Below are 144,179 nucleotides of genomic sequence, written 5' to 3'. Positions count from 1 at the left end.
ACAATGTCGACATCGCAGCACTCAGCGAAACTCGGTTGTCGGGTGAAGACTCCCTGACAGAAGTCGGTGAAGGCTACACCTTCTTCTGGAAGGGTCTCCCGGAAGGCGAACGTAGGCTCCATGGAGTTGGCTTTGCTGTAAAAAGCAAATTACTCAATAACATCCCAGAGTCCCCCCAAGGCATCAGTGAGCGGCTCATGACCTGGCGTATCCCCCTGGTGAAAGGCCGGTTTGCTACGCTACTCAGTGCATATGCCCCTACCCTGGATGCTGATAGTAACATCAAAGATGCCTTCTACGAGTCTCTTGCGGCTGCCCTATCCAGAGTCCCTAAGTCCGACAAGCTTGTCCTCATGGGTGACTTCAATGCCCGAGTTGGCACAGATGCCCAGCTCTGGACTAAAATAATCGGGCCTCATGGATCTAGGAAAATAAACAACAACGGCATTCGACTCCTCTCTCTGTGCTCTGAGCACCAACTTCCCATCACTAACACAATTTTTCAGTTAAAAAAGAAATACATAACATCTTGGATGCACCCACGGTCCAAACATTGGCACCTGCTGGACTATATAATTACACGACAACAAGATCGACAAGACGTCTGCGTAACCAGGGCCTTACGGGGGCTGAATGCTGGACTGACCACCGGCTGATCAGATCCAAGCTGAGGATGAAAATCCGACCCCCGCACAAGAAACAGCAGCCTAGAAAGTGACTGAACTGCAGGGCCCTGGATTCTCCAGAGTGTACATCTCACTACCGCAGCAAGCTAGCTGCGGGGCTTTCCACCTTGGAGGATTACGGTACCACCTGTGACATGGACAGTGAGTGGGCAAAACTGAGGTCAACATTACATCAAGCTGCCTCTGAAACCATCGGCTTTACTCAGAAGCACCATCAAGACTGGTTCGACAACAGCTCGGTAGAAATACAGGAGCTGCTGGACGCTAAGCGCAAAGCCCATGCTGCCCTGCTCTCCAACCCTCACTCTCCATCACTCCTCCACCATTATAAAACAACCAGAGCTGAGACACAGAAACAACTGCGGTTCATGGAAAATGAGTGGTGGCTCAAAAAAGCCCAGGAGATCCAGGGATATGCAGATGCTAATAATACCTACGCATTCTACGCTGCTGCAAAATCCATCTATGTCCCACAAAAGCGAAGCATCGCTCCAGTAAGATCCGCAGACGGACACGTGTTATTCAAGGATAAACAACAAATTCTTGAGCGTTGGGCTGAGCACTTCGACTCACTGCTCAATAAAATAAACCCCTCTGATCCATCAGTGCTCAATGCACTCCCAGATCTCCCGCCTTCTCCCTTCTTTGCTGATCCCCCCATGTTCAGTGAGGTCCTTACTGCAATCAGGAGCCTCAAAAACAACAAGAGCCATGGCCCTGACGGAATTCCGGCTGAGATACTGAAGAAGGGAGGCTATCTACTGAAGCGGAAGCTGTTTCATTTCATACTAGCCATCTGGCACAGGGAGGCCCTGCCTCAAGAATGGAAAGACAGCAACATTGTCACCATCTACAAGAAGAAAGGAGATAATTCATCTTGTGGAAACAGTCGTGGCATCTCCCTTCTCTCAGTGGCCGGCAAGGTACTTGCGAAAATTATGCTTTCTCGCCTTTCATTTCTAACAGAGGGCATCCTCCCAGAGACACAGTGTGGCTTCAGAAAGAACCGAAGTACACTAGACATGATCTTCGCTGCCCGTCAAATCCAGGAGAAATGCAGGGAACAAAACAAGGACCTCTACATTACCTTTATTGACCTCACCAAGGCCTTTGACACAGTTGACCGTGATTTGCTCCGGAGCATCCTCAGGAAGTTTGTATGTCCCTCCCAAGTTTCTCAGCATCCTAAAACAGTTTCACGATGGTATGCAGGCCTGTGTACTTGTAGGCAGTGAACAGTCCCCCTCTTTCCCAGTGAAAGTAGGGGTGAAGCAGGGGTGTGTACTGGCCCCAGCGATCTTCAATCTTTTCCTGGCAGCAGCCACACTCCTATTCCGCCAGTCCATCACAAAGGATAGTGGTGTCTCCATCGAGTTTCGCCTGGATGGGAGCCTATTCAACATCCAGCGCCTACAGGCAAAGACGAAGATGTCAGGCACCAACATCCAGGAGCTGCAATATGCAGACGACTGCGCACTCCTCGCCCACACTCCTGATGCCATGCAGCATGCACTAGACACCATGTCATCAGTCTACCGCTCACTAGGTCTGGTGATCAACATCCAGAAAACAGAGGTTCTCATCCAGGAGAGGTCCCCATCCCCTACACCCCCTGTCTTTACCATCAGCGGCACACCCCTCAAACTCGTTGAGCAATTTTGCTACCTCGGCAGTACTCTGACCCGAACATGCCAGATCGATGATGACATCCAGGCTCGTATCAACTCAGCCTCCTCTGCCTTTGGAAGACTGCGCTCCCGGGTGTTTGAAAACAACCACCTTCGAACCTCAACGAAAGTGTCTGTCTACAGGGCGGTGTGTGTTTCAACTCTGCTGTATGGGTCAGAAGCCTGGACAATATACCGCAGACACATCCGCTGCCTTGATGCATTTAACATCAGATGTCTCCAACGCATTCTTGGCATCACATGGCAGGATCGAGTTCCTCATACGGACATCTTACAGCGCACTGAGTCCATGAGCATAGAGGCCACCCTGGCACAGCGACAACTCCGGTGGGTTGGTCACACCATCCGGATGCCAGGACACCGTTTGCCTCGTCAGATGCTTTATGGTCAGCTCCTTTCAGCCAGCAGAAAGCCCGGAGGACAAAAGCTGCGGTACAAAGACCAACTGAAAGGGATATTGAAGAGGTGCAACATCAAACCCTACGAACTTGAGACAGCTGCAGCCAATCGATCGCTGTGGCGCTCGCTATGCCATGACGGGGTCATGTATCTGGAGGAGTGTCGGAACCAACACCGGCGGGATCAGCGGAGGCGAAGACACCACCATGCAGTTCCAGAACCATCCCAGCCCCCTGATCCAGGCCTGACATGTCCCCACTGTGGCAGGACGTGTGGTTCCAGGATCGGACTTCATAGTCATATGGAGTGGCATCGTCGTCAGCAACGATAGCCACCGACCAGAGCAACAAAATGGAAGCTACGTCATCTTCGACTACGATGGACCGCCTAAGCAAGCAAGTAAGCATATATTAGCCTATATTTAAAATAATAATAATAAATAAATAAAATACTAAAACTAAAACACAATCAGTAAAGCATAAGAAACACAAAACATGCCAAATTGTGGCTTTTCTAACAGCATATATATTTGTTTTAGTTTTTTTGTTTTTTAAACTAGATTTCAGTGTGTTTAAAAGTAATTTTTGAGCACACTCCACAATATTGCGATACTAAATATAACCCTGATCATTTTGGTCACAATAATCATGATAAGAAATGTTGACATCATTACATCGCGACTACAGTAGTACCTCAACTTGAATTTGAGTCATGAGCCTCCCAAACACTAGGGGGCGTAGTAGCATTAGCTCACAGCTACAGATGGACATAAGTTTGTTTTCCAAGCAATGTGAAGAGAGAAAGTGAGAGGAAGAGGTATGAATATTGTCCTCACCTGACGGACATGGAGAACTCCCCAGGTGCACTTTCACTCTCTCGCACCAGGAAGGCTCCACACTCTCTGTGTCTCAGTCGACTCTCCGCCACGCCTCGAGACACACGGCCTGCAAACCACCTGAGGGTGCGAGCACACGAAGGATATTTCACACAACATCTTTGGAGCACACGCCCCCTGCTGGCAGGCTGTCACTAAGTACAACTGCAGCTACTCAAGCTAAAAATGAACCTTTTTCTTATTTAAAAGTCTGACGTTTCTGTTTGTACTCGTTAGTTTTGATTGTTGTCATATTAGCATCTGTCGCTACACAACATGGCAGCCCAGCTGGTGCACAGCCGATTGATGGAAGTGCACCAGCAACTACACTCTCTCTCTCACACACACACACACACACACACACACACACACACACACACACACACACACACACACACACACACACACACACACACACACACACACACACACACACACACACACACACATTCTTGTATTTATTACCTTATTGAGACCTCTGAAAAATGCCTCACTCTTTAAGACCATTTGTATTTACAACATTAATAATACATACATACTATGCAAATATAAAAAAGCTTATGGTGAAAAATGAGTTGGAATTTCACAAGAAAAAGGTCACAATTTCACAAGAAAAACTTAGAATTTTGTCAGTATTATAATAAAAGTCGTCATTTTACTCAACGCAAGTCAAAATGTTCCAAAAAAAAACTGAACATTTGTGCAATATTATGATAAAAGTTGGAAATGTACTCAATAATAGTTGCAATTTTACAAGAAAAGCTTAAAATGTTGGCAATTTTATGAAAAGAGTCTTAATTTTATAAGAAAACTTTAAAATGTTGGCAATATTATAATAATAATCAGAATTTTACTTGGCAAAATTATAACAAAAGTCGTAATTTTACTCAAAAAATGTCACTGTTTTACAAGAACGACAAAAAAATTGGCAATATTGTGACACATTTTAGAATTGCATAAGACAAATGTCACCATTTGCATTAAAAAGTAATACTTTGACATAAAAAAGGAATAATTTAATGAGAAAACATTGCAATATCACAGAAACAGAAAGAATATGAAAAAAAAAGTCGACACATTGTGAGAAAAAGACTGTTTTTAGTTTAAAAATATTTTTTTTAATTTTTTGTGTGTAATTGTTATTTAATCTTCATTATTTACTTCCAAGTTATTACAGTATATCTCTATATACATATTTATTTATTTATTTATTTAATTAATTTTGGCCAAAGGGGGCGTATTTCAATTTCTTACACACACTTGTTATTTCATATGTTGACCAGAGGGGGAGCAGTTTTGAAAGCGACACACAGTCAATTTGAAAAATCCCTCCTTTTTGGGACCACACTCATGTTGATAGATTTCCCCACCAGGGGTGCAAATGAGACATTCTCTGTTAGATGCAATGCTTTTCTGTATTGGGACCATGATTTATGTCATCACTTGTTCACACCTCCTCATATGGAAGCTACTTTTCCTTCTTGATGTCTCAAGAAGGGTAAAAATACAAGAACACACACACACACACACACACACACACACACACACTCTCCGCACACACTGTTAGCAGTTACATAAGTGCGCGTATGAGTAGGACGAGGCTGTCTTATGCTGGAGTGCAGATGTCCAAAGCAGAGCAGAAGATGCCTGGAGCAACACACACACACACACACACACACACACTCACACACACTAATGAGCTGTTAACATAGACTACTGCTGGATGTGTGAAGTCTGTTTAGCTGCTTTACTGATGTGTTGTTTTGTGTACGTGTGTGTGTGTGTATATATATAAATATATATGTGTGTGTGTAGTTTGTATACGTGTGTTTATGTGTACGTGTGTTTGTATATAAAAATGTGTGTTTACATGTGTGTATGTGTTTGCATGTGTGTGTGTGTATATACATGTGTATGCGTGTGTATACGTGTGTGTGTATACATGTGTGTGTATGTGTGTGTGTATATATATGTATATGTGTGTGTATACGTGTGTGTATATATGTCTGCATGTGTGTGTGTGTGTATATATGTGTGTGTGTAAATGTATATGTGTGTGTGTATATACATGAGTGTGTATACGTGTGTATACGCGTGAGCGTGTGTACATGTGTGTACGTGTGTGTATGTGTATATATATATGTGTGTGTATATACGTGTGTGTGTATACAAGTGTGTGCGTGTGTTTATACGTGTGTGTGTACGTGTGCGTGTGTGTATAAGTGTTTGTGTGTATACGTGCGTGTGTGTGCGTACACGTGTGTATGTGTGTATGTATGTATACATGTGTGTGTGTGTATACGTGTGTGTGTGTATAAGTGTTTGTATGTATATGTGCGTGAGTGTGTACACGTGTACGTGTGTATACATGTGTGTGTACGTGTATACGTGTGTGTATACATGTGTGTGTGTACGTGTGTCTGTTTGTGTGTATACATGTGTGTATAGGTGTGTATGTGTGTATACATATGTGTGTTTGTATACGTGTGTGCATGTGTTTGGGTGTGTATATACGTGTGTGTTTGTGTCTATACGTGTGTGTGTAAATGTATATGTGTGTGTGTATATATGTGTGTGCATACGCATGTGTTTAAACGTGTGTGTATACCTGTGTGTGTGTATGTGTGCGCGTGTATACGTGTGTGTACACGTGTGTGTGTATACGTGTGTGTATACATGTGTGTGTACAAGTGTTTGTGTGTATATGTGTGTAAGCGTGTATACATGTGTGTGTAAGTGTATACGTGTGTGTGTGTGTATGTGTGTACGTGTGTCTGTTTACGTGTATACATGTGTGTATAGGTGTGTGTGTGTTTGTAAGTGTGTATATGCGTGTGTGAAAGTGTAGACGTGTGTGTGTATACAAACCCCGTTTCCATATGAGTTGGGAAATTGTGTTAGATGTAAATATAAACGGAATACAATGATTTACAAATCATTTTCAACCCATATTCAGTTGAATATGCTACAAACACAACATATTTGATGTTCAAACTGATAAACTTTTTGTTTTTCGCAAATAATCATTAACTTTAGAATTTGATGCCAGCAACACGTGACAAAGAAGTTGGGAAAGGTGGCAATAAATACTGATAAAGTTGAGGAATGCTCATCAAACACTTATTTGGAACATCCCACAGGTGAACAGGCTAATTGGGAACAGGTGGGTGCCATGATTGGGTATAAAAGTAGATTCCATGAAATTCTCAGTCATTCAAGTTTTCAATATTATTATTTTTCGGTCAATCGTCAACAAAATAAACAAACAGTTGTACATTCATAAATTGAAAATGAAAATGTTGCCGACCGAAAGGGTTTAGGCTGAAGTTGAACACTTATTGCGCCTAACCCTATAAACAATGTCAAGTACAAAATGAACTTCCGAAAATTATTAAATGTCCTTTGTACAACATATTATAAATACACATTATACATAACATAAACACAGTTCAATTATATACACAGTAAAGGCATGTGAAATATCCTTGTACACATGTTAAACCTTTGCACCAATAATATACTATATACAAACAAGTATACTTCCATTATTATTTTTATCCCACATTTAGTTTTTAATTAACATTGATCATAGTATAAACTACTGTGTTGATTCAAGAGTGATATATTTTTTCAAGACATTAGTCTTAAAGTGTTTTTTAAATGTGTGAATGGAACTGGAACATTTTAAGGAATCATCCAAGCTGTTCCAAAGTTGAACCCCCCTGACAGAAACACATCTACTTTTTAAGCTTGTTCTTATCTTAGCTTTCTGGAAGACAGCTGAACCTCTGAGGTCATAGGGATTCTCTCTGGGTTTAAACCTCTCCTGTAGACATCCAGGCAGCATGTATGAGCTTTGTACGTAACAATAGCAGTGTTGAGGTCAACAAGATCGTGCCGTTTTAATGTTTTTAATTTAATAAACAGAGCATTGGTATGGTCATGATAATCTGCATAATTTACAATTCTAATCACTTTCTTTTGAAGTAAGAATATAGATTTAATGTTTGTTTTGTAATTGTTACCCCAGATTTCAACACAATAATTAAGATAAGGGAGTACGAAAGAATTATATAACATGTTAAGAGCCTTTTGATTTACGGAGTTTTTGATTTTATGTAACATAGCAATATTTTTTGCCATCTTTGTCTTAAGTATATTTATGTGCAGTTTCCAATTTAATTCATCATCTATATGGATTCCCCAAAATTTTGTTGAATACACCTTTTCTATCTCCATATCATCAATTCTTATATGACACTGTATGTTACATTTCCTATTTCCAAAAATTATATATTTTGTTTTATTTAGGTTGATTGATAGTTTATTGGCATCAAACCATTGCTTTAGTATGTGGAGTTCACTCTCTACAGTCCCTAACAGTTGGCCAAGGTCTTTCCTGGAACAGTACAGACTTGTATCATCAGCCAAGTGAATATAGTTGAGTTTTTTAAGGATTTTACAGATATCATTAATGTACGATAAAAACAATTTTGGTCCCAGTACAGAACCTTGGGGTACTCCATGTGTTATAATCTTTTTATCTGAATCTACATTATTCATATGCACGTACTGTTCTCTGCCACCAAGATAACTCTTCAACCAGTCATGAGCAAGACCTCTAAAACCATACCTCTGCATTTTGTTTAAAAGCAATATATGATCGATGGTGTCAAAGGCCTTGCTCAGGTCAATAAAAACGCCAACAACAAACTCCCTCTTATCAATTGCAGTGGTTACCTCCTCAACTAGTTCCATCACTGCCATGGAAGTGGACCTGTTTGGTCGAAAACCGTATTGGTGTTCACTTAGCAAGTGATGCTTATCAATAAAACTGTCTAATCTTGACACAAATAATTTTTCAAGGATTTTTGAAAATTGTGAGAGTAGAGAAATAGGCCTATAGTTGGTGAACTGATGCTTATCTCCACTTTTGAAGATGGGAATAACTTTTGCCGTTTTCATTTTCTTTGGGAAAACACCTTTTATAAAATAAATATTACATACATAAGTGAAGGGAACAGCTATAAAATCAACAATTTCCCTGATCTAGAGAAAAGTCCAAGTCACAGCAGTCTGTTGACTTCTTGTTTTTCTGAGAATTTACAATTTTTGTGATTTCACTTTCATGAACGGGGGAAATAAAAAACGATTCTATGTTGCTTTGAATGGTATGTTCATTAAATTTGACACTGTTTTCGGGTTGTACAATTTCATTTGCTAAATAAGGTCCAACATTCACAAAGAAGGTGTTAAAAGCATCCGTTATTTCCTTAGGGTCATTTATAGTTTGATTATTTTCTATGAAATAGCTTGGATGTTCCTTATTTGTCATGTTTTTTTTAATGATACCATTCAAAACTTTCCACGTACCCTGGATGCTATTTTTATGTTGTTCTAATAGGTTACAGTAATATGTTCTTTTGCTGTGCTTTATTATTTGTGTTAACTTATTTTTGTACGTTTTATATTTGTGTTCAGTTTCTTTGGTTCTGTGCTTTAAATGTCTTCTGTAAAGATCATTTTTCTTTTTGCAGGACTTCAATAGTCCCTTTGTGATCCACGGTTTGTCCTTTACAGTGCTGTCCTTAATGTAATGTTTTTTCATTGGACAGTGCTTATCATACAGTGTTAAGAAAATGTTGAGAAAATGTTCATATGCCTCATCCGGGTCTGTGGAGGTATAAACCTCCCCCCAGTCTTGGGCACATAACTCAGACTTGAATGCTGCCATAGTTTCTGGCGTTTGGTGTCTAACAAATCTATATTGAACTGCTTTTTTGGTCCTTCTCTGATCAAAGAAATTGTGGAAAATGTTGAATACAGGTAGATGATCACTTATGTCATTGAGTAGTAGTCCTGCTGTTATTTGATTCTCCGGTTGATTAGTGAAAATGTTATCTATCAGTGTGGCAAAGTCTACTGTTATTCTGCTTGGTTTTATGATAAGGGGAAAAAAATTATTGCTGTACAATCCTGTTATAAAATCGGTTGTTTTGGTACTGTCCATGGGGTTCATTAGATTAATATTAAAATCACCGCACACAATATGGATCTTGTTCAACTTATTAAACAAATAGTCCAATTTTTGATTGAATGTGTCTAGACATGATCCAGGTGTTCTATAAACACAACTGACATTTTTTATTTTTCTACTTCAATTTCTACAGTTATACATTCAAAAACTCCAGCTATAGCAGTTGATTTGCTGTCAATTTTCCAACATTTTAAATCTTGATTTACAAAAAGTGCTACTCCTCCTCCCCTTTTTCCAACTCTGTTTGTGGTGAATAATTCATAACCATCCAATCTCATATCACAACACTTGTTGTCATAGAGCTAAGTCTCTGAGACTGCAACAATACTACATTTTTTGAACTGGCTCAGATATTCACTAATATTGTCAAAATTATTATACAAGCTTCGGCTATTAAAATGTATTACAGTAAATGATTTGTCCATATTCACACATTTAATTGTTCGTCTGTGTAGTACTCACAGTTTCTGGTAATGTTATTGTAAAGATTACAATCGGGATCTATATCACTGCCAAACTCATTTGAATTGCAGTTATAATTGAAGTTGTCATAAAAGTCTAGTTGGATATGATTATAATTATTATACAGTTCTCTACTATGAATATTATCAGTACTTCTACATTCAAATACCTTATTACCAATATTAGTAAAGATATTTTTTAATTCACTTTCCATTATATTTTAATTTATTTTTCTTTGTACAAACAACACATTTGTATCCACCTCCAGTGAAACATTTACACTAAACACACACACACACTTAATATGATTATACAGTTCAGGTCTTAAACTCACTGTGACTCATAAACACACTTTGTTGATGAGACCGTTATGAAGAGTCTTTATACGCCTTGATGAAGCTGTCTGCCTCGGCTACTGATCCGAGCCAAACGCGGATGCCGTCCGTCTGTGTGATGCGGAGCTTGGCCGGGTAAAGTAGCGAGGGTTTGAGTCCCATCTTGTACAATGACGCCATCACAGTCCGGTAAGCCCTCCGCTGATTCACAACCTCTGGAGAGTAGTCCTCGTACACTCTGAACGCGTGCCTGTGATATTGCAGCGTACCCCTCTTCCTTGCCTCCCGAATCAGCAGGTCTTTGCTCTGGAAGCGATGAAAAGAAAGCAGGATAGGTCGGGGCTTGTCCCCGTGTCTCGGCTTGGGAGCCAAGCTGCGATGAGCACGAATACTTCCTCACCAAGTACTTCTTTCAGCAACATGGAGAAAAACTTGGTAGGTTGCAGGCCTTCTATCCCTTCAGGTAAGCCAACTAGCCCGGCATTACTCCGCCTGCTCCTTCCCTCCAGGTCGGTGAGCTTAGCCTTTAGCTTCTGGTTGTCGGTCTGTAGCATGTCACAAACAGCCTCCACCTGCTCCAATCGCTGATGTAGGGATTCAGCATTTTCTTCCAGAGAGGTCAGTCTGTGGTTATGACTGTTGACTGTGTCTTGAAGTCCGCCCAGCTTCTCGTTCACCTCGTTAAAGGATGTTTTAAGCTCTGTTAGCAAGGTTGATCTGTGGTCCGATAGTATGGCTATCAACTCAGATTTGCTAACGGCTGCAGCATCGACCTCTGCCTTCTCTTGTGGTTTTGCAGATTTGGGAGGCATTATTGTGGTGAAGCGTGTTGTTTATGAGTCGTAGTAGTAAAAAATTAATTTATCAGCGGTTAGATGCTTGTAAAATACAGGTCGGGTGCATGTCAAAAGGTAGAGTAAAGCAGGAGCTGGAGGCTAACACGTCTTTCACAAACAAGGATGGGGCGAGGGTCACCACTTTGTCAACAAATGCGTAAAGCAAATTGTTGAACAGTTTAAGAAAAACCTTTCTCAACCAGCTATTGCAAGGAATTTAGGGATTTCACCATCTACGGTCCGTAATATCATCAAAGGGTTCAGAGAATCTGGAGAAATCACTGCACGTAAGCAGCTAAGCCCGTGACCTTCGATCCCTCAGGCTGTACAGCATCAACAAGCGACATCAGTGTGTAAAGGATATCACCACATGGGCTCAGGAACACTTCAGAAACCCACTGTCAGTAACTACAGTTGGTCGCTACATCTGTAAGTGCAAGTTAAAACTCTCCTATGCAAGGCGAAAACCGTTTATCAACAACACCCAGAAACGCCGTCGGCTTCGCTGGGCCTGAGCTCATCTAAGATGGACTGATGCAAAGTGGAAAAGTGGAAAAGTGTTCTGTGGTCTGACGAGTCCACATTTCAAATTGTTTTTGGAAACTGTGGACGTCGTGTCCTCTGGACCAAAGAGGAAAATAACCATCCGGATTGTTATAGAAGCAAAGTTGAAAAGCCAGCATCTGTAATGGTATGGGGGTACATTAATGCCCAAGACATGGGTAATTTACACATCTGTGAAGGCGCCATTATTGCTGAAAGGTACATACAGGTTTTGGAGCAACATATGTTGCCATCCAAGCAACGTTACCATGGACGCCCCTGCTTATTTCAGCAAGACAATGCCAAGCCACGTGTTACATCAACGTGGCTTCATAGTAAAAGAGTGCGGGTACTAGACTGGCCTGCCTGTAGTCCAGACCTGTCTCCCATTGAAAATGTGTGGCGCATTATGAAGCCTAAAATACCACAACGGAGACCCCCGGACTGTTGAACAACTTAAGCTGTACATCAAGCAAGAATGGGAAATAATTCAACCTGAGAAGCTTAAAAAATGTGTCTCCTCAGTTCCCAAACGTTTACTGAGTGTTGTTAAAAGGAACGGCCATGTAACACAGTGGTGAACATGCCCTTTCCCAACTACTTTGGCACGTGTTGCAGCCATGAAATTCTAAGTTAATTATTATTTGCAAAAAAAAAAAAGTTTATGAGTTTGAACATAAAATATCTTGTCTTTGTAGTGCATTCAATTGAATATGGGTTGAAAAGGATTTGCAAATCATTGTATTCCGTTTATATTTACATCTAACACAATTTCCCAACTCATATGGAAACGGGGTTTGTACGTATGTGCGTGTATGTGTGTGTGTATACATGTGTGTGTGTGTGTATACATATGTATGTGTGTGTGTGTGTATACGTGTGTGTGTGTATATGTGTGTGTACACACGTGTATGTGTGTGTAAATGTGTGTGCTTATGTGTGTGTACGTGTATACGTGTGTGTATGTGTGTGTATACATGTGTGTATGTGTATACGTGTGTGTCAGTGGAGGCTCCTCCATAGAGGTGGAGGAGGCCTGGCCTCCCCAATAATTTGAGAGAAGAGAGAGATTTAAAAAAAACAATAAATATATTTATTTTATTTATTTATTTTAACAAAAAACATATTTTTTATTTTTTATATTCATATTATTTTAGTTTTGTTCATAAATCTAAATGTTCCCATGGCTAAAACCCAATATTGCAATTGTAAAGCAACAGGCCAGATTTCCCTATCAGTTTGTATTAAGGGAGGCCAGGCCTCCCCTAGGAAATTAGCTTCTCATAGAAGTCAATGTAATGCATGCTTTTTCATGCCAATATGTGATTGGCCAGATCACTGAAAATGGGTGGGCAACGGAGGCCTGGCCTCACCATGCATTGTGTCCAGGGCTGAAAGATTGACATTTTGTTCGTCCAATCACATGCTACTGGTTCATTTGGAATCAATCCTTTCCTTTCCTAATCAACACAGAAGCCATTTTGAGAATTCGCCAGCCACTTCAGTCAAACAAACACTCGCCATAGTGGCTACGAGTGTCCTATCAACTTGTGCTTTTCAGGAAATTTAGAGAACACCCCTGGCTATCATCCGTGAAGTTTATAGCTCATATAGCCAAATACTTTTGCTTAAAACGACCTCGGAAATCGGCGAGATTCTGGCGCAATTTGAGATCTTGGGCTGGAGATAGATATGCGTTAACGTTAAACCCTTCACTCTAGGCATTTCTCCTTGAGTTGACAACATCTCTGAGACAGATTTCGAAAGCAAAAGCTGCTGCTGCTAATCGCTCATTGACATTTATCTCTGTAGTTTGGACATTTTTACAGTTGAAGTTTAGCTCATTGTTTTCCATCCAGTTAGCTGTGTGTGTTCGAGCAAGCCTAGATTAGCCAGGCAAAATGGATGTGAGAGAGGAAAATGTACATGGAACAGGTGCTTGTGGTGGTGGCTTGGGTCCGAATCCAGTGGAAGAGGAGGATGGAGTGGAGTCCAGGAGAGAGCATGCCGCCCCTCAGCTAAACCAGATGTGAGTTGAACTAATTAGATGTCTCTACCAGTGTTACACCACTAGTTCTCAGTAGTAATAACACTCCATTTTGTCTGTGTTTCTCAGCAGATAAAGCCAACTGGAACCATATTTTTACATATTTTATATTAAATATATTGAATAAAACTACATATGATAAAGAAAGTGTTATCTTATCTTTTTTATATGCTAAACTTGATTAAATTGGTGATTACATGTTGAAGCTGTAGAAGAATGAAAAATGTAAGCTAAACAAAATTGTTTTTAACTACATACCGTAATTTCCGGACTATAAGCCGCACCTGACTATAAGCCGCACCAGCTAAATTTAGGGGAACATACAGATTGCTCCATATATAAGCCGCACCCGACTATAAGCCGCAGGGTTTTGATGTGTAATTACCGTAGTATATAGGGGATCCTGCTACCACGGAGGGGATTGTCGGGACAGAGATGACTGTTTGGGAACGCAAAGCGTCCCATTTATTAACAATAAATCTTTCAATCATTCAATCAAACTTTCACATCTTTGACATGGCGAACAGCATTCGTGCAGAGTACAAATAATACAACGGTGCAAAGTAATACAAAGTGCTCACCTGTACGTTATCAAAATAACCAGCCTACCGGTATATGAAAAGTCAGTCTTTAATCATTGTGTCATCGTCTTCCTCCTGCGTACTAAAACCACCGAAATCCTCTTCGTCGGTGTCGGAGAAGAACAGGCCGTAAATAAGCCGCACCCTTGTATAAGCCGCAGGGACCAGAACGAGGGGAAAAAGTAGCGGCTTATAGTCCGGAAATTACGGTAATTAAAATTCCTGCCTTTTACACATGTTCACTTGGCGTTTATATAACATCCAAATGTCATTTCTCAGCTTAATTATCAGGCAGGCTCATAGACTTACAGCAATGTAATTTCTTCAGGAAGGCACAAGGCTAAGCTCTGCACAATGAATTGCATCAGCAAGAACTTTCTGACTGTAGCTTACACTCCAAATAGTATGCCTTTGGTCAGCACAAAGACAGATAAGAGAACAGGGAACATTCCATCGCGAGTGAAGTGAGCAAGCGGAAAAAAATGGCCTCCTCAATTCTGGAAGTCACCAGCCTCCACTGGTGTGTGTGTATGTGTGTGTATACATGTGTGCGTGTGTATACGTGTGTGTGTATGCATGTGTGTGTGTGTGTGTACTCACGCATGTGGCCGCAGGTTAATGTAGTTTTTGGGCACAAAGCCTCTCCTGTTGTGGAGCTCAGCTGTGTACCAGTTGGGATCATCCTCCATGTTGGTGATCTAGACACACACACACACACACACACACACACACACACACACACACACACACACACACACACACACACACACACACACACACACACACACACACACACACACACACACACACACACACACACACAGAGAGATAAATGAAGTACCTGCCCATAATAACACTATTTGTTCACGTAGGGTAAAAAGGTAATGGTCCATCATTGGTCTTGCTCTTAATTAGAAAAGTTGACGGCATAGACAAATACGCCTTATTAAGTCATTAATTAGCATAATTCATACTTCTACAACAAAAATGATGGAATTGGCAGACTTGTTTCATTTTGTGGAAAAAAAAACTGATAAGACATGACACAAAAATATAGTAATTTTTAATGGAAACTCCGCCCACACACACATATTTGTGGCCTCCACCATGCACATCATTTCACATGATAAAGTAGAGTATGTCCACCACAAAGGACATTAGATACATGTGACCATTACCTGCTGTATCTAAATCCATTATTATTATTATCAGTATCACTACCACCATTTCCCATGTCTCCTTTAGTGCGTCACATGCGTTAACTTCCTGCACACGTCGACTATTCTTGCTATTATTGTGTTGGGGATTTTTGACACGCCGCAGAAGACGGAAAGAAAAAAAGTACTTTATTCTATGAACTTAAACCGCAACCAGTAAAAGTGAAATGTTTGTTTTTGAACCGATCCCCAGTGGGACGTTGCCAGATGTTCAAAAGTTCTTATTTTTCAGCGAGCCCATTTCACGCCATTTAAAGATACAGTCGTCCGTAGCTTGGACACAAAAAGGGGTGAGAAAGATACATTTGATTGATTATTAAAGCTACATTAGCATGCTAACAGTTAGTATGCTAACAGTTAGTATGCGTAAAGTAGCTTTGTATATGCATGACTTTGTGGTTTTGACCTGAGAAATGAATTAAAAAAGTTAGCATGATAACATTCAGCATTTATCCAGTACCAAAATATGACTCTGAGGTGTATACCTGTAAATTAGCTTAAAAAAAGCTAGCAGGCTAACAGTTAGCATACGTCATGTACCAAAATATATGACTCTAATGTGTGTACCTGTAAATTTGGTAAAAGAAAACTAGCGGGCTAACGTTAACATACTAGCATGCTAACAGTTAGCATGCGCCAAGTACTAGCATAGATATGACTCCTAAGTTGTATCACCTGCAAAATTAACACAAAAAATGTTTTAACTTTTTTTTTTTTAAGTTGTCATGAAAATGTTAGCAATTGATTAACATTAGCAAGGACCATTTTGAATTTGGCATGGTTTGAATCTGTTAATAAATGTGGAAGCTGTTACACTTTTTAATAGAGAATACGTTTTTTGGACAACAAAAACAGAAAATGCCATTTTAGTAGAAATTGCGTGTGAATGCCGAAAAGCTGAAGCTGCACTGAAATGCTAAGAGTTTATAACGTCAAGTAACAAAATATATAATTGAGCTACAAAAAAAAGCTACATTCGCATGCTAACAATTAGTATGCTAACAGTTAGTATGCTTACAGTTAGTATGTGTAAAGTAGCTATGTATATGCATGACTTTGTGGTCTTGACCTGAGAAATGAACTAAAATAGTTAGCATGTTAGCATATAGCATTTATCAAGTACCAAAATAAATGACTCTGAGGTGTATACCTGTAAATTAGCTTAAAAAAAGCTATCAGGCTAACAGTTGACATAGGTCATGTACCAAAATGTATGACTCTGAGGTGTGTACCTGTAAATTAGCAACAACAACAAAAAAAAGTTAGCGGGCTAACGTTAACATACCAGCATGCTAACAGTTAGAATGCTTCAAGTACCAGCATATATGACTCTGAGGTGTATACCTTCAAAATTAACCTATTTTTTTTACTCGCTTCCTCTTTTTCTTTTTCTCTACCTTTTTTTTTTTTTTTTTTTCAACGACGAAAAATGTATTAATAATTAAGGGTGCACAAAAATCTATTCTTCTTTATTCCAATTTTAAATCAATTGAAATGTTTCAAAAATGTAATTAAAAAAATTATGTTTTTATAAAAAACGATTAAAAAAAAAGTGTTTTAGGAAATCTCCGTGCAACTAAAACAAACTAAAACAATTACTACCCCAGAAAACTACTTTCCAAGTACCACCATAATGACAACATTAAAATACAGTAGTGTAGTAGACCTAAGTATTCAATAAGTACCACCATAATGACAACATTAAAATACAGTAGTGTTGTAGACCTAAGTATTCATTAAGTACCACCCTAATGACCAGCATTAAAATACAGTAGCGTACTAGACCAAAGTATTCATTAAGTACCACCATAATGACAACATTAAAATACAGTAGTGTAGTAGACCTAAGTATTCATTAAGTACCACCATAATGACAACATTAAAATACAGTAGTGTTGTAGACCTAAGTATTCATTAAGTACCACCATAATGACCAGCATTAAAATACAGTAGCGTACTAGACCTAAGTATTCTTTAAGTACCACCATAATGACAACATTAAAATACAGTAGTGTAGTAGACCTAAGTATTAAATAAGTACCACCATAATGACAACATTAAAATACAGTAGCGTAGTAGACCTAAGTATTCAATAAGTACCACCCTAAAGACAACATTAAAATACAGTAGTGTTGTAGACCTAAGTATTAAATAAGTACCACCCCAATGACAACTTTAAAATAAAGTAGCGTAGTAGACCTAAGTATTCATTAAGTACCACCATAATGACAACATTAAAATACAGTAGTGTAGTAGACCTAAGTATTAAATAAGTACCACCATAATGACAACATTAAAATACAGTAGCGTAGTAGACCTAAGTATTCATTAAGTACCACCATAATGACAACATTACAATACAGTAGTGTTGTAGACCTAAGTATTCATTAAGTACCACCATAATGACAATATTAAAATACACTAGTGTAGTAGACCTAAGTATTCATTAAGTACCACCATAATGACCAACATTAAAATACAGTAGTGTTGTAGACCTAAGTATTAAATAAGTACCACCCTAATGACAACATTAAAATACAGTAGCGTAGTAGACCTAAGTATTCATTAAGTACCACCAAAATGACAACATTAAAATACAGTAATGTAGTAGACCTAAGTATTCATTAAGTACCACCATAATGACAACATTAAAATACAGTAGCGTACTAGACCTAAGTATTCATTAAGTACCACCATAATGACAACATTAAAATACAGTAGTGTAGTAGACCTAAGTATTAAATAAGTACCACCATAATGACAACATTAAAATACAGTAGCGTAGTAGACCTAAGTATTCATTAAGTACTACCCTAATGACAACATTAAAATACAGTAGTGTTGTAGACCTAAGTATTAAATAAGTACCACCCTAATGACAACATTAAAATACAGTAGCGTAGTAGACCTAAGTATTCATTAAGTACCACCATAATGACAACATTAAAATACAGTAGTGTAGTAGACCTAAGTATTAAATAAGTACCACCATAATGACAACATTAAAATACAGTAGCGTAGTAGACCTAAGTATTCATTAAGTACCACCCTAATGACAACATTAAAATACAGTAGTGTTGTAGACCTAAGTATTAAATAAGTACCACCCCAATGACAACATTAAAATACAGTAGCATAGTAGACCTAAGTATTCATTAAGTACCACCATAATGACAACATTAAAATACAGTAGTGTACTAGACCTAAGTATTCATTAAGTACCACCATAATGACCAACATTAAAATACAGTAGTGTTGTAGACCTAAGTATTAAATAAGTACCACCCTAATGACAACATTAAAATACAGTAGTGTAGTAGATCTAAGTATTCATTATTACCACCAAAATGACCAACATTAAAATACAGTAGCGTACTAGACCTAAGTATTCATTAAGTACCACCATAATGACCAACATTAAAATACAGTAGTGTTGTAGACCTAAGTATTAAATAAGTACCACCCTAATGACAACATTAAAATACAGTAGCGTAGTAGACCTAAGTATTCATTAAGTACCACCAAAATGACAACATTAAAATACAGTAATGTAGTAGACCTAAGTATTCATTAAGTACCACCATAATGACCAGCATTAAAATACAGTAGCGTACTAGACCTAAGTATTCATTAAGAACCACCATAATGACAACATTAAAATACAGTAGTGTAGTAGACCTAAGTATTAAATAAGTACCACCATAATGACAACATTAAACTACAGTAGCGTAGTAGACCTAAGTATTCATTAAGTACCACCCTAATGACAACATTAAAAAACAGTAGTGTTGTAGACCTAAGTATTAAATAAGTACCACCCTAATGACAACATTAAAATACAGTAGCGTAGTAGACCTAAGTATTCATTAAGTACCACCATAATGACAACATTAAAATACAGTAGCGTAGTAGACCTAAGTATTCATTAAGTACCACCATAATGACAACATTAAAATACAGTAGCGTACTAGACCTAAGTATTCATTAAGTACCACCATAATGACAAGATTAAAATACAGTAGCGTAGTAGACCTAAGTATTCATTAAGTACCACCCTAATGACAACATTAAAATACAGTAGTGTTGTAGACCTAAGTATTAAATAAGTACTACCCTAATGACAACATTAAAATACAGTAGTGTAGTAGACCTAAGTATTAAATAAGTACCACCATAATGACAACATTAAAATACAGTAGCGTAGTATCAATCAATCAATCAATGTTTAATTATATAGCCCTAAATCACAAGTGTCTCAAAGGGCTGTAGTAGACCTAAGTATTCATTAAGTACCACCATAATGACAACATTAAAATACAGTAATGTAGTAGACCTAAGTATTCATTAAGTACCACCATAATGACAATATTAAAATACACTAGTGTAGTAGACCTAAGTATTCATTAAGTACCACCATAATGACCAGCATTAAAATACAGTAGCGTACTAGACCTAAGTATTCATTAAGTACCACCATAATGACAACATTAAAATACAGTAGTGTAGTAGACCTAAGTATTCATTAAGTACCACCAAAATGACCAACTTTAAAATACAGTAGCGTACTAGACCTAAGTATTCATTAAGTACCACCATAATGACAACATTAAAATACAGTAGTGTAGTAGACCTAAGTATTCATTAAGTACCACCAAAATGACAACATTAAAATACAGTAATGTAGTAGACCTAAGAATGCATTAAGTACCACCATAATGACCAGCATTAAAATACAGTAGCGTACTAGACCTAAGTATTCATTAAGTACCACCATAATGACAACATTAAAATACAGTAATGTAGTAGACCTAAGTATTCATTAAGTACCACCATAATGACCAGCATTAAAATACAGTAGCGTACTAAGACCTAAGTATTCATTAAGTACCACCATAATGACAACATTAAAATACAGTAGCGTAGTAGACCTAAGTATTCATTAAGTACCACCCTAATGACAACATTAAAATACAGTAGTGTTGCAGACCTAAGTATTCATTATGTACCACCATAATGACAACATTAAAATACAGTAGCGTACTAGACCTACGTATTCATTAAGTACCACCAAAATGACAACATTAAAATACAGTAATGTAGTAGACCTAAGTATGCATTAAGTACCACCATAATGACAACATTAAAATACAGTAGTGTAGTAGACCTAAGTATTAAATAAGTACCACCATAATGACAACATTAAAATACAGTAGCGTAGTAGACCTAAGTATTAAATAAGTACCACCAAAATGACAACATTAAAATACAGTAGCGTAGTAGACTTAAGTATTAAATAAGTACCACCATAATGACAACATTAAAATACAGTAGCGTAGTAGACCTAAGTATTCATTAAGTACCACTATAATGACAACATTAAAATACAGTAGTGTTGTAGACCTAAGTATTCATTAAGTACCACCATAATGACAACATTAAAATACAGTAGTGTAGTAGACCTAAGTATTCATTAAGTACCACCATAATGACCAGCATTAAAATACAGTAGTGTAGTAGACCTAAGTATTCATTAAGTACCCCCATAATGACAACATTAAAATACAGTAGTGTAGTAGACCTAAGTATTCATTAAGTACCACCAAAATGACCAACATTAAAATACACTAGCGTACTAGACCTAAGTATTCATTAAGTACCACCATAATGACAACATTAAAATACAGTAATGTAGTAGACCTAAGTATTCATTAAGTACCACCATAATGACCAGCATTAAAATACAGTAGCGTACTACACATAAGTATTCATTAAGTACCACCATAATGACAACATTAAAATACAGTAATGTAGTAGACCTAAGTATTCATTAAGTACCACCATAATGACCAACATTAAAGTACAGTAGTGTAGTAGACCTAAGTATTCATTAAGTACCACCATAATGACAACATTAAAATACAGTAGTGTAGTAGACCTAAGTATTCATTAAGTACCACCATAATGACAACATTAAAATACAGTAATGTAGTAGACCTAAGTATTCATTAAGTACCACCATAATGACAACATTAAAATACAGTAGTGTACTAGACCTAAGTATTCATTAAGTACCACCATAATGACAACATTAAAATACAGTAGTGTAGTAGACCTAAGTATTAAATAAGTACCACCATAATGACCAACATTAAAATACAGTAGTGTAGTAGACCTAAGTATTCATTAAGTACCACCTTAAAAACCAACATTAAAATACAGTATCGTACTAGACCTAAGTATTCATTAAAAACAAGGCGGAGGTGTTATTTAAGAAGTATATTTAATATTTTTAACATTACACACAATTCAAAATTATCATCAACAATGATATTCCACAGACATTGTATTAATTTTCCTTTACCTAACCAGATAAAAACGTATTCAGTTTAAAATATACTTTGCAAGAGTAACCTGGCCACAAAAACAGGAGCAGTCACACACTATAGTAATACAAATGACTTACAACGTAAACATAAAAAAACGCAATAGGTGAAAAATAAAATGTCTCAATAAAAATAATTTCCAAATAAGTACAATGTCTAATAGAAACAGTTTCTCAATCCTTTAAAATGGCCTGAAATTCCCCCAAAGTGATGAGTTCAGGTAACTTCTGATCCTTTTGTATTTCAATCCATGACTGTCTCAGCAGGCACAAGACATTGATACAACGTTGATTATGCATACATGTCCTTTAAAACTGACGTTGAAACAACGTTGAAAAATAGTTGTATTTGTAAATTGAGACAACCTTGGTGTCAAACGTTAGATCCACTTTGTTGGTCCAATGGTCAAATCAACATCACAACCTGACATTGAATAAACGTCATCAAAAAGCATGTTGTTTCAACGTTGTATTTGTGTTATAGAATATCGGTTGGGAAAATGACCAAAATACAATGGTCATATCAATGTCAGAACCCAAAATTGATTAAACGTCGTAGTGTGTGTGTGTGTGCGTGGGGGGTGGGGGGCGTGGCCTGCGGATCTGCAGCGAAGCGGGGTGTGCCAAGACCGGCTTCGAGATCAGCGACAGGTGTGTAGATGGCCCACCTGGGAGTGTTTATCTAATCACCTTTCGCTCTGATAAAGGCAGCAGCCGGGAAGGAGAAGGGGGTTGAGCGCGAGCACGAGCTAGAGCGAGAGCGAGACTGTCATGAGAGAAGATGGCTGAACAGCACGGAAAAATAATATTATTGAAAATTAAATCATTGTTCCGAACCATGAACACAGCAGTCATGTCCGTGATTGGTGGTCTGAAGAACCCGGAAGGGCAAGACGTCCACAGTCGTCAAAAAGCATGTTGATTCAACGTTGTATTTGTGTTGTAGAATTCTTGTTCGGAAAATGACCAAAATTCAATGATCAAATCAACGTCAGAACCTAACATTGATTAAACGTAGTCAAAAAGCATGTTGTTTCAACGTTGTATTTGTGTTGTAGAATATTGGTTGGGAAAATGACCAAAATTCAATGGTCATATCAACGTCAGAACCCAACATTGATTAAACGTCGTCAGAAAGCATGTTGTTTCAACGTTGTATTTGTGTTGTAGAATTCTTGTTCGGAAAATGACCCAAAATTCAATGGTCATATCAACGTAAGAACCTAACATTGATTAAACGTTGTCAAAAAGCATTTTGTTTCAACGTTGTATTTGTATTGTAGAATATTGGTTTGGAAAATGACCAAAATTCAATGGTCATATCATCGTCAGAACCCAACATTGATTAAACGTCGCCAAAAAGCATGTTGTTTTAACGTTGTGTTTGAGTTGCTCAACGTCAGGACCTAATTCAACAAGTTTTCAACGTAGTTTCAATGTCTTGTGCCTGCTGGGATGGAGCAGCAAATCTGAAGGTTTATTTACCGAGACTTGTGATGGCTCTAAGAACCAGCATGCCAAGGATGTACTGTGACCGCAAACTGTAGCGACTGGAATCTCTACACATTTAAAAAGTGAAATAATGGGGAACCAGACCAAGAAGTGAATTATATATCAAATATATCCATCAAGAAAATCTGCGTACAGACAAAGATGGACATATAAAGTGCAATGGTGGACAAGGTTACCACAGCCAGTGATAAAACATAAGGCACAGTGATAAACATTATTACGTTTTTTCAAATAAGTGTCGGGTGCATTCATAAAAAGCAAGTCTCCATAATCTTGCAAAGGCATAAAAGTGGTCAGAATCAAGTGTTTTTTGATAACGGGAAAACAGGACATGTTTGTAAAGACAAAAAAACAATACATTTTTAAGTTCAGCCACAAGTTTTTCTGTGTGTGATTCAAAACACAAGTTCTCATCAATGACAATCCCCAAGTACCTAAATGTCGTGACCATTACAAGATCAACTTTACGAGCTGTTGATATGTTTGGAATGTTCAATGGCGGTCGTTTACCATTTGAAAATAATAATAATAATAATAATACTTGGGATTTATATAGCGCTTTTCTAAGTACCCAAAGTCGCTTTACATGTAGAACCCATCATTCATTCACACCTGGTGGTGGTAAGCTACTTTCATAGCCACAGCTGCCCTGGGGTAGACTGACGGAAGCGTGGCTGCAATTTGCGCCAACGGCCCCTCCGACCACCACCTATCATTCATCATTCAATTCACCGGTGTGAGTGGCACCGGGGGCAAGGGTGAAGTGTCCCGCCCAAGGACACAACTGCAGCGATTTTTGGATGGTAAGAGGCGGGGAGCGAACCTGCAACCCTCAGGTTTCTGGCACGGTTGCTCTACCCACTATGCTATACCGCCCAATAACAAACAAATAATAAAAAATAACAAAATAACATTACCTCTGATTTCTCTGTTTTTGGCAGTGGGACTGAACAACATCAAAAGCAGACTTCAGGAGCTCAAAGGTTCACACAACAGCGGGGGATGAACAATATATGGTCGCGTCATCTGCATAAGAATGGAACGCGGCATTTGATAAATCATCCCAGAGATTATTTACATGGATAGAAAACAACAACCTAATATGGAACCCTAAAGTACGCCCTTTAACACAGGGAGGAAAGATGAGCACACACTTTTCTTCTTCACAGTTTGAGAATGAATGAACGACAAGAAGCTTTTCTAACCTGTTTTGAAAACGTTTCGCTTTGAATTGAAAATCGTGTTAAATCATGATTCGATTCTGAATCGAATTGTCACTTCAGGAATCAGAATCGGATCAAATTGTTGCGCGTCCAAAGAATTACACTCCGAGTAAAAATGTCTGGCCAACCATGTTACCTCCAAAATAAAACTAAATATTCTGAAAATGATTCCAGGTGAGGATTGTATTAGGTGTGAGAAAATTAGGTCAGTTAAAAATAGCCGTTTTATGTTTGTGCCGTTGGAAGTGGATAATGATTTTTAACTCTCTGCAGAGTTCTACCTGCCAGACATTTCTTTTATGTCAACGCCAAAGTGACGCTTTCATGTTGGACTATTTGGAAACATATGAGCGCTTATTTTTAGGCCTTTTCCTTAAAGTTATTCTAAAAGAGGAGGATACTCCCCTGCTGCCTGACTAATGCGTCCTCACACTGCACATGTGGCCCAACTCCAGCCCTCAACATACTCAGCTACAAAAGAAAATATGTCCTGTAAATTGTAAGAATCATTTAGATTTATTTCACCCAAATCTGAGTCAGAGCTGACCACTTCTCTTGTACTAATATTGCATAATCGCTCCTACATTGGAATTGACCTGAGAAATGGACAAAAAAAGTTAGCATGTTAACATTTAGCATTTATCAAGTACCAAAATATATGACTCTGAGGTGTATACCTGTACATTTGCTTTAAAAAAGCTAGCAGGCTAACAGTTAGCATACGTCATGTACCAAAATATATGACTCTGAGGTATGTACCCTGTAAATTAGCTAAAAATGTTTAAAAAGTTAGCGGTTAACGTTAACATAATAGCATGCTAACAGTTAGCATGTACCAAGTACCAGCATAGATATGACTCTGAGGTGTATACTGCAAAATTACCAAAAAAATTCAAATGTTTTTAAAAAAAGTTAGCATGTATATGTTAGCAATTGATTAACATTAGCAAGGAGAATCTTGAAGTTGGCATGGCTTGAATCTGTTAATAAATGTAACACTTTTTAATAGAGCATACGTTTTTGGACAACATAAACAGAAAATGCAATTTCAGTAGAAATTGCGTGTGAATGCTGAAAATGCACTAAAACGCCAAGAGTTTATAACGTCAGGTAACAAAATATATAATTTAGCTGAAAAAAAGCTGCATTTGCATGCTAACTAGAGATGTCCGATAATATCGGACTGCCGATATGATCAGCCGATAAATGCTTTAAAATGTAATATCGGAAATTATCGGTATCGGTTTCAAAATTATCGATATCGGTTTCAAAAAGTAAAATTTATGACTTTTTAAAACGCTGCTATGTACACGGACGTAGGGGGAAGTACAGAGTGCCAATAAACCTTAAAGGCACTGCCTTTGCCCTGCCGGCCCAGTCACATAATATCTACGGCTTTTCACACACACAAGTGAATGCATGCATACTTGGTCAACAGCCATACAGGTCACACTGAGGGTGACCGTATAAACAACTTTAACACTGTTACAAATATGCGCCACACTGTGAACCCACACCAAACAAGAATGACAAACACATTTCGGGAGAACATCCGCACCGTAACACAACATAAACACAACAGAACAAATACCCAGAACCCCTTGCAGCACTAACTCTTCCGGGACGCTACAATATACACCCCCCGCTACCTCCTACCCCGCCCCCACCTCAACCCCGCCCCCCCCCAACCCCGCATACCTCAACCTCCTCATGCTCTCTCAGGGAGAGCATGTACCAAATTCCAAGCTGCTGTTTTAAGGCATGTTAAAAAAAATAATGCACTTTGTGACTTCAATAATAAATATGGCAGTGCCATGTTGGCATTTTTTTCCATAACTTGAGTTGATTTATTTTAAACCTTGTTACATTGTTTAATGCATCCAGCGGGGCATCACAATAAAATTAGGCATAATAATGTGTTAATTCCACGACTGTATATATCGGTATCGGTTGATATCGGTATCGATAATTAAGAGTTGGATAATATCGGAATATCGGATATCGGCAAAAAAGCCATTATCGGACATCTCTAATAATAATAATAATAATAGTAAATAAATGAGTTTCTAGTGTAGAGTCTTACATGTGTGAATGTTGGACATTTACACAATATTAATAATAATAATAATAATAATAATAATAAATAAATGATTTTCTGGTGTGGAGTCTTACCTGTGTGAATGTCGGACATCCACTAAATATTAATAATAATACTAATAAATAGATGATTTTCTAGTGTAGAGTCTTACATGAATGAATGTTGGACATTCACACAATATTAATAATAATAATAATAAATAGATGATTTTCTGGTGTAGAGTCTTACATGAATGAATGTTGAACATTCACTCAATATTATTATTAATAATAATAAATAGATGATTTTTTGGTGTGGAGTCTTACATGAATGAATGTTGGACATTCACTCAATATTAATAATAATAACAATAAATGGATGATTTTCTGGTGTAGAGTCTTACCTGTGTGAATGTTGGACATTCACACAATATTAATAATAATAATAATAATAATAATAATAATAATAATAATAATAATAATAATAATAATAATAATAAATAAATAAATGAATTTCTGGTGTGGAGTCTTACGTAAATGAATGATGGACATTCACACAATACTAATAATAGTAATAGTAATAAATAGATCATTTTCTGGTGTGGAGTCTTACATGTGTGAATGTTGGACATTCACACAATATTAATAATAATAACACTGATGATTTTCTGGTGTGGAGTCTTACCTGTGTGAATGTTGGACATTCACTCTATATTAATAATAATAATAATATATGATTTTCTGTTATATTTAGTCACATGACTTCAGTCGCACCCTGGCTACAGTCCCAGGTCAATAGTCTGTTAAGTTACATTTGTACATTCTAAGGAAGATGTGAGTCGCCACAAAAATGCAAAACCTGACCTTTGACCCGAGTCAAAGACCCCGGGACATCTGCTAAAGCGAAACCTAACGAAGTGGCGCGTGGAGTTTCACTCCACTTCCTGATTGGTTGCCCTGTGTGCCCTCTTTTTCCCTGCCGCTTTTAAAAACCCTGATTAATGGCGTGAGCCCTGAGCAGCTGGCGACATGTCGCACGTCCGCAGAGAATCCTGACGTTTGTCGCCACTCAACACTTTGAGGAGCAATTTTCTGCCAGAATCATCCTGTGCAGATATGCGCTCACTTTTGTCCTCCAGCGAGAATAACAACGGCAAAAAACCCAATTTGCTAAGATATCTATGCGCTACCCCTTCAGTTACTTTAGCATTGTAGTAGTAACTTTCAGATGTGGAGGTATAAGAAGTGTTTTTGGTCTTACCTTGAGTAATTCTCCTTTGTTGAAACTGAGTTCATCGCCCTCAGTGGCATGAAACGTGTACAGTGCCACTGCTTCCATGCTGGAAACAACACTCTCACACACACACACACACACACACACACACTCACACACACACACACACACACACACACACACACGCACACACGCTTAAACACTGCCACTAATGATCCCAAATGAAAAACTTCAAGAGGTTGATGTGAAACGTAGAAAGGAGGAGAGGCGGCTAGCGGATGAGAGAGAGGAGTGTGAGCTCCGAGAGAGAAAACACACAACTGGCTGCCGCTCGGCAACACACTGCCATGACTAACAAACACACACACAGAGAGAGAGAGAGAGAGAGAGAGAGAGAGAGTGGGAGGCACATCCTGTGTGTGTATTTATCTCACATCTTGTGCATCTTGTGGTCCAAAGCAAAATGTTTTCACACATAGAACGTGATCTGCGAGGATCCAAAAAGTGCTAAATAGCGTGTGCAAACTGCTGTGTCCCCAATACCGAGGGGGGGGGGGGGGGGGGGGGGACATTGACGTCCCACTGGGGTGAGTTTTCCTTGCCCGTATGTGGGCTCTGTACCGAGGATGTCGTTGTGGCTTGTACAGCCCTTTGAGACACTTGTGATTTAGGGCTATATAAATAAACATTGATTGATTGATTGAATTTGAACAAAATGTATTTCAATACTTTTCAAAGTAAAGGGGACCACAAATTGTCATTATTGGCTTTATTTTAGCATGACTTCTTGTGATATACGAAATATGTTTCTTATTGCAATCAAATAAGTATTTTGTCCTTAAATAAAGTAGTGAACATACAAGACAACTTGTCTTTTAGTAGTAAGTAAACAAACAAAGACTCCTAATTAGTCTGCTGACATATGCAGTAACATATTGTGTCATTTATCATTCTATTATTTTTTCAACATTATTAACCTACTTGTTCATTGAATGAAAACACTCCTACAGACATCACACATGGGACGGTATAAAAAGTAAGCATTGTTTTAGTTATATTGTAACTTACAAATGTTGCTTAGAGTGATGAATGGGTAGAAACGCTATGGACGGTTTTACTTCCGGTTCAAGGCATTAAAACAGGAAGTGCATTGTCAACCCGAAGCATTTGCACTGAGCGAACTAGTACAAAAGATGGCGTCACAGCACAAACAATAACACACCTTTGTGCGTCGCTTGCAGAGTGAAATGTACTTTCACCCCGAGACTTCGCACTTGTTAATACTTGAGGGGACATTTCTCAAGACCACAGCAAAGCAACGTGTTCTCACTCAGACATCCAAAGAGGGTCACACGGAAGAAAGCGAAAGTAGCGAAGCAAGGTTGGTTGCATGAAGGCAGGAAGTGATCACTGATCAGTGGGCGTGATACGCAAACAGCCAATCAGGTAACAGTATCACGTTTGGTTGATTCTTTGCATGGAGTGAGAAGAGAAAGTCCAAGTCAAGAAATTGTGGATAAAGGGGGAAAAGTCACCTGGACAGATTTTGGGATGTTTCCAAAGGGACCCTAGTCAGACCAATGTGGTCTGTAAACGATGCAAGGCGCTCCTAATACTACATCACATAAGCCACGCTCACCTTTTAGAGCACAGCTGTCAGAAAATAGTTCTTCTCAGGTTTCTCCACTGCAGTGGTCACCAACCTTTTGGAGCCCAAGATCCCTCAAGTTTGGCCCCAGGGACCTGGAAGGGTCCAAGTCATAAAAATGTTAAAAATAAGTCATGTATTATGTTTTTCCATTAGTATCATTATTCAACACTTAAATCTCCAGATCAACTTCAGGTCTAAATGTCAAAAAAAAGTTTTTAAAAAAAATAAAAAATTTGTTTTAGGCCCTTTTCTGTCAAATAAACCCATGTTTTTTATGGCAAAAACACAAAATATGCAATATTTTCCTCCCCAAAAAGTCAAAGTGAAATATATGATGTGAAGTAATTGGAGCTTTCATCCATTTTTTTTTTTTTTGCAATGAAAAATACACTAAAGATCTTGGGGACCCAAAAGGGTCTCACTCATAAAAACTTTAAAAATAAGTCATATATGATTTTTTCTTTACTCTCAATGCTTAAATCTCTACATCATTTTCCGACCTCTCCTCCCTGAGCTGCTACCTTATCGTGGTGGAGGAGCTTGTGTGTCCCAATGATCCTAGGAGCTATGTTGTTTGGGGCTTCTGTGCCCCCTGGTAGGGTCTCCCATGACAAACAGGTCCTGGGTGGAGGACCAGACAAAGAGCAGCTTAAAGATGTCTCCGAGGAGACATAATCAAGGATCGAGGTTTCCCTCCCCTGGATGCAGGTCACCGGGGAAGCCCTTTGGAGTCAGGCCTGGTGGTGGGGCTAGATGTCGAGAGCCTGGTGGCCGGGCAATCACCCATAGGAGGGGCCAAAGAAGTCGAGTGCTTTGTGAACTGGGTGGCAGTCGAAGGCAGGGCCCTTGGTAGTCCGATCCTCGGCTAGAGAAGCTAGCTCTTGAGACATGGAATGTCACCTTGCTGGGGATGAAGGAGCCTGAGCTGGTGCACGAGGTAGAGAAGTTCCGACTGGATCTAGTCGGTCTCACCTCGATGCAAAGCAAGGGCTCTGGAACCAGTTCTCCCGAGAGGGGCTGGAATCTCTTCCACTCTAGTGTTGCCATCAGCTGAGAGGCTATCCCCGTTGCCCCGCGGCTTAGAACCTGTACGTTGGAGTTCAACCCTGTGGACGAGAGGGTAGTTTTACTTCGCCTCCAAGTGGGGGGAAGGGTCCTGACTGTTTTTTGTGCTTACGCACCAAGCAGAAGTTCAGCGTACCCACACTTTTTGGAGTCCCTAGAAGGAGTACTGGATTGTGCTCCCTCAGGTGATTCCCTTGTTCTACCGGGGAAGTTCAACACTCACGTTGGCAACAACAGTAAAACCTGGAGAGGCGTGATTGAGAAGAAAACGGCCGCCCTAATCTGACCCAGAGTAGTGTTTTATTGTTGGACTTTTGTGCTCGTCACAGATTGTCTATAACAGATTGTCCATGTTCAAATGTAAGGGTGCCACAGTTCGATTATCGACTTTGTGGTTGTATCATCGGATTTGCAGTCTTGTGTTTTGTGCACTCACTTGAAGAGAGGGGCGGCAGGCCCAATCTCATAGTGAGGGTCTGCTGGGAACATCTGGCAGAGTCTCCCGTCAGAGAGAGATTCAATTCTCACCTCCGGAAGATCTTCGAACATGTTACGAGGGAGGCGCGGGACATTGAGTACGAATGGATCATGTTCTGTGCCTGTATTGTCGAGGCTGCCGATCGGAGCTGTGGCCGCAAGGTGGTCGGTGCTTGCCATGGCGGTAATCCCAGAACCCGGTAATAGATGGCGTCAAACTGAAGAAGGAGTCCTATCGAGTCCTTTTGGCTCATGGGACCCCGGAGGCAGCGGACAGGTACCGACAGGCCAAGCGGTGTGTGGCTTTGGCGGTTGCAGAGGCAAAAACTTGGACATGGGAGGAGTTTGGAGAAGCCATAGAGAACGACTTCCGGAAGGCTTCGGAGCGATTCTGGACCACCATCCGCCGCCTTAGAAGGGGGAAGCAGTGCACTGTCAACACCGTGTATAGTCTGGACGGTGTGCTGCTGACGTCGACTGGGGATGTTGTGGATCGGTGGAAGCAATACTTCGAAGACCTCCTCAATCCCACCTACACGTCTTCCAAAGAGGAAGCAGTGCCTTGGGACTCTGTGGTAGGCTCTCTTATTTCTGGGGCTGAGGTTTCTGTGGTAGTTAAAAAGCTCCTCAGTGGTAGGGCCCCGGGGTGGATGAGATCTGCCCGGAGCTCCTTAAGACTCTGGATGCTGTGGGGCTGTCATGGTTGACAAGACTCTGCAGCATTGCTTGGACATCAGGGGGGCTGTGCCTCTGGATTGACTATCTGGGGTGGTAGTTCCTCTCTTTAAAAAGGGGAACCAGAGGGTGTGTTCCAACTATCGTGGGATCAGACTCTGATTGTGCGGTTTTCGTCCTGGTTGTGGAACTGTGGACCAGCTCTATACTCTCGGCAGGATCCTTGAGGGTGCGTGGGAGTTTGCCCAACCAGTCTACATGTGTTTTGTGGACTTGGAGAAGCCATTCAAACCGTGTCCCTTGGGAAGTCCTATGGAGACTGCTCAGAGAGTATGGGGTATCGGACCGCCTGATTGTGGCGGTCCGCCCCCTGAATGATCGGTGTCAGAGCTTGGTCCGCATTGCTGGCAGTAAGTGGGACCAGTTTCCAGTGAGGGTTGGACTTCGCCAGGGCTGCCCTTTCTCTCCAATTCTGTTTACAACTTTTATGGACACCATTTCTTGGCGCAATCAGGGCATAGAGGGGATCTGCTTTGGTGGCTGCAGGATTCAGTCTCTGCTTTTTGTGGATGATGCGGTCCTGCTGGCTTCATCTGGCCAGGATCTTCGGCTCTCACTGGATCAGTGAAGCAACTGGGATGAAAATCAGCACTGTCAAGCCAGATTCCATGGTTTTCGGCTGGACTAGGGTCCATGGTTCTCGGCTGGATCAGTCCGTCGTGGTGAAGAAGGAGCTGAGCCGGAAAGCAAAGCTTTCCATTTACCCGTCAATCTACGTCCCTACCCTCACCTATGGTCATGAGCTTTGGGTTATGGACAAGGACAAGATCACGGGTACAAGCGGCCGAAATGACTTTCCTCCGTCAGGTTTCGGGGTTCTCCTTTAGAGATAGGGTGAGAAGCTCTGTCCTCCGGTAAACATGGTAAACATAGAAAACATGCGATATTTTCCCAAAAAATATTGCAAGGACAAATATTTGATGCATTGTAATCGGAGCCTTGAATACGTCAATGTTTCATAACAACATTGATTGTGATTCATTATTATTTTTGGAGCAATAAAAGCAAAACAAAAACCACAGACATTTTGAGGATCCAAAAGGACCCCACTCATAAAAGTGTAAAAATAAGTCATACATTTTATTTTTTAAATGTCAATGCTTGAATCTTTAGATACATTTCAGATCAATCCACCAATTCCAAGTTTTTATTATTTTATCAGGGTTTTTTTGTTACAGTTAGAGATGCTACCTCAGTAGAAGCATTTAAGTCCCATCTTAAAACTCATTTGTATAATCTAGCCTTTAAATAGACCCCCCCTTTTTTAGACCAGTTGATCTGCCGTTTCTTTTCTTCTCTCCTCTTCTCCCCTGTCCCTTGCGAGGGGGAGTTGCATAGGTCCGGTGGCCATGGATGAAGTGCTGGCTGTCCAGAGCCGGGACCCCGGGTGGACCACTAGCCTGTGCATCGGTTGGGGACATCTCTGCGCTGCTGACCCGTCTCCGCTCGGGATGGTTTCCTGTTGGCCCCGCTGTGGACTGGACTCCCGCTGATGTGTTGGATCCACTGTGGACTGGACTTTCACAATGTTATGTCAGACCCACTCGACATCCGTTGCTTTCGGTCTCCCCTAGAGGGGGGGGGGGGGGGGGGTTACCCACATATGCGGTCCTCTCCAAGGTTTCTCATAGTCATTCACCGACGTCCCACTGGGGTGAGTTTTTCCTTGCCCGTATGTGGGCTCTGTACCGAGGATGTCGTTGTGGCTTGTACAGCCCTTTGAGACACTTGTGATTTAGGGCTATATAAATAAACATTGATTGATTGATTGATTGATTGTTAGTTTTATGCACTTTTTGTAAAAGAACACTTTGTTTTTTGTTTCGTGCAGCTTCATTCATTGTAAAGGAAGACGGAAGTCCACGCAGGAGAAAAATTACTACAAAGATGGTATCTGGGTTTTTCTTATTTATATATATATATATATATATATATATATATATATATATATATATATATATATATATATATATATATATATATATACACATTAAGTCTTTCATACATATATACTGTATATATATATATATATATATATATATATATATATATATATATATATATATATATATATATATATATATATATATATATATATATATATACTGTATATACTGTATATATATATGTATGTCCTTACGTAACATCACCAGAATGATTGACAATTAGGAGGACCAATAGTCAACATGATCCACCCAGAAATAAATAAAACAAATGGCTTATCGATAAGCCATTTAAAAAAAAAAAAAGGTTTTAATATTTATTTATATGTATCATTATTCTCCTACTCACCTTTCCAGTAGAGGCCTCTCCCCTCTCACTTTCTGTGCTCCTCTGCCCTGACTCCTACAGGTCAATAGGGGTTGTGGAGTGATTATTATTATTATCTACTGATGATAGTCATACGTGAATGAGCTCAGCTCCTGTTCTCCTCCATGTGTAAAGTGAGAAACACAGCTGATGCTCCAGAAGGAAGTAACCCCAAAGATAGCAAATGGTAAAAAAAGAGTGCAAATTTAACTTTATAAATAACCAGGACCATCATGATGAATTTCAGGCTAACTAGCTAACTAAGTAGCAGCATTGTTTTAGAGCGGGAATTTTAACTGTTTGTCAAACACAGACCTGGTGTAAAGTGGAGCTAATACATTTTACTACAAGCAGTGATGAATACTTACTTTCTTGAAAAAGTTTCTTATGTCCATTTTGCATCCGTTCACATTCTTGTTCTGCAGTGCTGTGTGCTAATGTGCTTCATACACCTGCAGGACCGCAACTCCGCAAGCAAGGTTGCAGAGAAAATGCGGACTGGATTTTGAGTGATGTGGGCATTTTCTATATGAACAAGTGAATGGACGCACTAAAGGGGCTCTCTACCTTACGCTATGAAGTGAGGGGAAACTGAGTGAATAATGACAGTTTATATGATTATTTATTCAAAGTCATATTCGGGCCACTTTGTAATGAATATGTCGGCATGTATTTGCAAAAAAAAAAAAAAAAGTTTTTTTTTTTTTTTAACACCAAATTATTTAGGGGGGCTTAAGAATATTTTAGGGGGGCTTGAGCCCCCCTAAAATAGGCCTAACAACGCCAATGCTGACAACGTTGTAGAAAAAAAGTTAAAGTACCACTGATAGAGACACACACACACACACTAGGTGTGGTGAAATTACCCTCTGCATTTGACCCATCCCCTTGTTCCACCCCCTGGGAGGTGAGGTGAGCAGTGAGCAGCAGCGGTGGCCACGCTCGGGAATCCTTTTGGTGATTGAACCCCTGCAAACAGCCTGCATGGCAGCTTTGTGTTGTTAGAGTCGACATTGAAACTTTTTCTCCTAACATTTTGCCTGTTTTATGTAAATATATATATATTTTTTTTTATAGTATTTTTAAAATGTGTTATTAAGAGTCATATAATTTGGTAAAAGACACTTGTTAACTGTTAGCATGTTACGGTTAGCATGCTAGCATGTTACCATTAGCATGCTAACTTTTTGAGCTACTTTTGCTACCGTTTAGCCCAGAGTCATATAACTTGGTGTGTGACACTTGTTAACTGTTAGCATGCAAACGATAGCATGCTAGCAAGCTAACTAAGGCTTGCTAACTTTTTCATCTATTTTTACACTTTTTTTTCTATTTCAGCAGCCATACACCTTTGAGTCGTATAACTTGGTATGTGAAACATGCTGACCCCAAAAGGGACAAGCAGTAGAAAATGGATGACTGTTATTATGTTATTGTTAGCACACATGCTAAATGTTAGCATTTTTATGTAAACATGCTGCTGATTTAGGCTAGCTCTGTGGCTCATTTTGTACAGCTACACCTAAAACTCATGGATTCAGACATTTGGCACCGTCTAATAAGTACGGCGGCTTCCGGCGACCCCCGGCCAGAGGTCCAGGGCACAGACAGCAGTTTTCTCGTTTATTATATTAGACTTTTCTATATTTTCCAGTGCTGTATATGATTGTTATATGTAGTACTATATGTAAAAAAATACAAATAAAATGCTACTTCATTATTTTGTATTGTTTTCATACCATTTTTTCTTCTTTTTTTTTTAATTGCTTGTTACAGTTGTGATGTTTTTAGGGGCCAAACACAGAAATAAATACATTTCAATTAATTTCAAAGTGGAATATTGACTTGAGATACAAGTGTCTTGAGTTAAGAGCTGCGTCACAGAACCAAATAGGCTTGTAAATTGAGGTACTACTGTAACAATAATGAAGGCCTCTCATCATTAAAGTCAGTTTTCTTTAAAAATAGGTGGCTTTAAAGTGTAACAATATAATAATAGTACTTTAATAATATTATTTACATGATTTGTGTTACATGTATAATTACATAATCTCGTGGAATATGATATACATAAAAGTAGTATAAATATACTGGTCGTATTTCCAGCATGACACATGATTCCTAATACCTCTCATTTTTAAAGTTTTACTAGTTGTGTAGAGCACCATTACACCATTAGGAATAGCTACAGCCACCAGAATGATGATTCATAATTAATGCATGCATCATATCTCATTAATTGTCTAAATGAACCTGCAGGAAACTCCAACCCTGTTACGTCAAAGGCAGAACAGGCCTGACCTCTACTGGTAAAAAGTGGAGGTGCAAGACTCCAGGCAGTCAGTGCATAATAGAATTGGACAAAAATTAGTAATACAAAATAGAGTCGAAGGCACCAAGTAAAGAGAAATGTCTAAATTAATAATTAATAATAGCATACATTTGTCTTTAGCGTTTTTGATATCCTTTTACAAAATTAAATTCACAAAAATGTCAACATGGCCAAACATTATTTTACTTTTTATGACTTTTTAACCCTCTGGTGCTCAAATCCAGTTGGGCGTGATATTTTTTATTTCCTATTTTTATATGATAAATATGTTATTATCTGTATGTGTTGTATTTTAGTCTTCAAATTGTATTCACCCTGCTGGGATAAATTGTACGTTTGACGCTCGGAGTGTGAATCTTTGGGCATCGAACGACTCAATTCGATTCCTGAGGAGATGATTCGACTCAGAATCGATTCTTGAATAAAACCGATTGTTGCAATAATTATTATGAAACTTTTCAATTTTGCAGCTGAACACTCCAGAGTCACATAACTTGGTACTTGACACATGCTAACATGTTAGTGTTAGCATGCTAACTTTTTTAGCAAATTTTTCATGCGTACGCTTCGTAGTCATATGACCTGTTAATTGGCACTATCTAACTGTTAGCATGATCAGGTTAGCATTTAAATTTGGCTTGCGCATTTCAGCGTTCACACGCAATTTCTGCGTAAAATTGCCTATTCAAGTTTTTTTGTGTAACGTTTTGCGTTATGTGTTGCGCGCCAATAAAAATAAAATCGCGGCAGCATGCTAACATTTTTTTTTTTTTAATTTTGCAGACAAACTCCTCAGTGATTAAACTTAGTACTTGACACATGCTAGCATGCTAACTTTTTCAGCCAATTTTACAGCCAAACACCTCAGAGTCATTTCACTTGGTACTCAATACATGATAACTGTTAACATGCTAACGCTAGCATACTAACATGAGCATGCTAACTCTTTTAGCTAATTTTACATGCGTAAGCTTCGTAGTAATATGGCATTGTAGTTGTCACATTCTAACTGTTAGCATGATATCGTTAGCATTTAAAACAACAAGAAAATAACAATTTCCCTAGTGGATCAATAAAGTTTGTCTAAGTCTAAATTTGGCTTGCACATTTCAGCGGCTTTCACATTTTAGCATTAACATGCAATTTCCCCCCAAATTGCACATTCACGTTTTGTCTTTACAATGTGTCACAGGTCAATAAAAAGCAAATGGCCCCAAAAAGCTAATTTTTTTTTTGGCCAAATTTGCAGACGAACACCTCAGAGTCATATAACTTAATACTTGACACATGCTAACTTTTCATATAACACCGTAGTCATACAAGTTCATACTTGACACATGCTAACTGTCAACATGCATGAGTGTTCTCCAGGCATACTTGCCAACCCTCCCGAATTTTCCAGGAGACTCCCGAATTTCAGTGCCTCTCCCGACAATCTCCCGGGACAACCATTCTCCCGAAAATCTCCCGATTTCCAGCCGGACAACTATAGTGGGGGCGTGCCTTAACGGCACTGCCTTTAGCGTCATCTCTCACCTGAAAAGGAGACTATTATATATGTCTCTGTTATCCATAGGTTTATCTACAACCCATAAAGTAGGCAGGCACGGAGCTATTTCTCAGCGTGTGTTTATTCCAGCCGGCCATAGGTGGATTAATGACCGGGCCTACCGGGCCCAGGCCCAGGGGGCCAGAGGCCCCAAGGGGCCAGGCCAACTTGGCCCCGCGGCCGCGACCCAAGCAAAACTACTTTTGCAAAAATAATAATCTTAAGCCCCAAGGGGCCAGGCCAACTTGGCCCCGCGGCCATGATCCATAGAGGGTAAGAGGCCCCAAGGGGCCAGGTCAACTTGGCCCCGCGGCCGCGACCCACAGAGGGCCAGAGGCCCCAAGGGGCCAGGCCAACATGGCCCCGCGGCCATGATCCATAGACGGTCAGAGGCCCCAAGGGGCCAGGCCAACTTGGCCCCGCGGCTACGATCCATAGAGGGTCAGAGGCCCCAGGGGGCCAGGTCAACTTGGCCCCGCGGCCACGATCCATAGACGGTCAGAGGCCCCAAGGGGCCAGGCCAACTTGGCCCCGCGGCCACGACCCACAGAAGGCCAGAGGCCCCAAAGGGCCAGGCCAACTTGGCCCTGCGGCCGCGAGCCACAGAAGGCCAGAGGCCCCAAGGGGCCAGGTCAACTTGGCCCCGCGGCCACGATCCATAGAGGGTAAGAGGCCCCAAGGGGCCAGGTCAACTTGGCCCCGCGGCCGCGACCCACAGAGGGCCTGAGGTCCTAAGGGGTCAGGCCAACTTGGCCCCGCGGCCATGATCCATAGAGGGCCAGAGGCCCCGAGGGGTCAGGCCAACTTGGCCCCGATCCATAGAGGGTCAGAGGCCCCAAGGGGCCAGGCCAACTTGGCCCCGCGGCCACGACCCACAGAGGCCCCAAGGGGCCAGGCAAAATTGGCCCCGCGGCCATGATCCACAGAGGGCCAGAGGCTCTCAATCATTATTATCAAAGCTAATTCTCAAATTGGATGGATCACACAACCTCACTCACATATTCTTTATCAATTATTAAAGGTTGTTTCTGAATTTTGATCACAGAACTTAATGCAAATATTCTTGATTGATTGACAAAGCTCATTCTCAAATTTTGATTACACAACCTTACTCTGACAAATTATCATTATCAAAAAGCTCTATCTCGAATTTGGATCACAGAATCTCACTCAAGTATTCTTAGCTGTGCCCCTCCCCCATCAAGTCTTTCATAAACCGGTCTGTTCTTTTAGAATCTCCTCATTTGGTATTTTGAACTCGTGAGAGACTGCTCAAAATTTGGTTTCCTTTCCCTCAGTTCAGACTCAGAGATAATTTGAAATCATTCAACAAGAAGTTTAACGCGCGCACACACACACACACACACACTTGAGTTGAGCATTACTTGGAAATTCTTATATTTTCCATTTTGCTGTTATTATCAGCATCTTCCCATTTTGTCCTTTTCTTTCGAGAAAGTTTACAGTCTGACATTTGTCACTGCTGTCAGTTAATAACTTTTTGGTCTTTGACCCATTTTGTCATTTTCTCGATTCGATCGTCACTGACCACTCTCTCCTGTCTGGCAGACATCGTTGCTGCCATCATAGCTAGCAAGCTGCCTGCAGCGGGTCATCCCTATGTTCCCCGTCCCTATGTTACCCGGGTCCTATGTTCCCCTCTACCGGGGAACTAAGGACCCTTTTTAAAAAAAAGGGTTCTATGTTCCCCGCTGCGGGGAACGTACAACACTTTTTCCAGAAAAGGGTTCTATGTTCCCCGCTGCTTCCAATGCGCGACTAAGTAAGACGCACGCAGACACGCATGACAGAGACGCGTTTAAGTTGTCGAAGGAAGGAAGTTCGCGTTTGAGTTGCTCTATCTGCTGCCGCACGCCCTGTGACAGGTTAGGTTTAGGGATGGTTTTGGTCAGGGCACAATTTCGCCAAAAAAGTGCTCCACAACGCCCTGTGACAGGTTAGGTTTAGGGATAGTTTTGGTCAGGGCACAATTTCGCCAAAAAAAAGTGCTCCACAACGCCCTGTGACAGGTTAGGTTTAGGGATGGTTTTGGTCAGGGCACAATTTCGCAATTTCGCCAGATACAATGCAGGGAACATAGGACCCTTTTTTAGAAAAAGGGTCCTAAGTTCCCCGGTCGCATACAAAGACCCAGGAACAACCGGGGAACATAGGACCCGGGGAACATAGGACCCGGGGAACATAGGCACGCTCCCGCCTGCAGATAGCAACATTTTGGTGTCCTTTGGGAAAATATTTAGAAAGAAGACAAAAGTACACACAGTTGTACAACTATTATCTTTATGATCTTTTTTTTGTTAGTTTCTCTGTTACTGTGTGTGGCCAATTAAGCGACTTTTGGCCATACCTGGCTGGTGACATTTAGCGACTTTCTGGTTGATGTTAAGATTAATAATAGCAACAGTTCTCTTCATCTTAATGCAATTTATTGTGTCTGTCTCTCCACATTTTGCCATTAGGTACTTTGAGCTCTTGTTGGTCAGTCACTCTAAGGTACATTGTTGCTGCCATCATAGCTAGCAAGCTGCCTGCAGATAGCGACATTTTGGTGTCCTTTGAGAAATATTAAGAAAGAAGACAAAAGTACAAGACATTGTACGATTACTATCTTTTTAAAATGATTTGTTTCACTGTGTGATTGACCGACTTTGCCGCTAGATTTTGCGTCTTTTGGCCATACCTGGCTAGCGACTAAAAACATCATTTAGCGACTTTTTGGTTGTGAAGATAAGTAGTAAAAGCAGATCTTCCTGTTGGTCTTCCCACATTTTGCCATTTGGTACTTTGCACTCTTCTTGGTCACTCCAAGGCATTTGTCCCTGCCTTCAGCTAGTCACTTGGCTCTTTTGGAATATATTTCACTGTAATTGGCTCTCTCTCTCTCTTTCTCCTCAGTACAAATCAGCCTGTTCCCTTGCCATTCATCACTGACCACTCTGCTCTCCTGTCTGTCAGACATTATTGCTGCTTGCAGATAGCTTGGGGTCCTTAGAGAAAATATCAGAAGAGAAAAGTACACAATTATCTTAATTATCTTTTTTATTCAGTCAGTCCTTCAGTGAGTCCCAGTGTGTTGGCGATTAAGCAACGTTGGCATTCAATTAGCGACTTTTGGCCATACATGGCTGGCGACTCAAAAAACTAGAAAAAAGTACAAAAAGTTGTACAATTAATATCTTTATTATCCTTAATTCCCCTGAATCCTAGAGTGTGTTGCAATTAAGCAACTTTGCTGCTAGGTTTAGCGACTCTTGTTTTGGGCATACCTGGCTAGCGACTACAAACATTATTCAGCAACTTTTTGGCTGTTAAGATTAACGTTAATAAATTAAATCCTAATACAATTTATTGTGTTGGTCTCGCCATCTTGCTATTAGGTACTTTGAATTCTTGTTGGTCTCTGCTAAGGTATCTGGCTGTTGTCTTTGCCTTCAGTTAGTCACTTGGCTCTGGAATATATTTAACTGTACTTGGCTCTCTCTTTCTCCTCAGTACAAATCAGTCTGTTCCCTTGCCATTTAGACATTTTCTTGATTGGATCATCACTGACCACTCTGCTCTCCTGCTGTCTATCAGACATTGTTGCTCCCATCATAGCTAGCAAGCTGCCTTGGTGTCCTTTGTGAAAATATTTAGATAGAAGACTAAAGTGCACAAAGGTGTACAATTATTATCTTTTCAAAATATTTGTTTCACTGTCAGTGTGATTGACCGACTTTGCCGCTAGATTTCGCGTCTTTTGGCCATACCTGGCTAGCGACTGAAAACATCATTTAGCAACTTTTTGGTTGTGAAGATAAGAGGTAAAAGCAGATCTGCCTGTTGGTCTTTCCACATTTTGCCATTTGGTACTTTGCACTCTTGTTGGTCACTCCAAGGCATTTGTCCCTGCCTTCAGCTAGTCACTTGGCTCTTTTGGAATATATTTCACTGTAATTGGCTCTCTCTCTCTTTCTCCTCAGTACAAATCAGTCTGTTCCCTTGCCATTTAGACATTTTCTTGATTCGATCATCACTGACCACTCTGCTCTCCTGCTGTCTATCAGACGAATCAGTTGATTCTCTGCTCTCAATTGTCTATGCTAGTAAGCTGTTATTCTCTGCTTTGGAGTGTTGATGCTGGGTTGCTAGTTTTCTAAATCACCTCACACACTTGAAGGAAGCAGCACCGATCATAAACACACAAACAAACTCACACACACACACACACACACACACACACACACACACACACACACACATAGTTGGTTTATCTGCTGTGATAGGCAAAGAGCCAATGTGCAAAGAAAGAAGGGAAATATGGATCATAAACGTTTAAGTGGAGGAGCTAGAAAAAAAATTCAGCAAGAAAAGAAAAAAAAGGAATCAGTTTTACTTGAGAGTGTTCCAAATATCTCCAGCTTCTTCAGTACAAAGACATCTGCTGAAAGCAATTCTATAAATGCTACTGCAAATTCAGCTAAGGTTAGCAATGCACCTGAGCTAGCATGTAGCTCCCAAGATCCTGAGACCACTACAAGTGTAGACACTGAACCAAATGCTTCTGATGCTTATGATTCAACCAATTCAGCAGTAGCCAGTTGCTCGGATGAATGTGAGGTCACTGCACCTCTGGACAGCATAGAAAATGAGCTGAATCTTTCTTCAACACCATCTACAGTGACAACTCTACCTAGTGATCCCGCTAAATGGGCTGAGACCCTCACTGAGTCAATGAAGGAAGTTCTTATTCAAAGAGGTGCAAAATCATTTCACAACCGTCACAGCCATTATCCAGCTTCTGTGAGGAACAGTGGGCTAGGAGGCAAAACCCGATGCCTAAACAATGAACATTTTACTTCACACTTGCCCAATGGACAACGAGTACAAAGAGAGTGGCTGATGTACTCTCCCTCTACTGGTAATGTTTACTGCTTTGCATGCAAACTGTTTTCCCCAAAAACGCATTCTTTTGTGACAGGCTATTGTGATTGGAAACACTCAGAAAGATTTGGTGAACATGAGCGAAGTGCTGAGCACATAACCTGCATGCAAGCAGTCTTGAACCGCGCCAAAGGTGCCACAGTTGATGCAGACCTGTTCAAACAGTTTCAAGCAGAGAGCAGCTATTGGAGGCAGGTGTTACAAAGAGTTGTTGCAGTCATTAAATTCCTTGCAGAAAGGGGCCTTGCATTTAGGGGTAAAAATGAATCGTTAGGGTCTCCTCTCAATGGGAACTACCTTGGTATTCTGGAGGTCCTGGCTGAATTTGATCCCTTTCTAAAGGATCACATCAGAAAGTTTGGGCAGATGGGTCGAGGTAATACCTCATATCTGTCCTCCACCATTTGTGAGGAATTCATTGAATTGATGGGTGCAAAAACCAAACAGGCTATAGCAGATGAACTGCAAGCAAGCAAATACTACTCTATCATTGTGGATTCAACCCCAGATTTATCTCATGTGGACCAATTGACATTCATATTCCGTTTTGTTAGCAAAGAGGGCAGTGTTGTTGAACGCTTTGTGGGTTTTGAGCCCATTACTAGCCATACAGGTGAAAGTTTGGCTAACTGTGTCATGTCTGTGTTGGAAAATCTAGGGTTAGAGCTGTCAAATTGCAGGGGGCAGGCTTATGATAATGCCAGCAACATGTCAGGGAGGTATAATGGGTTGCAGGCTCACTTAAAGAAAAGCAACCCATTAATACACTATATTCCATGTGCAGCTCACTCTTTGAATTTGGTGGGAGTCAACAGCATTGACAGATGTGGAAATGAAGTCTCTAAGTATTTTGACTTGATTCAGTCTATTTACAACTTCACAACTGCATCCACACACCGATGGGACAGGGTATTTGGCAATTCCAACATAGATCTCACACTTAAAGCTTTATCCAACACGCGTTGGAGTTGCCGTGCAGAATCTTCCAAAGCACTGTGGCAGAACTACAGTAAAATAAAAGCAGCACTACAGGTTATTTCCACTGATGACACAGAGAAACGAGACACACGAACTGAAGCTGACAGTCTAGTGCGGAAGCTGGATTCACTTGAGATGGCCTTCATGGCAGGCTTTTGGGACACTGTTCTGTCCAGATTTCAGGCCACAAGTCTGCAACTTCAAAAAGCAGACATGGACCTTGGTACAGCAGTTAGATTGCTGGAATCTCTGCGCACCTTTGTTCTCTTCCAAAGAGATCTATTTGATCATTTTGAGCAGAAAGCCTTAAACATGTTGGGTGGCACCCCATCTTACAGGGCTGAACGGACGAGGAAACGTAAAAAGTTTGCTGATGAATCAGCATCCCCAGATGTTGTGCTTGAGGGAAGGCAACTGTTTCAAATAGAGACATTTATTGCCTCTATTGATCAACTGAGTTCAAGCCTTAATCACCGTCTGGAGGCCTACAAACATCTGAACAATTTGTTCAGTGTCCTTTTCTCTTTGGATACAGAGTCCAATGCTTCAGTCCTTCACAAGGCCAAGATTCTCACTGAATCATACCCATCTGACCTCAATGAAAGTCTTGGACAGGAGCTTATACAGTTCAAATCTTTTATACAGCTCAACAACACTGATGAGGAGAGGACCCCTTCAGGACTGCTCAAAACAATAATACATTTTGGACTACAGCCTACGTTTCCTAATACATACATTGCGCTACAGATTTTTCTCACTCTACCGGTCAGTAACTGTGAGGGAGAACGCTCATTCTCTCTTTTGTCAAGAGTAAAAAATGAGCTGCGCACAAGAATGACTCAGAAAAGATTAAATGCGTTATCTCTAATGGCAATTGAGAGTGAGCTGACAAGAGAGTTGGACTTCAATGATGTGGTGGATGATTTTGCAAAATTGAAAGCACGAAAGAAACCCCTTGCTTAAAGGTGCACTGTGTAAGATTTTTAGGTTATTTCCAGAATTCACCCATTCACTAATGTTAGGCTACCTGTTTTCATGAATACTTACCACCACCATAAAATTCTAAGTATCCATTATGACTTGGAGAATTGCACTTTTGCCATTTCTGGGAAGTGTCACCTGGATTGTGAAGATAGGATTGACTTTAGGCAGAAGCTTGGTGCTTTCTCTGGCAAACTGAACCTCAAGCTTCATTCTCTGCAGCTTTGCATTCTTGTGCAGACTTTCATCCACAAGGAACTTTTCAACTTCCCCACTATCGTGAAGGGGCCATCAAAAGATTTCAGTGTGTCCAGCATGTCTAGTCTCTTACTCTCCTTTCTTTGAGCCATCTCTTGTTTCTCATCTGCCCTACTCTCGAATTTTGCCTTCATGAATTTACTCCAGTTGAGTTCAACCTCCCTTTTTGCTTGTGCTGCTGCCTTGAAACCTCTGAAGCTCCTGGCTCTTCTGTAAAATTATTGACCTATTGACTGCGTTCAGTGTGCCCAACTTCTTCAGTTTGTAGTCCACCTTGCCACATTGTCTCTCCATCCCAATGTTGTGCACAGGGGTGCCATCAATGTTACTAGCCTGTTCACTGACAGGGTCCATTGGGAAGGTCTCCTCATCCATCCTCTGCCTGGCCAGGACAGTCTTCAGATGGGGCAGCATGAGATCTGTCAGCTGCTTCACTTCATCCAAGTATTCGGCAGCCACGTCTGACACTGAGTTCAGGACATGTCCAGTGCCTGTCCAGCCACTATAGCATTCTTGGAAATGGGCTATCTTGACCTGCATGCAGCCCTTGTACCATGAACTGGCCTACACCTTTCTTTGTGGTGCTCTCCGATGCATGTTATCATTTTACCTTTCTCCTTCTCCTCAAGCTTAACCACAAATAGATACAGACTTTGAGCCTCAATTTGCTGCACAGCTGCCGTTATGCCAATGTGTTTTCCTAAGATATTATTTTATTTTTAATGATAGAAGGGACGAAAAGGGGGCAAAAATCATGTCCGATTTAGTTTTTTGGGTGGGTTGGGGGGTTTATTTCATGATAGCTACCAACTTCCAATACATAATATCTCTCAAATGACCCAATGCACCATCACTGAAGTGGGCGTAATCATTTTCAAAAATGTTTATTTTTAGGCCATTTATCCCCTCCCCCTGTGTCTGTGTGAAACCTGTGCTTGTCAGTGTCTGTGTGGTATACCTAATAGTGTGTGTGCAGTATGTGCACTCTTCTGTACAGTACAGTGTGCATGTCTGTTCACAGTATACAGTATTTCTTGCATAGTGCGTGCGTGTGTGTGCGCCCACACGCGCGGGGGGTTGAGGGGCCAAGACCATGTCAGGCCCAGGGGGCCAAAATTTCTTAATCCGCCCCTGCAGCCGGCACGTTAATACACTGACACCCAACATCCGGATTCCCATCATGCATTGCTTCAAAACTAGGCAAGTTGTAATATCCAAAATTTCCAGCCAGACAAACAATTTTGGGGGCGTGCCTTAAAGGCACTGCCTTTAGCGTCCTCTCGCCTGAAAAGGAGACTATTATATATGTCTCCGTTATCCATAGGTTTATCTATAACCCATAACACGGTGGCCGAATGGATATAGTCACTCATGAACGGTCAGAGAAGCACAAGGGGGCGGCAACGCAGTATTATGGGCCACCTTGCAAGCAACATTCCGTTCTCATTTGCGGATGTTTTCAACCAATCCATGAAGGATATGTTCCCGGATTCAGAGATCGCTCGCCAGTACTCAAATGGCAGAAGACAAGCTACTCAAATAGTGAAAGGTAGGGGTGTGGGAAAAAATCTATTCGAATTCGAATCGCGATTCTCACGTTGTGCGATTCAGAATCGATTCTCATTTTTAAAAAATCGATTTTTTTGTATTTATTTTTTTTATTAATCAATCCAACAAAACAATACACAGCAATACCATAACAATGCAATCCAATTCCAAAACCAAACCCGACCCAGCAACACTCAGAACTGCAATAAACAGAGCAATTGAGAGGAGACACAGAACAATCCAAAAGTAGTGAAACAAAAATTAATATTATCAACAACAGTATCAATATTAGTTACAATTTCAACATAGCAGTGATTAAAAATCCCTCATTGACATTATCATTAGACATTTATAAAAATAAAAAAAAAACAATAGGGTCACAGTGGCTTACACTTGCATTGCATCTCATAAGCTTGACAACACACTGTCCAATATTTTCACAAAGATAAAATAAGTCATATTTTTGGTTCATTTAATAGTTAAAACAAATGTACATTATTGCAATCAGTTGATAAAACATTGTCCTTTACAATTATAAAAGCGTTTTACAAAAATCTACTACTCTGCTTGCATGTCAGCATCCTATGTATTGAATGAATAGAGAATCATTTTGAATCGGGAAAAAAATCATTTTTGAATCTAGAATCGTGTTGAATTGAAAAAAAATCGATTTTGAATCGAATCGTGACCCCAAGAGTCAATATTGAATCGAATCGTGGGACACCCAAAGATTCACAGCCCTAGTGAAAGGTAAGTGTTGTTGTTTTTTAAGTAAGCAGCAAGTACAGTACAGTTAGTAGAACAACTGTGTTTTCATTACTGTTTACTGTACTATATATATATATATATATATATATATATATATATATATATATATATATATATATATATATATATATATATATATATATGTACTATATATATATATATATATATATATATATATATATATATATATATATATATATATATATATACACTACCGTTCAAAAGTTTGGGGTCACCCAAACAATTTTGTGGAATAGTCTTCATTTCTAAGAACAAGAATAGACTGTCGAGTTTCAAATGAAAGTTCTCTTTTTCTGGCCATTTTGAGCGTTTAATTGACCCCACAAATGTGATGCTCCAGAAACTCAATCTGCTCAAAGGAAGGTCAGTTTTGTAGCTTCTGAGCTAAACTGTTTTCAGATGTGTGAACATGATTGCAGAAGGGTTTTCTAATCATCAATTGGCCTTCTGAACCAATGAGCAAACACATTGTACCATTAGAACACTGGAGTGATAGTTGCTGGAAATGGGCCTCTAAACACCTATGTAGATATTGCACCAAAAACCAGACATTTGCAGCTAGAATAGTCATTTACCACATTAGCAATGTATAGAGTGTATTTCTTTAAAGTTAAGACTAGTTTAAAGTTATCTTCATTGAAAATAAGGACATTTCAATGTGACCCTAAACATTTGAACTGTAGTGTATGTATATATATATATATATATATATATATATATATATATATATATATATATATATATATATATATATATATATATATATATATATAAATATAAGAAATTTCAGTGAATTCTAGCTATAAATATACTCCTCCCCCTTAACCCCGCAACCTGGCAACCCCCCCCCCCCCCCCCCCCCCCCGACTGCGCCCACTCCCCACCCCCCCAATCTCCCGAATTCGGAGGTCTCAAGGATGGCAAGTATGTCTCCAGGTTTTCCTCAGACATGTTATGCAAACATTGTGTGCTTGTCTATACATGCCCTGTGATTGGCTGACAACCAGGAAGGTGCGTGATATCACAAACTTAAAGGGGACCTTTTTTAGGTGAAACAATGCCAAAGCCTCAAATCAGGGGTCATCAGTGTTTTCCAGGCCAAGGACCCCCAAACTGATGGAGAGATGGAGCAGGGACCCCCCTACTTATACTTCCTGTATACAACTGTACACATAATACCTTGTTGTTGCGCAATACTAAGATATTCAAATATTAATATAGTGCTGTCAGTAGCTAGGCAACTAGCGTGCTAATCGCGCTGATCTTTTTTATATTTTATTAATACATTAGTTTATTCCTACATTACATACACTATATATATATATATATATATATATATATATATATATATATATAATATATATATATATATATATATATATATATATATATATATACATACATATATATATATATATATATATATATATATATATATATATATATATATATATATATATATATATATATATTTATTTATGTATTTATTTATTTTATGTATTCATATTTTTTATTACATGTATTTATTTATTTTTAAAATACAAAAAAATAGCACTCTAGTTGTCAGGTAACAATTAACGCCCTAGCGATTAGAGCGATAGTTGTCAGCTAGCGATTAGCGCCATAGTTGCCAGCTGGCGATTAGCGCGCTATCTGTCCGCTAGCAATTGTCACAATAGTTGTCAGCTAGCGATTAGCGCAATAGTTGTCGGCTAGCCATTAGGAAAATAGTTGTCAGCCAGCCATTAACACAATAGTTGTCAGCTAGCAATTAGTGCAATAGTTGTCGGCTAGCGATTAGCGAAATGGTTGCTAGCTAGTGATTAGCTCAGTAGTTGTCAGCTAGCGATTGGTACAATAGTTGTCAGCTAGCGATTGGTGCAAATGTTGTCAGCTAGCGATGAGCGCAACAGTTGCCAGCTAACGATTAGCGCATGCATTGTCAGCTATCGATTATCGTGATAGTTGTCAGTTATCAATTATTGTGATAGTTGTCAGCTAGCGATTAGTGCAATAGTTGTCAGCTAGCAATTAGCAGAATAGTTGTCAGCTAGCGATTAACGCAGTAGTTGTCAGCTAGCGATTATTGCAATAGTTGTCAGCTAGCAATTAGCGTGATAGTTGTCAGCTAGCGACTAAAAATATTAAATATACTTAAAAAAAAAAACTCTTTCCTGTTTTTGATGAATACTGAGGCCTACTCCGCTGCTGTATTTGAATGTTGTACATTGTTTTTTTTTTAAGGTGGTACTTGGTGAAAAAAGTTTGAAAACCTATTTTAATGACCTTTTTATTTTTTCTTTGTCTTATTTAGTGCCAAAACACAAAATATGCAATTCTTTCCTCAGAAAATATTTCAAAGTGGAATAGTTGATGTGGAGTAATTGGAGCCTTCAATAGGTCAATAATTCATTATAACATTGATTTATTATTATTTTTCAGCACGAAAGTTAAAGAAAAAAAGACCACTAAAATTCTCAAAGATCCAAAAAGGCCCCACTTATAAGTGTTAAAAATTAGTTATGCATTCATTTTTATTTGTTTTACTTTCAATGCTTAAATCTCTAGATCAACTTCAGATATATCTTTCAATTATAAGCTTTTATAATTTTTATAATTGTTTCATGCCCCTTTTGTCTTTTTTTTTTGCTTTATTTACGGCAAACACTCAAAATATGCAATATTTCCCACCAAAATGATTTCAAAGTGGAATATTTGATTTGAAGTTATTGGAGCCTTTAATAGGTCAATAATTTTTAACAACCTTGATTTTTTAAATTATTTTTCAGCACGAAAGTTAAAGAAAAAAAGACCATTAAAATTCTCAAAGATCCAAAAATGCCCCACTTATAAAAGTGTTAAAAATGAGTTATGCATTCATTTTTATTTGTTTTACTTTCAATGCTTAAATCTCTATATCCATCCATCCATCAATTTTCTTCTGCTTATCCGAGGTCGGGTCGTGGGGGCAGCAGCCTAAGCAGAGAAGCCCAGACTTCCCTCTCCCCAGCCACTTCGTCCAGCTCCTCCCAGGGGATCCCGAGGTGTTCCCAGGCCAGCCGGGAGACATAGTCTTCCCAACGTGTCCTGGGTCTTCCCCTTGGCCTCCTGCCGGTTGGAACGTGCCCCAAACACCTCCCTAGGGAGGCGTTCGGGTGGCATTCTGACCAGATGCCTGAACCACCTCATCTGGCTCCTCTCGATGTGGAGGAGCAGCGGCTTTACTCTGAGTTACTCCCGGATGGCAGAGCTTCTCACCCTATCTCTAAGGGAGAGACCCGCCACCCGGCGGAGGAAACTCAATTCGGCCGCTTGTACCCGTGATCCTGTCCTTTCGGTCATAACCCAAAGCTCATGACCATAGGTGAGGATGGGAACGTAGATCGACCGGTAAATCTCTAGATCAACTTCAGATATATCCTTCAATTATACGTTTTTATAAAATTTCATTTTTTTTAGTTTCATGCCCCTTTTCGTCTTTCGTCTCCATTACTGTAACGTATTATTTTCGGGTCTCCCTATGTCTAGCATTAAAAGATTACAGTTGGTACAAAATGCGGCTGCTAGACTTTTGACAAGAACAAGAAAGTTTGATCATATTACGCCTATACTGGCTCACTTGCACTGGCTTCCTGTGCACTTAAGATGTGACTTTAAGGTTTTACTACTTACGTATAAAATACTACACGGTCTAGCTCCATCCTATCTTGCCGATTGTATTGTACCATATGTCCCGGCAAGAAATCTGCGTTCAAAGAACTCCGGCTTATTAGTGATTCCCAGAGCCCAAAAAAAGTCTGCGGGCTATAGAGCGTTTTCTATTCGGGCTCCAGTACTCTGGAATGCCCTCCCGGTAACAGTTAGAGATGCTACCTCAGTAGAAGCATTTAAGTCCCATCTTAAAACTCATTTGTATACTCCAGCCTTTAAATAGACCCCCCTTTTAGACCAGTTGATCTGCCGTTCCTTTTCTTTTCTGCCCTGCCTCCCTCTCCCTCGTGGAGGGGAAGGGGGGGGGGGGGCACAGGTTCGGTGGCTACGGATGAAGAGTCGGGACCTGGGGTGGACCGCTCGCCTGTGCATCGGTTGGACATCTCTGCGCTGCTGACCCGTCTCCGTTCGGGATGGTCTCCTGCTGGCCCCACTATGGACTGGACTTTCACAATATTATACTAGATCCACTCGACGTCCATTGCACCGGTCGCCCTGGGGGGGGTTCTGTGGTCCTCTCCAAGGTTTCTCATTGTCATTCCGCTGGGTTGAGTTTTTCCTTGCCCTGATGTGGGATCTGAATCGAGGATGTCGTTGTGGCTTGTGCAGCCCTTTGAGAAACTTGTGATTTAGGGCTATATAAATAAACATTGATTGATTGATTTTGTCTTTTTTTTGTTTTACTTATGGCAAACACTCAAAATATGCAATATTTTCCAACAAAATGATTTCAAAATGGAATATTTGATGTGAAGTCATTGGATATATTCATAACAACCTTGATTTTTGATTCATTATTATTTTCGGAGCATTGATTGATTGAATGATTGAAACTTTTATTAGTAGATTGCACAGTGAAGTACATATTCCGTACAATTGACCACTAAATGGTAACACCCGAATAAGTTTTTCAACTTGTTTAAGTCGGGGTCCACTTAAATTGATTCATGATACAGATATATACTATCATCATAATACAGTCATCACACAAGTTAATCATCAGAGTATATACATTGAATTATTTACATTATTTACAATCCGGGGTGTGGGATATGGACGGGGGGGGGGGGGGGGGGGGGGTTAGGATTGGTTGGTATCAACACTTCAGTCATCAACAATTGCATCATCAGAGAAATGGACATTTGAACAGTGTAGGACTGACTTGGTAGGATATGTGGTAGTGGACACAGTATGAGAGAGATTAGAAAGTATAAGAAAAAGTGTCTACATTTGATTAATTACAATCCGAAGAGGTATGATGTGGAAGGGAGGGTGTTAGTTTAGGGTTGAAGTTGCCTGGAGGTGTTGTTTTAGTGCGGTTTTGAAGGAGGATAGAGATGCCCTTTCTTTTACACCTGTTGGGAGCGCATTCCACATTGATGTGGCATAGAAAGAGAATGAGTTAAGACCTTTGTTAGATCGAAATCTGGGTTTAACGTGGTTAGTGGGGCTCCCTCTGGTGTTGTGGTTATGGCGGTCACTTACGTTAAGGAAGTAGTTTGACATGTACTTCGGTGTCAGGGAGGTGTAGCGGATTTTATAGACTAGGCTCAGTGCAAGTTGTTTTACTCTGTCCTCCACCCTGAGCCAGCCCACTTTGGAGAAGTGGGTTGGAGGTCTAAAAGTAACCTGACTAGCTTGTTCTGGGATGTTTGGAGTCTAGATTTGAGAGTTTTGGAGGTGCTAGGGTACCAGGAGGTGCATGCGTAATCGAAAAAGGGTTGAACGAGAGTTCCCGCCAGAATCTCCATGGTGCTTTTGTTGACCAGAGAGGAGATTCTATAGATAAATCTCGTTCGTTGGTTGACCTTTTTGATTACCTTGGTTGCCATTTTATCACAGGAAAGATTGAGCAATGACATTTTTAAAGACAAAAACAGCCTGCCCGGCAGCTTTTGGTTATTAGAGTCAACATTTTTTTTTGTCGCATTCCACCTGCTTTTTCATTTATTCCACGTTTTTACTTATTTATTTTTAATAGTATTTTTTAGGTTAAACGGCCACACTTTTGACACCTCTGCTTTCGACAATATATCTATGATTTAGTTACTTTACACACTTGTCTCATGTCAACGATATGCATGATCTCAAATAACTCAAGTATCAAAAGTATCGCTGTTTTTATTTTTGTGAGTCGATATTAGGCCACAACGACGCGGTATCGACATTCCAGTATCGACCCGCACGCCACTTCCGCAAACCTGAAGCAAAGTATTCCCTCCTAAAAAATACTATTATTTCTGCAACAAGCTGTTCTTGTTGGGCAACACGGCCCGCATGGAAGGAAGGGCTTTGTGTGCGTGAGTCAAGCCGCCCGGGTCACACCCATCCCTGGCTCTCCCCCTCCCGCCCTGCCCGCCATGTTCTGGAGGAGCCTGCCGCTAGCGTTAGCATTAGCATCACTTTAGCTAGGCGGAGGCGCAACAAGCTATTATTAAGTTATTCTCCACCGCATCAGAAGGACGATATTTATGGCGCCGCGGACCCGGACTATTGTTTGAATCCACGCCAGCTCGGGACATCCGGTGAGTTATAACCCGCTTTTCCCCCCACCACGGAGGTGGAGTATTTCGGGACATTTTAATCCTGTTTTGTGCGTCTTAGCGTTAGCTCGCTAGCTCGTTAGCATGTCACTCGGATGTTAAATAAACATTTAAACTCCATTTTTTGGGGGGTTAAAATGTCAAACAAAGCGTAAAAAAGATGCTGGTTTTGACCTGAAGGAGGAGCGAATGCTAGCTTCTTTCCGTCACAACTTTTTCCCCTCTCCTCCGAAGTGAATAGTTAGTCGTCTTGCACTGACATTAAAACTGACAAAAAGACAGCAAATCAGATTCAAGTTAGCTCGCTAGCGTTAGCATTAGCCAGTTAGCATGTGTGTGTTTGCACCAACGTTCGTCATTTTGTGTTTATTTTCCCCCTTTTTAATATAATTATCTAACAATGGATACTTTCTGACTACATGAACATAAAGATAACGGCAGTTCAAGGAAACGCTGTGATTTGTTGTTAATTACGTAGTTTTCCTTCCAAGAACTACACAACGGTTACTTCCTTAAGCTTTGATGTTATTTAGCGTCATTTTTGTGTGTGTGTGTTCATTTACGCTTGAGGGGCGCTGCCTCTGTCCCAACTCATGTTGGAATCGGCCACACTTTGTGACTCAATATAGTGGATGTGCTCATAGAGGCATCATCTGGTCTTCTCCTGGGACAGGAAGGACAAAGACTGGATCGATCAGGAGGTAATGTCGTATCTTTGCGATCATACTTGGCTCCAACACAGAGCTGGGCAAATATTTTGACTCAGGGGAGGCACATTGAGAGAAAACATGTGTTTGGGGGGTATAAATCAGGGGTTTCAAACTCATTTTAGATCGGGGGCCACACGGAGAAAAATCTACTCCCAAGTGGTGTCAGACTGGTAAAATCGCGGCACGATAACTAAAAAATAAAGACAACTTCAGATTGTTTTCTTTGTTTAAAACTAGAACAAGCACATTCTGAAAATGAGCAAATCATAATGTTGTTGTTTTTTATTACACTTACATGTTGCAGGTAAAAGTATTCTATTGGTATTTGTAGTTATTTGTACTTTCTGAATAAATGATGTGATAATGTTCATCAGTCAACTCATTGGTGTTAAGTTTCAATCCATCAAGATAAAACAAATATATCAAAATCCAATTACAGTATGTTATTTATGTAGTGTGATCGTTTTCCGGGGGCCACACGGAGAAAAATCTACTCCCAAGTGGTGTCAGACTGGTAAAATCGCAGCACGATAACTAGAAAATAAAGACAACTTCAAATTGTTTTCTTTGTTTAAAACTAGAACAAGCACATTCTGAAAATGAGCAAATCATAATGTTGTTGCTTTTTATTACACTTACATGTTGCAGGTAAAAGTATTCTATCGGTATTTGTCGTTATTTGTACTTTCTGAATAAATGATGTGATAATGTTCATCAGTCAACTCATTGGTGTTAAGTTTCAATCTATCAAGATAAAACAAATATATCAAAATCCAATTACAGTATGTTATTTATGTAGTTTGATCGTTTTCCGGGGGCCACATGGAGAAACATCTACTCCCAAGTGGGCCAGACAGGTAAAATCGCAGCACGATAACTCAAAAATAAAGACGACTTCAGATTGTTATCTTTGTTTAAAATTAGAACAAGGACATTCTGAAATTGTACAAATCATAATGTTTTTGGGGTATTTTTTACACTTACATGTTGCGGTTAATAGTATTCTATCTTTATTTGTCGTTATGTATACTTTCTGAATAAATTATGTGATAATGTCAACTCATTGGTGTTAATTTTCAATCCGTCCAGATAAAAAATATATATCAAAATCAAATTACACATGCACCTGGAGATAAGTTGATTGGCAACACTAAATTGGCCCCAGTGTGTGAATGTGAGTGTGAATGTTGTCTGTCTATCTGTGTTGGCCCTGCAATGAGGTGGCGACTTGTCCAGAGTGTACCCTGCCTTTTGCCCGATGCAGCTGAGATAGGCTCCAGCGACCTCAAAAGGGACAAGCGGTAGAAAATGGATGGATGGAAAATGTAATTACAAGATGTTATTTATGTAGTTTGATCATTTTCCTCGACTGATGTACTAACATCATGTGGTTTAATTTGTACAAATGTAGCATCATCTATGAAGATACAAACAATTGCCATTGCGACATCCAGTGGACACATGTGTCTGGGGGGCCTATGTTTATGTGTGTATAAATCAGGGGTTTCAAACTCATTTTAGATCGGGGGCCACACAGAGAAAAATCTACTCTCAAGTGGGCCAGACTGGTAAAATCGCGGCACGATAACTAAAAAATAAAGACAACTTCAGATAGTTTTCCTTGTTTAAAACTAGAACAAGCACATTCTGAAAATGAGCAAATCATAATGTTGTTGTTTTTTATTACACTTACATGTTGCAGGTAAAAGTATTCTATCGGTATTTGTCGTTATTTATACTTTCTGAATAAATGATGTGATAATATTCATCAGCCCTTTGAGACACTTGTGATTTAGGGCTGTATAAATAAACGATTGATTGATTGATCAGTCAACTCATCGGTGTTAAGTTTCAATCTAACACGATAAAAAAAATATCAAAATCAAATTACAGTATGTTATTTATGTAGTTTGATCGTTTTCCGGGGGCCATATGGAGAAACATCTACTCCCAAGTGGGCCGGACAGGTAAAATCGCGGCACGATAACGTAAAAATAAAGACAACTTCAGATTGTTATCTTTGTTTAAAATTAGAACAAGGACATTCTGAAATTGTACAAATCATAATGTTGTTGGGTTTTTATTTACACTTACATGTTGCGGTTATTAGTATTCTATCTCTATTTGTTGTTCTTTATATTTTATGAATAAATGATGTGATAATGCTCATCAGTCAACTCATTGGTGCTAATTTTCAATCTATCAAGATCAAAAATATATATCAAAATCAAATTAGTTTGGTCATTTTCCTTGACTGTTGTACTAAAATCCTGTGGTTTATTTTGTACATATGTAGCATCATCTATAAAGATACAAAGATTGCAATTGCGACATCCAGTGGACACATTTTGAACAGCTGTTTCTTTCATTCAAAAATTTCAGGTTAATTTTTATACTTAGCAAACTCATCCCGCGGGCCGGATAAAACCTGTTCGCGGGCCTGATCCGGCCCTCGGGCCGTACGTTTGACACCCCTGGTATAAATGATATATACACATTTAGCTGTGCAGTATGTTGGCCCTGCGATGAGGTGGCGACTTGTCCAGGGTGTACCCCGCCTTCCGCCCGATTGTAGCTGAGATAGGCTCCAGCGCCCCCCGCGACCCCGAAGGGAATAAGCGGTAGAAAATGGATGGATGGAGTATGTGGGTTTGGGTCCCTCTTTTTTAGGAACACTAATACCAAAACTCACAATGTCTGATGGAATTCTAAAAACGTTATGACAGACCACCTCAAAAAAACAAAATTGTAAAAAAAATTTTACTGAATGGGACACCCAAAATGTGCATGGAAATAAAGAAAGTGGGATTTACAATATTAACTATGAACAATAAAAGACTGAATATTAACAACATATGAACGTCTTTTACTTCTCAGACCAGCTCCTCCATAGACATCTTTTACAATCAAGCAAAACACAACACAAATGTAACAAAGGTTAATAAACACCTACATTAGGATATATTATCACTTTTATGCAGAAATGTGTTGTAAAAATCTGCTTCTGCATCTGTTCCTGACACATGCGTTTGGGTTGGCTGCTCTGAAAACAAACCGTGCCCACTCTTTGTTCCTCATCTGAGCTGCTGTGATGTAGATTACCGTAATAACTCCTACAACACCCAAAAGTGCAGATTTCAACCATTGAAATAATTGAATAGTTCAAGACTTAGGTTCATTTAAAAATATATACACATTTAGCTGTACAGTATGTCGGTTTGGGTCCCTTTTTTCAGGAACACTAATACCAAAAGACACAATGTCCGATGAAATTCAAAAACGTTATGACAGACCACCTCAAAAAACAAAATTTTACAGTTTTTTACTGAATGGGACACCCAAAATGTACATGAAAATAAAGAAAGTGGGATTTAAAATATTAACTATGAACGATAAAAAGATTGAATATTAACAACGTCTTTTACTTCTCAGACCAGCTCCTCCATAGACATCTTTTACAATCAAGCAAAACAAAACAAAAATGTAACAAAGGGTAATAAACACCTACAACATGATATATTATCACTTTTATGCAGACATTTGTTGTAAAAATCTGCTTCTGCATCTGTTTCTGACACATGCGTTTGGGGCTGGCTGCGCTGAAAACAAGCCCCGCCCACTCTTTGTACCTCATCTGAGCTGCTGTGAGGTGGATTACCATAATAACTCCTATAACACCCAAAAGTGCAGATTTTAACCATTGAAATACTTTCTATAGTTGAAGACTTAGAGTATTTTAAAAACAGCGCTGCACATCATAATGGCAGCTACAGTTTGGATGTTAAAGGTTGGAAAAAAATGATGTACAACGTCCGGCGTGCCAGATTGAAAATCTTAATGGGCCACCCAGGTCTGCTCCAACATATAATCCACAAAGTATTATATGTCGGAATGTAATAATTGCATCTCGGAATAGGTGATATGGCTTAAAATCGATATCGCGATGTAGGGCTGAGTGATGCGGCTTAAAAACTGGATCACGATATAAAAGTTGATATTTTTTAGGACCTATGGAAAATGAGCATGGGAAAAATATACTGAAAGCAAACATTTTTTACATTTCTGATTGTAATCTACAAATGTCAACACAAGCATGGAAAACATTCACTCAAACGATGTAAACACAATTTTTAAATCACAGTAAACACTTAAGGCAGATCTGGGCAAAATACGGTCTGTTAAGATTTTCAATCTGGCCTGCCGGACATTCTACATCATTTTTTTTTTACCTTTGACATCAAAACTGTATCCGCCATTATGATGTGCAGTGCTGTTTTTAAATGACCCTAAGTCTTGAACTATAGAAAGTATTTCAATGGTTGATATCTGCACTTTTGGGTATTATAGGAGCTATTACTGTAATCTACGTCACAGCAACTCAGACCAGGAACAAAGCAGAGTGGTCGGGGCTTGTTTTCAGAGCAGCCAGCCCCAAACGCATGTGTCAGAATCCGATGCGGAAGCACATATTTACGTGATAATATATCATATTGTGGGTGTTTATTACACTTTGCATTCATAATTTGATGTTTTTTTACATTTTTGTTGTGTTTTGCCTGATTGTAAAAGATACACAACTATCGAGGAGCTGGTCTGAGAAGTGAAAGAGGAGCGACGTTCATATGTTGTTAATATTCAGTCTTTTATTATTCATAGTTAATATTGTAAATCCCACTTTCTTTATTTTCATGTACATTTTGAGTGTCCAATTTAAAAAAATAATAAAATAAAATTCCATTCCGTTTTTTTAGGGGGTCTGCCTAACAGACATGTCATAATCGGACATTGTGACTTTTGGTATTAGTGTTCCTGGAAAAAAAGGGACCCAAACACACAGATTTCCATCAGATTTTTACAGCTAAATGTGTGTATATCATTTCTACACACATACACCTTGGCCCCCCAGACACATTTTTTCTCTCTCAATGTGGCCCCCGGGTCAAAATATTTGCCCAGCTCTGACTTAAGGAGAACTGCACTTTAAAAAAAAAAGGTATCTATCGTTCACAATCATTATGAGAGACATGAAGACAAACGTTTTTTTGTGTGCATTCTAACGTATAAAAATTGGCTCGTTCTTGGTGGCTAGCAATGCAGCTAATGGGAGCAATCAAGTCTACCTGTAAATCACAGTAAAAATGCATGTCAACAATACTTCATTTATTTTCTGTTACCTGTATAATAACCAAGCTGTAGCAACATTGTTATTGTAAGAGTGAATACTGAGGAACTCTCTTTGTAGCATACATCAGCATGCTTCGGTATTACGCATAAAAGCTAACTACGGAAAGAGATAAGCTAGCTTCTACGTCAGCACGAAATGTGTTTGAGTTTGTAATGCACAACACAATGTGATAGGACAACAATCTGTACTGAGTGAAAAACATGAACAATCATTACAGTATCTGTCAAGTATTATTTCATGTTTAGTTTGTACACAACTAGCCAGACAGCTTATGTACTGTGTAGTTGTGCTAACGCGCATGATCAATAGAAAGTGTGACTCACTCGATGGACAGTTATGCGTTTGGTCCAGCTGGCCGGGGACGTTTTTTACGGTTTATTTGGGTAAGCACTTCATTCATGTTGAAATAGCTTGGCTTCAAATTCCACATTTTGCAGCTTCGATTCCCTTTCACCTCACTCTCTCGGCTTCCATCTGTTCCAAAGTCTCACCCTTCCTTTGTGTTCGCTTCTAGAAGCAGTAGTTCATCCACAGTATATTCAGCTTCAAAAAGATAAGGTTGTGAATCCTCAATTGTTCAAAAATAGTCGTCTTTGTTGTCTGTTACCAAGTCTACTATTAAGAAACACACTCGCGTTTGTTTCCGGAAGTAGGAACACACACAGTGCGTTGCTATGGAAACAGAAATCAATCAACGCTGAAAAAATTAGTCATGGCAATGGATGAAATGGCCAAAATACAGTAGATATTGTACATATTAAATATTGTTATGAAGTTTGTACATTATATATATACTTGCAGTGTGTATAAAAAACTGATGAGTTTTGAAGGCTACAATGGTGACACATTAGCCGCATCTTCCAAGCGTTTTTTTTAATCATTTTTAAAGTACTTTTTTAATTTTTTTTTATAAAGACACGTGTGTTCTTGTCTCTCGTAATGATTCTAAACGATAGGCAACATTCCAAAAAGTGCAGTTCCCCTTCAAAGGTGCAAAAAAGATAAGTACACCACCGGCTAGCTTATGTTACTATTAGTAGTTTACCAGAACACATTTGTTTGACGATTGTATATATTCCTCACAATTACAACGTGTATGTCATAATTTTTTTTTTACCGGCCCGACTAAAAGGATTGGTGTTTACGGCGGTCATTCACAGTCAGTACGTGCCCATGCACTAAATTAGCCCGATTTCTCCAATAGTCCGGCTCTAAAGAAGCCTCCCGCAACCCATGGAAACACCGTAATCCGATCGTTTTCGGTTTTTGAAAAGTTGGACTAACACACCTGGATTATGCGATTGAAAACCAGATCTCCAGGGGGTGTGTGCTGCCATTTGGGACCCTTCGTTTCAAGTAATCCATGGGAGAAAAAAAGAAACAGATTTATTTAAAAAGGTTGCTAAAGAAATTAGAAAATGTTGGCTTAATTCGGACTCCTGAATAAAATACAAATGAGATGAAAGAGAATGAAGCCGATAAATTTCAAGGCAAATAATAAAAAATAGACCTCTAAACAAGACATGTATGCATTTCACTCTAATTAAAAATAACTGTATTCCACACAACTGGCAAGATAGTCCAGAACAATAGCAAACTTCATCTGGAACAGTATCAGTCGAACAGTCTTTTCCTTCGGATCTAAAACTCCTTCCATCAATCCACAGGGCCTTATGAATGAACTACGAGGCATTCGAAAGTTTTGTTTCTATAATTCTCCCTCTGAAAATTCTCGAAAAACCTCTCCTGCTAGTTTTTCTTTGCTTCAGACCTGCATCTCTTCCGATACATTCTTGGTAGTAGCATCATGTTCGTAGCGCAATCCAAGATCATTTCTTGATGCTCTCTGCTATTTGCCATCAGCATAGCCATTAGAGACCTAATATTTGTAATAGGATTGAGCGAAATGGCTGAAAACTGTATCGCAATATACGTTTTTTATACTGGTCGATATCAATAATTATTGATATTTTTTATGACCGATGGAAATGTACGACAAAGCGAGACTGTTAACTTGTAAGGAGCCTCAGAATCCTAGTGTGACGTCATAGGCAGTACATTTATCCATGCTAAAAGAAAATAAGCACCCCCCAGTGTACGGGAGTCACACGGTGTGTGACCAATAGTCACATTAAAGAGAGTGCAATGACATTTGGACTTCACACACAGACTAATTTAGTTCATGTAAATGTTGTAGATGTCTCGTCAACACGTACAAAAACAGTCCAAGACAATCAACAAACAAGTTGGTCATGTCCAATTTAACAACACCGAAAGCTAATGGGCATGCACGTGTTACGTACTTTTGTAATTACGTCGTTACATACGAGAAGCCGTAAGATGGCGGGGTATATTGTGTAAAATACATTGGAAAGGTGGCGCCCTCGAGGGCCTTTAAAATAATCCCTGAAAAGAAGGTCCAAAAATAAGAAATATGCAAGAAATGCTTAATAAAGTGTAAGAAAATAGTGTGAAAATGTAAACAGAGAAACCTGAGAAGAACTGTCTTCTGCAGGTTTAGTGGCAGGAAGTTACAGCTGAGCTCTAAAGGGTAAGCATTTCTAAGGTGGTGTGGTATTAGCGGTCTTGGTCATCATTTACAGACCACATTGGTCTGACCAAGGTCCCTTTGAAAACATCCAAAAGAGTGCACAATTTCAAATGTTGTCCTTTTTACTGTCTCTTCTCACTCCATGCAAATAATCAACCGCCAGTTGATACTGTCACCTGATTGGCTGTTAGCATGTCACTCCCACTGATCAGTGATCACTTCCTGCCTTGCTCAGTTACCAGAGAGCGAGTGCCTTTGTTCATGCAACCAACCTCGCTTCCGACAAAGACTAAAAAAAGCACATTTTATCGAGCAGATGTTTTATTGATTTCGATTACGTGGGCAGCAGCGGGCCTGTTAGCTTACACACATGGACAAATAGAGGGCCTTGCTAGTCACGACTCGCTAGTAAGATAGAAATGAGGAGAAAAAATATGATTGCAAAGCCAAATGTCGGGTGTGGGAATGTGTCCTCTTCAAATGAATGAGCTCATCAACACGGACGAATGAGCAAGTGTGCCTAATTTGTTGGAAAGTGATGGCAAAAAACAACAAAACAAACCACCCGACCCAGTTGTTCCAACTGGGGAAAAACTGCACTCCAAGATGTCCGATATTAATTGAAGTACAACTTTTGCTAATGGAGATTCAGAGCTATTGTATTTTTATTGTTTCTTAACTTATTGAGGGTAATTACAAATTATTAATTTTCCAACTGCATTGGTCAAAACAAAAAAATGAGACACCAAAGTTTATTGCGGTTAAAAGGAATACTTGCAATATCATCATTATTACACAGTAGGAATTTTAACGATAAACGCTAATAGTGACAACTGTGGTAAAACTTGGCGGTTAGTAGGGGTGTGGGAAAAAATCGATTCGAATTTGAATCGCGATTCTCACGTTGTGCGATTCAAAATCGATTCTCATTTTTAAAAAATCGATTTTTTTTAAATGCATTTATTTAATTTTTTATTTTTTTTTTTAACTAATCAATCCAACAAAACAATACACAGCAATACCATAACAATGCAATCCAATTCCAAAACCAAATCCGACCCAGCAACACTCAGAACTGCAATAAACAGAGCAATTGAGAGGAGACACAAACACGACACAGAACAAACCAAAAGTAGTGAAATAAAAATGAATATTATCAACAACAGTATCAATATTAGTTACAATTTCAACATAGCAGTGATTAAAAATCCCTCATTGACATTATCATTAGACATTTATAAAAAGAAAAAAAAAAGAACAATAGTGTCACAGTAGCTTACACTTGCATCGCATCTCATAAGCTTGACAACACACTGTGGCCAATATTTTCACAAAGATTAAAATAAGTCATATTTTTGGTTCATTTAATAGTTAAAACAAATTTACATTATTGCAATCAGTTGATAAAACATTGTCCTTTACAATTATAAAAGCTTTTTACAAGCCTGCATGTCAGCAGACTGGGGTAGATCCTGCTGAAATCCTATGTATTGAATGAATAGAGAATCGATTTTGAATCGAATCGTGACCCCAAGAATCGACATTGAATCGAATCGTGGGACACCCAAAGATTCACAGCCCTAGCGGTTAGTATTACAATTTAAAATATAATGGGAAAAAACGCAAACCAAAAGTGTCATGGTTGTCAATATTATCAAGGTATGTTAAAAGTTAAAGTTAAAAGTACTACTACACAGGGTCTAGTATTCCTCTGCGTATAGAAGGATCACTGTGTTTTTAAGAGAGCACAACTTGTATTTTTAATGTACACAAATAAATATCTTAGTTGCTCAGACAGTAATGTGTTTATACAAGTTTAGATTGAAGTACAGTCATGGCCAAACATATTGGCACCCCTGCATTTCTGTCAGATAATGCTCCACTTCTCCCAGAAAACTGTTGAAATTACAAATGCTTTGGTATTCACATGTTTATTTATTTATTATTGGCACCTTTTCAATATTGTAAGAAATAGTTTTATTCTAAGCATGTGATGCACCTTTAATCTGTAGCAAGTAACAGGTGCTGGCTATATAGAAATCACACTTGCAGCCAGTTAAAATGGAGAAAAGTTGACTCAACCTTTGTTTTGTGTGTACCACCCTGAGCACGGAGAAAAGAAAGAAGAGCAAAGAACTCTCAGAAGATTTGAGAACCAAGATTGTGGAAAAGCACTGACAATCTCAAGGCTACAAGTCCATCTCCAGAGATCTAAATGTTCCTGTGTCTACTGTGTGCAATGCCATCAAGAAGTATAAAGCCCATGGCACTGTAGCTAACATCCCCAGTGTTTCCCACACATTCATTTATTTGTGTCGGCCCGCCACGAAAGATTTAAGGCCGCCACAATTTTTTTTTTTATTATTTCAATTTAAATTTTTGTTGTTGTTGTTGTTGTTGTCCTGTCCAGCTTCTCAGGCAAATCATATAGTTGATGTAGATGCCCATATCGGCTGTTCAGATTTACTTTACAAAAGAGAAGTGTAGGATCAAGATTTTTGGAGCACTTTGTTCAGTGGATCAGATGTTTGATGAAGCTTTGTGTCTATCTACCACCACTACTGTTTTCTGTTTATTTGTTACTGACTGTGGCAGGACACCTCTGCCTCTGTTTCCCTTTATGTTGCTGGTAAATAATATGGTTGTAGTAGTAGGCTAAAGTTAAATTATTTAGTATGCACTAATTAAAGGGGCAGAGCTTTAAGAGACATTTTAGCTTTGATATTTTTATAAGATATATTTTTTGTAAGAACCACAATTAATAAATATATTTCAGTGAATAACTTATTGTTCAAATCTGTATATAAATATGTACATAAAGTGTTGTAATTGGGGGGGGGGGGTTACCCACATATGCGGTCCTCTCCAAGGTTTCTCATAGTCATTCACATTGACGTCCCACTGGGGTGAGTTTTCCTTGCCCGTATGTGGGCTCTGTACCGAGGATGTCGTTGTGGCTTGTACAGCCCTTTGAGACACTTGTGATTTAGGGCTATATAAATAAACATTGATTGATTGATTGAATTATATTGTAAAATGGATAGATGGATGGACGTTTAAAACCAAACTGTTATTATTAATTAGTAAGTATACATTTTTTGAGCCTTTTTAGAGAAAATCATATCATTGTAGTAAGTTATGCAAATTACTCGATGATGTCATGGTGACCACGCCTATAGCCACACCCATAGCCACGCCCCCACCACCACAGGTATCTTGGCAGTTTATGGGAAACACTGATCCCTGGACGTGGACAGAAGAGAAAAATTAATGAAAGACTGCAACGAAGGATTGTTAGAATTGTGGATAAAGAACCTGGATCCACTTCCAAACAAATTCCAGCTGACCTGCAGACACAGGGTACAACAGTGTCATCTGGCACTATCATCTCAATGAAAAGTGACGCTATGGTAGGAGACCCAGGAGGACTCCGCTGCTGACACAAACACATAAAAAAGCAAGACTGGCGTTTGCAAAAACTTAACTGAGGAAGCCAAAATCCTTCTGAGAGAACGTCCTGTGGAGCTTTTTGGTAAAGCACACCATCACACTGTTTACAGAAAACAAAATGAGGCCTTCAAAGAAAAGAACACCATCCCTGCAGTCAAACGTGGCGGTGGTTCACTGATGTTTTGGGGTTGCTTTGCTGCTTCTGGTAGTATGCCTTGACTGTGTGATGCATGGCAAGATGACATCTGAGGACTACCAAATAATTGTGGGGCATAATGTAGGGCCCGGTGTCAGAAAGCTGGGTCTCCGTCAGAGATCATGACTCATGGGTCTTCCAGCTGGACAATGACCCAAAGCATACTTCAAAAAGCACACAAAAATGGCTTAAGACAAAGTGCTGGAGAGATCTAAAAACAGCAGTTGGGAGAAGGCACCCTTCAAATCTGAGAGACCTGCAGCAGTTTGCAAAAGAAGAGTGATCCAAAATTCCGGTAGCAAGGTGTAAGAAACTCATTGATGGTTACAGGAAGCGATTGATTACAGTTATTTTTTCCAAAGGGTGTGCTACCAAATATTAAGTTGAGGGTGCGTTTTTGGAGTTCAATGTAAAATAATACCAGATTTGGCTTTTTGGTTTTTTTTTGTGTTGTTCCAATGCAAACAAAATAAATAAACGTGAATATCAAAGCATTTGTAATTTCAACAATTTTCTGGGAGAAGTGGTGCATTATCTGACAGAAATGCAGGTGTGCCAATATTTTTGGCCATGACTGTATGTCGTTTCTTAATGGGGAAACACTCTGTCTTTTGTTTTCATGTTAGCATTTAAACTAGCAAGCTAATTTTAATTTTAAAAGGATAATATGAACATTTGAGAGTTTTACTATAGTTATCATTAATACTGTTTATTTGTACTTTCCTAATATGAAGATACATAGTTAGCTGCTAGCTGGTGAACCAAAAATAAGTTCCCTTCCCCGCTAGGGCTGGGCGGTATGGCCTTTTATTAATATCTCGATATTTATAGGCCATGTCACGATACACAATATATATCTCAATATTTTGCTTTAGCCTTGAATTAACACTTGATGCATATAATCACACCAGTATGATGATTCTGTGTCTACTTTAAAACATTCTTGTTCATACTGCATTAATACATTTATGTCTCTGTGAGAAAGAGAGACAAGAAAGACTGAGAAAAGCCTGTAGTGTAATGCCTGCAGCTAAAAGCAACTGCGTGAGAACGTATACTCGAATACTCACAAAATAGTCATTTTCTACATCGCACAGAGACAAACCTGCAATATATCGAGTTTAGTGTTGCAACAATACCAGTACTAAATTTTTTTCGGTACTTTTCATTACTTTTCTAAATAAAGGGGACCACAAAAAAATTGCATAATTGGCTTTATTTTAACAAAAAATCTTAGGGTACATCAAACATATGTTTCTTATTGCAGTTAAGTCCTTAAGTAAAATAGTGAACATACTAGACAACTTGTCTTTTAGTAGTAAGTAAACAAACAAAGGCTCCTAATTAGTCTACTGACATATGCAGTAACATATTGTGTCATTTATCATTCTATTATTTTGTCAACATTATTAAGGACAAGTGGGGAGAAAATTAATTATTAATATACTTGTTCATTTACTGTTAATATGAGCTTACTTCCTGTTTCAACATGTACTATCTACACTTCTGTTAAAATGTAATAATCACTTATTCTTCTGTTGTTTGATACTTGACATTAGTTTTGGATGATACCACAAATTTGGGTATCAATCCGATACCAAGTAGTTACAGGATCACACATTGGTCATATTCAAAGTCCTCATGTGTCCAGGGACATATTTTTTGAGTTTATAAACATAATATAAATTTTGAAAAAACGAAAGAAGATGTTGTGATGCCAAAAAATATCGACATAAACATAGTAGTATCGACTTGATACGTGCTTGTACTTGATATCATTACAGTGGATGTTAGGTATCGATCCACCAATGGCGTTTGTTTACATTTTGACCCCGGTGAGCTATAGTGTGTAGTGAAACTTACTTTATTTGTCGCCATGGAGACCAGGATTAGTGATTTAGAAGTAGCTAAAACACTCCCGACGGCAGATGGACTTTAGCTGCTAGCTAGCTAGCTAGCCATGTCTTAAAGCACCTCTTCCAGAGGGTGTTTCAGTGTTATAACTTCACCTTTATCCTTTGTTTTTAAGCCAAAATGCGTCCATTCTCCCTTTTCTGTCTACACACTGTCTGCTTGAAAGTACTCTGTGATTATGCGCTGCCGAACATGCCCCTCTGCTTGCAAACCCGCAATGACACGACATGACTTCGACGCGGGACCGGTACTTTTCAGAGATGGTATTGTACCAAAAATTATTAATTAGTATTGCTGTACTATACTAATACCGGTATATCATACAACCCTAATCGAGTATATTCGATATATCGCCCAGCCCTACCTGTTGCGTGCCGGACCCTTCTTCAGCTACGGCCGTAACAAAGGCACATCAAAAGATACGGGTACAGCGGTATTTTCTCAAATATTTATCTCTTTCTAAGATAAACGTGGCAAAGTTGGTAGAGTGGCCGTGCCAGCAATCGGAGGGTTGCTGGTTACTGGGGTTCAATCCCCACCTTCTACCATCCTAGTCACGTCCGTTGTGTCCTTGGGCAAGACACTTCACCCTTGCTCCTGATGGCTGCCGGTTAGCGCCTTGCATGGCAGCTCCCGCCATCAGTGTGTGAATGTGTGTGTGAATGGGTGAATGTGGAAATACTGTCAAAGCGCTTTGAGTACCTTGAAGGTAGAAAAGCGCTATACAAGTATAATCCATTTATCATTTATTTATTTATATTAACTGTAATTAAACTTGGAGTGATGAATGAAGAATCTTTTCGAGTGGAACTGTTACGGACGACTTAAGAGGACGGAACGGCACTTGTACTTCCAGTTAAAAACTCTAAACAGAAGAGCACTGCAGCACCTACAGAGAGCAAACTTGTCCAAAAGATGGTGCCATAGCACAAACAATAGCACGTTTTACAGTGTATTTGCTTGTTTTTTTGTTATATCTATTTGCCTTATGGCTGCCAGCGAAGAAAAATCTATAAATTAGCCGCACCGTTTTATAAGCCGCAGGGTCCAAAGCAGAGGCAAAAAGTAGGGTCTTATAGTCCGGAATTGACGGTAACTGCTTTAATTGCAATGACAGAAGATTACAGATGTGTCTCACTTTTTGAACCGTCTTCGCTGTTGCACATGTGTAAAAAGAAGGTAACCAGTTTCACATGTTTAAAATAACACAACCTGTTTGAAATAAACTGAAACTAACTAACTAACCTTTGACAAGTGACATGTATGGAGCATCACTGCTTTGACTGATAGGCCAAGTTTCTTCAGGTGTATATTCAATTTCTTCTCTCCTGTGAGGCTCATCTTTTTGGAATCAACGTTGCAAAAAGCTGCCCCCGAAATAAAACCTGCACAGAATGATTTCCTTTTATGCTTGAAGAACGACACCTGAGAAGTTCAATTTCACCCCCAAAGGTTTTTGCTACATTTGCAGTGTGCATTTCCTACATCGGGTCACATTCCATCTTGTAAGAACTTGAGTTTGTTTTGGCAAGTCGCTCCAGACGGGCAGAAATAAACATTCCCAGCATAGCAAAGCGTAGAAGTGCTTGGACGGTTGTGTGATGGTCTGATATGAGCTACACTTACCTCTTTCATGGCTCCTGTGCAGCTTAATGCTTAGGAGAGATGACACTTGTTTTAAACCCAATCTACGCAATACAGGTGGTTCTCTGGTTATGCACTTCACGGTTGGATTCTGATTCTTTGGGTGACTATTCGATTCAGAAGCGATTCTCGTTTCAACACTCGGGCTACAACTAAAAATTTTGATAGTCGATTAGTCAACCACTATCTTAACAATTAGTCGACTAATCCGATAATGAACCATACACATATTTAAAGGCTCTAATTGTTCCATCAACTTTTAAATGCAGCTTAAGTTATTTTAGGCATATGCTTTCGAACAACGAAGATGGCTTAATTCATTCATAAATATGTTTTTATACCTGCTCATTCAGCTGTTAAACATTAAAATTAATATTTAAATATTTCCATTTAAAAGAAAGGAAAGGCCAAGTGCTAAAAAAAACCCAATTAACCTTCTTTATGTATTAAAAACCGTTAAAACAGCAGCAATGAAGACAAACAATAAAACACAAAATCTAACTTCCTCAAAAAGAAAAACATTGTGTTATGTTTAAAAAAACTGCACACTGATACACTATATTGCCAAAAGTATTTGGCCACCTGCCTTGACTTACATATGCACTTGAAGTGCCATCCCATTCCTAACCCGTAGGTTCAATATGATGTCGGTCCACCTTTTGCAGCTATTACAGCTTCAACTCTTCTGAGAAGGCTGTCCACAAGGTTGCGGAGTGTGTTTATAGGAATTTTCCACCATTCTTCCAAAAGCGCATTAGTGAGGTCACACACTGGTGTTGGTCGAGAAGGCCTGGCTCTCAGTCTCCGTTCTAATTCTCCCAAAGGTGTTCTATCGGGTTCAAGTAAGGACTCTGCAGGCCAGTCAAGTTCATCCACAACAGACTCTGTCATCCATGTCTTTATGGACCTTGCTTTGTGCACTGATGCACGGTCATGTTGGAAGAGGAAGGGGCCCGCTCCAAACTGTTCCCACAGGGTACCGTTCTCCTGGCAACCTCCAACCCAGACTGGTCCATCAAATTGCCAGATGGAAAAGCGTGATTCATCACTCCAGAGAAGGCGTCTCCACTGCTCTAGAGTCCAGTGGCGACGTGTTTTACACCACTGCATCCGACGCTTTGCATTGGACTTGGTGATGTATGGCTTAGATACAGCTGCTCGGCCATGGAAACCCATTCAATGAAGCTCTCTGCGTACTGTACGTGGGCTAATTGGAAGGTCACATGAAGTTTGGAGCTCTGTAGCAACTGACTGCGCAGAAAGCCGGCGACCTCTTTGCACTATCCGCTGACCCCTCTCTGTCAGTTTATGTGGCCTACCACTTGGTGGCTGAGTTGCTGTTGTTCCCAAACTCTTCCATTTTCTTATAATAAAGCCGACAGTTGAATATTTAGGAGCGAGGACATTTCACGGCAGGATTAGTTGCACAGGTGGCATCCTATGACAGTTCCACGCTGGAAATCACTGAGAGCTGCCCATTCTTTCACAAATGTTTGTAGAAACAGTCTCCATGCCTAAGTGCTTGATTTTATACACCTGTGGCCGGGCCAAGTGATTAGGGCACCTGATTCTCATCATTTGGATGGGTGGCCAAATACTTTTGGCAATATAGTGTATGTTGACTTGATTAACCCTTGGCAGTTTTAACACTCTAATAGACTCAATGTGTTGAATTCTATCTTTGATTAATTCTTAAAATGTTGTCTATTTAATAGATTGAATGATTAATCCTATGATACCTCCACATTGGTGCCTGTCTGTCTCTACGAGCGCAGTTCACGTTTGTTACTGTGTCTTTTTTTACGGCCTTGCAAATTGACGCAGCTTTAAAATATACTTGAATTGATGTAGACACATTTTAGCTGGCTGACTTTGGCTAAAATGATGGTTGAAGTTATTTTTCGCACAACTTTGTCTCACACTTGTTAGCTAGCCAGCAAGGCACAAGACAAGCTAACACTCTTACCGAGGCTCAGACTGATGTCATGCCTCCGCATTAAATGCCGGCGTATCACACATGTACTGCTGTAAAAATAAGGTCTGCTTTGAAAAATAAGCAAGGTTTTCATGTTTTTAACAAGAATAAGAGGAAATGTTATCACACTTTACATGTTGTTTACATGTGAAAAACACCAGTGATGACGTCACGCCTATACAAATTTCGCTAATCGTTGCATCCCTATTCAACACGATTCTTTCATTATACTATTCGGTATGATTTTGAATGATAATAAAACCAGGAACAAAACGGAAACTCTGCCTTTTTATGGTAAATGGTAAATGGGGCATACTTGTATAGCACTTTTCTACCTTTTTTTTTTAAGGAACTCAAAGCGCTTTGACACTATTTTCCACATTCACCCATTCACACATTTAAACTACTGACAGACGGCAGAATCTTGCTTTTAGCTTACATTAGCTATTTTCACTTGACTTGTAAAAAAAGTCTTTTGGCACGGTTTCTAGATTTATTTGGGTGCGTTCATACTTATCATTTTTGGCTTTTTGTTCTGTTAGTACGGTTCGTTTGGTCAAGTGTCCGCAGTCCTCTGAAACCCGGGACCTGACTAAACAGGCAGACCAAGAACCATCTGTCTGCAAGCGGAATCATGCCCAGTGAGGCAAGTGTGAAGGTCAACTGCACCAGCGCACCATAACACGGTACAAAATGTCACCAAATGCAAGTGAAACCCAATAAAAATCTGAGTGAAAATCAGTTTAAAAAGATCTTTTAAATGTTAGCGCAGAAGCGTAAATACAGTAGGTTGTGTTGCCAATTACATTTCAGTGAAGTCGTCATAGGCCTGAGCGATGCAGCTAAAAACTTTATCAGGATGTAAGCTTTTTACTTTGTAAATATCAATAATTATTGATATTTTTTATGACCTATGGAAAATAAGGAGCAGAAGAACAAATATTAAATGTGAACATGTTATTTTTTTGTGTAACCTTCTGATTATAATGCCCTCAGCTATCAAGGCAGAAAGGAAATGTCAACACAAGCATGGAAAACACTCAAACAATGTCAACAAAATTCAAAAATCTTAATGAACACTAAACAATAACCTCTTTGAGGTGCAAGAATAAAGAATATGTAAGAAATCCCAAATAAAATGCAAAGTCAGCCATGTAATACAAGCCGGATATTACAAATTAGAATGCATTAAAAAAAAAAAAAAAAAGTGTCTTGTCTTACATAGGAATTGTGAATGATAGGCGGAATTCCAATAATAGTGCATTTCTCCTTTCAGAGTGAGGTATTTGGCCACCAATAAAAATAATGAACGCTAACCGAACCACACTTAAGTGCTCACTAAGTATATTTAATTTAATTGTTAGTCCCTAAAGCAGTGTTTTACACTAGTGTGCCGTGAGATACAGTCTGGTGTACTGTGGGAGATTATCTAATTTCACCTATTTGGGTTAGACATATTTTTTGCAAACCAGTAATTATAGTCTGCAAATTATGTGTTGTTGTTGAGTGTCTGTGCTGTCTAGAGTTCGGCAGAGTAACCGTGTAATATATCAGTAGGTGGTAGCCGGTAGTTAATTGCTTTGTAAATGTCGGAAACAGCGGGAGGCAGTGTGCAGGTAAAAAGGTGTCTAATGCTTACACCAAAAATAAACAAAAGGTGAGTGCCCCTAAGAAAAGGCATTGAAGCTTAGGGAATCACAAGTGCCTTAAAGGGCTGCACAAACCACAACCACATCCCCTGATCTGAACCCACATTCGAGTGAGGAAAAACTCAAAAGCTCAAAATGGGGAAAAAGAAGAAACTTTGAGAAGGGGCCACAGAGGTAGGGACACCCCTTCTGGGTGCCAAGTGGGTACAATTATCGCAAATGATTCATGATAATGTGAGAGTCCAGTCCTTTGGAGGCAAGCAGAGGATTTGTAGAAGGTCTACATCCAGGTCATAAAGAAGTGGTTCGCCCCGAGTCACGACTTAGAACAGCTAGTGTGTCCTCCAAACTGGTACCTCTCTAGGGATTATACGTGGCCACCTGTTAACCTTCTCATGCTGGAGAGGTGGGCAAAAAAGAGAAGCGGCACGTCAACTGTCTATTTAAAGCCTTGAGTCTATAGATGAGTTTTAAGGCGGGACTTAAATGCTTCTAACGAGGTAACATCTCTAACGGTAGGACATTGCAGAGTACTTGAGGCCGAGTAGAAAACTTTCTGGAGCCTGCAGACTTTTTTGGGGCTCTGGGAATCACTAATAAGCCAGCGTTTTTGAAACGTATATTTCTGTACGGGTACAATACAATCAGCAAGATAAGTAAAAGGCCTACTGAAACCCACTACTACCGACCACGCAGTCTGATAGTTTATATATCAAAGATGATCTTAACAAAATCTTAACATTGCAACACAAGCCAATACGGCCGGGTTAACTTATAAAGTGCAATTTTAAATTTCCCGCTAAACTTCCGGTTGAAAACGTCTATGTATGATGACGTATGCGCGTGACGTCAAACGTTGAAATGAATGTGTGGGAAACCCTGGATATAGTATCCGAAGTGGTTTAAAATACAAATCCGTGATCCACAATAGAAAAAGGAGAGAGTGTGGAATCCAATGAGCCAGCTTGTACCTAAGTTACGGTCAGAGCGAAAAAAGATGCATCCTGCACTGCACTCTAGTCCTTCACTCTCATGTTCCTCATCCACGAATCTTTCATCCTGGCTCAAATTAATGGGGTAATCGTCGCTTTCTCGGTCCGAATCGGTCTCGCTGCATTGAAAACCATGGGGAAATGTGAGGAGCCTTTCAACTTTTGACGTCACGCTACTTCCGGTGCAGGCAAGGCTTTTTTTATCAGCGACCAAAAGTTGCAAACTTTATCGTCGATGTTCTCTACTAAATCCTTTCAGCAAAAATATGGCACTATCGCGAAATGATCAAGTATGACACATAGAATGGATCTGCTATCCCCGTTTAAATTAAAAAAAATCATTTCAGTAGGCCTTTAAGTTGAAGTTAAAGTACCCATGATTGTCACACACACACTAGGTGTGGCAAAATTATTCTCTGCATTTGACCCATCACCCTTGATTACCCCCTGGGAGATGAGGGGAGCAGTGAGCAGCAGCGGTGGCCGCGCCCGGCAATCATTTTTGGTGATTTTACCCCCAATTCCAACCCAGATGATGCTAAACTGTTTAATATTGTGTAGGAAAGTAATAAAACACTAACACTTAAGTGTATCATGAGCCAGTGCAGGTGAGCAGTAAAGGCGTAATACCATCCAACTTTCTTGTTCTTGTCAAAAGATTAGCAGCCGCATTTTGTTTACCAAATGTAGTCTATTAATGCTGGTCATTGGGTAAGTAAGTACATTTTATTTATAAAGTGCTTTTTACAGATAAAATCACAAAGAGCTGTACAAAACATAGGTGTAGTAAAACAACAATTCAATTAAAACAACAGGGGCAACATCATATAAAGGATTAAAAAAGTATTACAAATGATAGTTAAAAGTTGCATTAACTACAAACTTTACTAAAAAGATAAGTTTTCAAATGTTTCTTAAAAGTGTCAACACAGTCAATTGGGAGAACCAAAAATAATATTTTACAGTAATCAAGGTAGTGGTGGACAGAAATAAGACAACTTTTAGCAATATTACGGAGATGAAAAAAGGCTGTTTTAGTAACACTCTTAATTTGTGACTCAAACCACAGAGAGTTGGGTCGAAAATAATATCGAGATTTTTCACCGAGTCGTTTTGTACGATTTATATTTGAATTTCAATGTGGTATTTTGAAACAAGTGCCTGTGTCCAGCAGGACCGATAATCAACATTTCTGTTTTCTTAGCGTTAAGATGCAGGAAGTTGCTGGAAGACACGCCTCCAGGTGACTACAATGTGGCGGGTTGGTCAGCATAACAGTGAAAGCTAGGTTGTGAGTCCAAACCCCGGCCGAGTCATACCAAAGATTATGAAAATGGGACCCATTACCTCCCTGCTTGACACTCAGCATCAAGGGTTGGAATTGGGGGTTAAATCACCAAAAATTATTCCCGGGCGCGACCACCGCTGATGCTCAGTGCTCTCCTCACCTCCCAGGGGGTGATGAAGGGGGATGGGTCAAATGCAGAGAATAATTTTGCCACATGTAGTGTGTGTGTAACGATCATGGGTACTTTAACTTTTAACTTAACACAGTATTTGCATATGATGTCGCTTAGCGGCAGCATCATGCTACGGGGTGCACGGCCAACCACAGAACCCCTGTGTTGATGGACATGTGAGTTCATCTGGAACTGCAACCTGCTGTTTCTGGATGTTTCCTATTATTGTAATGGCAGGAGTCTGATTTTCTGACCTAGTCGTCGAGAGTTGATATATTATTCACACATTAACACACATTCCTCCGCTCAGGCTTGTGGCTGAGTGAGCTCGGCACAAGGAAGACCTTAAGAAAACGGGTCCGGCTGTGTTTTGTGGTGGGGGTTGTTCCGGGGTGTAAAGGGGGGAGGGGGGGGGGGGGGGTTGCGATGGACAAGACAGACTCTTCTCTCTTCCTCCTGTCTGCAGCCAGTGAATAGGTGATTATTGCAGCAGATGTGTGATTAGGTCTCAGCCGTATTCATGGGGATGAGGGAACGTTTGGGGTGGGTTGCTCCACAGGAGTCACACTTTACTGGCATTAAGTGAATGTACGTTGTTTTCGTATTCCCTGAGCATTCTCACTCATCCTCGTTTCCTCTCCAGCTGTCCCTCTGTGGCACGGCTAAGCCGGAAGCCCCCATGAATCCCAACGTTCAAAAGCTGTTTTTTTCCATCCAAGTCTGAAAATGTAAAACTCCGAATGCGCCGCACTCTCCCTACACCTTTGGCGCCATCAGCATGCCGGTACACGTTCAGTGAACGGATGATATTACCGGATAGGACATGTCCTCATCCGCCTATTGAATGTTAGCTAGAACAAAAGTGCTCAGTTGAAGTCTATACCGTGATCTATCCTGTCAACTGAGCCTCAGGTAATCCTGTGTTTTGTACAACACACATACGCAAGGAGAGGACTGAGTCATCACAATTATTGTAAATAGCATTGCGTTTGTTTCGGGTTCCATAGCCCAAGGCTTTATGGACTCAGCTATTGCTGCCCCGCATTTTGGACGCTTTCTGCTCCCAACCACAAAAACAAACCTACTGAGCTTTGGGCCATTGAGAAAGCCTGGAGAATTGCACCATCACACATCTGTCACTGTCAACACAATGCCTTATATTGTGTGATTAATACCCCAAACTCGCTTTAAACCACTTTTACAACAACATTTGGAATATCTGTTTTTACTGGCTTGACTTAAATTCACCGTTATTGAAATAATTCTCTGTAATAACTCGTTATCGCTGCTGCTTTTTTTGTTGCTATTTGAATGGAGTTTTGTTATATTATTTTAATATAGTATATAGTAATGGTCTGCTCTGGCTTCAAAATGCAGTCTTTTGGATGAATAAAATCTGTTTAGCCTCTGAAATAAGCAAGGGCTGGGTGACATGGCTTAAAACTATATCACGATATAAGTGTTTTATATAGGGCTGGGCGATATATCGATATACTCGATATATCGTGGGTTTGTCTCTGTGCGATATAGAAAATTACTATATCGTGATATTCGCGTATTTGTTCTCACGCAGTTGCTTTTAGCTGCTGGCATTACACTACAGGCTTTTTTCACTCTTTCTTGTCTCTCCTTCTCACAGACAGCAAGCGCACATTCTTACATACGTCACATACTGTCACGACATACGTATACGCCCTCGCGGAGCAGAGAGGTAGCAGCATGGGTGAAGTTAGCTGTGGTGCGAGTGGTAATACGAGAGAAAGAAAGTGCAAATCTGGTAAGAAGGAATAATTAATTCCCAAGAAAAACAGCAGGGGGTCCATCGTCTGGCGGTGGTTTGGTTTCAAGTGGGAATATATCGAACAGACAACCATAATTTGTTAAGTATGCGGCTAAAGCGGTGCTTTGCGTTGCGTAGCATTACTGCTAATATGTAGCATCATTTGAAAACTCACCCGCTAGAGAATGAAGAGTGCTTGATCTGCATGTCAACATCTCCATTCGGTGCCACACCAACAAAATGCCCAAGCAACCATTTCCACATCAACACCGTATAAAAAAAATTGTCCACAACATAAGGAGATCACGTCCGCAGTAACCTACGACATAGCGATTTGATTTCCTATTATGCAGCTCATTTTTATTTGACAGTTATTGAAATATATTGTGACATCATGCACGAAAGTGCACTTTATTTGTTTTAAACTATTGTAGTGGCGTTCTGTACAAAAAGTGCACTTTAATTTACTGTTGTTTTGATAAGTCATCTTAGTGACACCGTGCACTTTTGTGCACTAATAGTTTGTTTTAAAATGTCTCTGAAAATCTTGCACTTTCTGTTTTGAAATGACATGAATGTTTGTGCCACTGCTTAATAACTGTTTAATAAATACACTTTTGCTAAATTGACTTAGTTGTGATTTCCCTCTCTGCATGAAAGTTTAAAATGAGCATATATTAATGCAGTATGAAGAAGAATGTTTTAATGTAGACACATAGAATCATAATACTGCTGTGGTTATATGCATCAAGTGTTCATTCAAGGCTAAGGCAAAATATTGCGATATAGATCGTGTATCGTGATATGGCCTACAAATATCGAGATATTAAAAAAAGGCCATATCGCCCAGCCCTAGTTTTATATCTGTCGATATTGATATTTATTTATTTTTTGTATGACCTAAGAAAGGTAAGGACCAGGGGAAAAATAATTTCAACGTAAATAATTGTATTTCTAATGTAACCTTCCTCTGATTTTAATCCCCTCAAGCTATCAAGGCAGAAAGTAAAGGCAATGTCAACATAAGCATGGAAAAACAAACAATGTAAACAAAATGGTAAAATCACATTGAACACTTAACAATAAGCTCTTAAAATGAAGGTGCAAAAATAAGGAATATGTAAGAAATGCTTCATAAAGTGTAACAAAATAGTGCAAAATGTAAACATGGAGAAACCTGCAGACTATTTTTTTGCAGGTTTAGTGCCAGGAAGTTACAGCTGTGCTCTACAGGGGGAGCGTTGCTAAGGTGGTGTGGTATTAGCGGTCTTGCCTTGCATCATTTAAAGACCACATTGGTCTGACTATGGTCCCCTTAATAAAAATCCAAAAAAGGTGCCATACTGTCCAGGTGACTTTTCGTCTTTTATCCACTATTTCTTAATTTTGACTTTCTCTTCTCACTCCATGCAAAGAATCAACCGCCAGACAACCAAACTTGATAGTTGATACTGTTACTTGATTGGCTGTTAGCGCATCACTCCCACTGATCAATGATCACTTTCTGTGTTGCTCGGTTACCAGAGAGCGAGTACCTTTTGTTCATGCAACCAACCTTGCTTTGCAATATCCACTTTCTTCCGACGAAAAAGAAAAAAAAATATGTCAAACACATGTTTTATTGACATCATTTACGTGTCTATCGCGATATATATTGATAATGTTTTATTGCCCATCCCTACAGTCAGGACTTTTTCACTGGTTTTGAAATGATTTATTGACAGAATGTATAAATGCTGATCTTTACAGCTCAGCTAATCAAAAATGTAACGTGATGTCAGTCAACTTGTTCATTGACCTTTATTTTGTACATCCTAGGTAATGGCATGGTCCAAAGTACTGCTGGCACTTGGCGTGTGGAGATGGTTTTAACAGACGTTCTGGAGGACTCAGGAACACTGCACTGGCCTGGAGAAGCCTCATAAACCCTTTATCCGGCACACACTTTTCTAGACGAGGATTGTTGGTCCCACGCGCTGTGAGAAAGGACACAGACTCCTCACCTGTAGCTGGAATATTCAAAGTTGGTCCCCTCCGTGAGCTTCCCTTGTTTGTCATCCCGTGTGTCCCACCTCAACCGCCACAATGCCAAGCTCCACCATCCGTCGGCAGATGAAGAACATGGTGAACAACTACTCTGACGCAGAGAAGAAGGTCCGAGAGGCCACCTCCAACGACCCTTGGGGGCCCTCCTCCTCGCTGATGTCCGAAATTGCCGACTTAACCTACAACGTGGTGGCCTTCAGCGAGATCATGAGTATGATCTGGAGACGGCTCAATGACCACGGCAAGAACTGGCGCCATGTCTACAAAGCGCTCACCCTACTCGACTACCTGATCAAGACGGGTTCAGAGCGTGTGGCGTTGCAATGCAAGGAGAACATCTTTGCCATCCAGACGCTGAAGGACTTCCAGTACATTGACCGCGACGGGAAGGACCAGGGCATCAATGTGAGGGAGAAGAGCAAGCAGCTGGTGGTCCTTCTCAAAGACGAAGACCGTCTCAAAGGAGAGAGGTAAGCAGACAAGGATGCTTAATTAATCAGTCCTAAATTGATTTAAGAATATTATAGTTAATGAACTCAAAGATATAGTCTTTTTGTGCATCCAATCATGGTTTTATGTCCCCGATTCCGATCATCCATGAGAGAGATTGTCCGATACCGATCACATACACTATATTGCCAAAAGTATTTGGCCATCTGCCTTTACTCACATATGAACTTGAAGTGCCATCCCATGGAATTGTCCAACATTTTTTGGTATCGTGGAGCATTCAAAGTTCCTTTCACTGGAGCTAAGGGGCCAAGCCCAACTCCTGAAAAACCAACCCCACACCATAATTCCTCCTCCACCAAATTTCACACTCTGCACAATGCAGTCTGAAATGTACCATTCTCCTGGCAACCTCCAAACCCAGACTGGTCCATCAGTCTCCACTGCTCTAGAGTCCAGTGGCGACATGCTTTACACCACTGCATCCCACGCTTTGCATTGGACTTGGTGATGTATGGCTTAGATCAGCTGCTCAGCCATGGAAACCCATTCCATGAAGCTCTCTGTGTACTGTACGTGGGCTAATTGGAAGGTCACATGAAGTTTGGAGCTCAGTAGCAACTGACAGTGCAAATACTTTCTGCACGATGCGCTTCAGCATCCGCTGACCCCTCTCTGTCAGTTTACGTGGCCTACCACTTGGTGGCTGACTTGCTGTTGTTCCCAAACTTCACGTTTCTTATAATAAAGTTGACTTTTGAATATTCAGGAGCAAGGAAATTTCACGACTGGATTTGTTGCACAGGTGGCATCCTATGACAGTTCCACGCTCATTCTTTCTCAAATGTTTGTAGAAACAGTCTCCATGCCTAAGTGCTTGATTTTATACACTGGGCCAAGTGATTAGGACACCTGATTCTCATCATTTGGAATGGTGGCCAAATACTTTTGGCAATATAGTGTATATTAACTGTACATTTTCTTATGGTCTCTGCTCTTTACAGTTGATCAATATCAACACAATATTTAAGGTAGCAGTGTAGCAGTGTTGGCGTTAACACACTTTTTATGTCTTTTTACGCATTGAAATCAGAAAGGACGCACATTTCTGTAAGTCCGCGCGTCCCTGGGACGCAGAGTTTTAAAAAAAACTTTATCGACCCTGCCTTCTCCGGGTCAAAACTCCAGTTTGCTTGTTTTTTTTATCGATTATCGTTTTCCGCCGGTGTTTTGTTTTGTTTATTGTGACAGTGCGCTCTTATCACGCCGTCACTTGAGGACCGGCACGTCTCTCTCTCCCTCTCTCTAAGGCCAGGAGAGCGAGGACGCACCTGCGCGCTGACAGCGGGAGCAAGTGCGCTGTCACAAAGACAATGTCAGTGTCGTGACTTGAAGATAACTGAGTCAAATTTACGTCCCCGTTTTTATTGGTCGTCTTCAAAGTAATGAACTTACAGGTATAATTTCTTAAATTTTGATTCGCCGAAAGTTTTATCAATGACAAACACTGCCTCCGTTTGCACTCGGACAACTTTACCGCAAAGGGCTGTCAAAAGTAAGACTTCACGGTAAACACTAAGGTGAGTGTAAAGTCAACCTTTTTAACTTCATCCTGTGCCATGTCTCCAGTAAATGACTTGTTTTAGTCTTTATGAGTCCATGGAAGCTTCATTTTTCTCTCCCGCTGGATCGACATCGTTCGAGGATGGAGACAGGCTAGCTGTTAGCTCCAAGCTAACCAGCACCCGACCAGAATCCTCCACCTCAAAAACATACTTTGCAGGTCAACAAGCGGGGCAAATATGTGCCTTTTGAAGTGATAAAGTGCGAGGAGTGTTGATGTGCGAGGAGTGTTGATGTGCGAGGAGTGTTCAAAAGGAGTTTCTTGGAGAAGTGGCTGACAAGTTAGCAAGTGTCGCTCGCATCGCTGACAGTGACGTCATCATACTTTACTGAAGCAGAGATGCTGACTGCGTCGCCAGGCTCTGCTTTTTATCGATAGACTAATCAGATTGAATTTTTTATTATCTATAGCAGGGGTGTCAAAAGTGTGGCCCTGGGGCCATTTGCGGCCCGCAGCTAATGTTTTAAAGGCCTACGGCACATTCTAAAAATACTATCAAAATAAACAAAAACACAACAAAAGCGGAATAAAAAAGCTTACAGGTGAAATGTAATTTAGAAAAAGTTGCAATGTTGGCTAATGAAACAAAGCTGTTTTTTTTTCTTTAAAACTGTCAATGCTCAAAACATAATATTGAATCAAAATCAATGTTTTTATGAATTATTGACCTATCCAAGGCTCCGATTACTTCACATCAAATATCCACTTTGAAAAATATTATTTGTGGAAGATTTTGCATATTTTGTGTTTGCCATAAAAAGACATAGTTTTCTTTGACAAAAAGGGCAGAAAACAAACAAACAAAAACAGAATTGACGGATAGATCTGAAGTTGATGAATGTTTATTACTGAATAAATTAAGTAACGTTTATGACAACCTTTTTCCAAAACACAATATAGAATGTGAGATACAACAGGATAATGCATACATTTATCATTTGTTTTCAAAACTGTTACAAAAAAGTGGGACGCCAAAAATTTACTGTTGGACCCCATTTTTATGACTTGATGGGGTCCCTGGGACCCCATTTTGAAAATTCCTAGCACCAACGCTGGGTAGTTCCTTATTCTTTGTTATTACATATAATTGTTTGATCAAAACAAAGTCTGCAATACACAATAACTTAAAAGTAAAACAACTTTCTACTATCATTTAAACCCTTTGGTTTTTGCCCTCGAAGCTCTCCTGTGTCCAGTGAAATATTCCCTGAGTTTGTACAAAACCCAAAACCAGTGAAGTTGGCACATTGTGTAAATCATAAATAAAAACAAAATACAATGATTTGCAAATCCTTTTCAACCTATATTCAATTGAATAGACTGCAAAGACAAGATATTTAACTTTCGAACTGGTAAACTTTGTTATTTTTTGCAAATATTAGCTCATTTGGAATTTAATGCCTGCAACATGTTTCAAAAAAGCTGGCACAAGTGGCCTAAAAGACTGAGAAAGTTGAGGGATGCTCATCAAACACTTATTTGGAACATCCCACAGGTGAACAGATGAATTGGGAACAGGTGGTGCCATGATTGGGTATAAAAGCAGCTTCCATGAAATGCTCTGTCATTCCCAAACAAGGACGGGGCGAGGGTCACCACTTTGTGAACGAATGCGTAAGCAAATTGTTCAACAGTTTAAGAACAACATTTCTCAACCAGCTTTTGGAAGAAATTTAGGGATTTCACCATCTACGGTCCGTAATATCATCAAAAGATTCAGAGAATCTGGAAAAAATCACCGCACGTAAGCGGAATTGCCCGTGACCTTCGATCCCTCAGGCGGTACTACATCAAAAAGCGACATCAGTGTGTAAAGGATATCACCACATGGGCTCAGGAACACTTTAGAAAACCACTGTCAGTAACTACAGTTTGTCGCTACATCTGTAAGTGCAAGTTAAAACTCTACTACGCAAAGCCAAAGCCATTTATCAACAACACCCAGAAACGCTGCCGGCTTCGCTGGGCCCGAGCTCATCTAAGATGGACCGATGCAAAGTGGAAAAGTGTTCTGTGGTCTGACGAGTCCACATTTCAAATTGTTTTTGGAAACCGTGGACGTCGGGTCCTCTGGACCAAAGAGGAAACGAACCATCCGGACTGTTACAAGCACAAAATTCAAAAGCCAGCATCTGTGATGGTATGGGGGTGTATTAGTGCCAAGGCATGGGTAACTTACACATCTCTGAAGGCACCATGAATGCTGAAAGGTAAATACAGGTTTTGGAGCAACATATGTTGTCATCCAAGCAACATCTTTTTCATGGACGCCCCTGCTTATTTCAGCAAGACAATGCCAAGCCACATTCTGCACGTGGCGTGGCTTCATAGTAAAAGAGTGCGGGTACTAGACTGGCGTGCCTCTAGTCCTGAACTGTCTCCTATTGAAAATGTGTGGTGCATTATGAAGCCTAAAATACCACAACGGAGACCCCAGACTGTTGAACAACTTAAGCTGTACATCAAGCAAGAATGGGAAAGAATTCCACCTGAAAAGTTTAAAAAATTGGTCTCCTCAGTTCCCAAACGTTTACTGAGTGTTGTTAAAAGGAAAGGCCATGGAACACAGTGGTAACAATGCCCCCGTGACAACTTTTTTGCAATGTGTTGCTGCCAACAAATTCTAAGTTAATGATTATTTGCCAAAAAAATTAAGTTTCACAGTTGGAACATTAAATATCTTGTCTTTGCAGCCTATTCAATTGAATATAAGTTGAAAAGGATTTGCAAATCACTGTATTCTGTTTTTATTTACAATTTATACAACGTGCCAACTTCACTGGTTTTGGGTTTTGTAAAAGTGCAGGCCGTGTGGATTTCTGTGGAAGCCATCAACCAAATTCATTTTGTGGCGTATACTGTATATGTCCACTCACTGTACGTTGATTGGCAACCAATGCATGAAGATCATTTACATTTCAAGTCTAAAGTGTACACCTACAGCACAGACTAGGGATGGAACAGTTTAAGAAGAAAAATCTGAACCGTTCTGGTGACCTGTCACAGTTCAGAACACGTGTCAGTTGTATCACGTTTGTTCTTTTTTCATTGTGTTACTGATAAGTTTGGCGTTTGTATGAGTATTTCTGACAATAAGCAAGCACATGGTGATTTGTGAGAACATGGGAAGGAGAGTTGTACTTGTAACCTCACCACACCCCACCACAAGTCTGACACAGAGGTCAGAGTGTCCGCCAAAATGCATGACTTTATGTTGAGTGTTTATTATGTGGCTACAAAAAGGCCTGATTTTTGTGTTTGTTCTTTTTTAAGGGTCAGATCTTTTAGAGTCCTTTTTAAGCTTTATTTTACAAGTTATGTTTGTATAATGATGGTGGGATAAATGTAGGGCTGCAAAGATTAATCAATTAAATCATCTATTAAAAAAAGCTTTGATTTATACTCTGTTGCTTCAATTCATCTTTTTTGTGTTTAACTAAATGAAATGTATCAATTCCGGATCGCTTTAAATATGCAAACATAGTGTGGCAGCAAACAGCGGATTTTTTTTAAATATTAATGCACACATGTCATAAGTGCAATTTCAATGTTGATGATGTGTATTTATCTTAAAAGAATGAAGGCTGCGGCAAGTAGAAAAATAGTTGTTTTTTAACTTCTTTCACTAAAATAGGGGTAGGATTAAATAAGATTTGCTTCTTCCTACTCCTTTTTGAACAAAACAAAATGAGAATATGTAAATGTATGTATTTATTTTACAGACAGACATAGTTTTGTATTTCATTGTTTCTTTTGTTAATATCAGAGTCCGTTCTGCAAAAAGGTCATCCTTAGAAGCACACAGTTTATGAACAGGGACCCACAGTTAAAATATATATCATCATATAATATACAAAATACAATACAATACATTTCAAAATCTACCCACCAAATACCCAATTACAATTTCATTTATAAATAAAAAAGGAATCTTTAAATCCACCAAATCAGTCTCAATATCCTATTATTCAATTTGATTAAAAGGTTGCATCTTGAAGATCTGCAATAATCTCATCATCAGAGTCTAGAATTTAATCCATATACTACGTTATACATAATACAAACACTGTGGAATCTGTGGAATAAATTGTATGATGTATCACATTGTGACCACGTTCATGTTGGAAATAAACTTCAACCATAATTACCATAACCATAAGGCTCAAAATGTGTTTTATCCGATAACTTAATCGAACAAAATAATTGGTATATTACCAAAGCAATCGACAGCTTCAGCCCGAGATATAGGTTTTTCTGGGGTATTGAAAAGAACAACAGTGTACACTGAAGCGAAAACCGTGGATTTTGTGAAGCGTTCCAGACGAGTGAATGAAATTAAGTCTCTGAGCCTTGCAAAGTGAGCATGTCAACAAATCTGTGCCCCAGCACAAATCAGTAGACTGGACTTAATGTTGTTACACTAAGCTGGAAAAAACAATCTTAAACCAGGTTCAAACTGTCATCGAGCAACGGCAGTAAAGATGAAATATATAACAGTCTTGCAATGAAAGATTGGCTGCAAAAGATAGCGAGCGGTGTCAGAAATGTCGATGAATCATCTCAAGCTGCCGCTTTGCTTTCTGTCTGCCAACCAACCAATAGGAACACACCGCTAAATGACGTGAAGATCACCGCATCCACAGTCACTGTCACAACACAAAGGAGACGCAGGAGAACGGATGGAAGCAAATCTACATTTTAATCTGTAATGACAAAGGTGTGTTGAGGTCATGCTAGCTGGAAAAGGCTGTTTATGGAAACCAGTAAATAATCTTACAGGATTGCAAAAAACATACAAATTGTACACGGTCGACCTTTTATTACAGGCTTTTGCATTTCATTGAGACGTGGAGCCACATTTTCTTTTCATTTCAATTAAATGAGGCACTTTGTGTTTGTTTTAGGAGCTTTACAAGATAACTGTGGCAAACACTTTTTGATAACAGGTTATTTATTTAAAAAAACGACAATGTTCAATTATACATTTTCAGCCAGCATTTAGTTAATTTGTTTTAAATTCTAAACCTGGAGTTTCCAAACTTTTTGACTGGGCGGCTGCATTAGGCTTAAAAAATTTGGCCGAAGCCCGAAAGCCGTCTGCACGCAAAGTGTGTGTGTGTGTGTGTGTGTGTGTGTGTGTGTGTGTGTGTGTGTGTGTGTGTGTGTGTGTGTGTGTGTGTGTGTGTGTGTGTGTGTGTGTGTGTGTGTGTGTGTGTGTGTGTGTGTGTGTGTGTGTGTGTGTGTGTGTGTGTGTGTGTGTGTGTGTGTGCGTGCGTGCGTGCGTGCGTGCGTGCGTGCGATAAGGTATTATTATAGTAATATAATTAATTTGTTATTAGTAATATAATTGGTTATTAAGAGTATGTGAAAATTTGACCGCTAGCTTGTTTACTTCCGTGACGACCTCCTTAAGTTTGTTTTAATCAATCCGAACTAGCAAGAAGGTAAAAAGGGGCCAAACATAGATAAGAGTGGAGAGAGTGTTTTGCATATTTCCTATTTTCCCTTGTAATGGATTTTTTAAATGATGATTGGGCCTTTGCTGTAATATCCACAAAGTTCAATGAGCAGGATATGTTATGTATCAACATGTTTGTTAAATTTGTGTGTTGGTTGAATTTTTTTTTTATGCACCGTGATTAGGGAAGGTTGTTTGGATTGGGCCATAAAAGTGCATGCTGTGCACATATTAACTTTGATTTACATTTAATGGCCTCCGATCTGAGTTAATTTTGTTGGCCAACAAATGGCGACAAAATGGCCGCTATCTGACCGCTGACTATTTGTATATTATATGAAAACACTGCGCTCAGCCAAATTGCTTATTGGACTTGTGCTGTCTCCTGGGCCAAATTGAAGATGCGGGCGGGCCGTAGTTTGGACACCCCTGTTGTCAACCAGTCGCTTCATTTTTCTATCATTTGTTCCAGTGCTGAAAGTTTTTTTTTTTTTTTTACAGCCTCTATTATGTGATGTATAACCATGACATCAGCTGACACTCATTTATTCATAGCACTGACATCTGCGTGAGCAATTTATAATTTATTTGGGCCCTTGATATGCAGCATGTCGATTTCAAGTGGGATCCCAGCTTTTGTAATGCAAACATTTGGAATGTGATTTCTGTTGCCAATTAGACTCGCGCAGTATTTTGTTATAACTCGTATCTCACATTTAAACAAATAATTTTTCTAAGTTTTTCCGAGAGGAAAATGTGCAATTCTGATAACATTGATGATAATCTTACAATCCTAAGAACCATGATCTATTTTACGAAGTTTGCTGTGTTTTGTCCTGCAAGGTCTCAGGCTTTGAAGACCAAAGAGCGCATGGCCCAAGTGTCCACGGGGAGTACTCAGATGGGCTTTGGTCGTGGTTCATCCCAGCCCAACCTCTCCACTTCGTACAGTGAAGAGTACGGCAGGTCAGAGGGCTCGCCTGCCTCCTACCATGGCTGTGAGTACCAATAAAGCACTCCTCCCATATGTTATTTATTCTTAAAATTTATGTTATAGTCCAGCATCCCCAGATCTACTCCTAGTGCTGGGTGATATGGAAAAAAATGAATTACACGATTTGGATCATTTTATATCATGATAACAATATACCACTATATAGCGATGGTACGCTTTCAGTTCTATGAAAAATTTTAACAACATACATGACCACTTACCTTTTTTCTCACTTTATTTGCAAGTGAAATTAACAAATACATTTGGTATAGCAAACAACAATAGCAACAAAACACATTTTTCAAGTTTTTAAAACATGTTTTTCAAGTTTTTTAAAAAATGTTTTACAAGTACCGGTATTCAAGTTTCTCTAAAGTGCAGTCAGAACGCTAGATCATAACTAAAAATAAACAAATACTTTTGGTATCAGATATAAACAATTTCAATAAAAAATCTTAAAGTGCACGTCTCTGGAATCATTAACTTTAGCCTTTAGTGCAGTCAGAACAGTAGTAGATCACAATTAAATTTAAACCAATACTTGTGGTTTATCAAGTGTAAACAGTTGCAGTCTCTGGAATCATTAACCTTAATAGGATAGGTTGGTTGTGTTAGCGTCGGGCGACGGAACACTTTTCTTGCATACTTTGCATATGACCATTTTCTGCTCTGGATCCGTCGCTTTGAAACCAAACCTTCATTTAACATAATGTCGTTTTTTGCTGCTTCAACACAGCTCAATCAACACAGAAAAAGGTTAAGTGAAATATCTTTGTTGTTAACTGGAGGTCAATAATGCTTGTCTTTCTCTCAGACAGACAGGGCTTTGCTGTCCGTTTAATGTGCTGCGCACACACCGCACAGTGAGCTAACGTTACGCTAAAACCTAATTAGCCTTCACCTCAAGGACTGCGAGCAAGCTGACGCCTATGTTTCTAGACCGTCAACGGGCTCATAGTGATGTTACTAATAGTTAAGTTGTAGGGGACTGGGAGGTGTTTATTATAATTTGGGGAGAGTCTGCTACCTTATGCTGCCATACCATGAATTTATTAACGTGGATTAACAATTTGAAAAACTTATTTGGGTGTTACCATTTAGTGGTCAATTGTACGGAATATGTACTGTACTGTGCAATCTACTAATAAAAGTTTCAATCAATCAATCAATCAATGCTTTCCTGCTAAACACCTTTTTGCTCACCCCACCGCAGTAGCACTGACTCCATGCGCTCTGAATATGCACTCTTGATTGGCTGTTACCGCTCTGCGTGTAACCAATCAGATGGTTTTGTGGGTGGGACAATGCTGGATGCTGCAGAGACGTACTGACAGAGGCAGCACGAAGTGGAGCAGCTTATTAAGACATTGGTTTAGGCGGTGGCTCTTTGTTGTTAAGGCGGCCGCCTTAATAACAAAGCGCTGCGGGAAACCCTGCACGAACTTACTGAATGTGCAATTATTGTTGTTGTTACTATGAATCATCTGATGGCACAAGCCCTATCAAATCAAATCAACTTTATTTATAAAGCACATTTAAAATTTACCACAGGGGTAACCAAAGTGCTGTACAATGGGCAGGTTACAAGATAATATGAGAACCGAGCAAACACAACACAAACAGAACACGATAAAAAATAAATAAATAAAACATAAAAACAGGTTCACAGCAGGTGTATTATGGGGCGCCATTGCAGGATGGATATCACTCAGTGTTAAAAGCCATGGAATAAAAGTATGTTTTTAAGAGAGATTTAAAGACACGAAGAGAGGAGGCTTGTCTAACACTCAGAGGTAGGTCGTTCCAGAGCTTGGTAGCAGCAGCGGCGAAAGCTCTGTCACGTCTAAGCTTCAGCCTTGTGTCAGGGACCGTCAGTAGCAGCTGATCGGCTGATCTTAGGGATCGGGTGGGGCAGTAAGGCTGAAGGAGGTCGGAGAGATATGTTGGCGCGAGGTTGTTTAGACATTTAAAAACAAATAAAAGGAGTTTAAAATTGATTCGGTAACGCACAGGGAGCCAGTGAAGGGACGCTAATATAGGGGTGATGTGCTCACGTCTGCGGGTCTGTGTTAGCAGATGAGCAGCACTATGCATAAAATACAGCCTATCGCTTGAAACGATAAAAATAGAAATGGCACGATAGACATTTTTCTATCGTGCCCACAATATGTATCGTCATATCGCCCAGCACTACCTACTCCTGCACTTATTTCTTTGTATAGTTTTAGTACAGGCGTTGCGATTGAAGAGTCATCGTCATGGACCCACTAGCTGCGGAAGCTAGCTCTCCAATCATCTAAACAGACTCAATAACTCCACGATATGTCCATCGAGGCGCACTGGCTAGAATTTGTTTTGACCTTTTTTTTTTTTCATGCATGGACCTACTGTGCAGTCCCTCCACTATTCAAATGTAACCAATCCCTGCGAATTATGCGCAGCATTGAAATTTGTCCAATGTCTGCAACTTTCCCTGCATAATTTGGCTACAGTATTTTCCTGACTATAGAGCAGCTATATATAAGCTGCACCCACTAAATTTTAGAAAGAAAAGAATAGCCGCTCGTTTCCTCACAGCATTTTTACCTGAGTAGTGAGGATTGTGCTGATTTCATTATCACAAATCTTGTGCTGAAGGATACGACAATCCCATCAATTGGCACCAGATTATAAACCGCAGATATATATGTTGTGAAATGAGTTATTGATGTAGCATTACATCTAAGGACAGCTCCATAATGGAGAAACTGATCATGTGGGCCGGCTCTACTATCGGAATAAAACTGGACTCATTGGAACTGTGGAAAAACTAGTGAGCATCATGGATGATGCCAGTCACCCTCTGCATACCGTTATCAGTAGCCAGAGGAGCCTGTTCAGTGCTAGACTGCTTCATCCCAAGTGCAGGACTAATAGACTAAAAAACTATTTTGTCCCACATGCTATTAGACTGTACAACTCCTCTCTGGGGGCAGGGGGTACTAGGATGACAGGGGATGCATAACAATAACATATACCCCCATTATTTATTATTTACTTTTTACTTTTTAAATTATATCTCAACTCTGTACACTGCTGCTGGAATTTAAATTTTCCTGAGGGAATTCTCCTGAAGGAATCAATCAAGTACTATCTATCTATTTACACAGTTAATTGTTTCCAAACTGTGTCTGAAACACGGCAGTAAAACAGCTGATCAAACAAAACAGAAGTCATCGTCATGGACCTGCTGCGTAAACCAGCTCTTAAATTAGCTAAACAGACTCAATAATTTACTGACACATTTCTGAAACTGAAACAATACAACAATAATGCAATTGTAAGTTAATAATGCTAACACAGACACTCGTAAACGTGTAAGCATATTAGCTATTTCTAACGGCGCTAGCGTCGTTACATTACGATAACATGTACAAATATGCATGAAAACACTCCTACAGACTTTACACATGGGACAGTTTAGTAAGTAATAATTGTTTTAGTTATATTGTAAAACTTACAAACGTTGTTTGGAGTAATGAATGAAGAATCTATTCAGGTAGAAACGCTATGGACGGCTAGAAGACGGAACCGCACTTGTACTTCCGGTTCAGCGCTTTAAAAACAGCAGGAAATCACTGTAGGCGTTCACCCAGCAGCACCCGCAGTGAGCGAACTCGTCTAAAGATGATGCCATAGTACAAACAATAACACTATTTCAGTGTCTTTGCATGTGTTTAATGAAAACTATTTGTATTATGGCCATCAGCGAAGCAAAATCCATTAATTAGCTGCACCGTTTTATAATCTGCAGGATTCAAAGCGTAGGAAAAAAGAAGCGGCTTATAGTCAGGAATTTACGGTAAATAGCTAAATTTTCGCCAATCCCATTTGTTTCAAAAGCACACGTCTACTGTCTTATCAAAATGTGTTTCTTGTGTAGACGAGGCAGGAACAGCAACATGTAACAATACGTATAACTCTTTATTGCTCAGTTGTCTTCTCCCTCATAGCTCATGGTGCGTTCCATTTGTACTTGGAAGGCGGACTTTTCGAGTTCCTAGCCGGAAGTTTAAACTGTAATGCCCCCGCAGGTCAGATTTCCTACTCAAAAAGTCAGTGCATTGGCTTCAAAGATGGCTGCTCTGAATGTAAACAATAATATAAACTCCTATGGTATCCGTTATTAGCACTTCATTTCTGCTTGCTTAATGTGACTGTTATTTATTTGCATATATTGTTACCAATATGCCTTTAAAGCCTGAGTTGTACACTACTAATTTCTTAATTACAATATCTTGCACATTTTGTTGGATTAAGCATTTATTTAATGTCAATATTTGCACATCGACCAGTATTTTCATTTATTTGACTGTTTTTCATAATGCTGACCTCGTTTTAAAGGTTATATTTAAAATAAAAGTATTTAAATTCAGCCTTTTTTCTCCTGGTCTTTATTTAGAATAGTTTTTGGTTTTTTTATCAATAATTATCGATATCGACTGATATGAAACACTTATATCGTGATACATTTTTTAGTCATATCGCCCAGCCCTATATCGCGGGTTTGTCTCTGTGCGATATAGAAAATGACTATATCGTGATATTCGAGTATACGTTCTCACTCTTTCCTGTCTCTCCTTCTCACAGAGACTTAAAATAAGCGCACCTTCTTACATACGTCACATACTGTCACGTGAACAACGTCACACGCTCACGCGGAACAGACAGGTAGCGACATGGTAACGTTAGCTGTGATGCTAACAGCTAATGGTGTGGTTTGAGTGGTAATACGAGAGAAAGAAGGTGCGAATCTATTAACAAATGGAGGAATAATTAATTCCCAAGAAAAACAGCACAGCGTCCATCGTCTGACGGTGGTTTGGCTTCAAGCGGGAATATGTCTTTACATGTCAACATCTCCGTTCGGTGCCACCAACTAAATGCCGAAGCAACTATTTCCACATCAACACCGTAGGACATATACTATTTGATATGCAGCTCATTTTTATGTGACACTTATTGAAATATCTTGTGTGTCATCATGCACAAAAGTGCGCTTTATTTTTGATTTAAACTATTGTAGTGGCATTCTGTACAAAAAGTGCACTTTAATTTAGTGTTGTTTTGAAATGTCATCTTAGTGACATCATTCACAAAAGTGCACTTATAGCTTGTTTTAAAAGGCGCCGACAATCTTGCACTTTCTGTTTTGGAAATGACATGAATGTTTGTGCCACTGCTTAATAACTGTTTAATTAATACAGTTTTGCTAAATTGACTTAGTTGTGATTTCCCTCTCTGCATGAAAGTTTAAAATGAATATATATATTAATGCAGTATGAACAAGCATGTTTTAATGTAGACACATAGAATCATCATACTGCTGTGATTATATGTATCAAGTGTTCATTCAAGGCTAAGGCTAAATATTGAGATATATATCGTGTATCGCGATATGGCCTAAAAGTACTGAGATATTAAAAAAAGGCCATATCGCCCAGCCCTACGCCAGAGTTTTAAAGCGGAGACATGATGTCGGACATCTGGAGGGAGGATGCGGACGTAGCCTCGGTCAGAACTTCTACCTTGCTAGCTAGCTCACAAGAGCGAGACGAAGTTGTGTGAAAAATTACTTTAGCTTTAATTTGAGCCAAAGTCACCTGGCTAAACTTTGTTCACATCAATTCAAGTACGTTTTAAAGCAGCGTCAGTTTGCAATGCGGAAAAAAGGCACTTTAAAAACCGCAAACCGCGCACGCGTACACAGACATGCACGCAATTTAACCTTTCTCACGGCAAACTTGACATTTCTCACGCATACATTTCCCCAACCACTAATCTATACAGGGTATCCACGGGGTCTTAAAAAGTCTTTAAAAAGTCTTAAATCCACTAATTTGAATTTAAGGCTTTAAAATGTCTAAAATTATCCTGAAATCTCATTAAAGGTCTTTAATACAATCTATTAAAAGATCTATTGACGTTACTTTTATTTAAAACATGCGTAAACTTCAGTCTCGCTTTGAAATATTTCGATTTTTGAGGACGCTATAACGTAACTACACAGCGGAACTAACCGTGCTGCCCGGTCAGAATTTATCGAACATCACCAGCTATTGCTGACTTCCAAACAAATCTTGGTTCACAACAGAGAGGTTTCTGGTGTATTTAGTTAGGTTAAGTGTTTTGTATTCCAATGTGAAAGAGCTCTGAATAAATTAATATCCTTTGCAAGTAATTCCGGGCCTCCAATTTTTCTTCGTCTTTTTGTACTTTTTTGCCTGTATCGATGTGAAACGTGTCTTAAATTGTATTCATTATGGTCTTAAAAAAGTCTTAAATTTGGCTTGTTGAAACCTGCAGAGACCCTGCTATATTTATTTTTGTCATGATAATACATTTTGGCCCTCGCGGCTTGCTGTGACCGACTGAGCAGACCGATCCCAACAGTCCCTTTAGCCTGAATCTAACCAACCACGTAAGGCACCACACAATATAAACCAATCAGAAGCACTGTAAGGCGGGGTTTGCCTGAGTTTTGGCCGTGCCTGTTAAGTGTGATTGCTAAGATCCGGGAACGTATCAACTTCAATCATTTGACAATAAGGCATTGTAACATCAAAAATGGTCCAAATCACGACAGGGGGCCCATCTCTTCAACATGGCCGTGCCCAGGGTTGAAGGAAGTGATGTCATCAAAATGGCAGCCCCTATAGGGCTTCCAGCGGGACACAAAATGAATGAATGAGTAAATGTGTGAGACATGAACTGCACACAGAGGCATAGTTGGCGCATTGTAAAACTGGCAAACCGAAAAGAACGCAAATAGAGGTGTTTGTGAATCGAGGTTTCATTGTGTGAATGCTCCTAAGCATTCACACATGGTTTTCTACACCAACATTCATCTATTTATTCGACTTCTTCAACTTCTTTGTCTTCTCCAGATTTTGGCGCGCTCTACCTTCCACATTTTTCACCCAATTCAAACCGTTGCAACTTCAAACTGTTCAGCCTATTCGAGAATCGCAGGCTTTCCCTTGAGAAATTCCCAAAATTCCAAGAAGTCTAGGTTTTCCGGGTCATTTGTCCCATTCAAAATTAATTGGCCATTTTTCAAACTTCCACCATTTCCACATGTTTCAACCTATTCCAAACCATTCCACCTTCAACACATTCCACTATCCTTGAAATTTAAACTACCTTTTTTCAAGTTAAAAAAAATCAAGGATTTTCCAGAATTCCTGGTTTTCCAAAGCCCTATTTCCACCCTTTTTTCTGGCGACTATTCCTTCCACATTTTTCTACGCATTTCAACCATTCCACCATCAAAACCTTTCTCTTAATTAGGACAAAAAACTAAGTTGTTTTTTGAACTGGAAAAATTCCCGGTTTTCCTGAAATTCCAGGAATTCCGTAATACCATTTCTCAATTCAACATGTTACTACTTCAACATTTCTCGACCGATTTAAAAATATTCCAACATCAACCATTACAACTCATTCAGACCATTGAAGTTTTTTACTATTTAAAAAGAAAAAATCCCGCTTTTCCCTAAATTCCCAAATTTTTGGAAATTCCCATTGAAATCAATGGGACATTCTTCAAAGTTCCACAACTCCCACATTTGTCATCTGATTCAATCTGTTCCAACTTCAAAATATTCAACCTGTTTGGGAATTGTGTGCTCTACTTCAACTATTCTTTAAAAATTCCAGGATTTCACTTCAACTTCAGCATTGGAGCATTCACACGAAATTCCTTCAGGAATTGCCTCATCTAGTTGTATTTACTTCACAGTCACTCTGGTTACATTTTTGGCAACTGAATCGATTTCAACTAAGTCAATCGTTTTAGCTCGTATTTTCTATATAAACTAATATCGTATCGGCAACCTCAAATTCCAATTCCAATGGTATCATTGTTAAAATGAATCGTGACATTAATAATAATAGTAATAACAAACAGATTTATAAGTTCATGGGGTGCGTGGGAAAACATCGCCTTGGAGAATTACAGTTTTAGGCAAGAAAACTGATAGAATAGAATAGAATGCCTTTTATTGTCACTATACACAGGTACAATGAGATTAAAAGCAACTCCAGTATCAGTGTCTATAAATATGCAAAACATAGGAAGGAAATAAAATAAATAGTGCAAAAGGAGGTAAGGTGCACTATCCAGTCCTGAGAACGAATGTTCTGAATGTGTTGTTTAAATATTATACTATATACCATACTTGCCAACCCTCCCGTTTTTAGCGGGAGAATCCCGGTATTCAGCGCCTATATATATATATATATATATATATATATATATATATATATATATATATATATATATATATATATATATATATATATATATATATATATATATATATATATATATATATATATATATATATATATATATATATATATAGCTAGAATTCACTGAAAGTCAAGTATTTCATATATATATATATATATATATATATATATATATATATATATATATATATATATATATGAAATACTCGAGTTGGTGAATTCCAGCTGTAAATAACCACACCCCCTACCCCCCACCTCCCGATATTGGAGGTCTCAAGGTTGGCAAGTATGCTATATACATATACACAGAAGCAATCAAACTTTGGGTGGAAAGTAAAAATTGCACACAGAGAGGTGCTAAACTATAAAATCAGTGCCTATGAGAGTTCACCGTGGTTATGGCTTTAGGAAAAAAAACTGTTCTTGAGTCTGTTTGTCTTAGACCTGATGACACTGTAGCGCCTTCCTGAGGGCAACAGGTCAAAGCCAGGGTGGGAGCTGTCCTTGATAATGTTGGTAGCTCTGCTGAGGCAGCGGGAGGTGTAAATATCTTGTCAGGGAGGGGAGAGGGCAGCCGATGATCTGCTGTGCTGCCTTTACCACTCTCTGGAGCCTCTCCTTGTCTGCAGCGGTGCAGCTGCCGTACCATGCTGTTATGCAGTATGTCAGCAGGCTCTCAATGGATGAGCGGTAGAAGGTCAGCAACAGGTTGGAGTCCAGGTTGTACTTCTTGAGGACTCTCAGAAAGTGCAGCCGCTGCTGAGCCTTCTTAGTGATGCAATGAGTTCCACTGTTAGTGATAAATAAGCACAAGATAGGGTTATATGATGATGATGATGATGATAACTTCCTGATCCTCTTCTGCTCCCCAGTGTGAAATGAATGACAGTTCGAAAGATACGCTGTCAGGAAATGGGCGAACACAGAAGGACAAACGGAAGCACAGGAGAATTTGCAATGCATGCGTGAAGGAACCCTGGTCTGTTTTCCCTTTACCTTCCGACGTTTGGCTTTTTGTAGACAGTGGCGCTGCTGAGTGTGTGCACCAGATCATGTAGTGCGCCATCAGTCTGAGTGTGTGGCCCACATTCCTTCATGCACGTAATCTGCACTATGCTGCTCTGGGGCGGAAGGTCCGGCCGCTGAGTCATGCACTTGAGAAAAGCGAAACTGTGTCGAGCCAATAGGAACACAACCGGTGTTGCCAGGAGGGATTTTTGAGATTCCAGTTGGCGCCCCGGGTGTTACGCGTCGGTAGAGTGTGATTTAAAACAATGTGACTGACTTTAGATGTGAGCTGTCCTCTGCCCCTAATGGTTTGTGTAACATATTTAAAGGAGAACTGCACTATTTTGCGGGGGAGTTTGGTCTATCATTCACAATCGCCATGTGAGACAGGAACACTCATATTTCTCCTTTCTGTGCATCCTGAATCATAAAAAACTGCTAGTTTGAGTCGGCTAACAAAAACAGGTAATGGCAATCGATCTATTCCGTGTATAATGCCCTCCAAAAACCTCCAACAAGGTTTCATATACATGCTGTAAGTATATATGTGAAGTGAAGTGAATTATATTTATATAGCGCCTTTCTCTAGTGACTCAAAGCACTTTTACATAGTGATGCCCAATATCTAAGTTACATTTAAACCAGTGTGGGTGGCACTGGGAGCAGGTGGGTAAAGTGTCTTGCCCAAGGATACAACGGCAGTGACTAGGATGGCGGAAGCGGGGATTGAACCTGGAACCCTCAATTTGCTGGCACGGCCACTCTACCAACCGAGCTATACCGCCCCATGTAAAGCAGTAATAGGCACATTCATGACATGTTTCTTTTTTGGGCACATTAAATCCACAGAGCGCATAGCAATGTTCGCTGTTTCTGTCAACATTAAAAACTACTAATCATGGCAGACTTCATTTGGGGCAACGACGACCGTCTTCTGAAAAATTATGATCTAAAACAGGGGTGTCAAACTAATTTTATATCAGGGGCCGCATGGAGAAATCCACTCCCAAGTGGGCCGGACTGGTAAAATCACGGCACGATAACTTAAAAATAAAGACAACTTCAGATTGTTTTCTTTGTTTAAAATTAGAACAAGGACATTCTGAAAATGTACAAATCATAATGTTGTTGTTTTTTTTTTTTTACACTTACGTGTTGCGGTTATTAGTATTCGATCTTTATTTGTCGTTATTTATACTTTCTTTATAAATTATGTGATAATGTTCATCAGTCAACTCATTGGTGTTTATTTTCAATCTATCAAGATACAAAAATATCAATGAAATTACATGATTTTATTTATGTAGTCTGCTCATTTTCCTCAACTGGTGCACTAACATCATGTGGTTTATTTATTTTTTTAAATATGTAGCATAATTTACAAAGATACAAATACTTGCTATTGCGACATCTAGTGGGCACATTTAGAACAGCAGTTTTTTTTCATTCAAAAATTTCGGCTCATTTTTATACTCAGCAAACTCATCCCGTGGGCCGGATAAAACCGGTTTGTTTGACACCCCTGATCTAGAACCTTATATTTTTTAGTCTGAATATACAGAGGATGATCTACAAATTTTCAAAGCTAGATGATAAACAGATCCAGTTCTAGTGAAACACTATGGCATGTAGCAAGAAATGCAATGTATAAACACAGTAACAAAACAGTGACTTACAATGTCCGCTCCCACTGGAAAGACAACTGGTGGGATGGTTGTATATTTCAGCACAATACTTGTGCTCTCCGTTTAGCACAATTCTCACTCCTCAGGTACAAATGCTGTGAGGAAAGGAGTATCTTGCCTCGTCTTCCCAGAGATGTCTTGAAAGTCTAATTTAAAAAAAAAACAATCTCTTGGTTTGTGGCCACATATTCTAGTCTTTATTCTTCAGCTATCATTCATTCCACTATACACGTGCAAGGTACAATTTATAATCTACCATTAACTTTTCCAAACTCAGAGGCGATGCAGCAGTAGTATCTCAGTAGCTCGATACTCGCAGTAGTTGGTTGACTTTGGCACTCTGTTGCTAAAAGTAGTTCCTCTGTGTTAGCTCCTAGCATAACAATGTCGTTATCGCTTGGTTGATATGCAGGTCATGGCATGTAAATGGAGTATTGTTGGCTTGAATCCTACTATGTACATGGTTAGCTGCCTCGTACTTACAGATTGTTTTGTTTCCGACTGCATAAAAAAGAGAAAGACGTGTTCTTGTCCCACGTAGGGATTGTGAATAAAAAAAAGTGTCAATAATTGTTTTTCAGATTTTAAAATTCTAAGACAACAAAACTGAGAGGTCCATTGTCACACTTTTAATCAATACTATACATTTACTTACCACATTTAGTTTTAGGTGATCTTCGTGGAAGACACGTATGTACCACATGCATTATGTGATGATTGTCAACTTTTTTTTCCTTCTATGTTATCTATGTGAATTCACAAAAAGAAGGTCCATGGAGTTTTGAAGACACACAGAAACACTTTGTGTTGCATTTTCTACATTCTCCAAATATAATCCTAATACCTGGAAATGCTTTTTGTCTGATTTTTGTCTACTAGCCACATCTCCCAATGCGGGCTCAGAACTGGAGCAGGCCAGGCCTCAGACCAGTGGTGAAGAGGAGCTACAGTTGCAACTCGCTCTGGCCATGAGCAGAGAGGCTGCAGAGCAGGTATGAAACACGGGTGCTAACGTGGCAGATCATGGATACGATGAGTATCCATCTTGATGGTGTCTACACAGGATGGAGGAATAGCTGTGATTGGCCAGTCTACTTTTAAGATTTGAATGTAGGATAACTAGAGCAGAGTACAGAGTAAGGCTGGGCAATAAGGCACAAGACAATGGCTGAAAAGGATCTATCACAATATAAGTATTTTATGTCGGTCGAAATTGATAATTATTGATATTTTTTTATGACCTATCAAAAATAAGGACCAGGAGAAATATTTTTAACTGTAAACACTTTTATTTAAATTGTTTTGTTATTAAAAAAAAAAATTAAACAATTCTAATCAAACTATTTTCTGAAAATTAAGTGCCAGGAAGTTACAGCCGTGCTCTAAAGGGCGAGCGCGGCTAAGGTGGTGTCTTGGTGGAGATGAGCGCCTTGCATCATTTACAGACCACATTGGTGTGACTACGGTCCCTTTGAAAAAATCCCCAGAAGGGCCATACTGTCCAAGTGACTTTTCCTCTTTTAGCCACAATTTCTTTATTTTTTTTCCCCGTTTTCACTTCATGCAAAGAATCTAGTGCGAGAGAACAAGACGGCACAACCAAATTTGATAGTTGATACTGTTACCTGATTGGCTGTTAGCGTGATCACTTCCTGCGTTGTTCGGTTACTGTAGAGCAAGTGCCTTTGTATATGCAACCAACCTTGATTCCCAGCTTGCGCTTTCTGCCGAGAAAGGACAAATAAATCAAATACATGTTTTGTTGATATCGTTTACGTGTCTATTGTGATAGGTACTGATATAGTTTTATTGCCCAGCCCTAGTACAGCTACAACATATTAGTTGTAATTTCTTCATTTTACTTGACTAGAAAATACACCTTTTAATATTCAACTAAAAGTATATAGTTTTGTATTCGTATTTATATTGAAGATTTAATTGGAAGTGCTAATAAATGCTTGGGCCTGCAGTTTGTACTCACTGGTCTTCTGCCCATTTACAGGAGGAGCGTGTACGCAGGGGCGATGATTTGAGACTACAGATGGCCTTGGAGGAGAGTAAGAAAGGAGGTCCAGGCTCTGGCAAACTCACCAGAAAGAAAAACGACGTAAGTAACCCGCAGAGCACAAACAAGAGTGACTCAGGTCTCCCATGATCCTAATCCAGTCCCCTCAACCTCAATAGCAGCAATGAAGCTATGATCTATGAGGACTGCCTAGTTAGCTCACCATTCTTGTTTGCCTGCATGACCGGATAAATGTGCAGTTGAGAACTAGCATTGTTTTTTAGCTCTTACTGTACACATTTTTTAACAAATATATATATTTTTTAAGCCACAGTCCACTCTGATGGATTTGATGGATGTCCCAGAGCCAGGTGCTACTGCTGATCCCTGGGGTGGAGGAGCTGTAGCCAAAGGGGACCCCTGGAAGTCTTATGGTATACACACATGCACGTTGTATCATGCAAAAGCCACTTTTATTGCCTGCTTTTGTGTATTTGGGATCTCCATGAGTGCTGAAAATGTGAATTCAAGCCATGGAGGCTTTGCCAAGATATTTATGAAACAATTGTACCTTATTGTAAACGAGTGGTTTACGATTTAGGACAAGTGACGTCAGTGGAAATCTCCATACATGGCAGAGGTTTTCCGGAAGACACCTGCGCGAGTCTGTCATTGTTATTTTTAGAAACTGTTTGTAGTCCAAACATAAATGTCCTTTGAGAGACTCATAACCTAAAATGCTATCAACATCAGACAATATACAGAAGGATTATTCCCCATCACTACTGTAATTTCCAGACTATACAGCACACGCGCACCGCTATATAAGTCGCACCCACTAGGTTTTAGAAAGAAAACTATTTTCCGTATGTTAGCCGCACCGAACTATAAGCCGCAGATATGTACATTGTGAAATTATTTACGCAGCAAGATTTTGTAAATGTTTGTTTACATACCTTAATTGTTTCCAAATAGTGTCTGTAACATGGCAGTAAAACGGCGGATCAAACAAAACAGAAGTCAACGTCATGGACCCACTAGCTGCGGAAGCTAACTCTCCAATCAGCTAAACAGATTCAATAACTCCACGGTGACGTTTCGGTGAATTCACTGAAGAATTTGTGAAACTGAAACAATACAAAAAGAATGCCATTGTATGTCAACAATACTAACACAGACACTTGTAAACTTGTTAACCTAATGCTAATGCTAGCGACGTTAGCTTCATTACATTACGATAGCATGTACAAATATGCATGAAAACATTCCTACAGACATCAGACGGTTTAGTGGGGTAAGAATTGTTTTAGTTTTAGTGTAAAACCTACGAACATTGCTTGGAGTGACGAATGAAGTAGAAACACTATGGACGATTAGAATACAGAACGGCACTTCTGCTTCTGGTTCAAAGCTTTAAACAGAAGGAAACACTTGCAGGCATTCACCCAGCAGCACCTGGAGTGAGCGAACTCTTCCAAAAAATGGCGCCACATAGGGTTGGGCGATATATCGAGTTTGTAAGATATAATGATATATTTTTAAACAAGATATGAATTAAGAAAATATCGTAATATCAATATAATTTATTTCACGTTAAAATGACCAAACGCCGCTTATTTGTTGTTTCTTGTTCTCCCCCACTCCTCACTCCCTCTCATGGGATACTAAACCCCTCCCCTTCCTCCTTCCCAGACGTGCTTGCACGTATAAGAACATCCCTGATTGGTTAGTTGTTTAATATGATGAGTTACGATTGGTTGAGATTAGGCCAATCAGAGGCAAGATAGGGCGGGTCATGGAACCAGGAAGGGAAATCACAACAGACGACGAGAAAGTCGTAGAAAAGAAGAGGGAACTTTCAAGCGGGTGATTTATACATTAAAAAAACTAGTGGAAAATGGCAGAGGAATTCTCTTCCTTAGATTTTTCTTATAACGATGTAGACGACATCCAGGAAACCCACAATGTGTCTACTTGGCCACATTTGGACAAATGTATGCGTCTGGATAAAACATTAATTTGAGTTGTTTACCACGTAAGCCCAAATCAAAACTGTTCTCCAGTTGCCAAGCCGGACATATTTCACATGAGAAATGCTGTCAAAAATGTATGCCGAAGTGAGGAAGATCATAGATAGATCATTTTATTTATGTTGTGTACTTCTGTGCTACTTAAACTGTTTCTTCTCTGTGCTGTAAATACCCATCTTGACTAAGTGGGTTAATAAAAGTGCCACTGTAAATACCCATCTTGACTAAGTGGGTTAATAAAAGTGCCACTGACTATTTATAGTACAGTTGTCATTCACTTCAATTTCAGTGAATCTCGCTCAAAAATGAATATCTTTTATATGTATACTTTTACCGAAAAACATATCGATATATATATCGAATATCGAGTTTAAGTAAAAATATATTGAGATATACTTTTTCGTCCATATCGCCCAGCCCTAGCGCCACAGCACAATCTATGATACACCATTTCACTGTCTTTGCATGTGTTTAATTACTATTTGCTTCAAGTTCCAATCCATAAATCAACCACACCGTATTATAAGGTCTAGGGTTCAAAGCGTAGGAAAAAAGTAGCAGCTTATAAATATGGACACATGTCAATTATTTCCATATGTAAAAGAAATACAAACGGTTCTAAAACGCAGATCTAGTACAAGCACACTCGTCAGAGAACGGAGGAGAGGAGCGTCAACCTAGCTTGAATGTGAATGAGTGAAACAAGAAAAGAATAAACTTTGTACATTTCAACAAAACAGGAATTGTGTTACAGCTAAAAGTAACCAGCTGAGAAGAGGAATATAGCAAGTATAATTCAGAAGAGTACAGCCGCCGGCCGGCAACACTTTGAGCCATAAATATGAATGAGTTGATAGACAACATGTCTTTGAGCCGCAGAGTTATGGCGATTTGGAGCAAAGTGTTTGAACATTCTGGGGTTTCAAAGGCAAGGAAGTTAAATCAAGTCTGTCTGTTCACCAAGTAGGGACGTTTATTTATTTTAGTAGCTAATGAAGGAGCTCTTTGTACATATGAATAATTAAACATAATACCTCCACGATAAATACAATTATACGATATATTGCCATTGTACAATATACTAACATATTGTTCAATATCATAATGAAAGATGCATGAATATTTGATTCATAATCAAAAAGTAGCCCCGAATCGTAATCGTAATCAAATTCTAGTACCTAGATACAAGGAAACGGTACGTCTAAAAACAGCAGACTGATTTTATTTGTAATGATACGTTAGCGATAGGGCTGAAAACAGTATCACAATATGAGTGTTTTTTTTAATCGGTCGATATTAATAATTATTGATATTTTTTATCAATAATATGGACTAGGGGAAAAATATATTACATGTAAAAATGTGTATTTCTAATGTAACCTTCCTCAAAATGTAATCTCCGCAACTATCAAGGCAGAAAGGAAAGGAAATGTCAACACAAGCATGGAAAACACTCAAACAATGTAAACAAAGTTTTAAAATCACATCAAACACTTAACAATAAGGTCTTAAAGGCCTACTGAAACCCACTACTACCGACCACGCAGTCTGATAGTTTATATATCAATGATGAAATCTTAACATTATAACACATGCCAATACGGCCGGGTTAACTTATAAAGTGACATTTTAAATTTGCCGCTAAACTTCCGGTTCGAAACGCCTCTGAGGATGACGTATGCGTGTGACGTAGCCCGACGAACACGGGTATGCCTTCCACATTGAAGCCGATACGAAAAAGCTCTGTTTTCATTTCATAATTCCACAGTATTCTGGACATCTGTGTTCGTGAATCTGTTTCAATCATGTTCATTGCATTATGGAGAAGGAAGCCGAGCAAGCAAAGAAGAAAGTTGTCGGTGCGAAATGGACGTATTTTTCGAACGTAGTCAGCCACAACAGTACACAGCCGGCGCTTCTTTGTTTACATTCCCGAAAGATGCAGTCAAGATGGAAGAACTCGGATAACAGAGACTCTAACCAGGAGGACTTTTGATTTGGATACACAGACGCCTGTAGAGAACTGGGACAACACAGACTCTTACCAGGATTACTTTGATTTGGATGACAAAGACGCAGACGTGCTACTGTGAGTATGCAGCTTTGGCTTTTTTTTGCGTATGTACGTAACTTTTTTTAAATATATAAGCTTTATGAACCTTGGGTTAGGTGAACGGTCTTTTGGGCTGAGTGATTGTGTGTGTTGATCATGTGTTTGAATTGTATTGGCGTGTTCTATGGAGCTAGGAGCTAGCAGAGGAGCTAGGAGCTAGCATAACACGTACCGTACCGTACGTGCGCGTCACGTACGTAACTTTTTAAAAATATATAAGCTTTATGAACCTTGGGTTAGGTGAACGGTCTTTTGGGCTGAGTGATTGTGTGTGTTGATCGGGTGTTTGAATTGTATTGGCGTGTTCTATGGAGCTAGGAGCTAGCAGAGGAGCTAGGAGCTAGCATAACAAACACGCAGGTGTTATTATGCAGGATTAATTTGTGGCATATTAAATATAAGCCTGGTTGTGTTGTGGCTAATAGAGTATATATATGTCTTGTGTTTATTTACTGTTGTAGTCATTCCCAGCTGAATATCAGGTACCGTGAGTATGCAGCCTTGGCTGCTAAACATTCGATAACTTGACCGTATGTGCGCGTCACGTACGTAACTTTTAAAAAATATATAAGCTTTATGAACCTTGGGTTAGGTAAACGGTCTTTTGGGCTGAGTGATTGTGTGTGTTGATCAGGTGTTTGAATTGTATTGGCGTGTTCTATGGAGCTAGGAGCTAGCAGAGGAGCTAGGAGCTAGCATAACAAACACGCAGGTGTTTTTATGCAGGATTAATTTGTGGCATATTAAATATAAGCCTGGTTGTGTTGTGGCTAATAGAGTATATATATGTCTTGTGTTTATTTACTGTTGTAGTCATTCCCAGCTGAATATCAGGTCACCCCCGGCTCTCACAGCATCTTCCCTATCTGAATAGCTTCAACTCCCCACTAGTCCTTCACTTGCACTTTACTCATCCACAAATCTTTCATCCTCGCTCAAATTAATGGGGAAATTGTCGCTTTCTCGTTCCGAATCTCTCTCACTTCATGCGGCCATCATTGTAAACAATAGGGAACTTTGCGTATATGTTCAACTGACTACGTCACGCTACTTCCGGTAGGTGCAAGCCTTTTTTTTATCAGATACCAAAAGTTGCAATCTTTATCGTCGTTGTTCTATACTAAATCCTTTCAGCAAAAATATGGCAATATCGCGAAATGATCAAGTATGACACATAGAATAGATCTGCTATCCCCGTTTAAATAAAAAAAAATCATTTCAGTAGGCCTTTAAAATGAAAGTGCAAAAATAAGTAATATGTAAGAAATGCTTAATAAAGCGTAAGAAAATAGTGCAAAGTGTGAAAATGTTAACAGAAACCAGAGAAGGACTATTTTCTGCAGGTTTGGTGCCAGGAAGTTACAGTTGTGGTCTAAAGCAGTGGTCCCCAACCACCGGGCCGGGGCCCAGTACCTGTCCGTGGATCGATTGGTACCGGGCCGCACAAGAAATTAAAAAAAAATATATAAAAACTTTTTTTATTTTTTATTTTTAATTAAATCAACATAAAAAACACAAGATAGACTTACAATTAGGGCACCAACCCAAAAAACCTCCCTCCCCCATTTACACTCATTCGCACAAAAGGGTTCTTTCTTTCTGTTATTAATATTTCTGTTTCCTACATTATATATCAATATAGATCAGTACAGTCTGCAGGGATACAGTCCGTAAGCACACATGGTTGTATTTCTTTATGACAAAAAAGAAATACAAAAAAATATATAAAATATATATACCATACACCACTTGTCCTTAATAATGTTGACAAAATAATATAATGATAAATGATACAATATATTACTGCATATGTCAGCAGACTAATTAGGAGCCTTTGTTTGTTTACTTACTACTAAAAGACAAGTTGTCTAGTATGTTCACTATTTTATTTAAGGACTTAACGGCAATAATAAACATACCGTAATTTCCGGACTATAAGCCGCACCTGACTATAAGCCGCACCAGCTAAATTTAGGGGAACATACAGATTGCTCCATATATAAGCCGCACCCGACTATAAGCCGCAGGGTTTTGATGTGTAATTAGCGTAGTATATAGGGGTTCCTGCTACCACGGAGGGGATTGTCGGGACAGAGATGACTGTTTGGGAACGCAAAGCGTCCCATTTATTAACAATAAATCTTTCAATCATTCAATCAAACTTTCACATCTTTGACATGGCGAACAGCATTCGTGCAGAGTACAAATAATACAACGGTGCAAAGTAATACAAAGTGCTCACCTGTACGTTATCAAAATAACCAGCCTACCGGTATATGAAAAGTCAGTCTTTAATCATTGTGTCATCGTCTTCCTCCTGCGTACTAAAACCACCGAAATCCTCTTCGTCGGTGTCGGAGAAGAACAGGCCGTAAATAAGCCGCACCCTTGTATAAGCCGCAGGGACCAGAACGAGGGGAAAAAGTAGCGGCTTATAGTCCGGAAATTACGGTATGTTTAATGTACCCTAAGATTTTTTGTTGAAATAAAGTCAATAATGCAAATGTTTTGTAGTCCCCTTTATTTAGAACAGTACCGAAAAGTACTGAAATAATTTTAGTATCGATACTGGTACTAAAATATTGGTATCGTTACAACACTAGTACAGATGAAATAATTAAACTGGTACTGAAAGATGTTGAAAGACAAATCTAACAAACCTTGGAGTGGTTTTATTTTAAATTTCAGTTCTGAAGTTTCTTGTTGAAATTCCCTTTGAAATGGCTGATGATTTCAATCAGCGTGTGGACCTGAAGCGTGAAAGGGTTAATTTGCATTTAAAGGCACCCCACTCCCAAAATGGCTTATTTTCAAGAGACTGTCTGAAAGGGTCCTGAAAAAAAGCTAAATTGATGCAAAAGTTTGACCAAAGCACCGCAATCACATGTTCTGTAGACCACAAGGAAGTGTGTTAAACGTAGATTTAAAAAATATGAGCCCTTTAAAGTGATATCCACTAATGGGTTGTGGTGTCGAAACAATGCGCATTCAAGTCCAGACAGGATAGGATCACTGAGTGAAAATTATGTAATACTTCAAATAGCTATATACTTATTTGTCAATTTTCCTACTAACAACGTCGCTAAGTCTTTCAAATATGCCACACCTGCATTTGGCGCTTTGAGCAGACACTGACAGCCAGCGGACACACCAAAACTAGACTTAGAAAGCCGATGAACTGCTTCACATCACACAAACACAAGAAGAAGGTGAGGGCAAACTTTGTAGCTTTGACACGTTGGTGGTTGTAAAAGCATCAGACGTGTGTAATTGTACAAGACAGCTCTGCCGTCCGCCATTGTAGTCCTCTGTCATCGCATAGGGGATTTCTCTTGTTATTCTGGTCATGTGACGTGGCGGCGACATCATTGCTGTCCAAAGTAAAGGTTTTGCTTGTGCACATGACAAGATTTTCCCACTCTGGGACCTGATATCCCCCCCCCCAAAAATCATCACAGGACACTCAGAATGTAGAATAAAGGCCAAAACAATGTAACACTTTGCTGTTCTGACATAAAAACGTGTGAGAGTGCACCTCTACCTGAGAACTAGAATTATTTGTCAAGTAGGAATGCAGCTCTGCAGGCCCAGTGACATTCAGCACAGAACACAGGGGAAACTTTTCTACTGCTCAAATTCCCCCCTGTCCCACCTCCTTCAGGAACACCTATTTCTGAGACTGTGTAAAAACATTCACATCCATCTGTTAGGATGTGAATTGTTCCACACAGGACACATTTGACCAAGACCTCTGTGCAACCCTCATCAATCCGTTAGCATCAACAGAAATGCAATGGAGGCTGATTTTTAGTTTGTTGTGCTCCACTTACTGTGCATATCTCTTCTGCTATGTAAACATGGCAGTCGAGTCTGTAATGGAAACGGAACGCTTGTTGCCTGGGGTGTGCCCCAACTTCCTGTCTGTCGGCGAGCAGTAAGGTGATGACAAAGTTTGATAGTTGAGTGATTTGTGACACCATAATCTGTCTGATATACTCTACTTCAGTGTTTTTCAACCACTGTGCGCCGTGAGATAGTCTGGTGTGCCGTGTTCATGTACATACCTTAATTGTTTCCAAACGGTGTCTGTAACACGGCAGTAAAATGGTTGATCAAACAAAACAGAAGTCATCGTCATGGACCCACTAGCTGCGGAAGCTAGCTCTCCAATCAGCTGAACAGACTCCACGATGACATTTTGGTAAATTTACTGAGGAATTTGTGAAAGTGAAACAATACAAAACGAATGCCATTGTAAGTTAATAATACTAACACAGACACGTGTTAGCATATTAGCTAATGCTAACGACGCTAGCGTCATTACATTACGATAGCACGTAGAAATGAAACACTCCTACAGACATAACACATGAGACGGTTTAGTAAGTATGAATTGTTTTAGTTATATTGTAAAACTTTTAAACATTGCTTGGAGTGATGACTGAAAAATCTAGACGAGTAGAAACGCCATAGACGGTAAGAATACCGAACAGGACTTCAACTTCTGGTTGAAGTGCTCAGTCGAAACAGACGAGCAATGCTGCACCTGCAGTGAGTGAACTTGTCCAAAAGATGGCGCCATAGCACAAACAATAACACATAATTTCAGTGTATTAGTTTTTTTGTTTTTTTTAAAGCTATTTGTATAATGACCGTCATTAGCCACAGTTTAATAAGCTGCAGGGTTCAAAGCCTCTCTCATAAGAATTGTGAATGATGTGCAAAATTCCAAAAAAGTGCAGTTTCCCTTTAGGCCAAGGGCTGGGCAATATAGCTGAAAACTGTATCACGACATGAGTGTTTTATATCGGTCAATATCGTTATATATTGATATTTTTTATGACCTATCTAAAATAAGGAGCAGGAGAGAACATATTAAATGTGTAACCTTCCTCTGATTATAATCATCTCAGCTCTCAGGGCAGAAAGTTGGTTTCCTGCTGGCCCCACTATGGACTGGACTCTCACTATTGTGTTAGATCCACTATGGACTGGACTTTCACAATATTATGTCAGACCCACTCGACATCCATTGCTTTCGGTCTCCCCTAGAGGGGGGGGGGCCCACATATGCGGTCCTCTCCAAGGTTTCTCATAGTCATTCTCATCGACGTCCCACTGGGGTGAGTTTTCCTTGCCCTTATGTGGGCTCTGTACCGCGTATGTCTTATGCAGCCCTTTGAGACACTTGTGATTTAGGGCTATATAAATAAACATTGATTGATTGAAAGAAAAGGAAATGCCAATACAAGCATGGAAAACAAACACATAAATAAACACATTTCTAAAATCACATTGAACCCTTTAATAATAACGGTAATAAAACAAGTTGGTGGTATTAATGGTCTCGGTGGGGACGAGCGCCTTGCATCATTTACAGACCACGTTGGTTTTCCTACAAAGAAGAAAAATAAAATTATCGAACGTTTTATCAAACACATTCTTTATTGATATATCGATTATGTATCTTTTGCAATATGTACTATCGTTTTGTCGCCCAGCCCTACTTAAGCCCTTCTTTCTCCCAAGGTTCTACTCCTAAAAGGGCAGCGGACCCATGGGGGGCTCCTACCTCTGTGCCACCCATGAAGAGCAGTGATCCCTGGGCTTCAAATTCCACCCCTGCGTCTGACCCCTGGGGATCAGCCGCTACTCGCCCCAAGGCTTCCAACACAGGTAACCCTCATGGAAATGTACTCACCTCCTTGCATGCATGTCTCATTTCGTCTCCAAGGATATCCATATTGGTTTTGTCTGTTTCCATCCATGCGTGTTTGCTTTATATGTGTATGTTGTCCTCCTGTAGGTAGCTTTGACCTGTTCACTGAATCCAATGGTACGTCCAAAGAGGACTTCTCAGAGTTTGACAGCCTGCGCTCCTCCTCCTCTGTCCCTGCTGGTACTCACCCTGTCCTCGTCTCTCTATTGACACGGAGTCTGTGTTGTTTTTCCTCTGTGTCCTCAGATGGGTACAATTTCTGGAGGGCACAGACACATGTCTTGTCTTTGTATGTATTTGTCCCCGGACTAGAGTAATAGGATGGCAGCAAGTTCTTGTTCCCCCATGACATCATCTGATTACTCTGGTCGGGTATCACTCGGGTGTGAATCTACCGCATTTTCTGGACTATAGAGCGCACCGGTATATAAGACGCACACACTAAATTTTAGAAGAAACATTTTTTTGGCCATATATTAGCTGCACCAGACTATAAACCGCAGATATATAAGTTGTGAAGTAAATATTTTGTATATGACTATTTACATACCTTAATTGTTACCAAACTGTGTCTGTAACACAGCAGTAAAACGGATGATCAAACAAAACAGAAGTCATTGTCATGGACCATTGTCATGCTCTCCAATCAGCTAAACAGACTAAGTCCACGGTGACGTTTTTGTGATTTACTAAACTAAAACGATACAAAAAGAATGCTGTTGTAAGTTAACAATAATAACGAAGACACTTGTAAATGTGTTAGCATATTAGCTAATGCTAACGACACTAGCTTCATTACATTATGATAACATGTACAAATAAGCATGAAAACACTCCTACATTCATTGCACATGGGACGGTTTAGTAAGTAAGAATTGTTTTAGTTGTATTGTAAAACTTACAAACGTTGCTTGGAGTGATTAATGAAGAATCCGTAGGAGTAGACACACTATGGACAATTAGAAGATGGAATGGCACTTCTACTTGCAGTTGAAGGCTCAGCCTAAACAGAAGGGCTCACTGCAGCATTGCAGCACCTGCAGTGAAAGAACTCGTCAAAAAGATGGCAGCAACAACACTTATTCAGTGTCTTTGCTTGTTTTTTTTAATAACTATTTGCATTATGGCCGTCAGCGAAGAAAAATCCATAAATTAGCTGCTCTGTTTAATAAGCCGCAGGGATCAAAGGGCAGGAAAAAAGTAGCAGCTTATAGTCAGACATTTATGGTAGTCTTTTTTTTTAAACATCAAAAATGAGCCATCTGATTTTTGGGACATGCATTTTTTTGTTAGAAACCCACTAACTCAAATGTTCCCGATGTAGGGCTGTTCGGGTCAAAAACAGTTTGGCACAGGTCTTTGTGTTTTCTTGTTGTGGTTTGACTCTGTGGTTCGTGTGATGCTCATATTTGATACAGTCAAGGAACAGAACATACACTTTGGAAGATCATCCTCTTCAAAAGATAAGCCAGTGTGTAAAATGAGGTGTGGTCTGTTAAAGGGGATTTGCATTTTTTTGTTTTGTTTTTTCTACCATTCACAATCTTTATATAAGACAAGAACACACATATTTTTCTTATTTTGTCTTCTAAGTCATAAATAAACGCTAGCAAAAGTCAGCTAAAAATGAAGTCACTCTTTAAAGCAGTCGGTTTCTGAAGCAACTTTGGCTAAAATCTGACAAATTCCTGGGTAGTTAGCTAAACTATTAGCCTTTTGTCTCTGCCATATGTGAGGCTCACTTGCCCTGATGACATGGTCAGGTGTTTTTAGTCGTGAAAGGCTTGCTGGGTTCGATGCCCCTCCATAACGTAGCTCGCTGTCTACCTCTGATGTCCTCCCTCCCGTACAAGAATAATCCCATGACTTTATTTGCAACTGACCTGCAGACGGATGCTCACCAAGTCAAGCCGACAGACGATAGTACTCAGGCAACACGCTATAACCACAACTTGTGTTTCCTAGGTGACGGTGGCATAGCGTCGTCTATTCCCTCCCAAGCCAGCCTTGCCAGCAGTAGCAGCCTGGACATCTTTGACCCGCTTCCCACCTCCTTTTCTTCCTCCACTAACTCAACCAGGAAGACTCCAGAGTCCTTCCTGGGGCCCAATGCTGCCCTGGTGAATTTGGACTCTCTGGTGACCAAACCAACTCAACCTGCGCCAGCGTTCAACCCATTCTTGGCTTCAGCAGGTAGGCAGAGGATGAAAAGAAACCATGTCTGCTTTTAAATTGGAACTATATTTAGCAGACACTAAAATGAACCCATTTACTAATATTGATACTTCATCAGATCACAGTAGTTTCTTTCAGGACATACAACAGTTTTCTTCATTGAGCCAGAAAAAAAACATTATACCAGCCCTGGAAAAAAACTACGGAATCAGATTTGGAGGCTGTTCATTCAGTTTAATTTTGTAGAAAAAAAATTATGTAAAAAAACCCCAAAACTTTAGTCATTTAAAATGACAACTTATTGGCTTTAAGAAACACTCAAATAAATCAAGAATTTAAATTGTGGTAGTAATAGTTTCATTTTTAGATCAAGCAGAGTGAAATGATGGATTTACTCAATTCTGAGGAAGCACTTAAGGAATTGTGAAAAACACTCCAGCAGTACTTTGTTGCACCACCTCTGTCTTTTAAAAGGAGCTTGCAGCCTCTGAGGCAACGAGTGACAAACAGAACTCTTCATCAATCTTGCTCCAACTTTCTCTGATTGCAGCTTGGAGTCTTGTCATCCGCCATTTCCACCACACATTTTACATTGGATTGACCTCGTGTATCTTTCTTCAAGGAAACTTCTTACACTTTTTGCTCTATCAAGATGCATTATTGTGTAGAAAAATGATGTTGTCACTCCCAAACATCCTTTCCATGGATGGAGTCGGAGACACAAAGTAAACGTGTGCATTTACTGACAATGTAATGACAACCACCTTTAGCTGACATGCAGCACAAATCATCAATGAGTTTGCAAATGTGCACGTTTTCTTCAGGCGGTTGTCATCATAAATCTCATTGGAAGCCAAAGCAAACAAATGTTGCAGCTTCATCACCTTGTCCAATGCAGATTCACCATTAATCACTGAATATGACTTTCATCCAGTCATCCATAGTCCACCATCGGAACCTTGTTTTTTTATGTTTACATGTTCATGACGGCTTTTCTTTGGTTTTTCTGTTTACATCCTGTTTCCTTTAGGCACTGTCTTACAGTTCTCTCAGACGCTGACGCCAGTTTTGTTCTTCATTTGTGCATTTTCTCTTTTCAAGACATATTGCCTGGAAGTTTTCTGATGATGTTGTCCTTGGTCTACCAGTATCTTACAAGCTTCCCATGTTGTGTGTACTTGTTCCATATTTCACACACAACTGACTGTGAACAATCAACATCTTGTGCAACATTTCACCTTCTTGAAGAACTTTTATCTCAATTGACACCTCTTGTGTTGGAGCCATGATTCATGTCAATCCACCTGCTGCAACAGCCCTCCAAAGTGTGAACACTCCTTTTTCACTGCAGACGAATGAACACATTTCATCTGATGCATGTGTTAGCTTTAGAAATTAACTTTTACAGGGCGATTCCATCATTTGTTCCTCAGAAGTGAGTATTCCATAGTTTTGTTGCATATACATATTTTGCATCATTGGAATCTCAACCATCAAATATTAACCAAAACTTACATTAATAGCAACTATTCAAATTATAACCTCATTATTATACCCTCTTACGTGCGACAATCCTCTGTTAGCTGTAACTTATCACGAGTGTTGCCAACTCTGAAAAATATATAGTAATACATTTTAATACAACCGATTCTCTTCACTCGTTGTGGTTATTTTTTGTGAAATCATTTTTATACTATATAAATGCATGTTTTGGAATTTGGAGAACAATTTTCTGCACCGAGGATGTTGTTGTGGCTTGTACAGCCCTTTGAGACACTTGTGATTTAGGGCTATATAAATAAACATTGATTGATTGATTGAATGTTTAGTGCTAGGAAGTTACAGCTGTGCTCTAAAGAGTAAGCGCGGCTTAGGTGGTATTAGCGGTCTTGCCTTGTTTCATTCACAGACCACATTGGTCTGACTACGGTCTCTTTTTTTAAAAAATCCCAAAACCTGTCCAGGTGACTTTTCCTCTTGTATCCACAATTTCTTTTTTTTGACATTCTCTTCTCACAAACTTGATAGTTGATACTGTTACCTGATTGGCTTTTAGCGTGTCACTCCCACTGATCAGTGATCACTTCCTGTGTTGCTCGGTTACCAAAGAGCGAGTGTTCATGCAACCAACCTTGCTTCCATACTTCCTCTTTCTTCCAACAAAGATGGAACAAATTAAATGTTTTGCACATTTTTCTATTGATATCAATTACCGTATTTTTCGGACTATAAGTCGCAGTTTTTTTTCATAGTTTGGCCGGGCTCCAGTGCGACTTATATATGTTTTTTTCCTTCTTTATTAATGGATTTTCGGCAGGTGCGACTTATACTCCGAAAAATACGGTACAAGTCTATGACAATATATATATTGATATCCTTTTATCGCCCAGCTCTAATTCAAATCAACACATTTATTCAATTTTTTTTTCCCGGACAGTATTGTAAAATAAAGCTGTTATTGATAATAAAACATTTATTATTCATGTTCCTGTGCAGGTGCTGCCGCCCCGGCCTCCAGCGCCCACGCCAACCCCTTCCAGGTGGGCCAGCCCGCCCCCCCCACCCTCAACCAGATGCGCGTCAGCCCCATGCCCTCGGGTTTCGGCGCCGCCATGTCCGACCCCATGTCCAGCCAGCCCGTCACCATGGTGCCCCTGGCGGGCATGGCCCCCGCCGGCCACCACCCGATGGCCAGCATGAGTTCGGGCGCCGGAATCCCCGCCTCCATGTCCATACCCCAACCCCTGATCAGCATGCCGCCTCAGGCCGGCGCGCAGCCCACTGGAGCCACCAACCCCTTTATTTTGTGAAGGTGGGCCCACCGCCATCTTGTCCCCTCCTTTAGGGCGTCTGGTCCCGTTTAACCCTTTTATAACCTTAACCTCTTCCCCTCTCTCTCTCTCTCTCTCTCTCTCTCTCTCTCTCTCTCTCTGTCTCTGTCTCTCTCTCTCTACACGCCGCCTGGTTGTGTTGTCCTCCATCACACATCAGACCTTAGACTTGTTGTTGTTTTGGGACACGCTCCTTCCTTCTGTGCAAGCCTGACTGTACTAACGCCAGGATCTTATTTCCTCACCACAGCTAATCTTTTATAAGCCCTGTCAGCTGGTGTGTGTAAGTGTGTGTGAGAGTAAGTGTGTGTGTTTGTGCACATATTAGTGCTTTTACACTGTGGATCTTCCAGTGGGCTTCTCTTACTGGAGTTAGAATGACAAAGACCATTTGTTGTGTTTATACTCCGTGTACGTGTACGTGTGTGTGTGTGTGTGTGTGTGTGTGTGTGTGTGTGCGTGTGTGTGTGTGTGTTACTAAGCAGGGATTTTGCACATTTTGTTGTTTTTTTCCTTACAATTTATTTTGGCGACTGTTGGGCTCACCGTTACTCCTTAGCTTCGGGGAAGGGGTCTAGAACAAGTCCGACTGGGGACTTACTCTGTCCACACTTACTGGGCGTCCCATGACAGTACCCCCCTCCCACAACTCTCTACGTTGACACCCGTGCGTCACAGGATTCCCTTTGAACGCTTCTCAAACATCCACGGTGACGCGTAACCTTACATCCCCCGGTGCGTGTGTGTGTGTGGACAGGAGTAGACAGTAGTATCGGCACACACACACACGCTGAGGCATTGTGGGACTTGTTTTGTGTCTAGGATCAAAGGGAAGTGTGTGTGCGACGAGAAAGAGACCGTATCACCCTTGTGAGGAGTTAGGCTCCGCAATGATGATGTCCGCATTTTCTGATGTAGGTCACAAGCTGTGACTGACCCGGTGGACGCACCCACACACACACTTATACACACACACTAGCGCGGTGGAACAAAGAAACAAAATGCTGTCATGAATGAAGTGTTCTTCACTCCGTGCCGCCCCCTAGTGGAGTGTTTTCTACACCACAGCCTCTTGTAGCCCTTCCCTTAGAAGCACAACTGTTACCAAAGTCCTAGCGGTTTATGTTTTTTTTTTTTTTTGAGGCACACTCCCGTTCTTACTGTTTTTTTTCCCCCGACGTAGTTGAAAGCTAGTGATGGGTGAAAGGATACTGATGATTGATACATTAACACGTGACCAATACAGCTGCCATGTCGCTGGACTGTGAAGCACAAACGGGAACTTATTTGGGCCCACAGGTGCTAGCCAGCGCGTAATCAAATAAGTCGCAGGAAAGGGAACATTTTGACCTGAGTGCACCAAATGTTTACTATTTGGCCCATTTTCATTTTCTTTGTGTAGCTACTCGTTAAAAAAAAGATATTTTTTGATCATTTTATTTGTAGGTCACACCCAATGACCAGTAATAAACACCAACACAGCACCGGTGCATTGTGAATACAGGTAGTGAGTGTGCCATACGCTCACTGAGGCATCATTTAATAGGAGTGTGAATCGTTGGCTACCTAACGATTCCATCCGATTCTTGGTGGGACAATTCGATTCAGAATCGATTGCTGATTCAAACAGAGTCTCTCAATGTGTTTGGTGTAATAATACTAAGGGAACCCTTTCAAAACATGTTGGAAAAGCTCATTCTGGTTGCATGGAGATGGCCTGAAAACGTTTTGTTTTTTTTAATCGATTTTTGAAAATGATGAATCGATTTAGAATTTGGAAGAATAAGAATCGCCATTCGGATGTGAATTATTTTTTTTGTGCACCACATATTCCTTTTTGTGTAGCTGCTTGTTAAAAAACAGAAACCCAATACAAATATAATATCTAACTGTGAAACGCCAACACAGTATCAGTGCAGGGTCGATACAGGTAGTGAGTGTGCCATGCGCTCACTAAGGCGCCATTTGTGTGAATCGTTGGCCACCTAACGATTTGACCCGATTCCTGGGGTGACGGTTTGATTCAGAATCGATTCCTGATTCAAACCGATTCTTGCAATGTATTTGTTGTAGTAATTCTAATTAATTCAAAACACGTTGGAAAAGCTAATTCTGGTCTAAAAACGTTTTTTTTGATAATCAATTCTTATAAAAAAAAAAATTCTAATCCATTTTTGAGAATTATGAATTGAGTTTCAATCTGGATAAATTAGAATTGCGATTTTTTCTTTTCTTTCCTGCAGCCCTACTTTATGGCTCGTTGACCACCCTTGCACTTTTCATATTTTTTTTGTGTAGCTACTCCTTAAAAAAATAGATACAAATGTTAGCTAACTATTGGTTTTATTTGAAGGTCAAAGGTGATGACTTTTTTTAATTAGCAGATGGCGGCCGACCAGGTAGTGAGTGTGCCACACGCTCACTGAGGTGTCATTTACCCATCACTACGCTACTTTTTTTCCCAAGTTTGTGACAAAGTGTTTGAGTCTCCAGAAGAGATAAATAAGTCTTTGTCCATCACTGCCAATATTTTCTTTTTACACTTTAGTTTCCTCTCTTGATGTCATTTTTCCTCTTCATTGCAGACCTTTTATTTTCTCTCAGGCAAAAAGGAGGCGCAGCTTCAATGGGATGTGAAGTGAATGAGAGCCGGTTTGATGAATGGATGAATGAATTGCAACACAACTATAATATGCAAACATTGAGAGAAAAGATGCCTGATGTGATTTGCTAATAGTCTTTATCGTACGGCTAATTAGTCATTTAGCTAAGAAGCGACACTTTCTCACTCGACTTCGATATTCAAGTGAACATGAAAAAAAAAAGACGACACTGCAAATGACCACTTTTTATGCGCAGAGGGGCAGCGATGCGTCGTTACGTATTTACTAACAGACTGTCCTGTCTTTATAGGCGTTAATAATAGCCACCTTTCTATTCCTTTCTCACAGTACTGGGGAGCAGGCTGCTTTTTATCGCTTACAAGCTGTCGGCATTATAACTGTATAATATAATTTATCATTTGTACTATTGTAACATAACGTTCTTCCGTTGACCTTATTTTTTGTTATCAGTCTAATGGGTTTTTGTAGAAAAAAAGAAGTCCCCGTGGAATTTAACGGCGTCTAAAAGAAAAAGGAGCGCAGCGAGGACGAGTGTAGCTGCATTGGTTCAAAATAAAATTATATCACTTCTGCTCTGAACTCTTGTCTTTTCTTGTTCAACATGAAAACAGTGCAAAGCAGATCATTGCCAAGTTGAACTTTATGTAAAAATATAAAAGACACTTACAAAAGCGAGGTTTAAATATAAAAGGTTGTTCGCAGAGAAGATCAGAAGTTACTTTGGTCTTCTGTGGACCAGCTGGACGCGGCGTGAGATTGGGGGTTTGCAGGTCCCGAGTCGTAGCCCAGTTTCTTCAGGTCCTTCATCATGATGCTGAAGCACACGGTGACAAATCCTTGGGAGCAAACTCGTGTCACTGCAACACACATGAAAGCAAGTTGATACAAAGTAACCGTAGAGACGATATTGTAGCCTGGGATCTACGAGGCACACGCACCTTCTCTCCCTTCGCCTTGGGCGACTACTTTAGGGTCCGTGTACTCGGGCCGGCGACCCATTAGCCAGCTGAGGAGGAGACACTGATTTAGATCATTAACATAATACCTTACACAAGTATTTTAGCATGCTAACGTTTTTATGCTAGCATTTTAGCAAATTTTCTACATAACTCAATTTATGGATTCTGTTACTTGGCGCCACATTGCCAATTGTTCCTATGTTAGCATGCTAACCGGGTAAAGAGCTAGCATACATCTAAGATGTCACTACTTGATCGGTCCACGTCAACTTGTTCCACGGCAGTTATGTTCAGTGCACATGTCACTGTTAGCATGGTTTCTTCGTTTTGTTCATTTTTATTTCAGTAACAATGTCATATAAAAGATAAGAATAACATTTAAAAATAAAGTATTTATTTTGGAACTGTACAGAAACCCAAATGATGTGCCTTAAAGGCAAAGAAAATATATTTTTTTACTACTTTATTTACATCAAATATATAAATTACCAATACTACTTTGTTTTCGGCTGCAGATATTAGAGGTGCACAAAAAAATTGCGAATTCATATTATTCCCGATTTTAATCGGATTCGTAGTTTTCAGAAATGTATTTGAAATAGTATTTTTTTACATTTCAAATATTTTTTCTTTAAAAGAGTCAGTTTTCCAAAAGTTTTTTTAGGCCATCTTCATGCAACCAAAAGGAGCTTTTCTAACCGGCAACCTGTTTTGAAAAGGTGTCGTTATAATTATTACACCAAATAATATGTTGCAAGAATCAGTTTGAATCCAGAATCGTGTTAAATCAAGCATTGATTATAAATCGATTCGTCACCCCAGGAATCGGAATCGGATTGAATCGTTAGTGCCCAAGAGATCATACCCCTAATACTTCTATGATAGCGCCAAAATACGGAATCTACGATTAGTAGTTAAAAAAAGTATAAAATTGGCTACAAAACTAGACATGTCCGATAATATCGGACGATAAATGCTTTAAAATGTGATATCGGAAATAATCGGTATCTGTTTCAAAAAGTAAAATGTATGACTTTTAAAAACGCAGCTGTACGGAGTGGTACACGGACGTAGGGAGAAGTACAGAGCGCCAATAAACCTTAAAGGCACTGTCTTTGCGTGCAGGCCCAATCACATAATATCTACAGCTTGTCACACACACACAAGTGAATGCAAGCATACTTGGTCAACAGCCATACAGGTCACACTGAGGGTAGCGTATAAACAACTTTAAAACTGTTACAAATATGAGCCACACTGTGGCTCACACCTAACAAGAATGACAAACACATTTCGGGAGAACATCCGCACCGTAACACAACAGAACAAATACCCAGAACCCCTTGCAGCACTAACTCTTCCGGGACGCTACAATAACCCCCCCCCCCCCCCCCGCTACCCTCCCACATTTTGGAAAACCTTGTTACATTGTTTAATGCATCCAGCGGGGCATCACAACAAAATTAGGTATAATAATGTGTTAATTCCACGACTGTATATATCGGTATCGGTTGATATCGGAATTGGTAATTAAGAGTTGGACAATATCGGGATATCGGCAAAAAAGCCATTATCGGAAATCTCTATACAAAACCTTCGGTGGAACAGCTTACATACTTTTAGATGACACCAAGTAATAAAATCCATGATCATTAGGTTTAAAAGTATAAATTAGCTACAATGTTAGCATAAGACATTAGGAGAAACATCTTAAAATACTTTTAATATGGCGCCAAGCAACAGAATGGTGCATCCAACAAGCTAAATGCTAGCATAAAATGTGAGCATGCTAGCATACTTTGAAAATGGCGCCAAATAACAGGAACTGTCACGCCAATTTTCTTCCCATCACAAAAACCTTCCTAACCCCCATTTACTTCCGGGGTCATTTCCACTTACGTCAGTTCCTCTTACTTACGTCATTTCCTCTCACGTCATTGCCAGCGATCGATAAATCCAAATCTCCTGAAAATGGTGGTGTCACTGGATGATATTCGTCTTTACCTGTCCCAGGGGACTTATGTCAAACACCAGCAGGCTTCGCAACATTTCAAGCGGAGTGTTAGGGCCACTGCTGCGAACTTCTGTCTTCGTGGTAACGTGCAAAAAATATGAATTAATATATAATACTGTTAAATGTCTGTACTACTTTAAATCAACATTATTGTTGAAACCATTTCACTAATATTAATTAATATATAATACTGTTAAATGTCTGTACTTTAAATCAACAGTATTGTTGAAACATTTCAGTAGTATTAATTAATATATAATGTTAAATGTATGTACTTTAAATCAACATTATTGTTGATAATTCAGGCGTTTTGTTAACGCTGTATTATAAAAAAGAGTCAAACGAAGTGCTATCGATCGCTGTCAATGACGTAAGAGGAACTGACGTAAGCGGAAATGACCCCGGAAGTAAATGGGGGTTAGGAAGGTTTTTGTGATGGGAAGAAAATTGGCGTGACAGAACCATGAATAGGTAAAAAAAAAAAAGTACAGTTAGCTAAAATGCTAGCATAAAACATTAGCATAGTGACAGAGGAACAGCCAATATAGTAAAATCCATGATTATTAGATTAAAATATAAATAATGATCTAAATGTTACCATTAGCATGCTAACAGGTAAACAGCTAGCTAAGATGGCGCCATGGCAATACCTTGAAAGTCAGTAGTGGTGTAGTCTTTGTAAATCAACTCACCTGGTGAACTTCTGAAGTCTCCATGTGGGCTCAGGAACAAACATGGCCATGGTCCTGGTGTGTCTGCATGCACATGGACTACTTAGTACTATAAAGTTGTGTAAACAGGCGCACGTCAATTGTTGATTCATGATTGAATGACGGAACTTTGTGTGGAATTTCACCGCAAATTGCTACTTTTAACTTAGAGGAGCGGCTCCACACTGTGTATGGAGACGCATCATTAGTAAGAGAGTAGTACTGACTGTCCAGGTGTGATGGGGATGTGTGTCGCTCCGTAGCCTCGGACCACGTCGTTGCCGAACACGTCCGGTCCATAAACGCTCACCACAAGCTGAGGCCCTTCCACAATAATTGCAATATTCCCATAAACAGGACTTTGTATGAACACAAGATCCATACTGCGTACGAGTGCGATACTCACACCCTGAAGGGTTCGTACTCTTGAACGTTACATCCAGCGGGAAGTTCCAGATCAGCTTGTGGGACGCCTGACTGCCTTTACATGTTATTTGAGTGATGCCCTCCTCCAAACCCTACGGAGAGATGCAAAACATTAGGTAGTCATTAATTAGGTCATTATTAAGAAAAAGTAAAGACATTCCCATTGACCGATATGAAAAACACAGATCAGTGCAGTGTCAATACATGTAGTGAGTGTGCCACACACACACACTTATGTAAAATGTGAAGGCAGTTTGAAAAAATAAAACAAATTAATTGCAATAAAAAACTCTGATTTGTCCTACTCCTTATCAGGTGTGTTAAATGTATGTAAACATTTTAATACTCTGCTTCATGATGATGCAATGTATTTGTGCACCACTGCTAAGTGTTAAGGTAATGTAACCCATTTTTATGGGCTTACCTCTTTGTGATGTTAAATTCCTGTTGTACAGTATATGCCTTGAGCTCTTACTTTGAAGGCGCTAAGAGCGGAAGTAGTGAACCGTTGTAGTGGAGCGGAGGTTTTGAAAGAAAGGAAATAAAGTGGTCCTCGTCTTTATTCCACATACATCAAAAGACAGCAGCAAGATGAAAGAAGTCTTCGTGCTTTCTGACAAGACGAAGCTAGCTGACTCTCCGAACTTTACGGTAATCCGACGTCTTTCTTTTCCACCCCTGCCACCAATGTAACCGAGGGTATATATATGTCGCCTATAATGTATTAAATAACAAACACGGAGGCTCCAGTTTTACACGAGGACCACTTTATTTCCTTTCTTTGAAAACCTCTGCTCCACTACAACGTGTCACCACTTCCGTTCTTAGCGCCTTCAAAATAAGAGCTCAAGGCATATACTGTATAGCAGCTTATAACAGGAGGCAAGCCCATAAAAATAGGTTACAGTATTAACATATAATAATTATAATCCGAGTAAATGCAGGACTCATCTCTGGCTATGGTTAGAATTATAATCCTAATCATACAAAACTATGCTTTAAAAAAAATAAATAAAAAAAATTACAACTTTATTGCACTGCATTGTCTTAACATTGACAAGAAGGAAATGACGTCATCCAACTTACGGTGGTCGGAATCCAGTCTTGGCCGTAAACGTAGCAGTATTTGCAGTATAAGTTGTCATAGGAGGGGAACTGCAATACAATAAAAACACCAAACATCAATTTAAAGAAGTAAAGTGGAAATTCTATTTCTTAAACTTCGAACACTGGAGACAAACACTGGCTAATGCTAATGCTAAGGCTAGCTAGTTAGCGGCTGGGTCAAAGACGAGGCAACAAAACTCACGTCAGCGCCTTCAATCTGTCCGTTGACCGAGAGGAGGAACACCGACGGGTTACTCGCGGCCATCACAGCTCCGGTTTTAACGTCGAAAGACGTTTTAGCGGCGAGCGTCTTCGAAGAAACATTTAGCTCGCTCGTCGCGCTAGCCAAACGCCTGCCTGCTGTTGCCAAGGCGACGCCAGCTACGAAACGCCAGGAGGGACAAACTTCACGGAAATGCAAAAAGGACGGACCATGATACCGCTAATGTCCACAAGATGGCGGCAGATGAACGGGATTGCCTCTCATGCCTCTGGGAGTGTTATATAGGTAACGTCCACAAGGTGGCGGCAGCGTAGAGCATGGAATAAACTAAAAAAGTGACACAAACAGAAGACTTTGGATGAACATGTCAAAATCGGTAGTTATTACTATATTCGGAAATTAATACATGATGAAAATGGAATTGAATATATGAATGTGTTATTAAATACGTCATTAATTTGTTTAATGTAAAAGTACATATAATTATTCCAAGTGTTTAATTAATCACTAATTAATTTCATTATTTAATGGTTTAATTAAATACTTAATTAAATCATGAACTATTTCACGATTTAATTAATTATTTCAATATGCAATCATTTATGTAATAACATGTCCACTACCGTTCAAAAGTTTGGGGTCACATTGAAATGTCCTTATTTTTTAAGGAAAAGCACTGTACTTTTCAATGAAGATAACTTTAAACTAGTCTTAACTTTAAAGAAATACACTCTATACATTGCTAATGTGGTAAATGACTATTCTAGCTGCAAATGTCTGGTTTTTGGTGCAATATCTACATAGGTGTATAGAGGCCCATTTCCAGAAACTATCACTCCAGTGTTCTAATGGTACAATGTGTTTGCTCATTGGCTCAGAAGGCTAATTGATGATTAGAAAACCCTTGTGCAATCATGTTCACACATCTGAAAACAGTTTAGCTCGTTACAGAAGCCACAAAACTGACCTTCCTTTGAGCAGATTGAGTTTCTGGAGCATCACATTTGTGGGGTCAATTAAACGCTCAAAATGGCCAGAAAAAGAGAACTTTCATCTGAAACTCGACAGTCTATTCTTGTTCTTAGAAATGAAGGCTATTCCACAAAATTGTTTGGGTGACCCCAAACTTTTGAACAGTAGTGTATATAATTAATTATTGTAATATTTAATATTTTTTTTTAAACTTGTATATAATTAGTTATTTACTTAATAACTTGTGTCAGCGCTTCATGGGTTTATTTTACCAAGCAGTCAGGTGTAAGACTTTGACGGATGAATTTGACGTAGAAATTAAATTCCTGAAGCGCTGACACACCGACTCATGAAATAACTAAATACATAATTAAATAATGACAGACATAGTAAAAAGTAGTAGTAGTAGTAAGTACATATGAACACAAATGTAAAGAGTATTTCTACCAAGTAGGAGTGGTAAGTACACAAGAACACATGTGTACTTACTACAGCTACTAAGTAGTAGTAGTAAGTACAAATGAACACATGTGTACATAGTGTTTCTACCAACTAGGGGTGGTAAGTACACAGGAACAAATGTGTACTTACTACAGCTACCAAGTAGTAGTAGTAAGTACAAATGAACAAATATGTACACAGCATTTCTACCAAGTAGGAGTGGTAAGTACACAGGAACACGTGTACTTACTACTGCTACCAAGTAGTACTACTAAGCACACATGAACACACATGTACATAGTATTTCTACCAAGTAGGAGTGATATGTACACATGAACACATGTGTACTTACTACAGCTACCAAGTAGTAGTAGTAAGTACAAATGAACACATGTGTACAAAGTATTTCTACCAAGGAGGGGTGGTAAGTACACAGGAACATATGTGTACTTACTACAGCTACCAAGTAGTAGTAGTAAGTACACATGAACACATGTGTACATAGTATTTCTACCAAGTAGGGGTGGTAAGTACACAGGGACACATGTGTACTTACTACTGCTACCAAGTAGTACTAGTAAGCACACATGAACACACATGTACATAGTATTTCTACCAAGTAGGAGTGGTAAGTACACAGGAACACATGTGTACTTACTACAGCTACAAGGTAGTAGTAGTAAGTACAAATGAACATGTGTACATAGTATTTCTACCATGTAGGGATGGTAAGTACACAGGAACACATGTTTACTTTCTAGAAGTAAGTACAAAAGAACGCGTGAGCTTTCTACTTCTACCAAGAAGAGGTAGTAGCAAGTACACAGCGACACGTGGACTTTTTACCTCTACCAAGTAGTAGTACACAAAAACATGTGTACTTACTACTTCTACCCAGTGGCAGTACACACAAACATATGTGTACTTACTATTCTTACCTAGTAGAAGTGATAAGTACACTGGACTATATGTGTACTTCCTACTACTTCTACCCAGTAGTAGTAGTTGTAAATACACAGGAACACATGTGTACTTACTACAGCTACCAAGTAGTAGTAGTAAATACAAATGAACACATGTGTACAAAGTATTTCTACCAAGTAGGGGTGGTAAGTACACAGGAACACATGTGTACTTACTACTGCTACCACGTAGTACTAGTAAGCACACATGAACACACATGTACATATTATTTCTACAAAGTAGGGGTGGTAAGTACACAGGAACACACATGTACATAGTATTTCTACCAAGTGGGTGTGGTAAGTACACAGGAACACATGTGTACTTACTACTGCTACCAAGTAGTAGTAAGCACACATGTACATATTATTTCTACCAAGTAGGAGTGGTAAGTACACAGGAACACACATGTGCATAGTATTTCTATCAAGTGGGTGTGGTAAGTACACAGGAACACATGTGTACTTACTACTGCTACCAAGTAGTAGTAGTAAGTACAAATGAACACACATGTACATAGTATTTCTACAAAGTAGTAGTGGTAAGTACACAGGAACACATGTTAACTTTCTAGTAGTAAGTACAAAAGAACACATGCGCTTTCTACTTCTACCAAGAAGGAGTAGTAAGTACACAGCAACCCATGTGTACTTTTTACTTCTACTAAGTAGCAATACACAAAAACATGTGTACTTACTACTCCTACCCAGTAGCAGTACACAAGAACATATGGGTACTTACTACTCTTAATCAGTAAAAGTGATAAGTACACTGGACTATACGTGTACTTCCTACTACTTCTACCCAGTCGTAATAGTTGTAAGTACACAGGCCGTTGCAGGACTTGGGAGCAGGTGAACAGAAGGCCAATCAGGGCACAGGTGGTTTACATTGAAGTTGCACTGGGAGGAAGACAAATGTTTTGCTGCTTGGACAAAGAAAAGTTTGAAGTGCACTGAAAACTTCCTGGAGGACCGCAGAAACTGCAGGTAGGAGCTGGTCTTCTGCTAAAGTAATGGGACATGTTGTGATTTTATTTGTGTATAAATGTAAGATTAATTAGTCATTTCTCAGTTGAACTAATAACACAAAAAATACTTTGGACTGTTTTGTTTGTGTAATCTACCTTTTGGTGTATATCGGGTGTTTAGTGTCTAAAAAATAGGAACAATTGTGCGAAATGTGTTTGTGCAATACTTCTACTGGCAATAAGTTGGTACTCATTTTCCAGGAAGTTGACATTATTAGACAAACTTTTATGATCCACAAGGGAAATTGTTCTAAATTCAACTTCAATGGAGGGTTTGAACTGTGTAAATATTTTATTTCAACGTTTTTGTTGAATGTTTTCCACCTGCACAACTAAAAGCTGTGAAAAGCATACTTGAAGTGCAAACTGGAAATGAAAACTGTGATTTCAACAAGTGGAGAAAAGATAACTGCATTCATTATTGCCAGTGGAATCCTTTAACACTTGACACAGTACACATACTACTTATACCCAGTATTAAATAATGGAGAACAAAAGAAGCCATCACATACACTTGACACAGTACACATGTGTCCTTACTACTTCTACCCAGTATTAAACAATAATGACTAAAAAAACCATCCCATACACTTGACACAGTACACACGTGTACTTACTACTTCTACCCAGTATTAAACAATAATGACAAAAAAAAAACCATCCCATACACTTGACACAGTACACACGTGTACTTACTACTTCTACCCAGTATTAAATAATGGTGAATAAAAGAAGCCATCCCATACACTTGACACAGTACACACAAGTGTACTTACAACTCTACCCAGTATTAAATAATGGTGAATAAAATAAGCCATCCCATACACTTGACACAGTGCACACAAGTGTACTTACTACTTCTACCCAGTATTAAATAATGGTGAATAAAATAAGCCATCTCATACACTTGACACAGTACACACATGTGTACTTACTACTGCTACCCAGTATTAAATAATGGTGAATAACAGGAGCCATCCCATACACTTGACACAGTACACAAATGTGTGCTTAGTACTCCTACCCAGTATTAAATAATGGTGAATAAAATAAGCCAACTTTGTGTGTACTTACTACTTCTACCCAGTATTGAATAATAGTGAATAAAATAAGCCATCCCATACACTTGACACAGTACACACAAGTGTACTTAGTACTTCTACCAAGTATTAAATAATGGTGAATAAAATAAGCCAACTTTGTGTGTACTTACTACTTCTATCCAGTATTAAATAATGGTGAATAAAATAAGCCATCCCATACACTTGACACAGTACACACAAGTGTACTTACTACTTCTACCCAGTATTAAATAATGGTGAATAAAATAAGCCATCTCATACACTTGGCACAGTACACACATGTGTACTTACTACTTCTACCCAGTATTAAATAATGGTGAATAACAGGAGCCATCCCATACACTTGACACAGTACACACATGTGTACTTAGTACTCCTACCCAGTATTAAATAATGGTGAATAAAATAAGCCAACTTTGTGTGTACTTACTACCTCTACCCAGTATTAAATAATAGTGAATACAATAAGCCATCCCATACACTTGACACAGTACACACAAGTGTACTTACTACTTCTACCCAGTATTAAATAATGGTGAATAAAATAAGCCATCCCATACACTTGACACAGTACACACAAGTGTACTTACTACTTCTACCCAGTATTAAATAATGGTGAATAAAAGGAGCCATCCCATACACTTGACACAGTACGCACAAGTGTACTTACTACTCCTACCCAGTATTAAATAATGGTGAATAAAATAAGCCATCCCATACACTTGACCAGTGTTGGGACTAACGCGTTACTTTGTAACACGTTACTGTAACGCCGTTAGTTTCGGCGGTAACTAGTCATCTAACGCGTTATTTTTTATATTCAGTAACTCAGTTACCATTACTACATGATGCGTTACTGCATTATTTTACGTTATTTCACGTTATTTTTAATGTAGTATCGGCTAGAAACAGAAGATCTGAGTGTGTTTTATTGGAGCACTGGGGTGTCGTCCTTCTGTGTCACAAGGAAAAGAAAAGGCGTGCTTTGTGTGGGTGGGGGTGGAGGGGCTCCCATACGTAGTCGAGGAGCGCAGGGGAGACGTTTCTCCAGGGCCTATGTACTTCGGGGCTAACAACCTTCACTTTACCCGGCAGTGGGTCTTTACAGCTCTGGACTCGAGGGTGAATGACGAGGCCGGCGGTTTGTTGCAACTTTGTGACTTTATTGCTGTCTCGCACACAGCCATCCACCAAGCTAGAGCACCTGCACGCACTCACTGTTGCGCTCCCTCATCTCTCTCGCCCACTCACTCACTGACGTCACTCGCCTCACATGCTGTCATATCTTAAAGGGCCACACACACACACACACACACACACACACACACACACACACACACACACACACACACACACACACACACACACACACACACACACACACACACACACACACACACACACACACACACATACGCTACTCTCATAACAACTAACAAAACATCATGGCGAAGCCAGAAGTCGAGTTTTTTAACATGGAGACATACTCACAACTTTTCTTTTGTCGAGCACAAAGAAAAGAACATTTTAGTTAAATGTAAGTTGTGTCTTGGATCAAAGATCCCATCTACTTAAAGTTAAATTTAAAGTGCCAATGATTGTCACACACACACTAGGTGTGGCAAAATTATTCTCTGCATTTGACCCATCACCCTTGTTCACCCCTGGGAGGTGAGGGGAGCAGTAAGCAGCAGCAGTGACCGCGCCCGAGAATACTGCCCAAAACAGCAATTCAAATCTGCTGAAACAGGTACAAAAGCAACATGCTTCGACGAAGCTAGTAAAGAGAGACACAGACTCCGATGCCACTTCAGCTCCACTTAAGGATTTTAATGGAGGCACTGCTAACCAGGACAACATTGATAGAGCCATTGCAGCATATGTGCTAGAAGACATGCAGGCCATTTCTACAGTGGAGTCACCCACTTTCAGGCAGCTAATTAGCATGATACCGGCGTCAAACAGCAAATGGCACGGAAAACATGTTCCAAGTTCCTGGACAGTGAGTACATAAACATGGAAAGCGAGCTAAAGAAAACAATCCAAACTCTGCCTCTGCTCATCATTCATCATTGAAGGTACACACTCTATGTCAATACTCTTATATAATCTTTCGTTCTAGACTTCTAGAGTGTTTGATTATCACATCACTCTAAATGTATAGACTATAAAGTTCACAAACATAAAAAGGGATCCTAGTGGGCCAGGCCAATCTTTCCTTATCTCTAAACTAAAACTGGGGAAATGTGAAGAGTGTTCTGGGCTTCAGTACAGTGTTGATCTCCTGAAGACATTATTTTATTTCCGAATTCTTTGAGAGAAAAAAAATGCCTGGTTAGGCTTTGTGTATGCCATGTGTGCCTTCCTTGGGTGAGCCAGGTTTACAGCTATGCTGCTACTATGCTGTTTGTTACTTATGTATGTTATGTTGCAGCTATTTAAAATAGTTGTCAATTTGTTCCGGCCTGAAATAAATTGTCCCTTTGAAACATATCTTTGTCTTTGTGTGTTGTATGTAGACCACATTGCTTTCTGAGTTCAGTGATGCAAATGAATGTAGAGTTGATCAACAGATTGTATTATTCTCCAGTGCAATAACAGTACTGAAATGAAGGCTAAAAGGGCATTAATGGGAGCCTTAAAAAAAAAAAAAAGAAGTAACTAAATAGTTACTTTTCACAGTAACACATTACTTTTTGGTGTAAGTAACTGAGTTAGTAACTGAGTTACTTTTGAAATAAAGTAACTAGTAACTGTAACTAGTTACTGGTGTTCAGTAACTAACCCAACACTGCACTTGACACAGTACACACATGTGTACTTACTACTTCTACCCAGTATTAAATAATGGTGAATAAAAGAAGCCATCCCATACACTTGACACAGTACACACAAGTGTACTTACTACTTATACCCAGTATTAAATAATGGTGAATAAAATAAGCCATCCCATACACTTGACACAGTACACACTAGTACTTACTACTTCTACCCAGTAAAAGCCATCCCAGATCACACTAGTAAACCAGAAAGAGTTCATCTCCATCCATCCATCTTCTTCCGCTTATCCGAGGTCGGGTCGCGGGGGCAGCAGCTTAAGCAGGGAAACCCAGACTTCCCTCTCCCCAGCCACTTCGTCCAGCTCTTCCCGGGGGATCCCGAGGCGTTCCCAGGCCAGCCGGGAGACATAGTCTTCCCAACGTGTCCTGGGTCTTCCCCGTGGCCTCCTACCGGTCGGACGTGCCCTAAACACCTCCCTAGGGAGGCGTCCGGGTGGCATCCTGACCAGATGCCCGAACCACCTAATCTGGCTCCTCTCGATGTGGAGGAGCAGCAGCTTTACTTTGAGCTCCCCCCGGATGGCAGAGCTTCTCACCCTATCTCTAAGGGAGAGCCCCGCCACCCGGCGGAGGAAACTCATTTCGGCCGCTTGTACCTGTGATCTTGTCCTTTCGGTCATAACCCAAAGCTCATGACCATAGGTGAGGATGGGAACGTAGATTGACCGGTAAATTGAGAGCTTTGCCTTCCGGCTCAGCTCCTTCTTCACCACAACGGATCGATACAGCGTCCGCATTACTGAAGACGCCGCACCGATTCGCCTGTCGATCTCACGATCCACTCTTCCCTCACTCGTGAACAAGACTCCGAGGTACTTGAACTCCTCCACTTGGGGCAGGGTCTCCTCCGCAACCCGGAGATGGCACTCCACCCTTTTCCGGGCGAGAACCATGGACTCGGACTTGGAGGTGCTGATTCTCATCCCAGTCGCTTCACACTCAGCTGCGAACCGATCCAGTGAGAGCTGAAGATCCTGGCCAGATGAAGCCATCAGGACCACATCATCTGCAAAAAGCAGAGACCTAATCCTGCAGCCACCAAACCAAATCCCCTCAACGCCTTGACTGCGCCTAGAAATTCTGACCATAAAAGTTATGAACAGAATCGGTGACAAAGGGCAGCCTTGGCGGAGTCCAACCCTCACTGGAAACGTGTCCGACTTACTGCCGGCAATGCGGACCAAACTCTGACACCGATAATACAGGGAGCGGACCGCCACAATCAGACAGTCCGATACCCCATACTCTCTGAGCACTCCCCACAGAACTTCCCGAGGGACACGGTCGAATGCCTTCTCCAAGTCCACAAAACACATGTAGACTGGTTGGGCAAACTCCCATGCACCCTCAAGGACCCTGCCGAGAGTATAGCACTGGTCCACAGTTCCACGACCAGGACGAGAACCACACTGTTCCTCCTGAATCCGAGGTTCGACTATCCGGCGTAGCCTCCTCTCCAGCACACCTGAATAGACCTTACCGGGAAGGCTGAGGAGTGTGATCCCACGATAGTTAGAACACACCCACCTTCCTCTTCTTAAAGAGAGGAACCACCACCCCGGTCTGCCAATCCAGAGGTACCGCCCCCGATGTCCACGCGATGCTGCAGAGTTCATCTGTAAAATTATTTTCAGTGAACAGTATTTAGATGATACTCGGGATTTGCCCCCTAGTGGTACTAATAAGTCACTACAAGGAAGCCTAAATCTCCATGTAACAATATAAAATAAGCATATTAAATATTATAAGTCTATAAATTCGATATTGACTGTCGACATATTCGTTTAATCTGGAGCCAGAAGATGTTTAAAAAGGACACAATGCATAAACTTAAAATCAGAAGTATTTATTCTCTATTGGATACAATTCTAATACAATTTGTCTGAGCACTATCTGTTCCTAGTAGCATTCAACACGGTGACTTACACAGGGCTGTCTGGACGCGCTCTTACAATGTATATCACAATGTATGAATATGCAATGAGGTGTCTTCTTCCAGGCGTGGAATCTTCCTCTGCCTTCTCCTTCCTGGAATCAGACATCATATCTAGTGTTGTCCTTCAGACCTCGGCAAAGAAGCCACGTCAACAGTGGCAAGAATGTGAGCGATAAGAGTGAAACTTGGACCAGTTTCAACTGGAACTTAGAGGATATGATTAGTTGCACAGCCTATTCTAAGCATATATACTGTATATACTAAACATTTCTTAATCACTTCATCCTTCATTATCTTTTTTTTTTCCTTTTTCTTTTTTTTTCTTTCTTTTCTTTCTTTTTTATAATGTCCTGCCCAGCTTCTCAGGCAAATCATATAGTAGATGTAGATGCCCATATCGGCTGTTCAGATTTACTTTACAAAAGAGAAGTGTAGGATACTTCTCTTGTTGCCTTATTTGTATTTTGACTTTATTAAATGTATTTATATTATCATTTGGTGCAGCCGGGCCGGAGCAGGAGGGGATAGAAAGAGAAAAAAAGGAAGACAGAGGGGGGAATTGTGGGGACAAGAGGGGGATTAGACAGAGAGACAAAAACAACAACAGCAAACACAACAACAACAACAACAACAGAGCGACATCAGCAAATACGACATGTACAAATATGATGGTAAAAGTAATAGCAAATAAGCAGTTAGCGAAAATAAAAAATAATACAGAAATGACAATGAGCATTATTACACTAAAAATTGAGCAATATGAATACCAATAGAAATAGTGCTATTGATAATAAACAATACCAATACTTTACCTTTATTATCAACAATACAATAGTTCAAATGCAACAATACATATACGTAATGATAACTTGAGATACGAAAGAATGCAGAAAAATGGAGGGGAAGAAAGAGAAGCAACCTACATTAACCTTGTAGATTGTTATAGTAACAATAGGTTAAGCTTTGTCAGTGTGCCTTGTGTTATACCCAGTTTACCCTAGGGCAACAACGTTAATATATGTTTGATGAAACGTGATTATGTTTATGAGTGTATGTGTGCATATGTACTTGTATATGTACAGTATGTGTATATGTGTGCTTGTACAGTGAATGTATATGTACATTATGTGTATATGTGTGTTTGTACAGTGAATGTATATGTATAGAATGTGTATGTGTGTGTTTGTACAGTGAATGTATATGTACAGTATGTGTGTTTGTACAGTGAATGTATATGTACAGTATGTGTATATGTGTGTTTGTACAGTGAATGTATATGTACAGTATATGTATGTGTGTGTTTGTACAGTGAATGTATATGTACAGTATGTGTATGTGTGTGTTTGTACAGTGAGTGTATATGTACAGTATGTGTATATGTATGTTTTTACAGTGAATGTATATGTACAGTATGTGTATACAGTATGTTTGTATAATGAGTGTGCGTGTGGATGTACGAACTTTGAGTGTGTAAATATGTACTGTATTTGTATATGTATGTGGGAGCTTAGGTATCTATGTATGTGTGTATGTATGTATGTGAGTATATGTGAATTTGCATGTACAATACATTTGACTCCCAGTGTGTGCGGGAGCCAGAGTACGGCCCCAGCCTCCCCGAGAGCCCATCCCCACAAACAGTAGGTGTGGTGCCCAGGGAACCAGGGACCACCGCCCCCCACGCAGCCAAGCCGGACAGCGACAGGAACCCCAGAGCCTGGCTCACCCGCGCCGCCCACGAGGGCCAGCAGCAGGCCGCAGACAGGCGCCACCCGGCAGAGGACAAGGCACGAGAAAAGCAGGGGGCAGCCAGACCCCAAGCCAGCGAGAGACCACACCCCACACGGACAGAAAGGCGGGATGCCCCGCCCGAGGGGGCCCGGAGACCCCCCGCAACCGGACGGGAAGACCACCCCCGCCCCACCGGCAACCGGGCCCCCACGAGCCCCCCCCCCCCCCCCCCCCCCCCCCCCCCCTCGGAGAGCGCCACGGCCACCCCACCCAAACCGGCCGCCACAGGACCATTTTCTACCGCTTATTCCCTTGAGGGTCGCGGGGGGCGCTGGAGCCTATCTCAGCTACAGTTATTAAATAAATATTTACCTGCACCTCGCCTGCCGTCTCTGCATCCTGAGGTCCAGACTAACAACACGCAAGCCAGAGAATGTAAAAACCAGGAGAATTAATCATAAGTACAATGGCAAGTTAGGAGCTTTTCTGGTGTCATGATTACACTTTTAGTGTCATAATTACACTTTTGGACTTATAAAAAGTGTAATTATGTCACCACAAGTGTAATTGTTGTAATCAGTAGCTATTGGGAGCTAGCAGCTACACGACCTCTAATTATGTCACCAAAAGTGTAATTATGTCACACTTGTGGTGACATAATTACCCTTGTGGTGACATAATTACACTTTTGGAGTCATAAAAAGTGTAATTATGTCACCACAAGTGACATAATTACTCTTGTGGTGACATACATACCCTTGTGGTGACATAATTACACTTTTGGAGTCATAAAAAGTGTAATTATGTCACCACAAGTGACATAATTACCCTTGTGGTGACATAATAACACTTTTGGTGACATAATTACCACTTTTAGTATCATAATTACACTTTTGGAGTCATAAACAGTGTAATTATGTCACCACAAGGGTAATTATGTCACCACAAGTGTGACATAATTACACTTTTGGTGACATAATTAGAGGTTGTGTAGCTGCTAGCTCCAAGTAGCATATAGCCTAGCATGTTTACCTTTTATAAATGATTTTAGTAAAATATGTGTGTTCATTGGAGGACATTTAGATGTTAACTATCTAGCTTTGCACAAGTAAACACTCTGCAGGACTGCTTGTATCGCACATGATATCACACACACACGTAAACACTCTGCAGGAATGCTTGTATCGCACATGATATCACACAAAAGTAAACACGCTGCAGGACTGCTTGTATCGCACATGTCACACGCAAGTAAACACGCTGCAGGACTGCTTGTATTGCACATGATATCACACATGGTTAAGCATGCTGCAGGACTGCTTGTATCGTACATTTTAGATGAAAGTCGCTACCATCCGATACTTGGTTTTCAGCTGATATCAAAGTGGGATCAGGACACTTGCAGGTGAACAGAGTTACCAAAGTGAGTCGCAAACATCGAGTGCATTTGCTTGTTTACGGTTTGATCATTTTAATATCAAATATCTTGATGACAACTTCAGAAAACTATGGAAGTAATTGTGGATTTTTTGTGGAAAATAGGAAGTGAAAAAGTGACTTTGTTGGCATCAAGAAGAAATCATACTCAGTTTTCACACTTGAGTGTTTTACAAGCAGGTATGAATAATAATATGTAATAATATAGTAAAAATAAATGTGTAATAATATAGTAACATTAAATATGTAATAATATAGTAACATTAAAAATGTAATATTGAATATGTGATATTAATACAGTAATATTAAATATGTAATATGAACAGTGTTGGGTTAGTTACTGAAAACCAGTAACTAGTTACAGTTACTAGTTACTTTCGTTCAAAAGTAACTCAGTTACTAACTCAGTTACTTACACCAAAAAGTAATGCGTTACTGTGAAAAGTAACTATTTAGTTCTTTTTTTTTTAAGGCTCCCAATAATGCCCTTTTAGCCTTCATTTCAGTACTGTTATTGCACTGGAGAATAATACAATCTGTTGATCAACTTGACATGCATTTGCATCACTGAACTCTGCTAAGCAATGTGGTCTACATACAACACACATAGACAAAGATATGTTACAAAGGCCAACTTGTTTCTGGCCAGAACAAATTGACAAAACTATTTTAAATAGCTGCAACATAACATACATAAGTAACAAACAACATAATAACAACATAGCTGTAAATCAAGAAAGGCACACACTACATACACAAAACCTAACCAGGCATTTTTTCCTCAAGGAATTCTGACACAAAATCATGTCTGAAGCTCAGAACACTCTACACATTTCCCCAGTTTTAGTTTAGAGATAAGGAAAGATTGGCCTGGCCCACTAGGATCCATCTTTATGTTTGTGAACTTTATAGTCTATACATTTAGATTGATGTGATAATCAAACACTCTAGAAGTCTAGAATGAAAGAGTATATACGAGAATTGACAGCAATGTTCCCTCTAAGGTGCGCGCCTGTGCAATTGCGCACTGCTCAAGCGTCCTCTGCGCACGGCAAATCTATGCCACGCACAAAATCAAATAAAAAAATAAGCGCATAACAATTTTCGACACAACACGGACACGACAGAGAAAACAGTTTTCGTCATCCTTGTTCAAATATTGTAACGTCTGTCGAGACGCTTTGAGGACATGCATTCCATACTTTACTGAGCAAAACTCTTTATTGTCGGCCATAAACACATCACCAAAACATTAGTAAAAAAAATGATATTTAGCAAAAGTGGTCATTTTCTGCAGTACAAACCAGACCAAAAGTAACTTTGTTATATCAACAGCAGCCGCTTGCTCTTTCTCACTTGCGCCAACACATGTACATATGGCACTTAGCCAGTGATGCGTTTACAGTCACACAAAAAGTCGGACAACTCCAACACCACACATAAAGTGTCATTCCAGGTCCTTACACTATGATTTACCAATCAAATGTGTGCTTATTCTAGTGTCATTTATTAGGAATCTTAATTTATAAATATTAATCAATAAATGCTGTTAGTATATTAAATAAATACTAATAAAAATATATTTTTTACAAACAGGAAGTTGCAGGAATGTACACATGATCCCGTGCATACATCTCATTGTGCAACATGTGAATGTTTTAATGGGAACTAAATGCAATGTCTGAAAGAGGTACAAATTATTTCCAAAGCAGGACCTCCACCCAGACAAACAATACAAGTACACAGTTCATGAAAAACAATATGTGTTGTTATTGTCATTGTAAGTGGGCCTAAACACTTATATTAGAAATGGAAATGACTGCTGTCATTTGATTACTGTCTATCTGTGTTCGCCCTGCGATGAGGTGGGGACTTGTCCAGAATGTACCCCGCCTTCCGCCGGAATGCAGCTGAGATAGGCTCCAGCACCCCCCGCGACCCCAAAAGGGACAAGCGGTAGAAAACGGATGGATGGAAGGGGATTGAACTTGTTATTTAGTCAGGTTTGGGACAGGTGTGCTGCTGGTGTAGCCACAGTGTGCACGTCTGATGTTGCTCACATGGGCTCCACTGAATGCTCAGGGAGTTTTTGTGTTTGCTCACACATGAACAGTTAGAGGGAACATTGATCGACAGAGTGTGTACCTTCAGTGCTGAATGATGAACAGAGGTAGAGTTAATCCTTAAGTGGTGGTGGTGGAGGTGAAGTGGCATTGGAGTCTCTGTCTCTCTTTACTAGCTGCGTCGAAGCATGTTGCTTATGTAGCTTGTTTCAGCAGATTTGAATTGCTGTTTTGGGCAGTAGATGGGATCTTTGATCCAAAGCACAATTTACATTTAACTAAAATTGTATTTTCTTTGTGCTCGACACTACTGAAAAGTAGTGAAAATATCTCCATGTTAACAAACTCGACTTCTGGCTCCGCCATGATCAGACACGCCCCCTTTCCCCTTCCCTCCCTCCCCACACTCAGACACACACACAGAGCACAGGTCTCTCTTCTCCGGCTTGTGACACAAGAAGAATCAGAACGATGACACTGCAGCGCTCCGATAAAACACACTTTATACTACATAAAAAGTAACGTAAAATAACGCAGTAACGCATCATGTAGTAACGGTAACTGAGTTACTGAATATAAAAAATATCGCATTAGATTATTAGTTACCGCCGAAACTAACGGCGTTACAGTAACTCGTTACTTTGTAACGCGTTAGTCCCAACACTGAATATGAATATAGTAATATTGAATATCCATCCATCCATCTACTTCCGCTTTTCTGAGGTAGTGTCGCGGGGGCAGCAGCCCAAGCAGGGAAGCCCAGACTTCCCTCTCCCCAGCCACTTCGTCCAGTAACATTAAATATGTAATATTACTATAGTAATATGTAATATTAATATAGTAATATGTAATATTGATATAGTAAGATTAAATATGTAATATGAATATAATAACATTAAATATCTAATAATATAGTAACAACAAATGTAATAATATAGTAACAATAAATATGTAAACATATAGTAACATTAGATATGTAATAATAATATTGTACTATTGAATATGTAATAATAATATAGTAACATTAAATATGTAATGAATACAGTAACATAAATATGTAATATTAATATAGTAACATTAAATATGTAATATGGTAACATTAAATATGAATATAATAACAATAAGTATTTAATATTAATATATTAACATTAAATATGTAATATGAATATAATAGTAAATATGTTATATTAATATAGTAACATTAATTATGTAATATGAATATAGTAACATTAAATATGTAATATTAATATAGTAACATTAAATATGTAATATAGTAATAGTGAATGTGTAATACTAATATAGTATTATTGAATATGTAATATGAATATAGTATATTTAATTAAATATGTAATATTAACATAGTAACATAAATATGTAATGAATATAGTACAAACCCCGTTTCCATATGAGTTGGGAAATTGTGTTAGATGTAAATATAAACAAATACAATGATTTGCAAATCTTTTTCAACCCATATTCAATTGAATGCACTACAAAGACAACATAAACTCATAAACTTTTTTTTTTTTTTGGCAAATAATATTTAACTTAGAATTTCATGGCTGCAACACGTGCCAAAGTAGTTGGGAAAGGGCATGTTCACCACTGTGTTATATGGCCTTTCCTTTTAACAACACTCAGTAAACGTTTGGGAACTGAGGAGACACATTTTTTAAGCTTCTCAGGTGGAATTATTTCCCATTCTTGCTTGATGTACAGCTTAAGTTGTTCAACAGTCCGGGGGTCTCCGTTGTGGTATTTTAGGCTTCATAATACGCCACACATTTTCAATGGGAGACAGGTCTGGACTACAGGCAGGCCAGTCTAGTACCTGCACTCTTTTACTATGAAGCCACGTTAATGTAACACGTGGCTTGGCATTGTCTTGCTGAAATAAGCAGGGGCGTCCATGGTAACGTTGCTCGGATGGCAACATATGTTGCTCCAAAACCTGTATGTACCTTTCAGCATTAATGGTGCCTTCACAGATGTGTAAGTTACCCATGTCTTGGGCACTAATACACCCCCATACCATCACCGATGCTGGCTTTTCCACTTTGCGCCTATAACAATCCGGATGGTTCTTTTCCTCTTTGGTCCGGAGGACACGACGTCCACAGTTTCCAAAAACAATTAGAAATGTGGACTCGTCAGACCACAGAAAACTTTTCCACTTTGTATCAGTCCATCTTAGATGAGCTCAGGCCCAGTGAAGCCGACAGCGTTTCTGGGTGTTGTTGATAAAAGGTTTTCGCCTTGCATAGGAGAGTTTTAACTTGCACTTACAGATGTAGCGACCAACTGTAGTTACTGACAGTGGGTTTCTGAAGTGTTCCTGAGCCCATGTGGTGATATCCTTTACACACTGATGTCGCTTGTTGATGCAGTACAGCCTGAGGGATTCAAGGTCACGGGCTTAGCTGCTTACGTGCAGTGATTTCTCCAGATTCTCTGAACCCTTTGATGATATTACGGACCGTAGATGGTGAAATCCCTAAATTCCTTGCAATAGCTGGTTGAGAAAGGTTTTTCTTAAACTGTTCAACAATTTGCTCACACATTTGTTGACAAAGTGGTGATCCTCGCCCCATCCTTGTTTGTGAATGACTGAGCATTTCATGGAATCTACTTTTATACCCAATCATGGCACCCACCTGTTCCCAATTTGCCTGTTAACCTGTGGGATGTTCCAAATAAGTGTTTGATGAGCATTCCTCAACTTTATCAGTATTTATTGCTACCTTTCCCAACTTCTTTGGCACATGTTGCTGGCATCAAATTCTAAAGTTAATGATTATTTGCAACAAAAAAATGTTTATCAGTTTGAACATCAAATATGTTGTCTTTGTAGCATATTCAACTGAATATGGGTTGAAAATGATTTGCAAATCATTGTATTCCGATTATATTTACATCTAACACAATTTCCTAACTCATATGGAAACGGGGTTTGTAATATTAAATATGTACTGAATATAGTAACATAAATATGTAATATTAACATAGTAACATAAATATGTAATAATAATATAGTAACATTGAATATGAATATAGTTATATTAAATATGTAATATTAATATAGTAAGATTAAATATATAATATTAACATAGTAACATAAATATGTAATAGTAATATAGTAACATTAAATATGAATATAGTTACATTGAATATGTAATATTAATACAGTAACATTAAATATGTAATATTAATATAGTAACAATAAATATGTCATTTACATATCAATAATGAGTTCACATGAGATGGTTCTTCTAGTTGACCTCCCCCTCCATTACTTCTCATGTTTGCTGCCTCTCTGGAACCTTCTTTGGTTACATTCTTGTCTTCTTGTCCTCCCAGCAGTGAAATATTATTTCCATCTCCTTCCATTCCATCCTGGCACTGATCCTCTTCCTCCCCCTCCTCCTCCTCCTGCTCAACGTGTTCTTTTCCTTTCCTCCATCTCTCCCCCTTGTCCTCCATGATGTCTTCTTCTCCCTCCCTCCTCTCATCATCCATCCTCCTTTTTAGGCTCCACCTCTTTCTTCATCTGCAGCCATTCCACATGTGAGAAGATGCTACACTTCACCATCTTCATCTGGAACACACCTGACTGCCTTTTAGCTTGACAAGACAGAAATATCAACACATTTTTAGACAGGAAAACTGCACTTTTGCCCACTTAAGTACACAGAAACACAGGTGCACTTACTACTACTAATACTGGGTAGAAGTAGTAAGTACACAGAAACATGTGTACTTACTACTACTACTACTGGGTAGAAGTAGTAGGTACATAGGAACACATGTGCACTTACTACTGCTACCAAGTAGTAGTAGTAGGTACATAGGAACACATGTGCACTTACTACTACTACCAAGTAGAAGTAGTAGGTACATAGTAACACATGTGCACTTACTACCACTACCAAGTAGAAGTAGTAGGTAAATAGGAACACATGTGCACTTACTACTACTACCAAGTAGTAGTAGTAGGTACATAGGAACAGATGTGCACTTGCTACTTCTATCAAGTAGTAGTAGTAATAGGTACATAGGAACACATGTGCACTTACTACTTCTACCCAGTAGTAGTAGTAGTTACATAGGAACACATGTGTACTTACTACTTCTACCCAGTAGTAGTAGTAGGTACATAGGAACACATGTTCAATAACTACTTCTACCCAGTAGTATTAGTAGTAGTAAGTAGATAAGGACACATGTAGACTTACTACTTCTACTCTGTAGTGGTAGTATTAGGTACATTAGAACACATGTATACTTACTACTTCTACCCAATAATACTATTAAGTACAAAGGAACATATGTGCACTTACTCCTTCTAAAGTTGTAGGAGCATGTACACAGGAAGTTGGAACACATGTGCACTTACTACTACTACCAAGTAATACTATCAAGTACAGAGGAACGTATGTGCACTTACTACTATTACAGGGTAAAAGTAGTAAATACACAAGAACACGTGTGCACTTACTACTTCTACCCACTAATACTATTGAATACAGATGAACATTTGGGCAGTTACATATGTCTACTTAGTACTTCTAACCAGTAGTAGTAGTAGTAGGTACATAGGAACACATGTGTACTTACTACTTCTACCCAGTAGTAGTAGTAGGTACATAGGAACACATGTGTACTTACTACCACTACCCAGTTGTAGTAGTAGGTACATGGGAACACATGTATACTTGCTACTTCTACCCAATAATACTATTGAGTATAAAGGAACATATGTGCACTTACTCCTTCTAAAGATATAGTAGCAAGTACACAGGAACACATGTGCACTTACTACTACTACCAAGTAATATTATCAAGTACAGAGGAACATATGTGCACTTATTACTATTACAGGGTAAAAGTAGTAAGTACACAAGAACACATGTGCACTTACTACTGCTACCCACTAATACTATTGAATACAGAGGTACATATGTGCAATTACAAATGTCTACTTAGTACTTCTACCCAGTAGTAGTAGTAGTAGGTACATAGGAACACATGTGTACTTACTACCACTACCCAGTTGTAGTAATAGGTACATGGGAACACATGTATACTTACTACTTCTACCCAATAATACTATTAAGTACAAAGGAACATATGTGCACTTACTCCTTCTAAAGATATAGTAGCAGGTACACAGGAACACATGTGCACTTACTACTACTACCAAGTAATACTATCAAGTACAGAGGAACATATGTGCACTTATTACTATTACAGGGTAAAAGTAGTAAGTACACAAGAACACATGTGCACTTACTACTGCTACCCACTAATACTATTGAATACAGAGGAATATATGTGAAATTACATATGTCTACTTAGTACTTCTACCCAGTAGTAGTAGTATGTACATAGGAACACATGTGTACTTACTACCACTACCCAGTTGTAGTAGTAGGTACATGGGAACACATGTATACTTACTACTTCCACCCAGTAATATTAAGTACACATGACCACGTGCACTTACTACTTCTACCCAGTAGTAGTAGTAGTAGGTGCATAGGAACACATGTTTACTTACTACTTCTACCCAGTAAAATTATTAAGTACAGAGGAAGATATGTGCACTTACTACTTCTACCCAGTAATGGCAGTAAGTTCAAAGGACCACATGTGCACTTACTACCACTACCCACTTGTAGTAGT

At 39.6% G+C, this 144,179-nt stretch overlaps 3 protein-coding genes across 7 annotated transcripts in view; 1 reads left to right on the top strand and 2 right to left on the bottom strand.

The window, feature by feature from the left end:
- The window catches only part of grapa (GRB2 related adaptor protein a), a 116,497-nt gene extending 87,816 nt beyond the window's left edge, over positions 1–28,681 (bottom strand). Inside the window, exons 1-4 of one of the 2 annotated variants that reach the window (XM_062050482.1) lie at positions 28,160–28,681; positions 24,517–24,625; positions 15,089–15,186; positions 3,609–3,728 (exon numbers count right to left, since the gene is read on the bottom strand). In XM_062050482.1, coding sequence (XP_061906466.1) covers positions 3,609–3,728; positions 15,089–15,177 — 209 coding nt within the window. In that variant the 5' untranslated portion in view covers positions 15,178–15,186; positions 24,517–24,625; positions 28,160–28,681. The remainder of the gene's footprint in view (positions 1–3,608; positions 3,729–15,088; positions 15,187–24,516; positions 24,626–28,159) is intronic. The other variant, XM_062050481.1, reaches the window with a different exon arrangement.
- A 24,940-nt stretch (positions 28,682–53,621) lies between these two features.
- On the top strand, positions 53,622–116,093 carry LOC133652098 (epsin-2-like). 3 transcript variants are annotated; one of them, XM_062050478.1, is made up of 10 exons: positions 53,622–53,985; positions 79,328–80,025; positions 87,931–88,085; positions 99,946–100,058; positions 101,069–101,173; positions 101,400–101,505; positions 110,744–110,890; positions 111,021–111,050; positions 112,899–113,126; positions 115,605–116,093. In XM_062050478.1, the coding sequence occupies exons 2-10, from the start codon at positions 79,595–79,597 to the stop codon at positions 115,916–115,918; spliced, it is 1,629 nt and encodes a 542-aa protein (XP_061906462.1). In that variant the 5' UTR covers positions 53,622–53,985; positions 79,328–79,594; the 3' UTR covers positions 115,919–116,093. The 3 variants fall into 3 exon arrangements, with proteins under 3 accessions (XP_061906462.1, XP_061906461.1, XP_061906463.1); XM_062050477.1 differs by having other exon boundaries at positions 111,021–111,113; XM_062050479.1 differs by lacking the exon at positions 111,021–111,050.
- Positions 110,684–124,182, bottom strand: LOC133652099 (B9 domain-containing protein 1-like). Of its 2 annotated transcripts, XR_009826524.1 has the most exons (9): positions 123,982–124,182; positions 123,759–123,827; positions 122,653–122,764; positions 122,474–122,570; positions 122,229–122,291; positions 119,502–119,569; positions 119,231–119,420; positions 111,836–111,970; positions 110,684–111,192 (listed from the first exon to the last, which is right to left on the bottom strand). XR_009826524.1 is itself a non-coding variant. In XM_062050480.1 (7 exons), exons 1-7 carry the CDS (start codon positions 124,042–124,044, stop codon positions 119,272–119,274), a joined length of 621 nt encoding a protein of 206 aa, XP_061906464.1. In that variant the 5' UTR covers positions 124,045–124,182; the 3' UTR covers positions 119,186–119,271. The 2 variants fall into 2 exon arrangements, 1 of the variants encoding a protein (XP_061906464.1); XM_062050480.1 differs by lacking the exons at positions 110,684–111,192; positions 111,836–111,970 and having other exon boundaries at positions 119,186–119,420.
- Between the last annotated feature and the right edge of the window lie 19,997 nt (positions 124,183–144,179).

This window comes from Entelurus aequoreus, linkage group LG06 (genome assembly GCF_033978785.1).
Source record: "Entelurus aequoreus isolate RoL-2023_Sb linkage group LG06, RoL_Eaeq_v1.1, whole genome shotgun sequence".
Classification (NCBI taxonomy): Eukaryota; Metazoa; Chordata; class Actinopteri; order Syngnathiformes; family Syngnathidae; genus Entelurus; species Entelurus aequoreus.
The sequence above is the reverse complement of the archived record's forward strand: the minus strand, read 5'-3'. Positions and strand labels throughout refer to the sequence as shown.

Bases quoted from the DNA above. Each gene is read 5' to 3' on its own strand.
- LOC133652098 (XM_062050477.1), top strand. From the start codon at position 79,595: ATGCCAAGCTCCACCATCCGTCGGCAGATGAAGAACATGGTGAACAAC. The intron at 101,174-101,399 runs GTAAGTAACCCG...ATATTTTTTAAG, and splicing joins TCACCAGAAAGAAAAACGAC to CCACAGTCCACTCTGATGGA. The intron at 110,891-111,020 runs GTAACCCTCATG...GTCCTCCTGTAG, and splicing joins CCCCAAGGCTTCCAACACAG to GTAGCTTTGACCTGTTCACT.
- LOC133652099 (XM_062050480.1), bottom strand. From the start codon at position 124,044: ATGGCCGCGAGTAACCCGTCGGTGTTCCTCCTCTCGGTCAACGGACAG. The intron at 122,292-122,473 runs GTCAGTACTACT...ATGTGCATGCAG, and splicing joins ATCCCCATCACACCTGGACA to ACACACCAGGACCATGGCCA. The intron at 119,421-119,501 runs GTGCGTGTGCCT...TGTGTGTTGCAG, and splicing joins CCAAGGCGAAGGGAGAGAAG to TGACACGAGTTTGCTCCCAA.